At 44.0% G+C, this 144,179-nt stretch overlaps 2 protein-coding genes across 2 annotated transcripts; one reads left to right on the forward strand and one right to left on the reverse strand.

Annotated features, from left to right (window-relative positions):
* Positions 1–9,752: 9,752 nt before the first annotated feature.
* On the forward strand, positions 9,753–10,193 carry SCAND1 (SCAN domain containing 1; the record flags this gene model as incomplete). The annotated part of the gene is made up of 1 exon (XM_080716191.1): positions 9,753–10,193. One exon carries the CDS (start codon positions 9,753–9,755, stop codon positions 10,191–10,193), a length of 441 nt encoding a protein of 146 aa, XP_080572317.1.
* A 5,269-nt stretch (positions 10,194–15,462) lies between these two features.
* On the reverse strand, positions 15,463–105,910 carry PHF20 (PHD finger protein 20; the record flags this gene model as incomplete). Its single annotated transcript, XM_080716406.1, has 17 exons — positions 15,463–15,605; positions 21,672–21,855; positions 24,778–25,177; positions 29,003–29,198; positions 32,264–32,363; positions 44,699–44,877; positions 45,408–45,572; positions 46,706–46,804; positions 52,925–53,203; positions 60,403–60,582; positions 61,320–61,508; positions 63,365–63,478; positions 73,642–74,029; positions 77,960–78,039; positions 90,281–90,365; positions 94,001–94,172; positions 105,828–105,910. 17 exons carry the CDS (start codon positions 105,908–105,910, stop codon positions 15,463–15,465), a joined length of 3,036 nt encoding a protein of 1,011 aa, XP_080572532.1.
* Positions 105,911–144,179: the final 38,269 nt, after the last annotated feature.

Below are 144,179 nucleotides of genomic sequence, written 5' to 3' on the forward strand. Positions count from 1 at the left end.
ACCTCTGGGCTACACTCCCAGATCTATTTTATATGTTTTTTTAAAATTTGGAAACAGGGTCTCTTAAACCAGCACGGCTGGCTTCAAACCTGCGCAATCCTCCTGTCTCCACTTCTGAAGCGTGGGGATTATAAGCATGCGCCACCATGTCTGGCAAAACCCCCATTTTATAATAAAAAATTAAATATTTCTGGGGGTGTAGCTCATAAATAGAATGCCCTAGGTTCAATTTCAGCACCACACACATACAAAATAATAGAAAATAAAATAGAACTGGGGATGTAGCTCAGAGGTAGAATGTCCTGCATTCAATCCCTAGTACCACAATAAATTTTAAAAAATAGATAAATAAAACCACAATGAGACAGTACTAAACATGAATTACAATGGCTTTCAGAAACAATATAAGCAAGGCGTGGTGGCGCACGCTTGTAATCCCCGCGCTTAGGAGGCTGAGACAGGAGGATCGCACAGGTTCGAAGCCAGCCTCAGCTACTTAGTGAGGCTCTCAGCAGTTTAGTGAGACCCTGTCTCCAAATAAAAATATAAAATAGGTCTGGAAGTATAGCCCAGAGATAGAATGCCTCTGAGTTCCACCCCAGTACCACCAAAAAAAAAAAAAAAAAAAAAAAAATAGGTCTGGGAGTATAGCCCGGAGATAGAAAGCCCTTGGGTTCCATCTCCAGCACCACACACAGACACACACAAATACATACATATATATTTATTAATTTATATTTATATTTTATATATAATATATATAATAATATCAAGTACCAGTGAGGATGCCGAGCAGGTCTCCTCAGTGCCAGCTCTGGTATCGCCCTGGTTAGTACTTCTACCTCTGAACTTTATCTTACCAATCTGTGACATAAAGGGTAGTTCTTTGATTCTATGAATCAAACACATTTCTTAGAAAAATCATATAGCAATATAGCAAAATTTTTAATTAAGTCTTCTTTTGGGACTATACCTTAAAGAAGTAGATATTTGGTGGGCATGGTGGTACACTCCTATAATCCTAGTACTTGGGAGGCTGAGACAAGAGGATTGCAGCTCTGAGTCCAGCTTCAGCAATGTAACAAGGTTCCTTAGCAACTTAGCAAGAACTTGTTTCAAAATAAAAAATAAAATAGTGCTAGGGGTGTGGCTCAGAGGTAGAATGCCTCTGGATTCAACCTTCAATAAAATAAAAAAATAAAAATAATAATAAATAAAATAAGCGGGGCATGGAGGCACACGCTTGTAATCCCGGCATTTGGGAGGCTGAGACAGGAGGATTGAGGTTTGTGGACAGCTTCAGCTACTTAGTAAGGCCCTTTGCAACTCAGTGAGACCCTGTTTTAAAATAAAGAATAAGCCAGGCGTGGTGGCGCACGCTTGTAATCCCCGCACCTAGGAGGCAGAGACAGGAGGATCGCCCTGGTTCAAAGCCAGCTGCGCTGGCTTAAGAGACCTTGTTTCCAAATTAAGAAATGTATAAAAATAGGTCTGGAAGTGTAACCTGGAGGTAGAAGGGTTTCCAGGAACCCCAGTACCACCAAAATAAAGAATAAAAACTAGGGCAGGGGGTGTAGCTCGGAGGTAGAATGCCCCCTGGGTTCCATCCCCAGTACTGCAAAAAAAAAAGAAAGAAAAAAGAAAGAGAGAAAAAGGAAAGAAAGTAAGAAAGAAAGAAAGAAGAAAGAAAGAAGAAAGAAAGAAAGAAAGAAAGAAAGAAAGAAAGAAAGAAAGAAAGAAAGAAAGAAAGAAAGAGAAAGAAAAAGAAGCCACGTACTAGTTGGGCTTGGTGGCACATGCTTGTAATCCCAGTACTTGGGAGGCTGAGACAGGAGGATCACAAATTTGAGAGACCAACCTCAGCAATTTAGTGAGGCCTTGTTTCAAAATAAAAAAATCAGGCTGGGGGTATAGATTGGAAGTACTGGGTTCATTTCCAGTACTACACACACACTATCCCATACTATAATTTATGCATTCAAGTAAGTTCGTTCTCTCTCCCTCTCTCTCCCTCTCCCCCCCTCTCACTATGAGCTATATACCCCCAGCCCTATTTTATTTTATTTTATTTATTTACTTAATTTTTGTGATGCTGGGGATTAAACTCAAGGACATTCTACACCCATGCTACATCCCCAGCCCTGTTTTATTTTTTATTTTGAAATAAGGCCTCACTGAGTTGTAGGAAATCTCACTAAGTTGCTGAGACTGGCCGTAAACCTGTGGATCCTCCTGTCTCAGCCTCCCGAGGACTGGGATTGCAAGTGTGCATACCACGCCCAGCTTTATTTTTTATTTTGAAATATGGCTCACTGACTTGTGGAGAACCTCACTACGAGCTGCTGGGGCTGGCCACAAACCTGCAATCCTCCTGTTTTGGCCTCTCCGATGCTGGCATCATAGGCATGGGCCGCCACCTCTGGCTTATGGCTGTTAAATGTGCCCGTCCATCCTTCACAGAGCTCAAAGGGACTGCAAGAGTCACACAAAAACCTTTCCAACTAGGGTCCTGTTCTTTGGACCCAGATTTTCTTTCTGTGAAATGGAAATACAAAACCTATTTGGAAGCCGGGCATGGTGGCGCATGCTTGTAATCCCGCGCTTGGGAGGCTGAGACAGGAGGATCGCACGGGTTCGAAGCCAGCCTCAGCTACTCAGTGAGGCTCTCAGCAACTTAGTGAGACCCTGTTTTCAAATAAAATAGAAAAAAGGTCTGGGAGTATAGCCTGGAGGTAGAAAGCCTCTGGGTTCCACCCCCAGTACCACCAAAAAACAACAACAAAAAAACCTATTTGGAAGCCGGGCGTGGTGGCGCACGCTTGTAATCCCAGTGCTTGGGAGGCTGAGACAGGAGGATCGCGCAGGTTCGAAGCCAGCCTCAGCTACTTAGTGAGGCTCTCAGCAACTTAGTGAGACCCTGTTTCCAAATAAAATATAAAATAGGTCTGGGAGTATAGCCCAGAAAAAAAAAACCTATTTGGACTCAGCTGTCAGACTATAATACCATCACTAATGTGCTATCAGAACTACCACCTAGAGCCGGGTGTGGTGGCCCACGCTTGTAATCCCAGCATTCGGGAGGCTGAGACTGGAGGATCGCGGTTCGCGGACAGCCTCAGCTACTTAGTGAGGCCCTCTGCAACTCAGCCTCCCAAATGCTGGGATTACAAGCGTGCACCACCATGCCCGGCTGTATTGGTATCTTCTTATCTGCATTACCAAGGCAATGGGCTAGTAGCTTATTTCTTAGCCAGGACCCGGTGCCTCTTTGCTTCCAGACAGTGCGCTCACTAAGTGCGGGGTCAATAACCCACCTGGCTTCTGCCTCTATCGTATTGGGCAGTGTTGGTCGCTCATCAGCTCTGGGTGCTTCGAAGCAGCACATGGAGCTTACCTTTCCTACACCCAGGCCAGGTCACACAGGAGAGCAGGTAAACAGAGGCACTGAATAATGCCTCTACATATTTTTAGGGCTAAAGGCTTTAATTTTCTCTAAGGCTTTTAAGGCTAAAGGCCTTCATTTCCTTTACATTTTTACTTTAGGTTAATCATTAGATTAGAACAAAGGGCAAAGAAAGAGAGGAACGGGGCATTGTAACAGCTGCTGCCCCTCCCTGCCCGAGCCTGCTTTTTACATTTTGGAAATTCATACCACAGCAATCTTCCAATTCTGGCACAATTTCAGGTGAAATACTTCTTCTAATGAGCCTTCGGCAGCAGGTTTCCATGGCAAGAGCACAGAGCAAGTAGTGTCCACTGCAAGCGGTGTCCAGTGTGGAACGAGAAAGCTCAGTTTTATTAAGTTGTTCACATCCCTTCAGCTGCCAGGGTCCAGACCAGCTTGGAAGGGGGATTTCATGGATGGATCACACACGGGGAATAATTTGTTTTATATGCAATATTACTCTGCTTTGCTTCAACAGGGGATAAAGATGCCCGTTCTTTTTTCTCTGTCTAGGCTCTTGTTAAGGCTTGCTTAAAGCCTTTTACAAATTTTTAGATTAGTTAACTAAAGTAAGTAAGTGGCAGGTTACCCACACTCAAGCCACAGGCATTTTAATTCAACAACTGGCCTTTGATAAAGCCCATCAGGATGTTAAAGATGGCCTTTCTTCTGTGAGAGGTACACTTTGTCTGCCAGCAACTGCTGGAGGCTCAGGATTAGATTTGCCTGTAACTAGAGACATACTTATTACCCTTGCTCAAAATATATTTATTCATTTACTTATTGGTGGTACTGGGGTTCCTGGAAACCCTTCTACCTCCGGGCTACACTCCCAGACCTATTTTTATATTTTTATTTAGAAACAGGGTCTCTTAAGCCAGCACGGCTGGTTTTAAACCTGCACCATCTTCCTGTCTCTGCCTCCCAAGCTCGGGGATTACTAGCGTGCGCCACCCACCCCGGCTATGTTTGGCTTTTAAAATGTAATGAGAGCCGGGCGTGGTGGTGCACGCTTGTAATCCCCGCGCTTGGGAGGCAGAGACAGGAGGATCCCGCAGGTTCGAAGACAGCCGTGCGTGCTGGCTTAGGAGACCCTGTTTCCAAATAAAAAAATACAAAATAGGTCTGGGAGTGTAGCCCAGAGGTAGAAGGGCTTCCAGGAACCCCAGTACCACCAAAAAAAAAAAAAAAGAAAGTTATGAGAAATAAATATCTTAGACTTAAACTGGGTGCAGTAGTGCACACCTAGAGTCCCAGTACTTGAGAGGCTGAGGCAGGAGGATCACAGGTTTGAAGCCAGCCTTGGCATTTTAGTGAGGCTCTCAACAATCTAGCTGGACCTTGTTTCCAAATAAGAAATAAAATTGGAGCAGGTCATGGTGGCACATGCTTATAATCCCAGTACTTGGGAGGCTGAGGCAGGAGGATCGCAGTTTGAGGACAGCCTTAGCTACTTAGTGAGGCCTTCTGCAACTTAGTGAGACCCTGTTTCAAAATAAAGAATAAAAACTAGGACTGGGGGTGTAGCTTGTTGGTAGAATGCCCCTGGGTTCCATCCCCAGTAACACACACACACACACACACACACACACACACACACACACACACACACACTCCATCATTTAAGACCTGATTTACATTTGTTTTGCTTTGGCTAAATGTCATCAGCTAATAATTGTTTCTTTCTTTCTTTCTTTTTTTTTTTTTTTTTTGGTGGTACTGGGGTTCCTGGAAGCCCTTCTACCTCTGGGCTACACTCCCAGACCAATTTTTACATTTTTATTTGGAAACAGGGTCTCCTAAGCCAGCGTGCACGGCTGGCTTCGAACCTGCGCGATCCTCCTGTCTCTGCCTCCCAAGCGCGGGGATTACAAGCGTGCGCCACCACGCCCGGCTATAATTCTGTTTCTATTTGTGTGTATGTGTGTGTGTGATACTGGGGATGAAACCCAGGGGCCTTCAACCTCTGGGCTACACCCCCAGACCTATTTTGTATTTTATTTTGAAACAGGGTCTAACTAAATTGCTGAGAGCCTCACTAAGTAGCTGAGGCTGGCTTCCAAACTGTGCGATCTCCTGTCTCAGCCTCCCAAGCTCTGGGATTACAAGTGTGCACCACCACGCTCGGTTATAATTCTGTTTCTAATCAACACTATTCTCTAAATTTATAAAAGGTCTAGAGCTATTCTTTAATTTTTGTCAATGCTGTTAACCTAATAAATATATAGTTATCTTAATAAACAGTAAATTCTAAATTTCATTCCAATTATAAGGGTTATTAACATGGTGGGACACATTTGTAATCCCAGCGCTTGGGAGGCTGAGACAGGAGGATCGCAGTTCGCAGACAGCCTCAGCTACTTAGTGAGGCTCTTTGCAACCCAGTAAGATCCTATTTCAAAATAAAAACAGGGCTGGGAGTGTAGCTCAGAGGTAGAATGCCCCTGGGTTCCATCCTTAGTACTGCAAAAAAAAAAAAAAATTTTTTTTTTTTTGGTGGTACTGGGGGTGGAACCTAGAGGGTTTCTACCTCCGGGATATACTCCCAGACCTTTTTTATATTTTATTTGGAAACAGGGTCTCACTAAGTTGCTGAGAGCCTCACTAAGTAGCTGAGGCTGGCTTCGAACCTGCGCGATCCTCCTGTCTCAGCCTCCCAAGATCAGGGATTACAGGCTTGCGCCACCACGCCCAGCTCAAAAAAACTTTTTTTAAATAAGGATTGTTAAACCAGGCGTGGTGGCGCACGCTTGTAATCCCCGTGCTTGGGAGGCAGAGACAGGAGGATCGCGCAGGTTCGAAGCCAGCCGCGCGCGCTAGCTTAGGAGACCCTGTTTCCAAAATGAAAATGTAAAAAATAGGTCTGGGAGTGTAGCCCGGAAGCAGAAGGGCTTCCAGAAACCCCAGTACCAAAAAAAAAAAAAAAAGAAGACCCTGTTTCCAAATTAAAATGTAAAAATAGGTCTGGGAGTGTAGCCCGGAGGTAGAAGGGCTTCCTGGAACCCCAGTACCACCAAAAAAAAAAGATTGTTAATATAAATACATAGGCCGGGCATGGTGGCACATGTTTGTAATCCCAGCATTCAGGAGGCTGAGACAGGAGGATCGCAGTTCGCAGCCAGTCCCAGCTACTTAGTGAAGACCTCCACACCGTAGTGAGACCCTGTTTCAAAATAAAGAATAAAAAAAATAGGGCTGGGGGCTCAGCGATAGAATGCCCTTGGGTTCAATTCCCAGCACAGGGGGGAAAAAAAGTCACAACATTTGCAATATTACTATAATATTACTATAATATTTTAACAAAGATGCCCTACAAGGCTAATGATACAGTATGGTCTCATGTTAGGAATCATTTATTGGGATTCGATCCTTTTCATAAGGCTCCATTAGATATACTAAAATTATAGTCTCAAATTACAGCTTTGGCTAAGTGTAAGAAAGCCTGGCTGATGGTGCTTCTAGTCTTAAGCCTTTTAAGTATTTTTCTGTTCATATACGGGGCTGCTTGGTTTGATTATCTTGGTTATATTACTTTTTATTTGTGTGGTCTGAAAAATGAGATGGAAACAATTGATGTTTCGCAAACTAAAAGTTCCAAAATTTATATTACTAGCCTTTTCTCACAAACTAAGGGAAGGAGATGTCGGGAGCCACCTTGGGGCCGCACACTGAGATGAACATCTGGGACTAGCTCAGCTGCGTACTGACAAGGGGTGCCCTGTACAGCAAACAAACAATAAAAACCGGGCTGGGGATGCCTCCGCTAGGAAGTGGAACGCCTCTGGGTTCATTCCTCTTGCCACAATAAATACATAAATAGGGCTGGGGAGTGGCTCAGAAGTAGAATGCTTCTGGGTTCAATTCATACTCCGAATCTGGAGGGAGGGGGTACTGTAAGACATTTATGTAACTGCAATTTTCCTAGTAGTTCATTTAAAAAGTGAAAAGACACAGGTGAAATTAAATTCAATAATACTGTTTATTTGCTCCAATATATTATACTCCAGCATGTAATCAATAGAAAAAATTGCCTAGCTATTTTGTACTGAGACCCGCGTGCATTTTACATTACCGTACGTCTCAATTTGGACTAGTTACGTCGCATCAGCCGTCCTGATGGCACACACCTATAATTCCAGTACTTGAGGCTGAGGAGGATCACAGGTCTGAGTCCAGCCTCAGCAACTTACCGAGGCCTTGTTTCAAAATAAAGGAGGGGTGGGGCTGGGGCTGTGGGCAGAGGGGGAGGGGAGAAGGAGAGAAGAGGCAGAGTGGGGCAACACATTTACAGCTTTTAGAACCCAGGAGCTTTTCTACCTCTGGGCTATACTCTCAGACCTATTTTATACTTTATTTGGACACAGGGTCTCACTAAGTTGCTGAGAGCCTCACTAAACTGAGTTTGGCTTCGAACCTGTGAGATCCTCCTGTCTCAGCCTCCCAAGTGCGGGGATTACAAGCATGGGCCACCATGCCTGCCAGAGACCTTGTTTCCAAATAAAACGTAAAATTGGGCTAGTGGTGTTAGCTAGGAGGTAGATTGTCCCTGTGTTCAATCCCCAGCACCACACACACACACACACACACACACACACACACACACACACACACACTTTGTGCTAGGCATTGTGTTGAGAATCTTAAACACTTTATTTTGTTCTCAAAATAAGGTGGGCGCCACTGCCCTTGTTTATTTATTTATTTATTTTGGTGGTATTGGGGGCTCCTGGAAACCCATCTACCTCCGGGCTACACTCCCAGGCCTATTTTATATTTTTATTTGGAAACAGGGTCTCTTAAACCAGAGCGGCCGGCTTCGAACCTGCTCGATCTTCCTGTCTCCACCTCCCAAGCACGGGGATTACAAGCCTGCGCCACCACACCCGGCTGAGAGGACTTTTTTTTTGTGGGTCTGGGGATGGAACCCAGGGGCATTTGACCTCTGAGCTACATCCCCTGTCCTACTTTTTTTTTTTTTTTCTTCTTCTTTATTTTGAAACCGGGTCTCACTGAGTTGCAGAGGACCTCACTAAGTAGCTGAGGCTGTCTGCGAACCGCGATTCTCCGGGTCTCAGCCTCCCAAATGCTGGGATTACAAGCGTGCGCCACCACGCCGAGCTCTGAGAGGACTTTTTTAAAATGGAGGTTCGAGGACAGCCACGGCTCACAGAGAGACTCTCAGCCATTTATCAACCTAGCGAAACCCTGTTTCAAAACAAAAAAATAGGAGCCTGGCTGTGGTGCCACACGCTTGTAATCCCAGCATTCGGGAGGCTGAGACCGGAGGTTCACGGTTCATGGACAGCTTCAGCTACTTAGTGAGGCCCTCTGCAACTCAGCGAGACTGTTTCAAAATAAAAAGCGATTTTAAAAAATAGGGCTGGGGGTATAGCTCAAAGATAGAATGTCCCTGGGTTCCATCCCCAGTACCACAAAAATCAATCAATAAATAGCCGGGCGTGGTGGCGCACACTTGTAATCCCAGCATTCGGGAGGCTGAGACAGGAGGATCACGGTTCGTGGACAGCCTCAGCTACTCAGTGAGGCCCTTTGCAATTCAGTGAGACCCGGTTTCAAAATGAAGAATAAAAAACAGGGCAGGGGGTGTAGGTCGAAGGTCGAATGTCCCTGGGTTCCATCCCCAGGGGGAAAAAAAAAATAGGGCTGGGGATACAGCTCGGAGGTAGAATACTCCTGGGTTCCATCCTCAGTACCGCAAAATTAATTAGTTAATTAAAAGAGGATGCAGCTCAAAGGTAGAATCCCCGTAGCAAAAAAAAAAAAAAAAAAAAAAGCCCTCCCTAGCGCGGCCCTGCTGGGCGCGGGCCGGCCCCTGGGTGGGATTGGCCCGGGCTCCGCCGCGCAGGGAGGAGGCAGCACGGGCCCGGCGAGGTGCCCGGCCTGGGCGTCTACCTGGTAAGCCTGGAGCCTCTCCTCTAACTCGGCCTTCCACTCCCACTCCGACTTCCACTCCGACTCCCATTTCTTCTCCCTCTTCGACTTGGACCGCGACTCCGCCCCCGACTCCGACTCCGACCCCGACCCCGACCCGGACGCCGACTTCCCCTCGGACTCGGGCTCCGACTCAGACTCGAAGTCGGATTCGTACTCGTCCGGGGGCCCCGCGGCGCGGTCCTCCGAGCCCCCGCGCCCGCCGGGGGGCGCTGCGTGCGGAGGCCGGGGCCGGGCCGGCGCGCGCGCCGCGGGCACCATGGAGACGCCGGCTCCTTCCGCCGCCGGGAGCCGCGCGCGCAGGCGCAGTGCGGAGCCCGGAGCCGCGGGACAAAGAGTGACGCCGGAGCCAGGCATGGCGGCGACGGAGCCGAGCGCGGCAGCCCGCGGGAGCGCCCCGGCGGCGCCGCTGGAGCGGCAGGAGGAGGCCGGCCCCGAACCCAGCTCCGCGGGCTCCCGGACTGCGGCGGCCGCCCCGCCCGCGCCCCCCGTGGAGCCGCCCCTTGCGCCCGCAGCCCCGGCGCCCGCGCAGGCCGCAGCACCTCCGCGCGGCGCCCGGCCCGGCCCCGAGACCTTCCGCCAGCGTTTCCGGCAGTTCCGCTACCAGGACGCCGCGGGCCCCCGGGAGGCGTTCCGGCAGCTGCGGGAGCTCTCCCGCCAGTGGCTGCGGCCCGACATCCGCACCAAGGAGCAGATCGTGGAGATGCTGGTGCAGGAGCAGCTGCTGGCCATCTTGCCCGAGGCGACGCGGGCGCGGCAGGTCCGGCGCCGTGCGAACGTGCGCATCACCGGCTGAGCGCTCTCTCGGACTGGAGCCATGATGGGTCCGGGGGTCGGAGCCCGGCATCCCACCCCGTGTTAATGAAAAACGATTCTAACAGTTCTTGTGGCCTGGCGTGTCTTTTTCTTTCGTCCTGTGTTGGGGTTTGACCTACCAAGCTGATTCCCACCTCCTTTCTGGCTGGTGGTGAAAGGAAGTTGGAAGCCCGTGGGAATGAAGCATTGGCCGCTTCCTGGGCCTCTCTTGGCTATGGTGAGGTCCTTCATGTTGGTTTAAGACTACGGCTGTGCTTCCCCACATCTGTGAAGTTTTTCTGCTGGACTCCCAACGACCCACTTGAGTTTCCTTTATTTAGTGGGAGGCTATGTCATGAAGATTTCAGCAGTCTTTCGTTTCTCCTCTGCCTCTTACCAAGACTGTAATCTCAGTTTATTTCCCTACGTTAAAAGATGGATAGCAATGCGTCGTGGTTGTGGAATCCAGCAGGCAAAATAGCTGAATCAGTTAAGTGCTCACTTCACTGGCTGCCTTGTGCCAATACAGCTACCAACTTGCCCCACCCGCCCTCCAGGCTTCCCAAAAGGCCCAACTTAGTGGGCTATTTTAATACGAAGTGTTTTACTGCTTGCCTTTCAGTTGGCAAGTAATAAAATCTAGAAGCCTGGTGAGGCTTTGGCCCACCCAGGAGGAGCTAGGTGGAGTCATTGGAAGTTTGGGTTGGTTGTGGAACAATCCTGCTTGCAGAAGATACCATCTAATTGGACCTAAGAAAGGACAAGCCTATCTTGTGCTGTTCCCAGTAATCAAAATATGTCTGCAGCTCATACCACAAACTGATCAAGATGATTGGGGGGTGGCATTGTTTTTGAATATTACAAACTATTATTAAAAAAGAATTTTGAGGCACGTATGGCGATGCACGCTTGTAATGCCAGCATTTGGGAGGCTGATACAGGAGAATTGCAGCCCCATTTTGGTGAGGCCCTCCACAACTCAGTGTGACCCTGTTTCAAAATAAAAGAATAAAAAATAGGGCTGGGGATGTCGCTGGGAGGTAGAATGCCCCTGGGTTCCATCCCCAGTACTGCAAAACAATAAATTTTTTTTTGTACATTTTCTTGGAATTTCTTGGCAGTGTTTGTATCTACCTCCCTACAAAAGATGTGTTTAAAAGATAAAAGGGGGGGGGGGAGCAGACGTGGTGGCACACACTTGTAATCCCAGCATTCGGGAGGCTGAGACAGGAGGATCCCGGACAGCCTCAGCTACCTAGTGAGGCCCTCTGCAACTCAGTGAGACCCGGTTTCAAAAATAAAGAATGAAAAGTAGGGCAGGGGGTATAGCTCGGAGGTCGAATGCCCCTGGGTTCCACCCCCAGACCCACAAAAAAAAAAAAAGGATAATAAAAAAATAAAAGCAGCGGTGTGGGGGGGGGGGCTTGCACACTTGTAATCCCTGCACTTGGGAGGCGGAAACGGGAGAATCGTGCAGGTTTGAAGCCAGCCGCACTGGCTTAAGAGACCCTGTTTCCAAATAAAAATATTTTAAAAACTAGGTCTGGGAGTGGAGCCCGGAGGTAGAAGGGTTTCCAGGAACCCGAGTACCACCAAAATAAAAAAAAGATAAAAGCAAAGCCAGGCCAGATGATGCACGCTTGTAATCCCAGCATTTGCGAGGCTGAGACCAGAGGATGACAGATGTCCTCAGACACTTCGTTGAGGTCCTTTGCAACTCAGCGAGGCCCTGCTTCAAAATAAAAATAAAAAATAGGGCTGGGAGTGTCGCTCAGAGGTTAAATGCCCCTGGGTTCTATCCCCAGTAAACCCCCACCCCGCCATGAAAAAAGCTGGGTGTGGTATTCCATGCCCGTAGCCCCAGTACTTGGGATGCTGAGACATGATGGTCACATGTTCATGGAGAGCCTCAGGCAACATGTGAAGACTCAACCTACTGAGAACTTGTTTCAAAAATTTTAAAAAAGGGCTGGGGATGCAACTTAGAAGTAGAGTGCCCCTGGGTTCAATCTTCAGTACTACACACACAAAAATAAATACATAAAAAAGCACAGGTGGTGATGGATGTCTGTAATTCCAGTACTTGAGAGAATAAAGACGGGAGACTACAGGTTTCAGGACAGCCTCAAAAAGTTGGCAAATTGTTTCAAAATAAAAAATGCCCCAGGATTCAACCTTCACTGCCCCCCAACACCCTACATAAATAAAGCAGATATGGTTACAGGAGTGTGTGTGTGTGTGTGTGTGTCACTGGGAATGGAACTGGGCATTCAGCTTCCAAGCTCTATTCTTTATTTTTGAAACAGTCTCACTAGGTTGTGAAGGGTCTCATTAAGTAGCTAAGGCTGGCTGTGATCCTTCTCTCTCAGCCTCTCAAGTATTTGAATTACAACTGTACACCACCATATCCAGCTTACAGAAGATTAAAACAGCCGGGCGTGGTGGCACAAGCTTGTAATCCCCGTGCTTGGGAGGCGAAGACAGGAGGATCGCGCAGGTTTGAAGCCAGCCTCTCTGGCTTAAGAGACCCTGTTTAAAAAAAAAAATACATATATACATATACATATATATGTATGTATGTATGTATGTATGTGTATGTCTGGGAGTGTAGCCCAGAGGTAGAAAGGTTTCCAGGAACCCCAGTACCACACACACACAAAAAAGATGAAAACATATTTAAAATAGGATAAGAGCCGGGCGTGGTGGCGCACGCTTGTAATCCCAGCATTTGGGAGGCTGAGACCAGAGGATCGCGGTTCGTGGACAGCCTCAGCTACTTAGTGAGGCCCTCTGCAACTCAGTGAGACCCGGTTTTAAAATAAAGAATAAATAAATAAAGCAGGGAGTGTAGCTCAGAGGTCGAATGCCCCTGGGTTCCATCCCCAAACCCGCAAAAAAAAAAAAAAAAAAAAAAAAAAAATAGGATAAGAACTTTATAATTCAGTAATTTGTGACTGAAACAAAGCAACAAGATCTGTTTTATTTTTTCCAATACAGATACAGGAGTTTGCATGTTTTGCAAATATTGCTCCAAAGCAACGTTTCTATATACAACGCCCTCTGTTCTAACAGCCGTAAACATAGACAGATGTATCCACAGTGCAGTGTTGGCTCATCAAGAATCCACCTTGCATAAATTCACTCAAGCAAAATTAGTCAAACCGGAAGTCTTTTTATCAAGGCAGTTGTTTTTTGTAGGTGGATAGTTTTTCTCAAAAGACAAAACTTAGGTAGTGCACATATTTCTAACTGGTATCAGCAATGTTTGCAAATAAGTTTCCAGTGCTCCAACTTGGGGTTAATTTACGTTGACCCAGGAATTGGGACTGGAGCCCCTCCACATGGCTTTAGTTAGGGAAGCACATTGAGGTTATCAGAATTCGGGGGTTCTTGCTTCCCTAAGAACAAAATTCAAATTCAAAATGAGTGAAAACCAGATTATTTCCTTTATAAAACCTAAATGATAAACTCATAATGGCCATTTGGCAAAACTAGGGTAATTCAACTTCTTTTTTTCTCTTTGAACAAGACACAAAATTGATTACCTTAAAAATTACAGCTTCCCCAGATGCCATACTCAATGTTAAAAAAATGCTAACTCACAATTGTAACAATAAAAAAAAATCATTCTGTTCTCTTTTCAGACAAGCATCAGACATGTCTTAAAATGCAGCTATAAGCATTCTTCCCACACCAGAAACACCGATGTGAGCTGTGGGAAGCGACCTCTTATTGAGGAATTCTATCTGCTCGGTTCCAGATGTTACAGCCGCATGTATTCCCTTTGATAATCAGCTACATGGGTCAACCAGGTCAACTTATCCTATAATTCATTTTATATCAAATGGTGAACAAATCACTACACAAAACATTCCCTGGAACATCTTAGTTACAGAGGCCTAAATTCATTACCACAATGACCTGCGCCTTAAAATGAATCATTTCAAAGGTTTCTGGAGATACTGTCATTGCTGTTGAGATATTGGCTACTTCACGTTTACATAGTAAATATTTGCAGCATATAACATTACAGATTCATAAACCCATAATTAACTTGTGTTAATGGACAACTGTGCTTTGATTTTTGCCTTTAGTGATAAGAAAATGAGTGAAATGGGTCACCCCTCAAAGCATGGAACATTTTAACTCTGCCTAGTAAGGAAAAACAAAATACAGCAATTACACGTGCAACCGGAACCTGCAAAAGTTAACACATATATTGTCTCAAAAGGTACAAATAGGTAGTACCTGGACCTTAAGCAGCATAATCACCTGATCTCACAGAGTAATAAACAGGAAATTTTAAAGTTTAAAGTATAGTAACAATTCTGAAGACAGCTTTCAGGGAAGGATAAACGCGGTAATAAACAATCTCAGGTTCATTGGCGATATAAAAGAAGGCGATTCCCCACGCCACATTCTTTGTAACAAATTTTTACAGTGAAAGAGTTCAAGATTTTGGGAAACTTTTTTGGACTTTAAATAAAACCGGGAAGCTGTCACTATTAAGAAGTAGGTAGAAAATGCTGTCCTTTGGGTTTCCAGACCCTGCCTGCTTCAGTTTGGAATTCCTCCTAGATCCTCATTACAGCAAGGTTCTAGTCCCTTCACCAGCTGTACCGGCTCTGCAACAAAAGCCTCGATCCAGCCAACTCTGGGGTGAAAAGCATATAAAACTCGCCCCCATACCATGAGGTCATGCAAGAGATGTGGTGAGAAGAGGGAAGAGTCCTGAGGAGAAGACAGGGCCGCCGAGGCCTCTGCTTCCCAACCTCCACAGCACAGCGAAGTCCCAACATTCCCGAGAAGCTGGAAAATGAGAATGATACCTGTTGCCTAAACACCGTGCCAGGCAGAAACCAAAAGGTTTGGCATGTGCCTCAACCTGACAGAAAAAATCAATTAAATAAACTGCAAATTGAATTTACAACTATTTTCCAACAATTTTGGCTCTCATTCCATTTATCATCAGTGGCACGATTTCAAGTGAAGTTTGTGCAAAAAAGACGCTCTTCATTCAACGATGTGCACAGAAGGGAATCCTAAGAGTGTACTTGCTACCTTCTTGGTAGGCTTCCAGATCAGAGTGCCCTGCCCTCCAGGAGCCAAAATGGCCTCTTTGTCCACCGTCCATCACATTCCTTCCTGGCCAGATCCCTGAAGTCAGACAGTGTCACGTGCATTCGGCATGCTAGGTTTATTTATTTAAATATGCGAAGCTCCTCCTGCAGGTGCCTGGATTGTGCCCCATTAGTCTCGGGTTCTATGTTTCATGTTGAGCAGCAGAGGGCAATCTGCTGCACCTTGCCCAGGTCCATCAGCAGCTGCTTAATGCAATGCTTCAGCTGTGGAAGCCTGGCCAGCGGCTCTGGGGGCTCCAGCTCCCCAGTGTAGTCCAGCCAGCTCTCCAGCACTGCCAACACAAAAAGAGAGGACCAGTGAGCTCCCAACACTCGATCTGCAAGAACCCCGGCAAGAGTCTCCGCTTGTTATCCCATCTGACCATGGGGAAGTAGAGGGAAGGCCATTTCAGCCAGTGTTGCGACACCTCCCCCAAAAAGCAACACTCTTGGGACAGACTGACTGACAGCAGAGCAGACCAAAAGAACTCTCTATGACAATGGAAAGGACCCACATCTCTGCTGTCCAACACAGAAGCCACTGGCCACACCTGTTAGACTTGAAACGTGGCTAGTGCAACTGAAGAATTGAATTTTAAGTCTTATTTAATTTTAATTAAATAGCCGTCCACTGCTAGTGGCTCCTGCATTAGACAGGAGTCTAGGGCTTTAAAGAGCCCCTGGTTCTCAGAGTCACTGCCTACTCTCTAGAGCTTCCCATGCTGGAAATTAAGAGAGCACTGTAGGTTAGCCTTCTATCAAGAAAGAAAATCTGCAGGGACCTGAGAAGGACTGCTTTATCACCATCAATTCTGATTTGCTTCATATTACTGATGCATAATTATTGTTTATATAAAATACTCTTATTTCTCCCTTTAAGTATATTTTTATTTTTGCAGTACTATGGATAGAACCCAGGGGCATTCTACTTCCAAATTACACCCCTATCTTTCATTTTTTTATTTTGAAACAGGATCTCACTGAGTTGCAAAGGGCCTCACTAAATAGCTGAGGATGTCCGCAAACTGCAATCTCCTGTTTCAGCCTCCCAAATGCTGGGATTATAAGTGTGCACCACCATGCCCGGCTCCCTTTAAGTATTTAATGTAAGGCTGGGCATTGTGGCGCATACTTGAAATCCCAATATTTAGGAGACTGAGACAGGAAGATTGCAGGTTTGAGGACAGCCTCAGCAGGTAGACTTTTTTTTTTTTTTCTTCCCTTTGGAGGTACTAGAGATGGAACCCAGGAGCATTCTTACTCTGAGCTACAACTCCAGCCCTATTTTTTATTCTTGATTTTGAAACAGGGTCACACTGAGTTGCAAAGTAGTTGAGGCTGCCCGTGAACGGTGATCCTCTTGTCTCAGCCTCCCAAATGCTGGGATTACAAGTGTGTACCACCATGCTTGGCTAGTGAGACTCTTACTAACCCAGTGTTTATAAAATTAAAAAAAAAAAAAATAGGGCTGGGGGTGTAGCTTGGAGGTAGAATGCCTCTGGGTTCAATCCCCAGTGCTACCCCTCCCACGGTATTTAATGTAAAATGTCTATATACTAATATAGACTGGATTCACTGTAATTCACTGTATTCGCTGTAATTCACTCACTGTCTAGAAAGCTATCTTGCTGTGAGTGCAGGGACTTCTTTGCAGAGAGATGCTTGTTCTTCCCTAATCTACCCCGATGCTCTGGCATTCACGGAGAGGCCATCTGGGAAACTGCACCTGGGACAAGAGCCAGCCTGTGCTTACTCGGCCGGCCTGTAACCTTTCTAGGCCATCCACCAATTTGTACTGAGCACCTTCTAGACCCTGTAGAGTAGAAAGAAAACCCTCCCCGTGCCTGTTCCTCAAGCAGCCCGTTGGCGCCACACAATTCCCTCTGTTCCTCAGCATGCCCTACCTTTCTTCTCCACCCTGCTAAGTCCTCTATTCCCTACAAGCTACTCCTTAGGAATACAAGCCCAATTCTGTACCCCAGCCCTGGCCTGTGTTCAGGGTACTGTGGTCTCACATACTCCCTTAAGCATTTACCGTGGCTTTGATTTCAGGAAGTGGGATGATTTAATTATCTTTCATAATGAACTGAAGATTTGACTCTGATGAATCTTACAATGTGAAAGTCTGTTTACCTAAATGAAATCCTTCAGCTCTATCATCGATTTCCATGTGCCCTTGATGCCTCTCAGTTCCGGACTATTAGAACGAGGGAGAGCAGGTGGGCCACAGGTCAGCAAGACACACAAGAGGTCCTCTGGGAGGCCAGAGGGAGCCCGGGCCCCTTGCCACACTGCCTCAGTAAGCCCGGGGCTGGAGAAATATGAGGTCTGCACAGGCTCAGCTCTGCCCTGAACTGTTGCTCTGGTAACAGTTGCTCATTGACCTCGTTTCCATGGAGCTAAGCCTCCACTCGGGGACCCAGAGCCACGTCTGTGATTCTCTTAACACCTACAATTTCCAATCTGGCATTCAATCTTCTCAGCTAGTTTTTCACAGATAGGGGCATCTGTTACAATTCTAAGGAGCCCAAGAAAAGTCTTCTAAATAAAAGAGACAGAAACACCCTTCCAGATGTGGTTATCAGGCTCAGGACATACGCTCAAGGACACGGAGGTCAAGGGTCTGTCCCTCAGCCTTCCTAACCCATCCAGGGCTCGCCCTGTCCACCTCGAATCTTCCTCTCACTGGAACTGAGGTCTGGATCAGTCCCAGAGTTCAGGGAGGCTTCCTGTCACCACTCCCCTCCCCTGGAACGGCCCCCTTCACAAAGGCCTATTGGCCACACCCCATGACCCTAATTGTAGAGGCTGGCATCTTTCTGTGAGTTATTTCATGTATGTTTTATACGCTTAATTGAAGTCATCCTAGTCTATCACCTGAATCCTCCTCAGACAGAACATTTATTTCCTCTTTGGGCTCTTTTGTTGTTGTTTTTGTGGTACTAGATATTGAACTCAGGTGCATTCTACCTCTGAGCTACAGCCCCAGCCCTATTTATTAATTTATTTGGTACTAGGGGTGAAACCAAGGGGCCTTTTACCTCCAGGAAATACCTCCATCCATATTTTATTTTTTTATTTGGAAAGAGAGTCTCGCTAAGTTGCTGAGAGCCTCATTGAGGCTCTTGAGTTTTTAGGATATATGAGTCTTTGTTTTTTTGCAGTACTGGAAGTGGAACCCAGGGGCATTCTACCTCTAAGCTATACCCTCAGCCCTATTACTTGTTCTTTATTTTGAAACAGTGTCTCACTAATAGCTCAGGGTGGCTGGGAACCTGAAATCCTCCTGTCTCAGTTTCCAAAGTACTGAGATTAAAAACCTGCCCCCATACTCAGCTTTTGTTTTTATTTTGAAACAGGATCTCACTAGGTTGAGAGTCTCAGTACTTGCTGAGGCTATCCTTGAACCTGTGATCTTCTAGTCTTAACCTTCCAAGTACTGGGAATTACAAGTGTGCTTCACCATGCCTGGCTGAGGCTCTTATTTTTTATTTGGAAATAGGGTCTCGCTAAACTGCTGAAGCTGGCTTCCAACCTGTGATCCTCCCGTCTAAGCCTCCCAAGTACTGGGATTATAGGCATGTGCCTCCATACATGGCTTAGTTTTCATTTTGAAACAGTCTTGTTAAGCTACCACATTGGTCTTAGAACCTATGTTTCCCCAGTCTCAGCTGCCCATTGTACTGGGATCATAGACAAGTGCCACCAAATAAGTACTGGGGATTGAACCTAGGAGTGCTCTAACCACTCATTTTCTTCTGTTCTTATTCATTTATTTATTCATTCATTTATTCATTCATTTATTCATTCATTTATTCATTCATTCATTCATTCATTTATACATACTTGGACTTGAACCAAGGGGTACTCTACCACTAAGCTATATCCATAAGCCTTTTTATCTTTTAGAGACAGGGACTTGCTAAATTGGCTAAGCTGACTTCCAATTTATAATCCTCCTGCCTCAACCTCTAAATAGCTGAAATTACAGGCACTACAATGCCCAGCAATTAGGCTCCATTCTTAAAATGAAAATATTCAAAAAAATAAGAAAGAATTTTATCTTTAAAACCAAAATTGGCAAAAACAAAGAAACAAAACAAAATTTTAATTATTATTATTATTATTAATTTTTTTTTTTTTTTTGGTGGTACTGAGGGTAGAACCCAGAGGCTTTCTACCTCTGGGCTATCCTCCCAGACCTATTTTATACTTTATTTGGACACAGGGTCTCACTAAGTTGCTGAGAGCCTCACTAAGTGCTGAGACTGGATTCGAACCTGTGCGATTCTCCTGTCTCAGTTGCCCCCAAAATATTTATTTTTTATAAAGCAACCCCCCCCCAAATTGGCAACTTCCTGGGGATCAAGAAGTTGATTATGTCATCATCACAAGTTCAGTCCTCCAGGCCTGTCTATTACCACCAAAATCTGTGAAAAATCCCTGCATGGATACTTAGATGAGTGCCTAAATCTCTACTGGCTAAAGAGAAGGTTTCATTTTAGATCTACGTGTGTGTATTACTGGAGATTAAACCTAGTGGATTCTACCTCCAAAGCCAATCCCCCAGTCATATGTATGTATGTATTTGGCAATACTGGGGATGGAACCCAGGGCCATTTTACCTCCAAGATACACCTCCAGTCCTATTTTTTATTCTTTATTTTGAAACAGTTCTCACTAAATTGTAGAAGGCCTCACTAAGTAGCTGAGGCTGGCTGTGAACCTGTGGTCTTCCTGTCTCAGCCTCCCAAGTACTGGGGATTACAAGCGTGTGCCACCATGCTTGGCCCTATTTTATTTTTTATTTGGACACAGGGTCACACCAAGTTGCTGAGAGACTCACTAAGTTCCAGAAGCTGGCCATAAACTTGGGATCCTCCTGTCTCAGCCTCCTGAGTAACTGGAATTGCAAGTGTGTGCCACCATGCCTGGCTTCATTTTGGATTCTATAAAAGGTTAGATATGAAAGGCTTTTCAGATACATTCTCAAATATCCTAAAAAAAATCCAGCCAAGCCGGGTGTGGTGGTGCACGCTTGTAATCCCCGCGCTTGGGAGGTGGAGACAGGAGGATCGCGCAGGTTCGAAGCCAGCCGCGCTGGCTTACGAGACCCTGTTTCAAAAATATAAAAAAATAGGTCTGGGAGTGTAACCCGGAGGTTGAAGGGCTTCCAGGAACCCCAGTACCACCAAAAAAAAAAAAAAAAAAATCCAGCCAAGCTGGGCGTGGTGGCGCACGCTTGTAATCCCCGCACTTGGGAGGCTGAGACAGGAGGATCACACGGTTCGAAACCAGCCTCAGCTACTTAGTGAGGCTCTCAGCAACTTAGTGAGACCCTGTTTCCAAATAAAATATAAAAAAGAGTATAGCCCGGAGGTAGAAAGTATAGCCCGGAGATAAAAAGCCTCTGGGTTCCACCCCCAGTACCACCAAAAAAAAAAAAAAAAAAAAAAAAAAAAAAAATCAAGCCAAAATTTTAATTTTCCACAAAACATTGTTAGTAAAGATCAAGAATAGCTGGGTAAAGTGACACACACTTGTAATCCCTATACTTGGGAGGCTGAGACAGAAAGAGTGCAGGTTCGAGGCCAGCCTCAGCAAATAATGAGACTCATCAACCTAGAGGGAACCTGTTTCAAAATTAAACTAAAAAATAGGGCTGAGGGTATGGCTCAGAGACAGAGCCCCCAGGCTCAATCCCGAAAACCATATACACACAAGAGATTGGCTGTAGGAGGATCACAGATTTGAGGAGTCTCAACAACACAGCAAGATTCTCAGCAACCCAGGGAAACTGTTTCAAAATAAAAAATAAAATAGGGCTGGGGATGTAGCTGAGAGGTAGACCACCCCTGAGTTCAATCCCCAGAAAAAAAAAAGAATGGTTCAGATTACGATTTTTCTGCAAGCAGAGTCCAGCTGCTTTTCTTCTTTATCTGTGTCTCTGTTTTGTTTATGTAGTGCTGGGGATTAACCCCAGGGCTTCCCACAATCTACCCTCTATACCCACGGCCCTACAGACTTGCCTCTGCAGGAAGAATTAGACACATGAGTAAGACCCCGACATCATCAAACTTTATATGTGTCAAATAAAAATTAATATAAGGTTTATCCACCTTGAAGGAAGAATAAAGGTAGAGTAAGGGTGAAAAAAAGAGGTATGGATCTTGCTGTCCCTGGATAGACAGATTGTGGGAACCAAGAAAAAAGGAACACTTGAGTCCGTGAGTTCAAGACCAGCCTGGGCAAACACAGACCCTGTTTCAGAAAAACAACACAAAAACCCAGAAAACAGCTCACTGGGAGGAGGAGCAGAGTGCCTGCTAATGGGCAGGGGGCCAGAGGAGAAGCCCTACCGTCCAACTCCTTCTCAATGGAGTCCATTCTATGCGTGACTTCATCCTGAAGGGATTCCACGTGCGTCAGCAGGTTAAACTGCCACTGGTGCTGGGAGCTCAACAGCCCCTCTCCACCTCTGTCCAGCAGCTTCCGAGCAGGGGCTTCATCTGGTAGGACCTTTTTGGAGACACATTCCCTCACCTAAAGGAGCAATGACATTTCAGTTGAGTGGAGAGAGCCCCTAGCCCCTTTTCCCACTAGCCAGTGTTTGCAACCCTCTGATTACACATTTGCCATGTGAATAATCTAAACCCCATCTCCCTTTCCTCCTTCCCAAACAGGTGCTGGGTGGAAAGCCCACGCACTGCACCAATGCTGCCTCTGTGGCTCAGGAGCCCAGCAGAGGCTTTCTTCGGCCAGCCCAATGTCCCAGTATGATGTAGGACTCACTCATTTGGACAGGGCTGGCTCTGTCTCTTGCTGAAACTGTGAGTTTCAGTTCCTCACTCTGAGCTTTCATTCCCTCAATGAAAAGATGGAGGTACTATAATCCACATTGAAGGCTCATGAGGTTAAAATAGGATAAGGTAATGGCTTACAGTTAGCTTACAATTACTGACAGAGATGTTTATTCCTGGTTGCCTTGCTCAAGACAGATATTTTCTGGATTTTGTTTTGTTTGTACTAGGAATTAAACCCAGAGGCACTCTAACTGCTGAGCTACACCCCCGGACCTTCTTAATTAATTAATTCATTGTACTAGGGATTGAACCCAGAGGCATTCTACCTCTGAGCTACACCCCACCCTATTTTATTTTATATCTTGAAACAGCCTCACTAAGTTGCTGAGGCTGTCCTCAAACCTGGGATCCTCCTGATCCTACTCGGCCTCACAAGTACTGGGATTACAGGTATGTAGCACCATGCTTGGCTTGTATTATGTAGCAGAAAACCTGCACAGTCCACAAAATTACAAAAATTTTTGGAGTTTGATATCTCAACCTCTCATTCATTCATTCATTCATTCATTCATTTGACATGAAATAGAAGCCAGGCATGGTAGCACACACTTATAAGCCCAGCATGCAGGAGGCTGAGACTGGAGGATTGTGGTTCATGGGCAGCCTCAGCCACTTAGTAAGGCCCTCTATAACATAGTGAAACCCTGTTTCAAAATAAAGAATAAAAGCCGGGCGTGGTGGCGCATGCTTGTAATCCCTGCGCTTGGGAGGCTGAGACAGGAGGATCACACAGGTTCGAAGCCAACCTCAGATACTGAGTGAGGCTCTCTGCAACTTAGTGAGACTGTTTCCAAATAAAATATAAAAAATCCCCATCCCTATTTTTTTATTCTTTATTTTGAAACAGGGTCTCACTGAGTTGCAAAGGGCCTCACTAAGTAGCTGAGGCTGGCGGTGAAACTGAATCCTCCTATCTCAGCCTCCCAAATGTTGGGAATACAAGCATGGGCCACCATGCCCAGCTAAGACTCTGTTTCTAAATAAGAAATAAAATCGGGCTAAGAGTGTAGTTTGGAGGTAGAATGCCTCTGGGTTCAATCCCAGTAGCATTAAGAAAAAGAGCCGGGCGCGGTGGCGCACGCTTGCAATCCCCGCGTTTGGGAGGTGGAGACAGGAGGATTGCGCCGGTTTGAAGCCAGCCGTGCTGGCTTAAGAGACCCTGTTTCCAAAAATAAAAAAAGTATAAAATAGGTCTGGGAGTGTAGCCCAGAGGTAGAAGGGCTTCCAGGAACACCAGTACCACAAAAAGAAAGAAAAAAAAAGAAAGAAAGAAAGAAAGAAAGAAAGAAAGAAAGAAAGAGAAATAAAGGAAGGAAGGGAGGGAGGAAGAGAGAGAGAGAAAGAAAGAAAACAATGTTCAACCAGGTGTGGTGGTGCACACTTGTAATCCCAGTACTTAGAAAGCTGACACAGGAGAATCACAGGTTTGTGGCCAGCCTCAGTAACCTAGTGAGGCCTTCTGCAACTTAGTGTGACTCTGTTTCAAAATAAAAATAAAAATAAAATATGGCTGGACATGTAGCTTGAAGGTAGAATGCCCCTGGACTCAATCCCCAGTGTACATGTACACGTGCGTACGTACACACACACACACACACACACACACACACACACACACACACAAACGCTCTCTCTCATAAATTTTTTTTCCAATTCAAGTTTCATTTTCTTCGTTTATTTTTGTAATACTGGGGATGGAACCCAGGGACATTCTACCTCTGCGCTACACTCCTAGCCCTATTTTTATTATTTATTTTAAAACAGGGTCTCACTAAGTTGCAGAAGGCCTCACTTAGCTGAGGCTGGCCTTGAACTTGGCAATCTTCCTGTCTCAGCCTCTCAAGCACTGGGATTACAAGCATGCACCATCACACCTGGCTCATTTTCTTCAAGTTTTAACCAACCTTTTCTCCTTGTTACCTCTTACCTTTCCACCGTATAACCCCATTGCCTATGCCATTTTTTTGGGTTTCCTGGACCCAAAGATCCTTGGCTTAAGTGGATTTCCTGGCTTTGCACCCAATTTTAGCAGATGAAAAATGATAAGCAAATTTAAATAAAGTATATCAAGAAATACCTTCCAAGCCAGGCATGGTGGTACATCCTTGTAATCCCAGCATGTGAGAGGCTGAGTTAGGAGAATCACAGTTCATGGCCAGCCTCTGCAACTTAGCGAGGCCTTCTTCAACTTAGATCCCATTTCAAAATAAAAAAATATAGCTGAGTATGGTTGTATACAATTGTAATCCCAGAATTTGGGAGGCTGAGACAGGTGGATTGCAGGTTCAAGGACAGCGTTAGCAAGTAGTGAGAGTCTTATCAACCTAGTAAGACCCTGTTGCAAAATAAAAAAATAAAATAGGGCTCAGAGGTGAAATGTCCCTGGGTTCAATTCCCAGTACCACAAAGTAAATAAATAATTAATAAATAAAAATTGGGCTGAGAGTGTGGCTTAGAGGTAGAATATTCCTGGGTTCAATTCCCAACATCACACACATACACACAAAGAAAATATCATCCATGGAACATTCAACCCTAGGAAAAGAACTTACAAGCACTCGGGTCTGAATGGAGAACGAGAAGAAGCAAGGCACATAAATACCTTTGGGGAGCTGGGGTTGGGGTCACTGTCCCCTCTGCTCCTATCTTGGTCAAGAGGCCAGCCTAGGCGAGACGAGAGGGAATCATCACCATTCTCACGAAGAGGGTTGACTGCATCATCGAGGGCGGAGCCCCGTGTCTCCACCACCAGCTTCTGCTCCACAGCAGGGTAATAGGCGCGAGGCTTCTGGTAGCAGTGCTCACTGGTGATGTAGGACTCCTCTGCAGACCGAGGCAGGGGCAGGGGCTTCTCCACCAGCCCATTCAAAGTTCTATAGCTGGGGGCTTCCTCCTTGCTCCTGGTATCCATGCTGTGGATGTGTCTGGAGTGGGCTCTGCCCTCCCCTGAGTGTTGTTTCCAAGGCTGGCACCACAGCTGCAGATCGGGATGCTCCCTGCTTCTGTTGGGAGGGCAAACGGGGAAGGGCAAACAGGGTAACTGGCAGCACCACAGGCCTCCTCAGTTACCAAACTCTCTCCCAAGGACAACAGCTCCCACCAGGGCCATCTGGCCACATGCCACATTTGCCAAGCAACAGGGAATGTAAATAGTCTCTTAGGAGACTACCTCTAGAGAACTCCACTGTATACAGAGCAAGTGGGACTGAATGTAGTTGTTGATCAGCTGTACGGCTGAAACAGTTTACTGAATCAGCTTTGTTCCTGCTTCTTTTCTTAGAAACTGGGCTGAGCTGGGTGGGTGATACATGCCTATAATCCCAGCGCTTGGGAGGCTGAGATAGGAGGATCGCAGGTTCAAGTCCAGCCTCAGCAAGTAGTGAGACTCTCATCAACTTAGTGAGACCCTGTTTCCAAATGAGAAATAAAATCAGGCTGGGGATGTAGCTCGAAGGTGGAATGCTGCTGAGTTCAATCCCCAGTACCACCAAAAGAAAAAAAAGAAAAAAGAAACTGGGCAGTCATCTATCTGCCACCAACAAGTTTTATAAAAATCAAGTGAAAGCCAGGTACACACCTGTAATCTCAGTACTTGGGAGACTGAGACAGGAGGATCACATGTTTGCAGGCAGCCTTAGCAACTTAGTGAGCCTCTCAGCAACTTAGCAAGACCCTATTTCATAATAAAAATAAAGAGTCAGGGTGTAACTTGGAGGTAGAATACCTCTGGTCAATCTCCAATTAAAAAAAAATAATAAGCCGGGCGTGGTGGCGCACGCTTAGTAATCCCCGCGCTTGGGAGGCGGAGACAGGAGGATCGCGCAGGTTCGAAGCCAGCCGCGCGCTGGCTTAGGAAACCCTGTTTCCAAAATGATATTGTAAAAATAGGTCTGGGAGTGTAGCCCCGAGGTAGAAGGGCTTCCAGGAACCCCAGTACCACCAAAAAATAAAAATAAAAAAAATAATAATAATAAGGGAGTCGGGTGTGGTGGTACATGCTTATAATCCCAGTGCTTGGGAGGCTGAGATAGGAGGATCACAGGTTGGCAGCCAGCCTCAGCAAATTGTGAGGTCCTCTACAACTTAGTGAAACTGTTTCAAAATGAAGAAGCCGGGCGTGGTGGTGCACGCTTGTAATCCCAGCATTCGGGAGGCTGAGACCAGAGGATCATGGTTTGCGGACAGCCTCAGGTACTTAGTGAGGCCCTCTGCAACTTAGTGAAATCCTGTCTCAAAATAGAGAATAAAATAGGGCAGGGGATGTAGCTCAAAGGTCGAATGCCCCTGGGTTCCATCCCCAGACCCGCAAAAAATAAAAATAAAAAAGAAATAAAAATAAAGCTGAGCATGGTGGTGCACACTTGCACACTTGTAATCCCTGCGCTTGGGAGGCTGAGACAGAAGGATCGCACTGGTTCGAAGCCAGCCTCAGCTACTTAGTGAGGTTCTCAGCAACTTAGTGAGACCCTGTTTCCAAATAAAATATTTTAAAAAATAGGTCTGGGGAGTATAGCCTGGAGGTAGAAAGCCCCTAGGTTCCACCTCCAGTACCATAAAAAAAAAGAAAACCTTAGAAGGAAGATCACAGATTAGAAACCAGTCTCAGCAACTTGGTGAGGCTCTTAGAAACCTAGGAAGACCCTGTTTCCAAATAAGAAATAAAATGGAACTGAGGATATAGCTCAGAGGTAGAATTCCTCTGAGTTCAATCCTTAAATAAATAAATAAATAGGTTGGGGATGGAATTCAGTGGTACAATGCCCCTGGGTTCAAACCCAGTACTACGAAAACAAAAGATTAAGTGAATTAATTTGAATGCAAGTACTTTGTTGGTGGTCAAGAGATCTTCAAATGTGGCTTACATGACCTTAATTTAATAAAAAGTCCCAATAATTCAGGCATTCAATGGCACCTGACTACCAAAATAAAATGATAGTGGCAGGAGGAGGGGGCCTCAACTACAATGAAATTTCTAAAATTTTTCTAGCCAGTATGTAGGAAGCTAAAACAGAAAAATTGCAGGTTCAAGGACAGACTCTGTAGATAGTGAGACTCTCCTCAACCTAGCAAGACCCTGTTTCAAAATAAAAATAAAATAGGGCTGACGGTGAAGCTTGAAGGTACCTCTGGGTTTAATCCCCATTACCACAAAAAAATATAAAAATAAAAAAAATTTCTACAATCTTCTCGCCACTCCAAAGAGAAAAGTCTATTCTTAAATTAAAAAAAACCAGGGCACTGAGCATGGTGGTGCACGCTTGTAATGCCAGCATTCAGGAGGCTGAGAGCTGAGGATCCTTGGTTCATAGAGAGCCTCAGCTACTTAGGCCCTTTGCAACTCAGTGAGACCCTGTTTCAAGGAAAGAATAAAAAATAGGGCTGGGGCCGGGCACGGTGGCGCACGCTTGTAATCCCTGCGCTTGGGAGCTTGGGAGGCTGAGACAGGAGAATCGCATGGGTCCGAAGCCAGCCTCAGCTACTTAGTGAGGCTCTCAGCAACTTAGTGAGACCCTGTTTCCAAATAAAATATAAAATAGGTCTGGGAGTATAGACCGAAGGTAGAAAGCCTCTAGGTTCCACCCCCAGTACCACAAAAAAAAAAAAAAAAAAAAAAAAAAAAATTGGGCTGGGGGTATAGCTTGGAAGTTGAGTGCCCCTGGGTTCCATCCCCAGTACTGTAGCAAGCAAGAAAAAAAAAAAAAAAAAAAAAAAAGAACAGTAGGGATACTTATCCTTTGAAGGACTACAGACTCCTCTGAAAATCTGCTACAAGCTGCGCCAACATGAATGTGTACACACACACACACACACACACACACACACACACACACACACAAATAAATAAATAAAACCTCTGACTTTAGAGTCTCCCAATGGTTGAATCATTCAACCCAAATGAGGACAATTAAATTAATTTAATGGATCATAATTGTTTTTGTAAACAGGGAAAAAGAAGAGAACAGAATATATAATCATACACTATCTCAGGATCCCAAGTACCACTACACTCGGCTTTTCTTTTCTTTTGACATGCATTTATTGATTGATTGATTGGTTGATTGCACAACTGGGGATAAAACCCAGGGGCATTCTACCTCAGAGTCACACCCCCAGCCCTATTTTTTATTCTTTATTTTGAAACAGGGTCTCACTAAGTTGCAAAGGGCCTCATTAAGTAGCTGAGGCTGCTGGGCATGGTGACTGCACACTTGTAATCCCAGCATTTGAGAGCATCAAGGTTCAAGGACAGCCTCAGCTACTTAGTGAGACTCTCTGCAATCTAGTGAGACCCGGTTTCAAAATAAAAAATAAAAAATAATGCTGGGACAGCGCAGATTCGAAGCCAGCCTTGCTGGTTTAAGAGACCTTGTTTCCAAATAAAAATATAAAATAGGTCTGGGAGTGTAGCCCGGAGGTAGAAGGGTTCCATCCCCAGTACCACCAAAACAAACAAACAAACAAACAAACAAGGAATGTTCCAGCCAAGTGCAGTAATACCAGTACACGAGAATCACAGGTTCAAAGAAATCCTTAGCAAGTAGTAAGATTCTCATCAACCTAGCAAAACCCTGTTTCAAAATAAAAATAAAATAGGGCTGGGGGTATATATATCAGAGGTAAAATGTTCCTGGGTTCAATCCCCAGTAACACACACACACACACACACACACACACAATGAAAATGTTGACCACATAACAGAATTTTTAGAAGTCTCAAATTCATCAGTCTTAAGAGGAGTTTGTAGCTTTCCAATTTCTCAAGTTTATCCCACCCACATATGTTACCAAACCAGACTCCTCCCAAAAGCTGCAGGTGCCACACTTACTGCAAAATGCTCATCTTGAGCTGCAGGCCATGCAGAACCTGGATCACTCTCTGCACATCACCAAGGAGCTGGTGGGTGGCCACAATCTTCTTGGCATTCTGATGAGAGTAGTTCTCTTCTAGGAATGCCAGGCCATGCATATGTCCCCTGCTCAACCACTCCTTGTCATACCAGTACTTGCAACCAGGCCTCTGACCTAAAGCAATGACAATGAGGGTAAAACATAGCTCAAAGGAAACGCAGGCCATTTCACAATTATACACAATCATCCTGTGAACTACGGGAAGGACAGACTGCTGTGTTCATTTTGTTCACTTATTTATTCAACATACATTTACTTGGTCCCTACTCTAAATTGGGCTCTCTACTAGGTACTGGGGAATAAAGGAGCAAATAAAGCATGTATAGTTACTTCCTAAGCTATTTGTTTATTGTATGGAACCCAGGGGCATTCTACCTCCGAGAGCTACATCCCCAGCCCGATTTTTTATTCTTTACTTTGAAGCAGGGTCTCACAGAGTTGCAAAGGGCCTCACTAAGTAGCTGAGGCTGGCCGCGAACCACGATCCTCTAGTCTCAGTCTCCCAAATGCTGGAATTATAAGCAAGTGCCACCACTCCCAGTTCCCTATTTTTAATTCTTTATTTTGGAACAGGGTCTCACTGAGTTGCAAAGGGCCTCACTAAGTAGCTGAGGCTGGCCACAAACTGTGATCCTCCTGTCTCAGCCTCGAAATGCTGAGATTCCAAGCTTGTGCCACCACGCCTGGCTGTACAGTTCCTAATCTCTTGAAACCCGCCAGTGGTAGAACAGAAGCCTGTATTATCTCCTAAATTATGTAATTCTCTCCCCTACCAATAGCCTTCCACCACTTTCTATTGCTCAAAGAAGAAAATTCAAAGCTCTAACTCTGGCTTACATGAGGCCTGAAGGACTCAGCTTCTTCCTGCCCTCCTCTCCCACCTTTATAGTGGTTGCCTGGCAGTTTCTTTCACAAATTTTTTGACAAAACTTTCCAGGTTTGGCTTCTTTAACACCCCTCTGCCTGGAACACTGTTCCCCCAATCCTTGGCAGGGCTGGCTCCTCAAAGCTTCCTAAGAGAGGACTTTTGCTGCCTCCCTAAGTTGAGAAAGCATTCCCAAGCCAGACGTGGTGGTGCATGCCTATGATGCCAGTACTTGGGAGGCTGAGACCGGAGGACCACAGGTTCAAGGGCAGCCTCAGCAAGTAGTCGGACTCTCAACGTAGTGAGACCCTGTTTCAAAAATAAAAATAAAATAGGGCTTGGGTTCAATCCCCAATACCGAGGGGGGGGGCATTTCCTGGCCCCTCTCATATTACTCCCTCTTATCATTCTCTCTCCTATCACTTTTTCACCCTGTGGCATCATCTCTACCTAAACAATCTTATTTATCTAATTTGTTCTAACATTCGTTTCTGTTCCCAATCCTCCTTACAGCTAAATGATAGGAACCACGCCTATAATCCCAGTCCATGGGAGGCTGAGACTGCAGGATCCAAGGTTTCCAGCCTTAGCAACTAAGTGAGACTGTTTCAAACAAAAACATAAAAAGGGCTGGGGGTGTAAATCAGAGGTAGAATGCCCTGATTTCAATCCTCAGTAACACACAAACACACTCACACATGCACACACATATGCATGCATGAGCACATGCACACACACAACAGAAGAAGAGATCTTTTCCAAGTGCCCTAGGGAGTGCCCTGGGGGTGAAGGCAGGGTCAGAGGCATTGCTGCAGCAGGGTTTGGAACAGCACTTTCTGTTTTACACAGCAAAGCTCAGGGGCAACTGGCCATTATCACTGATGGCAGGAGTGACCTTGGGCCGGTCTTCTCTCTTAGGAACCATGTCTGCTCACCTAATTGTCTGACATTTTTTCCTTGTGATAAAGGGACAAATAGAGGCAGATTCTTCTCCATGTATGGAAATGCAGTACAAGCAGAGACAGTGTCACAGCAGAGGTCTCCATTGCTGGACAATGGGCTCAGTGGCCAGCCCCTCCCTACAACCAGCAAAATCGAGTGATTTGGCACCGAAAAACAGTTCTCATCCCAGTTGTTTTATAAGGCTAAGAAAGTCATTTGTATACTCTGGGCATCAACTTCCTCCTCACAAGCAAAAACAGGAGAAGACCCACGGGCCCAATCTAATAGAACCAAGCAGAAAGTTCTCAAGCATTATTTAGCTGCAAGGGAACCAGGGAGCTGAAGCTGAAAGGACAGAAGTACTGGTTGGTAAAGGAAGACAATGTCACCATTCCACTAACAGCAAGATGAGAGCCACAGGTTTATAATCCTCCATTCTGGGAAGGGGCACCCCAAAGCCTCAGGTGACTCCTATAACCATGCAACTACCTGATCCTTCTTAAGGAACCAAGATGCTGCCCTGGGTGGTGACGGACTATGCAACCGTGCCTTTGCCCTCCCCACCGGGACATCGCTCATCCAGGTGACAGTGATGCAGTGGAAGGCAGAGGCCACCTTGAGTTTTAACTCTCCCACAGCCCCCAAAGCCCACCAAGCCCATCCTCGAGAGCAGTGAAGAAAAAGGCACCTGCTGCGACAGCACTGTGGAGCACGGGTCATTACAAGGAAGAGAGCAGGGCCAAGTCAGGAGCTGGCAATACTCTATGTAGTGTTTTAGTCGGGCCAGGTCAAAGTTCTAGTTACTATACAACATTACACTTTCCAATAACAATGTCATACCATCACTTAAACGTTTGCTAAGAGGGTACATGTTTCCTTTGGTTTAACCACAATTAAAGAAAAAGATCAAGTTCTAGCTCAAGGTCAGGTCTACTAGGTGAACCTCCTCACACATATACTCTCTCATTTATTTACTTACATATTTATTATTTATTTTTGGTACCGGAGATTGAACCCATGGGCATTCTACCTCTGAGCTACACTCCCAACCCTGTTTTATTTTTTTAGTTTGCAGAGGGCCTCACTAAGTTGCTGAGGATGGTGTTGAACCTACGATCCTCCTGTCTCAGTCTCCTAAGTACTGGGATTACAGGTGTGCGCCACCATGACTGGCTACAAATATTCTCTTACTGCTAAGTTCAGAAGAGCTGGCCACCAGGCTAGCTACGACAAAGACAAGGAGGAGGATATGCTAAAGAAATAAGTCTTAGCAGTGAGTCCCAAGACCACAGACACTTATCATGTTTCATGAACTACTGTGCTAGGGAAAAGGCTATGTACTGTTAATATCTCTGGCTCCAGAAATGTCTACCTGGAGGGTCTTGGCACACATAACAGGTGTATTTCTCAGGTACATTTTCTTCCAGTAATCCCATGCAGACCCCATGCTGCCAGCACTGGCACTCTTCACACTGTTAGAATTAAAGAAGCAACAAAAGTTAAATTCAGAAGATATGCTCCAATGAAAGTAAAACCCACAGGAAGAAGGAACTGCTACCAAACTAAGCTGGAGCCACGCATCTGCAATGACGCCATCCAATATGGCAGCCACTAGCCACATGGGGCTCTAGATTTAAATGACCAAGTTAAAACATAAGTTCCTCAGTCCTACAAGCCACATCTCAAATGCCAGTAGCCACAGGGGACAGCAGTGACTCTACTGGCAAGGATAGGTAAAGACCACTTAGATCTATCGAACAGTGTGCTGACCTCTGAATACTCTTGGCTCTCATTTCTAAAGGCTTTTCCTTTCCTGATCACTTTATGTGGACTGAATGAAAATCATCTGAATCCTGAGAGTAAGGCTAATTTAGAGCGACACAATGCTGAGTCTGAGTTCTGGCTCAGACACTGATTAGTTTATGACTCTAGACACATCACTTCAGTTTCCCCCTCTGCAAATGGGATGTCTATCCACTCACAGGCCACTGATGAGGATTTAATGACTCATATATAAATTTTCCTTTACAAAGCCCAGCACATAGCTTTATGTATTAAGCTTATTTAGCTATCACTAATAGACAAGCCAATTCAACTTGAATTCCCTGGAGTAATGTGTTAGCACTTTGCATTTATTCCCTCTAAACCTTACCAGAGGTCACACAGTTGAAAAGAGGCAAAGGTGGGTCAGAACATGAGCCTGGACAACTGCACAGCTAATTCTTATAAACCCTACACTCCACTGCCTTCCCTGGGTCTTAGGGAGTAGGGGTAGAAGGACAGAAGACTGAGAGGGAAAAGAAGTTAACAATGAGTGTGACATTGGGGAGAGCAAGTCTCAGACCTCAGGGTGCAGAGGAGGGGATGGAGAGGAAAGGCATGTTCCAAGATACCAGGACACATAAAGCAGTTCCGAACCAGGACCCAACCAACAGATAAGCTCTAGAAGAAGGACAGGGAGCTTCCTAACATGACCTTGATGATGGGTTACCTGCCTGGCAACCAGGGACTGGAAAGCCAAAGCCCCGACAGTCCTCAACCACTTGGAGTCAAAGCCCAGCATCAAAAGCGCTTCCCAGGACAGATAAGGACTTCGGGAAGCTAGTCACCTTAAGAATCCACAAGGCCAGAGCTAGAAGAGAGACCTTAGATAACATCTGACCCATGGTCTCCAATTTACTGATGAGAAAACTAAGGCTCAGAGAACAAACATAGCATGCAAATAGCACTGGGGACATAGATTGGAGGTAGAATGCACCTGGGTTCAGTACCCAGTACTGTAAAAATAAATAAAATAAAATAAAGAGGTTTGTGGGTATAGCTCAGTGTAGCTAGTAGGATGCCCCTAGATTCACTCCCCAACACCATTAAAAAGAAAAGAAAAGAAAAAAAAAAGAAGCAGCAGCAGCCAGGTGTGGTGATGCACACCTGTAATCCTAGCATTTGGGAGGCTGAGACAGGAGGATCACAGTTTTCAGACAGCCTCAGCTACTTAGTGAGGCCCTTTGTAATGCAGTGGGACCCTGTTTTTTAAAATAAAAATAAAAACAAAAATAAAAATAAAAATAGGGCTGGTGATGTAGCCTGGAGGTAGAATGCCCCTGAGTTTCATCCCCAATATCAAAAGAAAAGAAAAAGGTTCAAGAATTTGCCTCGGCAAGTAGTGCTCCCATCAACTTACTGTTTCAAAATAAAAATTAAAAGCTGGGCATGGTGGCACATGCTTGTAATCCCAGTAGTTGGGAGGATAAGAAAGCACAGGTTCAAAACCAGCCTCAGCTACTTAGTAAGGCTCTCAACAAATTGGTGAGACCCTGTTTCCAAGTAAAATATAAAATAGGTCTGGAAGTGTAGCCTGAAGGTAGAAAGCCCCTGGGTTCCATTCCCAGCACCACAAAACAAACAAACAATTTTATAAAGAAGCTGGGCATGGTAGTGCACATTTGTAATCCTAGTATTTGGGAAGTGAGACTCAGCTACTTAGTGAGGCCCTCTGCAACTTAGTGAGACTTGGTTTCAAAGTAAAGAATAAAAAATAGGAGCCAGGCATGGTGGCACATGTTGTAATAATCCCAATACTTGGGAGGCTGAGACATGAGGCACACAGGTTCACGGCCAGTATCAGCTACTTAGTGAGGTCCTTTGCAAATTATTGAGATCCTGTTTCAAAATAAAGAATAAAAATGGGACTGGGGGTGTAGCTCCAAGTTATGCTCCGGGTTCTATCTCCAGTACGGCAGAAAAAAAAAGAAAAAAAAAAATATATATGCGCCTATATGGCTGGTGGTGTAGGTCAGAGGTAGAATGCCCCTGGAGTCAATCCTCAGTAACACACACACACACACACACACACACACACACACACACACACTAATAAAGGAGGGGGGCTGGGAGTATATCTCAGAAGTAGAATGCAACCTAGGCTTAACACTCAGAACCACAAAAAGAAAAAAGGAAAAGAAAAAGGAAAACTTCGATGCAGTGGCACAAGCCTATAATCACAGTACTTGGTAAGCTGAGACAGAAGGATTGCAGGTTCAAGACCAGCCTCAGCAACTTAATATGGTGGAATAGAAGAAATAAAATTTTAGGTAGAAAGGAGACACACTGGCCAGGCGTGGTGGCGCACGCTTGTAATCCCCGCGCTTGGGAGGCAGAGACAAGAGGATTGCGCAGGTTCAAAGACAGCCGCGCTGGCTTAAGAGACCCTGTTTCCAAAAATAAAAAAGTATAAAATGTACTAGTATTGGGAAGAGATTTCAAAATGTATTAATGTACCAGTATTGGGAAAGATTTCCAATTTTGAAAATATATCTTTTGTACTAAAAAAAAGCCAGGAGTGTCAGGAAGAAGGGCTTTTTTACATTTTTAAAGAGAAGTAAAGAAAGCCAGGAGCCAGGGAAAAGGGCCTCTTTACATTTCTAAAGAGACAAACTGCCACAAGAATAGGAGGAAATCCCAGATCCCAGAGAAGCAACTTAACACATCTTGGGAGGGTAACAAAAGACATGGAGGTCTGTGCCCCAAGACAGGGCCCCCTCCCCCTGCCTCTGAGGGGCGGGGCGGATCAGGATGGGATGGAGACAGCAGAAAACTGGGCTACAAGCCGGGTGTGGTGGCGCACACTTGTAATCTCCGCGCTTGGGAGGCTGAGACAGGAGGATCGAAGCCAGCCTCAGCTACTTAGTGAGGCTCTCAGCAACTTAGTGAGACCCTGTTTTCAAAATAAAATATAAATGGGTCTGGGAGTATAGCCTGGAGGTAGAAAGCCTCTGGGTTCTACCCTCAGTACCACCCAAAAAAAAAAAAAAAAAGAAAGAAAACTGGGCTACAGATAGGGCAACATATCTACATATCAATGGACCTGCCACAGACTTGGTGGGAATAAGAACACTCAGCATGCAGGGGTCTTTGGGGTGTATTCACTCGAGTCGCCCCCCCCCCATGCCATTTATGACTGGCATGGGGCTTTAACTGTCTTCTGTATTTCTATCTTTTTAATAAACTTCTTTAAATCTTCAGGAAGTATCCGAGCTATGTATACCTATCCTTAGTGCAGGACAAGAACTTGAGGTTTTTCTGTTTGTGTGGTTGTTTTGGGAAATTATTTCTTTCTCCCCTCACACACCGGACATATTTCACCATAACATAAAATAGATCTGGGAGTGTAGCCCAGAGGTAGAAGGGCTTCCAAGAAACCCCAGTACCACCAAAAAAAAAAAAAAAAAAAAAAAGAAAAAAGAAAGATAAGGTTTTAAAATTAGAAATCTTCAGTTAACAGGGTTTGGTTATTCTTAAAAAGGCAGGCCCATATTTTTAAATTAAAAAAGGATGGCTCAGGAAATTCCTGAGGTGATTAAAAACTGAGAGCTTTATCCTTTATCAAATTTCGGTTCCCCTCCAAGAAGATCCTCAAAAGTTAGATTTTTGTTAACAGAGCCCCACACCCCACTGGCTTATCTCTGTTCCTGAATTCATGTCTCCCAACTCCTGGCCCAAAGGAATTATCGCCTATTGTGAACCAGAAAGCTTCAAAGAAAGGGTCAGACACACCATGTGCCCCTGGCCACCCCCTCTCTAGTAAGAAAAATAGAGCTCTGAGGAGTTCTGGGCCATTTGGGGCCATTTTGGACAGTTTTTGTTGTTGTTGTTGTTGTTGTTTTTGCGGTACTGGGGATGAAACACAGGGGCATTCTACCTCCGAGCCACATCCCCATCCTTATTTTTTATTCTATATTTTGAAACAGGGTCTCACTGAGTTGCAAAGAGCCTCACTAAGTTGAGAACCACGATCCTCTGGTCTCAGCCTCCCGAATGCTGGGATTACAAGCGTGCACAACCACACCTGGCTAATAAATTTTTATTGTAGTCATACATCTTAATGGAATAAAAAACTTGTGGAGCAATGTTTTGAACTCTTGGTCTCTCTCCCAACAGCTGCTCCTGTGCTCTCCTGAGATGGTCCTTTCCCCTGAATGTGTGTCCTTACTTTGCTTAAATTAAAACCTCTGTGTGTTGCCAGGCGTAGAGGCGCACACTTGTAACCCCAGCGCTTGGGAGGCTGAGACAGGAGGATCACATAGGTTCGATGCCATCCTCAGTGACTTAGTGAGGCTCTCAGCAATTTAGTGAGACCCTATTTCCAAATAAAGTATAAAATAGGTCTGGGAGTATAGGTTAGAGGTAGAAAAGCCCCTGTGTTCCAACCCCAGTACCACAAAAAAAAAAAAGAAAAGAAAAGAAAAGAAAAAAAGACAACCTCCATGTGCCAGTATTGGAAAATGGCTTTGGTACTATTTTCAAAATGTATTAGAAAATAGCTTTGGTGCTGCACAGGTACACAGGCAGGGCAGGGAAAGAGCTGTTACCCTGCAGAGTTCCCTCCTCCTCTTCTTCCCCCACCCCCTTCTTCTTCTTCTTTTTCTTGTGGTACTGGGGGTGGAGCACAGGGGCTTTTCTACCTCCTGGCTATACTCCCAGACCTATTTTATACTTTATTTTGGAAACAGGGTCTCACTAAGCTGCAGAAGGCCTCACTAAGTAGCTGAGGCTGGCTTTGAACCTGTGTAATCCTCCTGTCTCAGCCTCCCAAGTGCTGGGATTACAAGCGTGCACCACTTTGCCTGGCAGGCCTTCTTTTTTTTGTGTGTGGTGGTAGGGATGGAACCCAGGGGCTTTCTTTACCTCTGGGCTACACTCCCAGACCTGTTTTCTATTTTATTTGGAAACAGGGTCTCGGTGAGTTGCTGAGAGCCTCACTAAGTAGCTGAGGCTGACTTCGAACATGTGTGATCCTCCTGTCTCAGCCTCCCAAGTGCTAGGATTACAAGCCTGAGCCACCATGCCCTGCAGGCCTTCATATTTTAAAGACAGGTTTATATAATAAATAACTTCTAGCAGACAGGTTAAAACTCCCCAACGACCAGGAGGATGGTACAGGCCTGCTTCAAAGAGGGTAGATAACATGGGATCCCTGACATTGTTAATCAAGTAACACATTTTAATCCTTAACATAGACTTGGGCTTGCACCTGAGGCTAGGGCCCACATCTGCAGGAAAAAGGCTTTTGGTCAAAGATAGTGAATCCTCATAATTATATCAAAAGGCTTACTCTGACTATTGGTTAAGCAAAGATGGGAAATAGTAAATCTTTATAAAAAATGTTCTATATTTTAAAACTTCAGTGTCTTATTTTCAAGGCACTCTACTACATTCCTCTGCTGTAGTGCTTTAATAATTTTGTCCCTTGCCGGGTGTGGTGGCGCATGCTTGTAATCTCAGCATTCAGGAGGCTGAGACTGGAGGATCACAGTTTGCGGCAGCCTCCCAAGCGCTGGGATTACAAGTATGCACCACCACGCCTGGCAGGCCTTCATATATTTTTTGTGTGTGTGGTGCTAGGGATGGAACCAGGGGCTTTCTACCTCTGGGCCATACTCCCAGATCTGTTTTCTATTTTATTTGGAAACAGGATCTCAGTGAGTTGCTGAGAGTGACTCAGTTACTTAGTGAGGACCTCCATAACTTAATGAGACACTTTCAAAATTAAGAATAAAAAATAGGCAGAGGGTGTAGCTTGGAAGTAGAATGCCCCTGGATTCTATCCGCAGTACCGAAAAAAAGAAGAAAAAAAAAACAAAACTAAAAAAAAAAAAAACACTTGCCTGGCATGGTGGTGCATGCTTGTAATCCCAGTACTTGGGAGGCTGAGATAGGAAGATCACAGATTCAAAGCAAGCCTCAGCAATTTAATGAGGTTCTCTGTAAGTTAGTGAGATCATGTTTCCAAATGAAAAATAAAATAGGTTTAAGTGTATAGCTCAGAAGAAGGCCACTAGATTCCACCTGAAGTATCACAAAACAAAAAACTCCTGCGCCACGCACAGAGGAGCACACATATAATCTCAGTACTTGAAAGGCTAAGACAGAAAGATTATAGGCCTGTGAAATGTAACCTGGAGGTAGAATGCCCCTGGGTTCCATCCCCAGTACTATTTATTTATTTATTTATTTATTTATTTATTTATTTATTTATTTATTTGTGGTACTGGGGTTCCTGGAAGCCCTTCTACCTCCAGGCTACACTCCCAGACCTACTTTTACATTTTTATTTGGAAACAGGGTCTCCTAAGCCAGCGCGCACAGCTGGCTTCGAACCTGCGCGATCCTCCTGTCTCTGCCTCCCAAGCGCGGGGATTACAAGCGTGCGCCACCACGCCCGGCCCCCAGTACTATTTAAAAAAAAAAAAAAAAAAGCCGGGCGTGGTAGCACACACTTGTAATCCCCGCACTTGGGAGGCAGAGACAGGAGGACCGTGCAGGTTCAAAGCCAGCCGTGCTGGCTTAAGAGACCCTGTTTCCAAATAAAAATATAAAATAGGTCTGGGAGGGTAGCCTGGAAGTAGAAGGGCTTCCAGGAATCCCAGTATCACCCCCCCCCCAAAAAAAAAAATCATACCTTTTTAGCCAGATGTGGTGGCGTACCCTTGTAATCCCAGTGCTTAGGAGGCTGAGACATGCTGATGGCACAGGTTCGAAGCCAGCCTCCCCTACTTAGTGAGGCTCTCAGCAACTTAGTGATAACCTGTTTCCAAATAAGGCATAAAGAGGAAGGCCCTGGGTTATACCTCCAGCACCAAAAGAAAAAAAAAAGACCTTTTTTTTTTTCTGGTACTGGGGACAGAACCCAGAGGCAGCTGGGCGTGGTGGCGCACACTTGTACTCCCCGCGCTTGGGAGGCGGAGACAGGAGGATCGCGCAGGTTCGAAGCCAGCTGTGCTGGCTTAAGAGACGCTGTTTCCAAATTTTTAAAAAAGTATAAAATAGGTCTGGGAGCATAGCCCTGAGGTAGAAGGGCTTCCAGGAACCCCAGGACCACCACCAAAAAAAAAAAAAAAAAAAAAAAAAAAAGAACCCAGAGGTATTCTACCTCTGAGATACACCCCTAACCCTATTTTTTATTCTGTATTTCAACAGAGGGTCTCACTGAGTTGCAGAGGGCCAAAGTAGCTGAAGCTATCTGCAAACCATGATCCTCCTGAGAATCAGACTATTTTATTTTTACTTTTCTGTGGTACTGGGAATTGAACCTAGGCATAGTCTACTTTCAAGATACACCTCTAGCCATATATATATATATATATATTTCCCCCCCCCCCCAGTACTAGGAATTAACTCATTTTTAAATTTTCTAGTACTGGGGATAGAACCCAGGGGCAATTTACCTCTGAGCGACACCCCCAGCCCTATTTTTAATTCTTTATTTTGAAACAGGGTCTCACTAAGTTGCAGAGGGCCATACTAAGTAGCTGATTCTATCCGTGAACTGTAATCCTCCGGTCTCAGCCTCCCAAATGCTGGGATTACAAGCATGCGCCACCACCCCTGGCTCAAGTACTAGGGATTAAACTTAGGCATTCTACCTCTGAGCGACATCCAGCCCTATTTTTATTCATTATTTTGAAATAGGGTCTCACTAAATTGCAGAGGGCCTCACTAAGTAGCTAAGGCTGACATGAACCTGAAGTCCTTCTGTCTCGGCCTCCCAAGTACTGGGATTACAAACATGGGCCATCATGCCTGGCAAACCCTACTTTATTCTTTATTTTGAAACAAGGAATCACTATACTGTGGAAAGCCTTACTGAATTGCTGAGGCTGGCCGCGAACCTGCAACCCTTGTCTCACTCTCCAAGTACTGGGATTACAAGTGTGTACCACTACACTGGGCTAGAATTGGGTTATTTTAAAAAACATGGCTGGGAATGATAGTGCATGCTTGTATTCCCAGCATTCAGAAGGCAGATTGTGGACAGCCTCGGCTACTTAGTGAGGTCCTTTGCAACTCAGTGAGACTCTGTTTCAAAATAAATAATTAATAGGGCTGGGGTGTAGCTTGTAGGTATAAAGCCCCTGGGTTCCATCACCGGAACTGCAAAAAAAAAAAAAAAAAAAACAAAAACAGTGGGGCATGGTGGTACATGCCTATAGTCCCACTACTCAGGAAGCTGGGACAGGAGCATTGAAGGTTCTAGGAAAGCTTCAGCAAGTAGTTAGACTCTCATCAATCCAGAAAGACTATTTCAAAATTTAAAAAATAGCACCAAGCGTGGTGGCGCACACTTGTAATCCCAGCATTTGGGAGGCTGAGGCTGGAGGATCGCAGTTCGCTGACAGCCTCAGATACTTAGTGAGGCCCTCCGCAACTTAGTGAGACCCTGTTTCAAAATAAAGAATAAAAAAATAGGGCAGGGGGTGTAGTTCAGAAGTTGAATGTCCCTGGGTTCCATCCCCACACCCGCAAAAATATATATAAATAAAAAATTAATTTAATTAAATAGAGCTGAGGGTGTAGCTTAGAGGTAGAATGTCGGTTGGTTCATTCCACATTACCCCCCAAAAATGAAAAAAATCACACACAAAATGAAACAAAAAAATGCAAACTCAAACATCTTCTAAGGCAAATGGTAAGATGACAGGGCTCATCTACAAATACAGTTTTGTAATGCTAGGCTGGTTGAGTATTATGACATCTAGAACAAAGCTTCTCTTCCCATGACAGGTTAATCAAAGTGACTGCACAGCACGCTGCTGAGGAAAAGTCACCTTGACAATGACCCTGTGCATCAACCTTGTCTTGTAAATACATAGAGAAAAACTGACAACTACTAAAGAGCTTCAATTCCACAACTATTACTACTCTAGATGCATATCAGAATTCAGGAGGAGATGAACACCATTCTCATTTCTGACAGGTATGTATGTACGTATGTACGTATGTATGTACGTATGTATGTACATACTGGGGATTGAAACTAGGGGCATTCTACCTCTCAGTGACACCCACAGCCCTACATTTCTGAATGTAAAAGTGAGGACTAGCCGAGTATGATGAAACATATCTATAATTCCAGTACTTGGGGGGCTGAGAGGAGGAATACAGGTTTGAGACCAGCCTCAGCAACTTAGCAAACCCTATTTCAAAAAATTAAAATAAAATAAAAGCCGGGTGTGGCCGTGTACACTTGTAATCCCAGCATTTGGGAGGCTGAGACAGGAGGATCGTGGTTCACAGACAGCCTCAGCTACTTAGTGAGGCTCTTTGCAACTCAGTGAGACCCTGTTTCAAAATAAAAAATAGAGCTGGGTGTGGTAGTGCACGCTTATAATCCCAGCACTTAGAAGGCTGAGACAGGAGAATCTCACAGGTTCAAAACCAGCCTCAACTACTTAGTGAGGCTCTCAGCAACTTTTAGTGAGACCCTTTTTCCAAATAAAGTATAAAGTAGGTCTGGGAGTTTAGCCCAGAGGTAGGAAAGCCCCTGGGTTCCACCCTCACCACAAAAAATAAAAACAAAAAGAATAAAGAATAAAAAATAGGACTGGGAGTGTAGCTGAGGTAGAATGCCCCTGGGTTCCATCCCCAGTACCACAAGAAAGCAAGAATGAATGAATGAAGGAAGGAAGGAAGGAAGGAAGGAAGGAAGGAATGGAAGGAAGGAGAATAGGGCTGGGTGTAGCTCAGAGGTAGAATGCCCTTGAGTTCCATCCCTATAGTGCAAAAATAAATAAATAAAATAAAAAATAAAAAATAAGCTGGGTGTGGTGGCAAACGCTTGTAATCACAACACTTGGGAGGCTGAGACAGGAGGATCAAGCAGGTTAGAAGTCACCCTCAGCTGCCTTAAGAGACCCTGTTTCCAAATAAAAAATAAAATAGGTCTGAGAGTGTAGCCTGGAGGTAGAAGGCCCGAGTTCCATTCCCAGTACCAACAAAAAAATAAAATAAAATAAATAAATAAATAAATAAAGCCAGGCATGGTGGCACACGCTTGTAATCCCAGCATTTGGGAGGCTGAGACAGGAGGATCGCAGTTCACGGACATCCTCAGCTACTTAGTGAGGCTCTTTGCAACTCAGTAAGACCCTGTTTCAAAATAAAAAATAAGGATGGGGGTGTAGTACAGAGGTAGAATGCCCCTGGGCTCCATACCCAGTACTGAAAAAAATAAAATAAAAAGGGCTGTGGGTATGTATAGCTCAGGGGCAGAATGCGCCTTGGTTCAATCTCCAGTATCACATACACATACAAAAAAAAATTGATGCTATAATAATCTCTTAACACTTATGGGCAAGAAAATAATATTATAACACAAAGCAAGCCATGGGGACTGGGTCTTTTTCTCATAATTGCCACAGACTATGCAGTGCCTGGGTGATGGGCAGTCACCCCCTTTACTGAACAACAACCCCTTCCCCTCACTTAGCCTTTTTGTACAATGTGAGTCTACGCATATCCCCGACCTGCACCATCACCAGACCATATGTTCGACCAAAAGTAGGCAGTTCCAAAATCTAATTTCTGATTTCAACCTGGCCCGTCTAGCTAGTCTCTAGAACATAAGAAGGTAAAATAAGAAAGACGGGAAGCCAGGCATGCTGGTACACGCTTGTAACCCAGCATTTAGGAGGCTGAGATAGGAGAATTGTGTTTCAAGGACAGCCTCAGCTACTACTTAGTGAAGCCCTTCACAACTCAGTGAGACCCTGTTTCAAAATAAAGAATAAAAAATAAGGCTAGGGGTATACCTCGGAGGTAGAATGTCCCTGGGTTTCATCCTCAGTACCACAAAAAAAAAAAAAGGGAAGAAAGAAAGCAAGGAAGCCAGGCATGGCGGCGCACGCTTGTAATCCCAGCATTCAGAAGGCTGAGGCCAGAGGATCATGGTTCACGGACAGCCTCAGCTACTTAGTGAGGCCCTCTGCAACTCAGTGAGACCTGGTTTCAAAATAAAGACTAAAAAATAGGGCAAGAGGTGTAGCTCAGAGGTCGAATGCCCCTGGGTTCCACCCCCAGACCCGCCAAAAAAAAAAAAAAAAGGAAAAAGAAAGAAGGAAGGAAGGAAGGAAGGATGGAGGAAGGAAGGAAGGAAGAATGTATGTGAAGGGGCCACAGGTAATCATTTTTCATTTTCCAAAAAAATAAGAAAGTAGAAAAAAAAAAAAAAAAAGAACCAAATTGACTTCAAGAAGAAGCAGGAAGCAGGGTAGACCAAGCCACCAAAGATGTAAATCTGTGTTCCTAAGCCTGGATGCACCTCTGCCTCTGGGTTCCAGGATCCAGTCTATTTTCCCAACAGTGTTTGCACTTGCTCCTAAAAAAACCAATACAGTCATTACTGACTTACAGAAAACTCAGGTTTCCTGGCCAGCCTAGCAGCTGCCAAGGAAAACTCACAGGAAATCTATGACCTCCCTCAGAGTTTGCAGCAGCCCCTCCGCAAGTCATGTGAATGGGCAAACAGTCGGGGCCAAGGACCAGGGTTCAGGGACAGTTTTTCCAAGAAAGGCGGGGAGCTCCCATCAAAGACACATCCCAAAGAGGACGACAGACATAGGAAAGAGAAGTTATAAGACCAGCATCTAGTTCTTTAGGCCACAAAGAAAATTTACCTCAAGGAAAAGAAGGGTCTGTAGAAAGGTTAAATTGCCCCCCCCACCCCAGTCCAATTCCCTACTGTATAGCTCCTCGCTGTCTGATCCAAGTCAAGGCCCTTCTCTGCCTTGAGCAGAGAATGAAAGGTTTGGACTTAGGGAGTCTTAGGTCCTCTCTTATTCTACTAATGGGCTATTAACAGAACAGCAGCCTGGAATTCTCAAAGGCAGAAGCAAAAAGCAAACTCATTCTGCTGCTGTCAGTTCTGCATATGTGGGATTCTGAAAGGACGTGCCATTATGGCTGGCCTCAACATTCTCCCCAGGGACCACTTTTTGACTCTCTACACCTGTGTTCCTGGAGCTCTGCCTACCTGAATCATGAAGTCATTTTCTTCCTGAACTTCACAGATGCAACGAACCACCTCGAAATCATAGCGGTCATCCCCATCAATCTCCTCGTCTGGGTTGGTGGTCACATCAACATCTTGGCCATATTCCTCGTCACTCCAAAGAAAGCTCTCTGAAGAAGACTCACTCAAATTATCCTCCTCTGGAAGAAAAGGAAAATCAACAGTCACTATTTAGATCATAGTTATAAAAAATTACAACACCCAATACAATGTGCAAAGTGCCAGTAACATTACAGATCCACTCCTCCAGGAGCTTTGACAGGGCTAGAAATGGTGTCACTGACCTATTCCTTGGACTTGCCATTAGTAACAGCCCAAACAGGGTATGCCGCCTGGCAATGTACTAAAATCCATTGCCTCAATTAATTCACTGAGATAGCAGGAAACCCAAGGTCAAAAAGCTCATTCCTGATAAATGACAATTTCCTCAACCTCCCCATCTAGTCAGGACCTGGCATACAGTCACCTGTGTCCACAGTCACCTTTATAGGTCTGCAGACAGCAGGAAGAGGGAAAGGGATGATCCTAGGGACAGTCAGAACCAGCATCGTTAGGTCTTGGTGCCTGATCAGTGACAACTACAGCTAACTTTTACTGCATGCTTATTTTATACTAGACACCATTCTAAGTATGACATTCTAACAAACAAGCCAACAGTGAAACCCCTTACCAGGTAATTTCAATTTCCCTTTATGATTTCCAGATTCTGGGCCATGGAGCTGTGGGCTCATATGGATGCCAGGCTTATGGGAGGACCCACACCTGGTGACGGCAAATGGCTTAGGTGGAGAAGGTTCCTGGGAGGTGTCACTGATCTCTTCGCTGCAGGGGCATTCTGGAAGAATAGCATCAGGAAGGAATGAGCATCCCTAGATATGAGGGCATTCCAGAATCAACCTCATCCAACCAACAAGCCTGCAGTTCCAATAGCCCAAAACTAGAGGATGATTCCACCACAAAGAAATGTGGAGGGCAGATTAAAAGATTGATACTTTTGCTGGGCATGGTGGCACGCGCTTGTCATCCCAGTGCTTGGGAGGCAGAGATAGGAGGATCACACAGGTTCGAAGCCAGTCTCAGCTACTTAGTGAGACCCTGTTTCCAAAAAAGTATAAAATAGGTCTGGGAGTATTGCTAGGAGGACCTCAATAAGTAGCTGAGGCTATCCACAAACCGGGATCCTCCAGTCTCAGCCTCCCAAATGCTGGGATTACAAGCGTGCGCCACCATGCCTGGCAAATACACTCTTTAAGAGATGTGTTTAAGAGTTAAGTGTGGAACTGGGTGTTACGTACCTGTAATCACAGTATTTAGGAGGCTGACATAGGAAGATCTCAAGTTTAAGGCAGCATAAGCAATTTAGCCAGACCCTCAACAATTTAGTGAGATTTGGTTTAAAAAAAAAAAAATGCTGGGGGTTTAGCTTGGAAGCATAATGTTCCTGGGTTGAATCCCCACTACCCCTCCCTAGTAGAAGAGTAATGTGTGTGAACAAATAGTTAGTTAGCCTTCACAGATACCCCCTGTGATGGGGCACACTGACGGCCACTGGGGCCAGGGAGATAGCTTTCATAAACGACAAGAGAGCCTTAAAAACCTTAGTGGTTGCCGGGCATGGTGGCGCATGCTTGGAATCTCTGCGCTTGGGAGGCGGAGACAGGAGGATCGCGCAGGTTCGAAGCCAGCCGTGCTGGCGTAAGAGACCCTGTTTCAAAAATAAAAATAGGTCTGGGAGTGTAGCCCGGAGGTAGAAGGGCTTCCAGGAACCCCAGTACCACCAAAAACAAAAACAAAAAAACCTTAGTGGTTACCTATGCCATCTTCCCATACCCTGCCGGGACCCAGGCTAGGTTGAACCAAAGCCCTAGGAAAGGCCGAATGGCCCTTCTCAGCACAAGCTCAGAGGCCACCAGAGGAAGAAGCCACCCCACAGGGACACCCTCCAAGGGAATCCTCAGGGACAATTACCAGGTTTGGTTTTCTTTTTCTTTTTCTTTTTCTTCTTTGGCTTCACTCTCACAAACTCTTTGAATTTCTTCTCTTTGCTCTTTTCCTTGTCTTTTGCAGCTAGAATTAAACACAAGTACAAGTGTTCACATTTTAATATTCTGTTTTTAACCAGGAATGTTTATTCTTTTCTTTAGAAACTAGGCATGTCAGGCAGGCATGGTGGTGCGCATTTGTAATCCCAGTACTTGGAGGCTGAGACAGGAAGATCGCGGTTCATGGACAGCCTTAACTACTTAGTGAGGCCCTCTGAAACTTAGTGAGACCTTGTTTCAAAACAAAAGAATAGAGCTGGGCATGGTGGGGCACAGCTTGTAATGCCAGCATTTGGGAGGCTGAGACAGGAGGATCACAATTCGCAGACAGCCTCAGGTACTTAGTGAGCCCTTTGCAACTCAGTCAGACCCTGTTTCAAAATAAAGAATAAAAAATAAGACTGGGGGGGTATAATATAGAAGTAGAATGCTCCTAGGTTCCATTTCCAGTACACACACAAAAAAAAAGGAATAAAGAAAATACATACAAAAATAGGGTGGGGTGTATCTCTAAGGTCCCTGGGTTGGTATTTTTGTTTTGTTTTGTTTTGTTTTGGGGTCTTAGTGAGGGCCTAAGTAGCTGAGGCTGTCCCCAAACCTTGATCCTCTGATCTCAGCTTTCCAAACGCTGGGATTACAAACTGGCACCACCACACTCAGCAAATGCCCCTGGATTTAATCCCCTGTACCACAAAACAAAAGAACAATATATCTCCAGCACCCAAAAAAATGATAAAACCTTGTCCTGAGCTGCAACAAGTAATCCCAGTTCTTGGGAGCCTGAGACAGGAGGATCACAGGTTTGTTTGTTTGTCTGTTTTGTTGTACTGGGGGTGGAACCCAGGGGCTTTTCTACCTCCAGGCTATACTCCCAGACCTATTTTATACTTTGTGTGCCACCACGCCCGGCAGGATCACAGGTTTGAGGCCAGCTTCAACTACTTAGGCCCTCAATAACTTTGTGAGACCCTGTTTCAAAATAAAGAACCATATTAAAATAGGGCTGGAGGTGTAGCTTGAAAGTAGAATGCCCCTGGGTTCAATTCCCAGTTCAGGGGAAAAAATTACTTTTGTTCCTGTAGAGCTATATTCTAGTTGACAGGGTCAGCAAACTAGAAGTAGAGGTGAATTTTCTGAACTTAATTAAAGAAGATAACTACAGAGAAACTACAGCGCTTCACACTTATTGGTAAGAAACCAGACACTTTAACATGGGGCTTATTATGTTACACTCTATTTTTCACTTAAGCACAAGTCCACACATAGTTAACCTGCCTGTGAACTAGCAAATATGCTGCCCAGTGTCCTAGTCTTACCCTGAAACATCCCCACAACTGAATTCTGTAGTGTCTGAAATTCCACCCCAAAGATAAGGGCTTTCTTACAAGTCTGAGATATAACCTGGTTCTATTCTTTAAATTTTTAAAACATTCAGTTATCAGATTAAATAAGTAGCAGCAAAGCCTTGACAAACTAGGGAAGTTTTTCTGGGAGAAAAGTGAGGGAGGAGCTAGAACAGGGGTGCCTTCAAGGGCTAGGGAAGACGAGGAGGCTCTCCCTGACGGCTGTGTCAGGAAGGCTGAGGGCCCACAGAGCCCAACCAGGCCAGAGAGGAAGCTTTTATGTTATATACTTATTCATTTATCTTTTGTGGCACTGGGGACTGAACTCAGGGACATTCTCCTTCCAAGATACAACCCCAGCACTTTTTTTATTTTGAAACAGGGACTCTGTAGGTTGTTGAGTCTCACTAAGTTCTGAGGCTATCCTCAAACGAGACCCTGTTTCAAACCTAAAATAAATGAATGAATGAATGAATGAATGAATGAATGAATGAATAAATAAATAAACAAAGCTGGGGGTATAACTCAGAGGTAGAATGTCCCTTGGTTCAATCTTATAAAACTACTGAAAAAAACAAAACTGATACTACACTTGATCTTAGCCAAAAGGCTGAGAAGCAATAAAAAAAAAAAATGAAAGAAATATGACAAAATGTTGAAGTTTGTTAAGTCAGGTGCTAAGTACAAACATATTTGCTAGATATTCCTGCGTACTTTTCAGTATGTTTAAAATATTCCATTCCCAGCCAGCTATGGTGGTGCAGGCTTGCAATCCCAGTACTAGGGAAGCTGAGATAGCAGGATCCCAGGTTTGAGGCCAGCCTCAGCTACTTAGTGAGGCCCTCTGCAACTTAGTGAGACCCTGTTTCAAAACAAAGAATAAAGAGCTGGGTATGGTAGCACACGCTTGTAATCCCAGCATTTGGGAGGCTGAGACCGGAGGATCGCAGTTCACAGACAGCCTCACCTACTTAGTGAGGCCTTCTGCAACTCAGTGAGACCAGGTTTCAAAATAAAGAATAAAAAAATAGGGTAGGGGCTGGAGCTCGGAGGTAGTATGCCCCTGGTTTCCATCCCCAGACCTGCAAAAATTAAAATAAAATAAAATATAAAAAATGGGGCTGTGGGTATAGCTCAGAAGCAGAATGCCCCTGGGTTCCATCCCCACTACAAAAAAAAAAAAAAAAAAAAAAAAAAAAAAATCCATTCCAGTAGCACATTTGCCTAACATGTGTGATGCCCTGAGTTTGATCCTTAGCATACTGGGGAGGCTGAATAAAAAATAAAAAGGGAGGGAGAGGTAGCTCAATGGAAGAGCACCTCTGGTTTAATGCCCAGTACCACAAAAAGGAAAGAAGCCTGCTAATACAAATAAAAAGGAAGTTAAATTTAAAAAGCAAGGCCTGGTGGTATAGGCTTGGAATTCCAATACTAAGGAGGGCGAAACAGGAGGATGCAGATTCATGGTCAGCTGTCACTTAGTGAGACCCTATTTCGAAATAAAGAATAAAAGCCGGGCGTGGTGGCACACGCTTGTAATCCCAGCATTCGGGAGGGTGAGACCGGAGGATCACGGTTTGTGGACAGCCTCAGCTACCTAGTGAGGCCCTTTGCAACTCAATGAGACCTGGTTTCAAAATAACGAATTAAAAAAAAAAAAAGGCCGGGCATGGTGGCGCACGCTTGTAATTCCCATGCTTGGGAGGCAGAGACAGGAGGATCGTGCAGTTTTGAAGCCAGCCGCGCTGGCTTAAGAGACCCTGTTTCCACATAAAAAAGTAAAAAATAGGTCTGGGAGTGTAGCCCATGGGAGTGTATCCTGGAGGTAGAAGGGCTTCCAGGAACCCCAGTACCACCCCAAAATAAATAAATAAATAAATAAATAAATAAATAAATAAATAAATAAATAAATAAATAAATAAATAAAAATAGGGCAGGGGGTGTAGCTCAGAGGTCGAATGCCCCTGGGTTCCACACCCAGACCCACCAAAAAATAAAAATAAAAATAAAAACTAGGGCTGGGGGGTGTAGCTCGAAGATAGAATGTCCCTGAGTTCAATCCCCAATATGGAAAAAAAAAAAAAAAAGAATGGCTAAATGAGTATCATAAAAGGATTTTGCTGCTGTGGTGGCACACCCTTATAATCTTAGTACTTTGGGAGGCTGATACAGGAGAATCACAGGTTTAAGGACAGCCTCAGCAAGTAGTGAGACTGATCAACCTACTGAGACCTTATTTCCAAATAAGGATAAAATAGGACTAGGGGTATGCTTGAAGGTAGAATGCCCCTGGGTTCCATCCCCAGTAACCCCCCCCCCAAAATAAAAAACAGATTTCAAGAAAAGAGTATTACCAGGGACAATGAAGTACATTTTATAGTGATGAATCCACTGAATAAAAATATATCATTAGAAGTAATATTATTGCTGGGTGTGGTGGCGGACACTTGTAATCCTAGTACTTAGGAGGCTAAGACAGGAAGATCACAGGTTCAAGGACAGCCTCAACAACTTCCTGAGACCCACTGCCACTTACTGAGACTCTGTTTCAAAATCAAAGAATAAAATTGGCTAAGGATATATCTCAGAGAAGGAATTTCCCTGGGTTCCATTACCAGGAACACAAACACACACACACACATACACACACACACACACACACACACACACACACACACACACACGTACGTAATTTTGGAGGGATTTGTGGCACTAGGAACTGAACCCAGGGACATTCTATCTTTGAGCTAGACCCCCCCAGCCTGATTTTATTTTTTATTTGGAAAGAAAGTCTCACAAAGGTGCTGAAAGCTTCACTAAGTTGCCGGCCATGAACCTGCAACCTTCCTGTTTGAGCCTCCCAAGTATTGTGATTACATGTACCACTACACATGATCTTCACATTTTTAAAATGTGGCTACTAGTCAAAAATAACTTGACAATATAGGGAAGAATTTAGCTCTAGGCTTTTATTTAACTCCAATGGTTTACATATCTGCCTTTAGAATAGTACTACACTGTTTCAATTATTGTAGCTTTATATGGTTTGAAATCAGAAAATATATATCTTCTAGCTTTGTTCTTTTTCAAGATCGTTTTGGGTACCTAGAGTCCATATTCCATATTAGGATAGATTTTTTTTCTGAAAAATAAATATATAAATATATGATAGTTTCACCTAAAAAATAGAAAAAAAAATATTCTCTGGTAAGAAAGAAAGCAAAAAGAAATACTGAAATGTTATCTTTAAGTCATCAAAAGCTTGGTATCAGACAAATGAAACTGTTATGTGAGATTATCATTTTTAATTTTAGATAAATTGCCATAATACTAGATGTCAACTACTAAGCCAAGCATGAGAGGGAGGGATAGGGAGAGAATGGGGTGGGGATTGGGTGGGGGCTGACTGGGAAAAGTGTGCATGTATGTCTACAAAAGTATGTATCCTACTATGATGTATGAATACAGTGCACCAATAAAAAAATAAATAAAAAAATGTGGCTACTAAAAATGTTAAATTACACATGTAGCTTACTTATTTCTTATGGAAAACAAAGGACATATGACTAAGAAACCTTATCTGACCGTAATAAGTGCCTTCCCGGGACAACTGCAGACTGACCTCTCAGAGGGCTGGAGATCGCCTTTAGATTGCGCAGCCCTGCCCTACCAGCCCGACCCCTCACTGTAACACTCCCTGGGGATGGTGCCAGATGTCTTACAAATGCCATGTTCTACTTAATACCTATATGAGGTTTTTGTGGTACTTCAAACTAGCACCATTGTGGTTTCTTCACAAAATGAACAGTGCTCTTTGAAGATATCTTCAGCTGAAATTAAGAGGCAAGAGTATAGCCAGGTGTGGCGGTCCCTGCTTATAATCCCAATAATTGGGAGGCTAAGAAAGGAGGATTGCAGGTTCAAGGCCAGAATCAGCTCTAGTGAGGCCCTCCAAAACTTAATAAGACCCTGTTTCAAAATAAAGAATAAAAAATAGGTCTGGAAGCCGGGCGTGGTGGCGCACGCTTGTAATCCCCGCGCTTGGGAGGCAGAGACAGGAGGATCGCGCAGGCTCGAAGCCAGCCGCGCTGGCTTAGGAGACCATGTTTCCAAATAAAAATGTAAAAATAGGCCTGGGAGTGTAGCCCGGAGGTAGAAGGGCTTCCAGGAACCCCAGTACCACCAAAAAAAAAAAAAAAAAAAAAAAAAAAAAAGGTCTGGAGGTATAAGTCAAAGATAGAATACCCCTGGATTTAATTCCCAGTTTCAGGGGAAAAAAAATCTCAGGCTTTGTGGAGCTGGCCCTCCTAAGGGAAGCAAAAATACGTAAATCTCATTGGTCTCTGCTTCTCACTGCTGGGTACCTTGAAAAAGTCACCTGCCTGAGCCTGGTGCTGCCAGGGGGCGGAGGCAGCTGAGCGAGGACATGAGCGCCACCACCCAGCCATGCCCAGAATGTCTGATCTTCAGTCTTGCGGCTTCTTTGTGTGTGTGTGCTACTGAGGAACCCACGGGCATTCTCCCTCCACGCTATGCCCCCAGCCTTATTTTTTATTATTATTTTAAACAGGAGCTCACTAGGTTGGTCAGTCTCACTACTTGTCAAGTCTATCCTTCAACCTGAGATCGTCTTGACTGGACCTCCCGAGTACTGAGATTTCGAGTGTGTGCCACCATGCCACCCTAGTCTTGGGTCTTCACTGACCCAAATGGACCTACTGCCTGCTCTCTGTGTCACGGACACAAGCCCTCTGATCTGCACGGCAGAGCCCTCCAGGACAGTGCAGAAGCAAGATACTTACTTGGGGAGCCGGCAGAGACCCGCTTCCTGGCCAGGCTCTCCTGACGGACCTTACCAGAAGCCGCAGAGCCCCTTGTCTGGACGTGCCGCTTCTCTGTGCCCTCTTCTGCTCCCAGTGACTTCTCCATCCCGTGGAAATACTTCATGTGATAGTGCAACAGTTTAGCTTTGCGGAAACATTTTAAACAGTCCACAACCTTGCATCTAAACTTGTGGTCTAGATCAACAGCTGGTGTGTTAGATGGCCCCAAATCATCTGTTTTCTTAAAAGTATCTGGTGCTGAAAAGAAACAAAAACAAATAGGTCTGGAAGCGTAGCCTGGAGGTAGAAAGCCCCTGGGTTACACCCTGAGTTCCACCAAAAAAAATAACAGGGCTGGGGATATAGCTCAGAGGTAGACTATGCCTGGGTCCAATCCCCGATACCACACACACACACACACACACACACACACACACACACACACACACAAGAGAAAAACGTCTGATGGTTTGTGCACATGTGTGTTTGATACTGAGGACTGAACCCATGGGCATTCTACCTCCGAGGAAAAACCCTCAGCCTGATTTTACAGTATTTTGAAACAAGGTCTCCCTAAATTACCATGCACTGGCATCAAACCTGTGATCTTCTTGTATCAGCCACCCAAATGCTGGAATCACAGGTGTGTGTCACCATATCCGATAAAAAAATTTTAAACTATGTTTTCTGTTTTGTGAGATTGAACCCAAGAAAATACTACCTTTAAGCTTTTTCTTTTTTATTTTTTGTGGTGCTGGGGGTTGATCCCAAGGCATTCTACCTCTGAGCTATAACTTTAGCCCTATTACTTTTGTTAATAGGGTCTTGATAAGTTGATGACAGCCTCACTAAGTTGCTGAGGCTGGCTTTGAGCCTCCAACCCTCCTCCTGTCTCAGCCTCCCAAGTACTGGTTTTACAGGCATATGTTACCATGCCAAGCATGCATTCATGCATGCATTTATTTATTTAAAGCATTGATTGATTGATTGATTGGCTGGCACTGAGAATTGAACCCAGGGACATTCTAACTCTGAGCTACACCCCAGCCCTATTTTTTAATGTTTATTTTGTAACAGGATCTCCTTAGGTTAATGAGAGTCTCCGTATTTGCTGACGCTGTCCTTGAACTTAAGATCCTCTTAACTCAGTCTCCCAAGTACTGGAATTACAAGTGTATGCCACCACACCTGGCTTACTTTTTATTTTAAAATAGTCTTGTTAGGCTGCTGAGTGTTGTTAGTTGCAGGGTTAGTCTGGAATCTGTGATCCTCCTCTCTCAGCCTTTCAAGTACTGGGATTAGAGGCACACACCATGCCCCACTAAACTGTCCTCTGTAAATATTGTTTAATCCTTTATTTATGTCTCTCATTGCTAGCTAATACCTCAAACCCTTACAATTAGATGACCCGGGCGCTGGCGTTCAGTCTGGCCTCATCACAGCACACGTCAGCCTGGGCCACTTGCCCTACACATTCATCTATTATTTCACAGGATGGCCTCAGTTCCTGCCTCAGCCAAGAGCTGGCTGCAGGGCTGGCTTGTGCTCTCCAGCTCACACCTCTGCTTGCCCTGTGCCCTCCCCACCACTCCTCCCCGGCTCAGCCAGCCTTTACTTTCATCCAGACCCAGCTACTCCACAAGCAGGAGGCGTCCAGACGGCCTGGCTCCGGACCACATGCCATCCGCTCCTGGCACAAAGGACTGTCTGCTGCACTTCATCATTAGCACTTGGCGTCTCTTCCTGAACACTGCTGTCACTTCTCCAGCCAGAGGAACAGCCATTGTCACTGCCTTATGTTGCCTATGCACCACCCCAAAACAACTGCTACCAGCAATGACCTAGCCTGATCGTCTAATCCTTTTTTTATTTTATTAATTTTTTGGTGGCACTGGGATTCCTGGAAACCCTTCTACCTTCAGGCTACACTCCCAGACCTATTATTTTGTTTATATTTTTTATTTGGAAACAGGGTCTCAAAACCAGCGCGGCTGGCTTTGAACCTGCGTGATCCTCCTGTCTCCACCTCCGAAACGCGGGAATTACAAGCATGCGCCAACACGCCTGGCGTCTAATACTTTTTTAAATGAACTTCAAATACTATAATGAATAGTATTTTTCAGGCCTGTGAAGGGATAAATTTTGCAATTTAAAACTGACAAAAAGCCGGGCGTGGTGGCACACGCTTGTAATCCCAGTACTTGGGAGGCTGAGACAGGAGGATCGCACAGGTTCGAAGCCAGCCTCAGCTACTCAGTGAGGCTTCCAGCAACTTAGTGAGACCCTGTTTCCAAATAAAATATAAAAAAGGTCTGGGAGTATAGCCCGGAGGTAGAAAGCCTCTGGGTTCCACCCCCAGTACCACCAAAAAAAAAAAAAAAAAAAAAAAAAAAAAAAAACCTGACAAAAAAGCCAGGTCTAATGGCACATACTTGTAATTCCAATACTTGGGAAGCTGAGACTAGAGAATTACAGGTTCACAGCCGGCCTCAGGTACTTAGTGAGGCCCTCCGCAACTTAGGGAGACCCTGTTTCAAGATAAAAAATAAAATAGGGCTTAAGCATAGCTAGGAGGTAGAGCCCTTGGGTTCAAACCCAAATACAGAAAATAAAAATAAATAAATAAATAAATAAATAAATAAATAGCAATGCAAGGAAAGGAAAACACAAGCTTTTAAATATTCACATCAGCAGGGCATGGTGGCACACACTTCTAATGCCAGTCCTTGGGAGGCTCAGACAGGAGGATCACACAAGTTCAAGGCGAGCCCCAGCTCCTTAGTGAGGCTCTCAGCAATTTAGTGAAACCCTGTTTCCAAAAAATATATAAAATAGGTCTAGGAGTGTAGCCTGGAGATAGAAAGCCCCTGGGTTCCATCCCCAGTACCACAAAAATAAATAAGTATATGAATAAATATTCATGTCAAAGCTGGATGTGATGGTGCATGCTTGTAATCCTAGTGGTACTTGGGAGACTGAGGCAAGAGGACAGGAGGTTTGCAGCCAGCCTCAGGTGCTTAGTGAGTCCCTCCGCAAATTAGTGAGACCCTATTTCAAAATAAAGAATAAAATATAGAGCTAGAGTTCAAATGGCCCTGGGTTTGATCCCCAGTACCACCAAAAAAAAAAAAAAAAAAAAAAAAAAAAAAAAAAATATATATATATATATATATATATATATATATATATATATATATTCATGTAAAGCCAGATGTGGTGGTGCAGGTTTATAATTCCAGTCCTTGGGAGGCTGAGACAGGAAGATCCCAGGTTTGAGGACAGCCTCAGCTACTTAGTGAGACCCTGTTTCAAAATTAAAAACTAAAATAAAATAGGGCTAGTAGTATAGCTCAGAAGTAGAGTGCCTTGGATTCAGTCTCCAGTACTACACACACAGACACAATGCAGACTTACCATAATTTAACTACTCTTCCATTTGTGGACATTTTGATTGTGGTTTTTGTTTTGTTATGTGTTACTGGAAATTGAATCCGGGGTTGCTCTTACACCCCAACCCTTTTTATTTTGAGACAGAGGTTGTTAAATTGTCAAGGAAAGCCAGGTGTGGTGGTGCACATTTATAATCCCAGTACGTGGGAGGCTAAGACAGGAAGATTACAGGTTTGCGGCCAGCCTCAGCAACTTGTGAGGCCCTCTGAAACTGAGTGAAACCCTGTTTCAAAATAAAAGAATAAGCTGGGCATGGTGGCGCACGCTTGTAATCCCGCACTTGGGAGGCAGAGACAGGAGGATCGCACAGGTTTGAAGCCAGCCTCATTGGCTTAAGAGACCCTGTTTCCAAATAAAAATATAAAAATAGGCCTGGGAATGTAGGCCAGAGGTAGAAGGGCTTCCAGGAACCCCAGTATCACCAAATAAATAAATTAAATAAATAAATAATAAATAATAAAAGAATAAGATGGGCATGATGGCAAAGGCTTGTAATCCTAGCATTTGGGAGGCTGAGACAGGAGGATTGCAGTTCGTGGACAGCCTCAGCTACTTACTGAGGCTCTTTGCAACGCAATGAGACCCTGTTTCAAAATAAAGAATAAAGCCGAGTGTCGTGGCGCACGCTTGTAATCCCCGCGCTTGGGAGGCAGAGACAGGAGGATCGCGCAGGTTCGAAGCCAGCCACGCGCGCTGGCTTAGGAGACCCTGTTTCCAAATAAAAATGTAAAAATAGGTCTGGGAGTGTAGGCCGGAGGTAGAAGGGCTTCCAGGAACCCCAGTATCACCAAAAAAAAAAAAAAAAAAAACGAATAAGAAATAGGGCTGGGAGTGTAGCTTGGAGGTAGAATGCCCCTGGGTTTCATCCCCAGTACTGCAAAAGAAAGAAAGAAAGAGACAGAGACAGAGACAGAGACAGAGAGAGAGAGAGAGAGAGAGAGAGAGAGAGAGAAAAGAGGAGAGGAGAGGAGAGGAGAGGAGAGGAGAGGAGAGGAGAGGAGAGAAGAGAATTGGACTGGGGGTATAGCTCAGAGGTAGAATGCCCCTGGTTTCAATTCCTAGTACCACCAAAAAAAGGGAGGGAGGGAAGAAGAGAGGAAGGGAAGAAAAAAATGAGTGAAAGTTTGGAAAGGAATCAAGATATTTTACATAGCCTCAAAGCATCCTCTCACAAAAAAAAAAAGTCATTATAAAGGGAAAAATAAGAGCTTAGTAATAGATAAATTTGGTCAATACTACCTTAAGCAAGTAATCAAAACTAACAACACCAGTAAATGGAACAAACAGATGCACCTTCTGATAGAATACACTTATAGCCGGGCGTGGTGGCGCACGTGCTTGTAATCCCGGCATTTGAGAGGTTGAGACCAGATCGTGGTTCCCGGACAGCCTCAGCTACTTAGTGAGGCCCTCCGCAACTCAGTGAGACCCGGTTTCAAAATAAAGAATAAAAAATAGGGCAGGGGTGTAGCTCGGAGGTCAAATGCCCCTGGATTCCAACCCCAGACCCGCAAAAAAAAAAAAAAAAAAATACACTTATAACAATACAACAACACTTAAGTGGTATTTCTGCTAAAAGTAGATACAGCAACCTAAATCTATCTCTAGGGAGACATCAGAAAAATCCAAATTGAGGGATAGCATATCTCTCAGAAACATCAAGGTCATGAAAGATAAAAAATGAAGAACTGATACAGATTAAATTGGAAACAGGGTCTCACTAAGTTGCTGAAGCCTCACTAAGTAGCAGAGGCTGGCTTTGAACCTGTGCGATCCTCCTGTCTCAGCCTCCCAAGCGCAGGGATTCTACAAGCGTGGGCCACCACACCCAACTTTTGATTCTTTATTTTGAAACAGGGTTTTTTCACTGAGTTGCAAAGTGCCTCACTAAGTAGCTGAGGCTGTTCTCAACCGCAATTCTCTCCTATCAGCCTCCCAAATGCTGGAATTACAAGCATGAGCCACCACGCCTGGCTCTGTAATTTACTTTTAAACAATTTCAAAAAACTACTTTTTGAGGCCAGGCATGGTGGCACATGCCTGTAATAGAAATATTATTGGAAGGCTGAGAAGGCTGAGAGGAGAACTGCAGGTTCAAGGTCAGCTTGCTTGCGGCAACATGGCTGGTGATATAGATTGGAAGTAGAATGCCCCTCGGTTTAATCTCTTTTTTTTTTTTTTTTTTTTTTTGGTGGTACTGAGCGGTGGAACTCATGAGCTTTCTACTGCTGGGCTACACCCCAGCCCTATTTTTTACAACTTATTTGGAAACAGGGTCTTATTAAGTAGCTGAGGCTGGCTTTGAATTTGTGCGGTCCTCCTGTTTCAGCCTACCAAGCGCGGGATTACAATCGTGCGCCACCACGGCTGGTTAATCCCCATCACTTTTGAGAAATAATGATAAACAAACTTGGTAAATTGTGAATAATTAGGGAATCTATATTCCTCAATATAGGAAAAACATATGGGAATTCTTTGTACTATTTTTACAATGTTTTTTATATTCTGAAATAATTTCAAAAAATGCCGGGCGTGGTGGCGCACGCTTGTAATCCCCACGCTTGGGAGGCTGAGACAGGAGGATCGCATGGGTTCGAAGCCAGCCTCAGCTACTTAGTGAGGCTCTCAGCAACTTAGTGAGACCCTGTTTCCAAATAAAATATTTTAAAAAAAGGTCTGGGAGTATAGCCTGGAGGTAGAAAGCCTCTAGGTTCCACCCCTAGTACCACCAAAAAAAAAAAAAAAAAAAAAAAAAAAAATTGCACTGAAATAATTTAAAAAATAAAACTTGAGAATATATGCAGGCTAAGGATATAGCTCAGTGTTACAGCATGTAATCAGCAAGACTAAGGCCCTGCATTCAATCCCTAGCACTAATACATGAGCGTCTTTGTGTATGCATGCACACACATGCATATACACACATAAATATCCATGTATATATGGAAAAAGTACACATATGTCCAAGAAAAACACTTTGAAGCCACAGAGTAGCTGAATGGAAAACAATCCTACAACTCACACTCCTGGTGACTGTTCTAGGGCTCTATCACAGAATGCAAATCTCTGCACCTGGTCCCTACCAAAAAAACAAAATCACTGAGCATTTATTCCACAAGATGGCAGAGCCGCCCCAAATGCCAGAGCTGGATTTGGAACAGCCTCTCTTCAGCTCTTGACTAGATATATGGTCTTTGCCAGCTCCTTTTCCTCCTGCCCAAGAGCCTCTGTTAGATCAATTTCTCAGAGAGTGACTCTATCAGTTTAGAAACACCAAGGCTTTGGCAGCAATACTAAGCAGGACTAAGGCAGCATCCTGACCCCCAGGGAGCATAGCTGGATGTTCTGCTCAAGATCCTGCCCCATTTCCTCATCACTTATGTAACACATTCCTGGTGAATGAGTTCTCAGCAACCTCCCTCTTCCCCAGCAATTTTTTCTGGATCCTCTTGCATTTACTGTGAAGCCTTTGTTCTAAAAGAACCATGGGGCCAGCTTTCTGGTTCCAGAACAATGCAATTCTTCTTCAAATTAAAAAAGTTCCAGCTGGGTATGATGGTGCACGCTTGTAATCCCAGCATTTGGGAGGCTGAGACAGGAGGATCCGGGTTAGGACAGCCTCAGCTATTTAGTGAGGCCCTCTGCAACTTAGTGAGACCTTGTTTCACAATAAAAATAAAATAGGGCTGGGGATGTAGCTCAGAGGTAAAAAAAAAAAAAGCCCCTGGTTTCAATCCCAAGTACCACAAAGTAATAAATAAATAAATAAAAACAAAAGGTTAATAATTCAAAACTATTCACAAAACTGATAAATCTCTAGCCATTACTAACCAAGAAGAGGAGGAACACAAGCTATCAAAATCAGAAATGAAAGGGATATAGCATTAGAATAACAGAATATTAATACTGAAAGGTGAAAAAAGATGATTAGAAAAGTCAATTTTTTAGTTCATAATCAAAGTAGAAACAAAAGTGTATATATGAGTGCATTAACTCTAAATATAAACCTTCCACAGTTGAAATGTCTTGTAATTCAGCAAGTGGAGATGCAGGTTCTGTTTTCATTGTGTTCTCCCCCATGGAGCTGCAGTTCAAATCCAAGCCCGCAGTCCCCAATCCATCCCCAAAGGAGTGGCAAATTAGTGCAGATGAGAGCTGGCCAGCTTCCAAAGGAGATTTCAACTGACCTAGAAGAAAAAAGAAAGACTGTGAAACAGGCTTAGTATACAATCAGGAACCGAAAGTCCCTTAACAGCCTAAGAAAACCAGGGACGTGTTAGGGGAAGCCATTTTTTTTTTTTTTTTTTTTTTTTTGCGGGTCTGGGGATGGAACCCAGGGGCACTTGACCTCCGAGCTACACCCCCTGCCCTATTTTTTATTCTTTATTTTGAAACCAGGTCTCTCTGAGTTGCAGAGGGCCTCACTAAGTAGCTGAGGCTGTCCACGAACCGCGATCCTCCAGTCTCAGCCTCCCGAATGCTGGGATTACAAGCGTGCGCCACCACGCCCGGCTTATGGGGAAGCCATTTGTCTCACACACCAATATGTTCACAGGTTTCAGCACATATAGCTAGGACTGTGGGCATCTGAAAGGATGAAGTGAGAGGAGAAATTCCTGGAAATGCCAACAGAAAGGCAGAGGCATGGAGTGAACCGGCACTGGAAGGACAGAGGCAGGATTCTTCAAGTAATGTACCGCCAACCCAACATGTAGTGACATATAAACAAAATGAGCCACAATGCATCCAGCAAGTTTGTCTACTAAGTCTTCAGGAAAGAACAATGTAGGAATACTGCAGCCCCTTCAATAATCTAATTTCAAGATAATCTCATACTTATGAAAGATGGTATACAGTGAATTAGACTGGCTCTCATTAGACAGGCACCAGGTTGGCAAACTCATCCCAGAACAGACTGACTCACCTTCTTCAGCTTTCTTGGTACTAGATGATCTGTCTTGCAAAGGATCCGTATCAACTGTATCAACCAAATCTGATACAACCACGTCAGGATCTAGGATCTCATGGGTCCCATTAGTGGACAGTCTGGAGGACCGTCTCCTGGACAAGTCTTTGTCAGTGTTTTCAGAGCAATTTTTTGACTTCTCCTGGGCTATAAAACCATTAAGAGAGTTGTATTCCATAGATCAACAAAAAGAAATAGCTCAATGATAGATTTCTGGTTGGCTGCCTCTTTAAGGACTTCATACAGAGACTTTTGGAATGTTAGATTTAATAACTTTTCCTAGTTTATAGTTTTAAGTAAGGACAAATTTCTGCCAGGCTAGATCTAACATCGAATATCAGGAATGAATTCATAGTCTGAAAATATGTCCGGTCATGTCGCAATCTTGACAACTAAGTTCTATTTTAGAGCTTATCAACATAAAAAGTCTCTATGTTAAGCCAGGCATGGGGGCACATGCTTGTAATCTCAGTACTTGGGAGGCTGAGACAGGAGGATCACAGGTTCAAAGCCAGCCTGAGCTACTTAGTGAAGCCCTCTACAAAAAATCTTAGTGAGACCCTGTTTCAAAATTAAAATATATATATGAAAAATAGGTTTGGGGTGTAGCTTGGAGGTAGAATGCTCCTGGGTTCAATCCTCAGTAACACACACACACACACACAAGTTTCTATGTCAACTTTTAAAGTCAGTTAAGTTCCCCCCACCAGGAGTTGAGAGACGTACTGGAATTAAACCAGAGCCTCAAGCATGCTAAGACAATCAACAAAGTTTTATAAGTGCCTTATTTAGATGACCACAAATGCTGTTTGAAGCCAACAAGGTATTTTTCGAGTCAGCAAATAGGTTTTTACTGCTGTTGTTTTTGGTACTGGAGATTAAACTCAGGTGAGATCTACCTTTGAGCTAGCTTCCAGACCTATTTAATTTAATTAATTTATTTATTTATTTTGTGGTGCTGGGGATTGAACCCAGGGACATTCTAGCCCTGAACTATACCCCCAGCCCAATTTTTAATTATTTATTTATTTTTGTGGTAGTGAGGATGGAACCCAGGGGCATTCTCCCTTTGAGCTACACCCTATTATTATTATTTTTTTTTATTTTGAAACAGGGGCCTCACTAAGTAGCTGAGGCTGTCCACAAACCACAGTCCTCCTGTCTCAGCCTCCGAAATGCTAGTATTACAAGCATGCACCACCACGTCCGGCTTATTATTTATTTTTGAAACAGGGTCTCACTAAGTTGTAGAGGGCCTCACTAAGTAGCTGAGACTGGCCACAAATCCAGATCCTCCTGTCTCAGCCTCCCAAGTGCTGGATTACAAGCATGTGCCACCACACCCAGCTTCCTATTTTTTTGTTTGTTTGTTTTACTGTACTAGGGATTAAACTCAGAGGCATTCTACCTCCAAGCTATATACTCTAGCTCAATTTTTTTTTTTTTTTTTTGAAACAGGTTCTCACTAAGTAGCTGAGGCTGGTCCAAAACCTACACTCCTCCTGTCTCAGCCACCTAAGTGGGATTACAATCTGCCACCACACCCAGCTTATTTTTATTTTGAAATAGGTCTCACTAAATTGTGGAGGGCCTCACAAAGTAGCTGAGGCTGGATTTGAACTTGCGATCCTCCTATCTCAGCTTCCCAAGTACTGGGATTACAGGTGCGCATCACCACTCCCAGCAATAAATATTTCTAAAAATCCACTCCGAATAAAAAATCCGTCCCCCACCCTAAATCACTAATTTTCCAGGAGAATCTAAATCAAATGTAGTTTTTGAAATTAATATGATACTACCGAACCCAACATTAATACAGTATGTGTTTCTTCTAGCAAAAACCCCTAATTCAACCACATTCCCCACTCACATTAGTTTATACAAACAGAGCAACCATTACAGCCTAGAAGGAAGAGAGGACAGAAGAGCCGTAAGGGAGGTTGAGCCAAACAATGTCAAATTCTACACACACACGCACGCACGCACGCACACTGGACACTTACATGAATTTTTGTCAAGCCGAGGACGCTTTAATGGAATGTCACTTCCTTTTGATATTTTCCGTCTTCTCAATTCCAATGTTATTGGCTGCAGAGTTTGAGAGTTTGAATCTACAGCTAAGATGTACACAAAACCAAACAAAAAAGATATGTAACTATTTGGTGCCCAACTCTGCATTCTTATATATAAATTATTTTTACAGACACACACACACACATATGTGCAAACATTCTTGGATTATAAATCACCAAAAAGGGCATTTTTACTTAAGGTAAATGAATAGCAGTGAAATGATTGAGAAATTACTTCCTTTGGGAGACAGATGCGCGAACCTTGCAAACTGACACCTTAAATCTCTCCTTGTGGTCTCTCCTATGACTGAGCTTTTTAAAACCCTCTCTTTAAAATGCCAGCCCCGCCGGCGTGGCGGCGTGTGCTTGTAATCCCAGAGCCTCGGGAGGCGGAGACAGGAGGATCGCGCAGGTTCGAAGCCAGCCTCACTGGCTTAAGAGACCCTGTTTCTAAATAAAAATATAAAACAGGTCTGGGAGTATAGCCCAGAGGTAGAAGGGTTCCATCCTCAGTACCACAAAAAAATTAAAAATAAAATAAATAAATAAATAAATAAATATAATAAAATGGCCAGGCGTGGTGGCGCATGCTTGTAATCCCCGCGCTTGGGAGGCAGAGACAGGAGGATCGCGCAGGTTCGAAGCCAGCCGTGCTGGCTTAAGTGACCCTGTTTCAAAAATATAAAATAGGTCTGGGAGTGTAGCCCAGAGGTAGAAGGGCTTCCAGAAACCCCAGTACCACCAAAAATAAAAATAAAAATAAAAAATAAAATAAAATGCCACCCCCAAGATGGGGTGTAGTTCAATGATACAGCGCTCGCCTAGCATGTATAAGGCCCCAGATTTGATCCCCAGCACCACATGAGAGGGGGAAAAAAAAACCCAACAGTCCAACCTGACTGCTTAAAAACATGACAGCGGCCGGGCGTGGTGGCGCACGCTTGTAATCCCAGGGTCTTGGGAGGCGGAGACAGAAGGATCACGCAGGTTCGAAGCCAGCCTCGCTGGCTTAAGAGACCCTGTTTCCAAATAAAATATAAAATAGGCCTGGGAGCCTAGCCTGGAGGTAGAAGGGTTCCACCCCTAGTACCACCAAAAAACAAACGAACCAAAAAAAATGAAGGTGGCTGGGCGTGGTGACGCACGCTTGTAATCCCAGCGCTTGGGAGGCTGAGACAGGAGGATCACACAGGTTCGAAGCCAGCCTCAGCTATTTAGTGAGGCTCTCAGCAACTTAGTGAGACCTTGTTTCCAAATAAAGTATAAAATAGGTCTGGGAGTATAGCCCAGAGGTAGAAAAGCTCCTGGGTTCCACCACCAGTACCACCAAAAAAAAAAAAAAAGACGTGGAAGCAATAGTACTTTACTCTGTGTGTGTGTTGCTAGGGATTGAACTCAGAAGGCATTCTACCTCTGGGCTTCACCCCCAGCCCTATTGTTATTTTACTCTTTATTTTGAAACAGGGTCTCACAAAGTTGCAGAAGACCTCATTATTTGCAAAAGTAGCAGAGGCTGGCCTCGAACCTGTGATCCTCCCATCTCAGCCTCCCAAGTACTGGAATCACAAGCGTGCGCCACCACGCCCAGTGAATATTAACATTTATAGTCTCTCTCTTTTTTTTTTTTTTTCATATGTGAGGGGGTACTGGGAACTTTACTGAGAGAGTTCTACTACTGAGCTACATCCTCAGCCCTTTTTTACTCTGAAATGACCTGGTTAAGTTGTTGAGGCTGGACTCATACTTGGGGGTCCTACCACCTGAACCTCATGTAATTTTTTTTTTTTTATTGGTGGTACTGAGGATTGAACCCAGGGGCATTCTACCTCCAAGCTACAACCCCAGCCCTCTTTTTTATTCTTTATTTTGAAAGAGGGTCTTATATTGTGGAGGGCCTCACTAAGTAGCTGAGGCTGGCTTTGAACCTATGATCCTCCTGTCTCAGCTTCCCAAGTACTGGGATTACAAGTGTGCGCCACCACGCTAGGCTTTACAGGTGTGATTCTCTTAAAAAACGAATACAAACAGGTCTCAGAAGACTGGGCTATTAAGCGTTGCAGGCAAAGCTGCTGATCTCTAGCAGAGCCAGCTCCCACATAATTTAGCTATGCAGACACTAAGCTCTCAAAGAAGTATTCACTTTTCATTTTTAAGCTTAAAACCCAAGAAGATGACCCCTAATCTGAAAGATGAAAATTCACTAGGACATGGGCTCATGTTTGGCCAAGCTGACCTAGGAGAGGAATACAGAGGTTTGTCTTCCTGGCGGTGAGTGGTCAGATGTAGAGAAGGCAGCAGCTAAGAGACCAGGGAGACTGACCCTGACCCCGGAGACGTGGCGAGGTGCTGAATGGGAGACGGGCCGCCGGCATGGGGCGGTCTAGCTCGTGCTCCCACATTAAGACAGCTTCTGACGTCATTCTGGAAGTATATGCTCTAGACCAGCAGAAGGAAATCAAACTCAGAAAAAGCTAAAAAAGAAAAGAAAATCCAAAAGGCTGAAAGAAGAGGAAAAAAGAAAGCAAAACCGAGGGGGAGGGATGTAGCTAAAGAAAGGATGAGAGGAGAGAGAAGGGAAGAGGGGAAGAAAGAGAGAGGGAGGGAAGTAAATGGAAGGAGAAGGGGAAGGAGAGGAGGAGAGGAAAGATTCACCTCAGGCCCGCATCTTGCCTCCAGTGCTCACTCTCCAACACGCCAGCGTTGGAGAGTGAGCTCTAGGTGCTGGGAACTTGGATGCTGCTCTAGGAACTTGGATGACGCACGTTCCAAGTCAAACACAAATACACACAGCACACTCCAAACAGCTCTGATCCTGTTCCCAATCAGGTCTACGCCAGGGAGGGAACTCAAAGCTCTCCACCAAGTCGATGCAGTTATTCTAGCGATTGTGTGTGATTGGAGATTGAACCCAGGGGTACTCTGCCTGGGAGCAACCAACACTTCTTTGTACATATGCATGTGTGGTACCGGGGAAGAACCTAGGGGCAGTCTATCTCCAAGCTATACCCCCATCCCTATTTTACTCGATTTTTGAAACAGGGTCTCACTAAGTTGCTGAGGGCTTCACCAAGTAGCTGAGGCTGGCAGCAAACCTTGGACCTGCCTGTCTCAGCCTCCCAAGTATTAGAATTATAAGTGTATGCCACCACATCCAGCTTCCTTGTTATTCTCAAACAGGGTCGGGCTAAGGTGCGGGGCTCTCCGTGAACCTGTGATCCTCTTGTCTCAGCTTCCCAAGGACCGGGATTAGAGGAGCGAAGCAGCGTCTCTGACTACCAAACAAGCTTTTGTTTTGTTTTGCTTTTTGTAATTGGGGGTTGAACCCAGGGGCATTCTATCTCTGAGCTACATCCCCAGGCCCATTTTTTTTTTTAAACAGGGTCTTCCTAAGTTGGTGAGAGTCTCATTAAGTTGCTGAGGCTGGCTTTGAACCTGTGAATTCTCCTGTCTCAGACTTTCAAGTACTAGTAGTGGAATTACAGGCATGCGCCACAATGCCTGGCTCCAAACAATTTTTGTTTTTGGGGGTAACTGGGGATTGAACCTAGAGGCATTCTATTTTTATTTCTGATTTGAATACAGGGTCTCACTAGGTTTTTAAGAGCCTCGCTACATTGACACAGTTGGCCTTGAACCTGTGTTACTGTCTCGGCTTCCCAAGTACTGGGATTACAAGTATGTGCTACCACATCTGACACCAAAAGAATTTTTTAATAAAAATTTTTAACTATATGTTCAAATTTTGATACCATCAACAAATGAGGGCTGACTATAAAATGTGCTTCCCATTCATATGGGAAGTTTAACAATTAGCATTGCCAAGTCTTCAGGTAGACATTCTGATTGGAGAGAACTGAGGCGTAGTTGGAAACTATTTTTTTTTTTACAAATGTTCGAGGGAAGAATGAATAATCCACTTGGAAAATACTCTTTCTCCCTTCTCCTCTGTGTGTGTGTGTGTGTGTGTGTGTGTGTGTGTGTGTGTGACTGAGGACTGAACCCAGAGAGGCATTCTACCTCTGAGCTATTCCTCCAACACTATTTTTTTATTTTTATTTACTTATTTTATGGTATTGGGGATGAAACCAGGGCCATTCTACCTCCAAGCTATACCTCCAGCCCTATTTTTTTATTCTTAATTTTGAAACAGGGTCTTACTCAGTTGCAAAGGGCCTCACTAAGTAGTAGTTGAGGCTGTCTGCGAGTCATAATCCTCCTTTCTCACCCTCCCAAATGATGGAATCACAAGCGTGCACCACCATGCCCGGCTTTATTTTATTTTTATTTTTCTTGGTGGTACTGGGGGTGAAACCCAGGGGCTTTCTACCTCCAGTCTATACTCTCAGACCTATTTTATATTTTATTTGGAAACAGAGTCTCACTAAGTTACTGAGAGTCTCACTAAGTAGCTGAGGCTGGCTTCGAACCTGTGGGACCTCCTGTCTCAGCCTCCCAAGCGCAGGGATTACAAGCATAAGCCACCATGTGTGGCCTGGATTTTTTTTATTTATTTATTTATTTATTTATTTATTTATTTATTTATTCTGAAATACTGGAGATTGAACCAAGAGGTATTCTACATCCAAGATACACCCCAGCCAAAATAAAAAAAAATTTTAAACAGGGTGTCACTAAGTTGTAGAGGGCCTAAGTAGCTTAGACTGACTTTGAACCTGTGATCCTCCTGTCTCAGCTCTCAAGTACTGGGATTAAAAGCCTATGTCATCGTGTCTGGCTCTATTTTATTTTTATTTTGGAACGAAGTCTCATTAGGTTCATGAGAGTCTATTTGCTGAGGCTGCCCTCAAGCCTGTGATTCCTCCTAAGTACTGGGATTATAAGCATGCACCACCACAGCTGGCTTACCCTTTCTTTATTAAATTCTTCCTGGCTAATATGAAATCCCCCACTTAAAAACCAATAAGCAAGCTGGGCATGGTGGCCCACACTTGTAATCCCCACGCTTGGGAGGCGGAGACAGGAGGATCGTGCAGGTTCGAAGCCAGCCGCACTGGCTTAAGAGACCCTGTTTCCAAATAAGAAATATTAAAAAAAAAAAAAAAAATATATATATATATATATATGTATGTATGTATGGGAGTGTAGCCCGGAGGTAGAAGGGCTTCCAGGAACCCCAGTACCACAAAAAATAAATAAATAAATAAAAATAAGATGGCCACCCCCCCCATGTGTGTGTTATGTTTTGTGTGTGTGGTACCAGGGATTGAACCCAGAGGCTTTCTACCTCAGAGGTATTTTTATTGTTATTTTGAAATAGAAAATCACTAAATTGCTGAAGGCCTCACTAAGTTCCTGAAGCTGGCCACAAACCTGTGATCTTCCTGTCTTAGCCTTCCAAGTACTGGGATTACAAGTGTACACACCCAGGTGACCCCCTTTTTCTTTCCTTTTTTGTTTTTGTTGGGTTTTTGTTTGTTTTTTGCCATGTATGTTGTTCTGGGGATTGAGCCCAGGGGCACTGTACCTGAAAGCTGTACTCTAGCACTTTATAGTTTTTGTTTTTGAAAAGGGTCTCGCTAGGTTGATGAGAGTCTAACTACTTGCTGAGGCTGGCCACAAAACCTATGATCCTCCTGTCTTAGCCTCCCAAGTAATAGGACTGCAGGCATGTGCCAGCATGCCTGGCTTTGAATGCTCCTTTTCTTATCTGAATGAATTCATGTGTTTTCACAGAAACAATCTGCAAACTAGGGCACAACTACTTCTGTACATACTCTCTAGAAAACACAAGCCAGAGCATGAAGAGCTAAAGAAAAATCAGTTTCAAAACACTCACTTCTCACATATACTACTTTCTAAACTGAGCTGAGGACACATCTGTTTCCTACCAGGTAACATTTTCCACTTCTCTTTGCATAAACCCTTCCCCCACTTTACATAAAAAGGTCTGCCTTAGCTGGCTTACACTTGTAATCCCAGCATTTGGAAGGCTGAGACAGGAGGATCACAATTCACAGACAGCCTCAGTTACTTAGTGAGACCCTATTTTAAAATAAAGAATAAAAAATTGAGCTGGGGGTATAGCTCAGAGGTAGAATGCCTCTGGGTTCCATCCCCAGTACCGCAAAAAAAAAAAAAAAAAAAAAAAAAGTCTGTCTTTAACCAAGTGTGGAGGAACACATTTATAATCCCAGTACTTGACAGGCTGATACAGGAGGATCACTGGTTCGAGGATAGCCTCAGCAAATAGTGAGTCTTATCAACCTAGCAAGACACTGCTTCAAAATAAAATAAAATACAGCTAGAGGTGTAGATTGGAAGGTAGAATGCCCCTGAATTCAATCCCCAGTATCACATACAATAAATAAAACAGGGCTGGGGATGTAGCTCAGAGATAGAATGCCCTTGGGTTCAATCCCTAGTACAAAAAAAAAAAAAAAAAAAAAAAGTCTGCCTTTCACTTTATCCCACATCTTAAGGAAGTACACAGCTTAGAGGTTTTAAATCTCAGGAAAGCCAGGCGTGGTGGCGCACACTTGTAATCCCCACGTTTGAGACAGGAGGATCACACAGGTTCGAAGCCAGCCTCAGCTACTTAGTGAGGCTCTCAGCAACTTAGTGAGACCCTGTTTCCAAATAAAATATAAAATAGGTCTGGGAGTATAGCCCAGAGGTAGAAAAGCCCCTGGGTTCCACCCCCAGTACCATAAAAAAAAAAAAAAAAAAATTTCAGGGGAGTTCTTTATCTAAACACAGTGGTTATTTTCTCCATTTCCCTAAGAGTGGTACATGACTAGTACCATTTGAATGAACAGAACTCAATTCATCATAGGTCATGGATACCTTGGGCAACAGGACTTAATGCTCTCCTAGAAACCTGCCAAAAAAGCAACTAAGAAGCCAGGCATGACAGCCTCAGCTATTTAGCGAGGGCCTTTGCAACTCAGTGAGACCCTGTTTCAAAATAAAGAATAAAAAAAAAAAAAAAAAGCCGGACATGGTGGCACACATTTGTAATCCCAGCATTTGGGAGGCTGAGACAGAAGGATAGCAGTTCACTAGTGAGACCCTTTGCAACTCAGTGAGACCCTTTTACACAATAAAGAATTAAAAATAGCTCAGAGGTAAAATGCCCCCTGGGTTCCATCCCCAGTGCCACACATACACACACACAAAAATAATAATAACAACAACAATAGGGCTAGGGATGTAGCTAGGAGGTAGAATTCCCCCTGGGTTCCATCCCCAATACCACAATAAATAAATAAGTAAAATTAAAAATAAAGTTACAAAAAAGAAAGAAAAGCTGGGCGTGATGGCGCACACTTGTAATTCCAGCATTCAGGAGGCTGAGACTGGAGGATCGCAGTTCATGGTCAGCCTCAGTTATTTAGTGAGGCCCTCTGAAACTTAGTGAGACCATTTCAAAATAAAGAATAAAAATTGGGCTGTAGGTGTAGCTCAGAGGTTGAATGTACCTGGGTTCCATCCCCAGACCCACCAAAAAAAAAAAAAAAAAAAAGCAATTAAGCAAAGCGTGGTGGCACACACCTATAATCCCAGCACTTGGGAAGCTGAGGCAGAGGATTGCAGGTTTGAAGCTAGCCTCGGCAATTTAGCAAGACCTTCTCTCTCAAAATAAAATATAAAATAGGGTTGGGGGTCTAACTCAGAGATAGAACGCCCCAAGGTTCAATCCCAAGTAACACACAAAATAATGAAAGCAACTAAAGGATAGTGCTATCCAACAGAAATACAGTGAGAGCCATGAACGTACACCACACAATTTCAAGAATTTTAGTAGTCATTTGTGTGTGTGTGCATGTGTGTGTGTGGTGCTAGGGATTGAACCCAGGGGCATTCTACCTTGAGCTACATCCCCAGCCTGATTTTATTTTTTGTGTGTTTGGTACTGGGGGTTAAACCCAAAGGCATTCTACCTCCAAGTTACACCTAGCTTGATATTTTATTCTTTATTTTGAAACCAGGTCTCACTGAGTTGCAAAGGGCCTAAGTAGCTGAGGCTGTCCATGAACTGCATTCCTACTGTCTCAGCCTTCCAAATGCTGGAATTAAAAGTGTGTGCCACCATGCCCAGCTCTTATCTTTTATTTGTGTGTGTGTGGGTCTGGAACCCAGAAGCATTTGACCTCCAAGCTACACCCTTGCTCTATTTTTTTTTTTTTTGGTACTGGGGATGGAACCCAGGGGCCTTCTACCTCCGGGCTATCCTCCCAGACTTATTTTATATTTTTTATTTGGAAACAGGGTCTCTTATGTCAGCAGAGGCTGGCTTCAAACCTGCGCAATCCTCCTGTATCAGCCTCCCAAGCACGGGGATTACAAGCATGCGCCACCAAGCCTGGCTCCTTGCTCTATTTTTTATTATTTAATTTGAAACAGGGTCTCACTAAGTTGTGGAGGGTCTAAGTAGCTGAGGTTGCCCATGAACCGCAATCCTCCAGTCTCAGCCTCCCAAATGCTGGGATTAAAAGCATGCACCACCATGCCCAGCTTATCTTTTATTTTTGAAACAGGGTCTCACTAAATTGCAGAAGGCCTCACTAAGTAGCTGAGGTTAACCGAAAACCCAGATCCTCCTGTCTCAGCCTTCCAGTTACCGGGATTACAAGTGTGGATCACAATGTCCAGCAGTCATTTTTTATTTTGAAACAGGGTTAGCACTACTTGCTAAGGGTGTCCTAGAACCTGTGATCATTCTGTCTCAGCCTCCCAAGTACTAGGATTACAGGCATGTGCCACCATACCTGGCTCATACATTATTTTAAATAACTGTATTTTTTCCTAAATCTATATTCTCTAACCTTGACTCTTAGAAATTAACCATCTCAGGTTTTTGTTTGGTTTGGTTTAGTGGTACTGGGGGTTGAACCCTTCTAACTCCAGGCTACACTCCCAGATCTATTTTATATTTTATTTGGAAACAGGATCTCTTAAGCCATAGAGGCTGGCTTTGAACCTGCACGATCCTCCCAAGAACGGGGATTACAAGTGTGCACCACCACACCTGGCATCCATCTCAGCTTTTTAAAAAATTAATTCTAACCAAACATGGTGGTGCACACTTGTAATCCCAGCATTTGGGAGGCTGAGACAGGAGGATTACAGTTAGCGTAGAGCCTCAGCTACTTAATGAGGTCCTTTGCAACTCAGTGAGACCCTGTTTCAAAAATAAAGAATAATTTTTAAAAAAATAGGGTTAGGGGTATAGCTTGGAGGTAGGATGCCCATGGGTTCCATCCTCAGTACCATACACAAAAAAATTAATTTTGCTGTGTAGGGATCAAACCTGGCTTCTCATGTGCGGTAGGCAAGCACTTATCTGAACTAAGCTATAGCCTCATCCCTCGGCTTTTGTGTGTGTGTGTGTGTGTGTGTGTGTGTGTGTGTGTGTGTGTGTGGTACTGGGGGTGGAACCCAGAGGCTTTCTACCTCTGGGCTATACTCCCAGACCCATTTTTTATATTTTATTTGGAAACAGGGTCTCACTAAGTTGCTGAGAGCCTCATTAAGTAGATGAGGCTGGCTTCGAATTTGCGCAATCCTACTGTCTCAGCCTCCCAAGTGCGGGGATTACAAGCGTGCGCCGCCACGCCCGGCAATCCCTCAGCTTTTTATTTCGACTATGAATGTTCCCAACCAATAACCACTTTCTAGAGAGCTCATTTCATACTACACCCATGCCTCCCAAGCTTCAGCATCCTTTTGGCCCTGCTTTCTTCAGGCAAAAAACTTTTTTTTCTTCTCTTTTTTTTTTTTTTTTTTGGGGGGGGGAGTCTGTGAATTCAATTCAAAGCCTCTTACATGTTTAGCATATACTCTACTATTGGGGCACACCCCCAGCCCTACCCCTCCTTTCCTCTTTCATGTCTGTCTTGTTAGAACTCGGTTCCCTCATTCCCTAATCCTAGGTTCTCTCAGGTTTCCTTAAACTGAGCTTGTTTGAATAGAAACAGGCAAAAGGCTCACGGGCTTTGTTCTGTAAGCTGGAGTCTGAGGACAGTCTACTACCCCGGAAGCTTGGTCAAGGCCACGCTCCCCAACATGTCCATCCAGATCCATGCCTCACTTCAAGTCAGCTCCACAGGAATGACTTGCTTTCAGACCACAAGACAAAGGCAGTTACAAACAGGAAAGACTGAAGGACTAAAGTACAGGACAAAGAACCGCAAAGGCCACAGGACACTCTGGCATCACCCGTGGCAGGGCCCATTTGGGTAACTCACCAGTAGGAGCTATGGAAGGGGGTCTGCCTCGTTTTCTTTTGGGCTCCCTCAAGTTCTCTTGTGGACTCTTCACAACGTCATGTTCAGGGTTTTTATCCACTTGGGCGTCTCCAGAGTACGCCCTGTCGTTCTCTGAAATGTTCTCCTTGTCTTCCTTCTCGTTCTTGGGCAGGCTCTTCTCCAATGTCTTCCCTCTTTCTGAACAGATCAACTTTCCCTCTTTGTCAGGCAGCTTGGGTCGCTTTTCTGTTTTTAAGGCTTTGTCCTCTTTGTCTTTCTTCACATTGACTGTGGCTTTTCTCTGCTCTTTAAACTTCTCTCGTTTATCAGGAGATGATGAAAGACGTTTGTGATCTGTTTCTTTAGGCCTAGCATTACCCACAATATTCTAAAATGAGCAAAATAGCGATGAAACATATTTTGTGATTACTTGCAAATACAAAATTAGGAATTTGTTTGCAAACATAGGAAGAAAAACAAACAAAAGAGGACAAAATGCAAAGCACCACCGAACATATCCACCTGAACTCCAAGGTTTAAGAACTACATCTACACTGAATGAAAACAACTGCCATGTTAGATTCCTTCTGAGACAGTCATCTCCCTTATGATGATGAGTAAAAGTCGCTAGAGGACAGTCAAGGGGACAGACTACTATCCAGGATATTTTCTAGAAGCAATTTTTCTAGCAAAGGTATTTTATTATTTATTTGTTTGTTTGTTTTGGTCGTACTGGGGTTCCTGGAAGCCCTTCTACCTCCAGGCTACACTCCCAGACCTATTTTTTATATATATTTTTTGAAACAGGGTCTCTTACGCCAGCGCAGCTGGCTTCGAACCTGCGCGATCCTCCTGTCTCCGCCTCCCAAGCGCGGGGATGACAAGTGTGCGCCACCACGCCCGGCTAGCAAAGGTATTTTAAGGAAATGCCCTTCTTACCCTTAGCATGACTCTCCTGACACAAAGCTCCTCAAAGGTCTACCTCAGTTTGCAAGGACAGGCTGATACCAGATTTCGTGCAGAGAAAAACCCAACTGGTAACTGGAGGCTGAGCAGGAAAGGTTGTCCAAACCAGATCCATGGTCTCTGCTCCTCTCCTGGTTGAAGGCTCATTCCAACAAGCCACATCTGTGCTCCTGAGCTATTCTGAACTTTTATCCATTACAACGAAGTACCATCAAATTACTTTAAAATTCTTCCTAAAAAATCTTGTATCCTAGTGTGACTGTCTCTTAATAACGCCAGCTCTGAAAACTCTAGAACTATAATTGTATTTGTGCAAGTGGTTCGTTTTCAAGATCTCAACAAAAGGGGCCAAGAATGGTGGCACATACCTGTAATCCTAGAACTTGGGAGGCTGAGACAGGAGGATCACAGGTTCAAAGTCAGCTCCAGCAACTTACAGCAAGACCTTCCACAATTTAGTGAGATCTTGTTTCAAAATAAAAACCAAAATAGGACTAGGGGTATAGCTCAGAGGCAGACTGTCCCTGGGTTCAATCCCTGATACAACAAAAAAACACAGGAGCCACCATGTCGTGCTCAGATGGATCCTCAGCACAGAGCACGCACTAAGCACACACACTTTTGCTAGAAATAGGAAGGAATACCTAAATACTCAGCAAGTGGAAGTTAAATTGTCCCACAGAGAAAAAATAGAAAACTTTTCTTTCCAAGCCCTCTATATTATTCTAAAAAGAGGCAGAATCCCTCACTAACTGCTAGCAAAAATATAAATTGCAACCACCCTTTAGAAGGGGTTATGCTGGAAGTTTGGATCAAAAGATTTAAACTTTCAAACTAGAATGAATACTAGAACTAGAGTCTACTAAGAGATGCTGCACCCAAATTTGCAAATATCCCTAATGACCATTTGGGAATTGGTTACATAAGAGAGCTACATACATGCCATAGAATACTGCCATTATTATGCCGTATTCTTAGAGTATTAAGGAACATAGGAAAATCTTACTTTGTTAAAAGAGCAAGTTATAAAACAATATATCACAATATTCCAATCTTAAAAATATATAAATATATATACACAAATACATAAGTGTTTACAACAAAAACTACAGAAGAATATACACAAAAATTTTAACCGTGATAACATATAGATGACGGGCCTACAGAGTTTTTACTTTCTTTATGCTGTTCATTACTTTTCATGTTTTCTACAGGAAACAAATGTTTATAAGTCACCACACACACCCCGCACTGGGGATGGAACCCAGGGGTGTTGTGCCTCTGAGGGACACCCCAGTCCTATTTTTATTCTTTTATTTTGAAACAGGGTCTCACTGAGATGCAAAGGGCCTCACTTAATAACTGAGGCTGGCCAAGAACCTGCACAATCATCCTGTCTCAGCTTCCCAAATGCTAGGATTACAAGTGTGTGCCACCACGCCTGGCTATGTTTTTATAAGTTTAAAAAATAAATATTACTAGAGTATAGATTATCAAAACTTTCAGGTCAAGGTGACTACAGGAACAAAGACTCAATCTATTCTAATACTGCAATTTAAAAAAAAAGTTTAGATGCCGGGTATGGTGGCACACGCTTGTAATCCCCGCGCTTGGGAGGCTGAGACAGGAGGATCGCGCAAGTTCAAAGCCAGCCTCAGCTACTTAGTGAGGCTCTCAACAACTTAGTGAGACCCTGTTTCCAAATAAAATATTTTAAAAATGGGTCTGGGAGTATAGCCTGAAAGTAGAAAGCCTCTGGGTTCCACCCCCAGTACCACAAAAAAAAAAAAAAAAAAAAAAAAAAAATTAAAAAAATGTTTAGAGCCAGGCGAGGTGGCGCATGCTTGTAATCCCCATGCTTGGGAGGCGGAGACAGAAGGATCGCGCAGGTTCGAAGCCAGCCGCGCTGGCTTAAGAGACCCTGTTTCCAAACCAAAAAAGTATAAAAAAATAGGTCTGGGAGTATAGCCCGGAAGTAGAAGGGTTTCCAGGAAACCCAGTACCACCAAAAAAAAAAAAAAAAAAAAGTTTAGAACAGTCCATGAAGCTAATGTCAGTCAATCTTCCACACCCTCTTGAAAAAAAAAGTTCAAAAGCCACTGGGCTGAGCTCAACAGCCTGCCAAACCTGAGATAAAGTGATACAGCCAGAGGCCCTGGGAACTGAGAAAGTAAAGCACCCATGAATCCTACCTGGTAGGATCCCCACACCCAAGCCAAACGACTGTGAGTACTTCAGTCAGGTCACTGCGTGAACACTTGAACTCTGATCTGGAGAATCGAACTTACATATGGGGACATAATTGATATAATCTGCTAATTCTTAACAAGTTCACAATTCAGTCCTCCATATAATAAATCTTGTTTAACAACCTTAACACCAAAAATACTGTATCTAAGGCCCAAAGAACATTTTAATGTATAGTATGGTTCCTTAGATGCCTGAAAAGCAAATAATCAAAGAGAAAGCAATATTAGGGCCAATTTTATGAAGAGGAAAACCATCAAAAGGCAAACAACATTCTTGAATTTACTTTAAAAGTGATGTCTTAATTCTCAATGTATGTAAAGAAGAATGTGTTAAGCCAGGAGTGGTAGTACATTCTTGTAATCCCAGTACTTGGGAGGCTGAGACAGGAGGCTCTCATTCAATGCCAGCCTCGGCAATTTAGCAAAGCACTCACTCTACAACCTAATGAGGCCGTTTCCTAATAAAGAACGAAATAGCTGGGCGTGGTGGCGCACATTTGTAATCCCAGCATTTGGGAGACAGACAGGAGGATTGCGGTTCACGGACAGCCTCAGCTACTTAGGCCCTCTGCAACTCAGTGAGACCCTGTTTCAAAATAAAAAATAGGGCAGGGGGTGTAGCTCGGAGGTCGAATGCCCCTGGGTTCTATCCCCAGTACCATCAAAAAAAAAGAAAGAAAGAAAGAAAGAAAGAAAGAAAGAAAGAAAGAAAGAAAGAAAGAAAAGAAAAGAATAAAACAACACAAGATGAGAAAATGAGCTCTTGGTCTGTGTTTTTCCTATGGTGCGTAACACCTCTAGGACAAGGCACAAAGAAAGAGAAAAGAAACCAGACACCTTTGAGAAGAGACAAGGAAGGCATCCACAGGTAATGGTGCCCACGTTTTCAGCAGTTTTGAAAAAGAAGATCCGAGTTCGAAGGAAGTGACAAAGGGAGACAAGTATTTACAGCTTCTGAAAACATGTGAATTACTTTGTGAAACTGTATCAGATGGAAGAAATAAAGACTTGCCATCATTAACAAATGTAATGTCTTTATTTGAGAAACAAAAGTACAGTGTTAGCATTACTAATAACACAGAGCAAACAACTACATTTCTCACCTGATCTTTGGAAAAAGCTTTGACATGAATATGTTTGACAGTCTGAACTACGCCGTCATAAAATTTCACAGTGTAAGTACCTAAAATTTAAGAAGATATCAGTATTTTAACTCTTAGTTTCATGAATGTAGCAACTTTTCAAAGCATAAACACAAGGGAGCTCCAAGCACATAATAAACTTAAATGAGTTAAAAAAAAAAAAAACTGTTTAAGAATCACATTCATAGCTAAAAGCCAGGAATGGTGGCACATGCTTAAAATCCCAGTAGCTTGAATGCTGAGACACGAGGATCACAGGTTCCCAACCAGCCTCATCATTCTAACAATACAGTTTTAAAATTAAAATAAATTAGGACTGATGATATAACTCAAAGGAAGAATGCTCCCGAGTTCAATCCCTAGTACCACACACAAAAAATATTCAGAGCAGGGTTTGGCAATGTACTCTTGTAACCCCAGTACTTAAGAGGCTGAGCAAGGAAGATCCCCAGTTTGAGATGAGCCTCAGCAACTTTTGGGTCCATCTGCAACTTAGCAAAACCCTGTTTCAAAATAAAGAATAAGCCGGGCATGGTGGCACATGCTTGTAATCCCAGTACTTGGGAGGCTGAGACAGGAGGATCGTGGTTTGCGGACAGCCTCAGCTACCTAGTGAGGCTTTCCACAACTTAGTGAGAACCTGTTTCAAAATAAAGAATAAAAAAGTAGGGCTGAGGGTGTAGCTCAGAGGTAGGCCATTTGCCTCTGAGCTACATCTCTAACCCTATTTAAATTTTATTTTCAAACAGGGTCTCACTAGGTTGCTAAGAGCTTTGCTAAGTTGCTGAGGCTGGCTTCTACCTCCGGGCTACACTCCCAGACCTATTTTATATTTTTGAAACAGGGTCTCTTACGCCAGCACGGCTGGCTTCGAACCTGAGTGATCCCGGATATTACAAGCGTGCACCACCACGCCCAGCAAAGCGCCTAGCTTTTTTTTTCTTGTTTTTAAGAGAGAGCCAGGCATGGTAGTTCCTGCTTGTAATCCCAGCATTGGGAAGGCTGAGATAGGAGGATCTCAAGTTCGCGGCCAGTCTCAGCTACTACTTAGTGAGACCCTTTGCAACTTGGTGAGACCCTGTTTCAAAATAAAGAATAAAATACAGGGGTAGGGGAGTAGCTTGGAGATAAATGTCTCTGGGTTCCATCCCCAGTACTGCTGCTAAAAAAAAACTAAAAAAAAAAAACAAAAACAGAGACAGGGTCCTGCTGTGTTGCCACACTAGCCACAATCCTAGGCTCAAGAGATCCTGCTGTCTAAGCCACCCAAGTATCTAGGACTGGAGGTGCATGCCACCGTGTTCCGCTTTTACCTCATTTTTTAAATTCACTCCCTACTCTATCTCCTGCCCTTAACAGGACCCTGCCATTGACTATCCACTTCTACTATGTAAAGTACAGACACCTGCCTCTCCAATACTCAATCTGGGCCCAATTATTTTTCAAGCCTATTTATCTTTACCAGCATCAAATACCCAAGTCTAGAGTGACTTGCTACCCACTAAAATTGCCTATAGTATTTTCACCTCCACATCTTATCTAAGAGTTTCCCTGCCCCGACTGTGCCACTTAGTGATCCTTAGGTAGTCAGCTCAAATGACCACAACATTTTTATGCAAACTTCCAACCAGCCAGGTACACTGGCAGGTTCCAGGACAGCCTTAGCAAGTTAGCAAGACTCTCAACAACATAGTGAAACCTATTTCAAACTTAAAAGTAAATAAATAAAGGTTGGAAGTGTTGCTCAGATGTAGAATGCCTCTGGGTTAAATCCTCAGTACCAAAAAAAAAAAAAAAAAAAAAAAGCTTCATGGCCTCCACACTACTGGCAAATTTCTCCTGTTCTGACCTGTTCAAAGACTCATTTGGGAGCCAGATGTGGTGAAATACACTGAGATAGTAGAATGCCTCTGGATTCAACCCCCAGTACTGCAAAAATAAAATATAAAAATCATTTGGTAGCTGTCCTACAGAGCTTCACACTACTTAGGTCTAACTTTTTATTTTGAGTGCTAGGGATTGAACCCAGAGGCATTCTACCTCCAAGCTATGCCCCCCGGCCTGATATTATTTATTTGGAAACAGGATCACAGTAGGTTTCTGAGAGTCTCGTTGCCAAGGCTGGCTTTGAACCTGAGATCCTCTCATTTCAGTCTCCCAAGTACTGGGATTACAAGCATGCATCACCACGCCAGCTATCCCTTCTTATATAGATGAATCCCAGCTCCAAGAAAGGCTCTTCAGGCCTGAGACCGTGTCTCACATCGGTTTCTTCCTCACAAAGCGCCTACTCACAATAGACTGGTGCTTCTCAGTGTGAGCAGCAGCACTGAGAAAGACAACAGAAATTCAAGTAATCGCTGGGCGTGGGGCACACGCTTGTAATCCCCGTGCTTGGGAGGCTGAGACAGGAGGATCAGGCAGGTTCAAAGCCAGCCTCAGCTACTGAGTGAGGCTCTCAGCAACTCAGTGAAACCCTGTTTCCAAATAAAATATAAAATAGATCTGGGAGTGTAGCCCAGAAGTAGAAAAACCCCTGGGTTCCAACTCCAGTAGCACCAAAAAAATAAAAAGAAATGCAAGTAATGAGCCCCACCTCAGATATACTGAATCAGATTCTCTGGGAGTAGGACATAGAAATGATATAACAAGTCCTTCAGGTGATTCTGATGTAAAACAAAGTATGAGAATTACAAAATAGAGGGAATGATTTACCAAGGTGTCACCAATACAAAAAAAAAAAAAAAAAAAAACTTGGGTAGCAAACAAGAAATCAGGACATACAGTTAAGCCTGGAAGCGTAAACCACCAGCACTGAGATGGTAGGCTGTGGTCCAAGAAGCCTAAGGATGAAAGCATCAATTCTCTATGTAAAGCAGCTCAGCAATGACTTGAGTCCTTAAAGCAAAAGTTCGGGTCCCTGTTCTCTGCCTGTACTGTGATGTACTGTGAGGGAATTGGCAAGAAAAAGGTTAACAATGAGCAATACTACAGAATCCTAAGCAGACCCTTCTCAGGCAACCCTGGTACAGCTTTAGACAATCCTGAGATGGAGGATGGGTGAAAGCTTTTAAGAATCCCATTCTAGCCGGGCGTGGTGGCGCATGCTTGTAATCCCAGCATTTGGGAGGCTGAGACAGGAGGATCACACAGGTTCGAAGCCAGCCTCAGCTACTTAGTGAGACCCTGTTTCCAAATAAAGTATAAAATAGGTCTGGGAGTGTAGCCCAGAGGTAGAATGCCCCTGGGTTCCACCCCAGTAAGACACACACACACACAAAAAAAAAAAAGAATCCCATTCTAGCCGGGCATGGTGGCACACACTTGTAATCCCAGCATTTGGGAGGCTGAGACAGGAGGATTGTAGTTCGCGGACAGCCTCAGCTACTTAGTTAAGCCCTTAGCAACTTAGTGAGACCCTGTTTCAAAATAAAGAATAAAAAAGAAAAAAAGGGCAGGGGGTATAGCTCGGAGGATGAATGCCTCTGGGTTCCATCCTCATACCCCCCCCAAAAAAAAAAATCCCATTCTAGTTAAAGTGTGCATCTGCATGTACATGTGTGTATGCGTTTTTACTGGATATTGAACCCAGGGGTGTTCAACCTCTAAGCTATACCACAGCCCCATTTTATTTTCCTGTTTTGAAACAGGGCCTCACTAAAGTTTCTAAGGGCCTTATTAAATTGCTGAAACTGGCTTTAAACCTGTGATTCTCCTCTCAGCCTCCCAAGTACTGAGATGACAGGTATATGTCATCACACCTGACTTCTAATGAAATCTTTTTGTTCCCTGATGGTTGAACCAAGGAGCATTCGACCTCCAGGTTATTGGTATTGGGGATGGAACTCAGGGGCATTGTAACCTCCGAGCTACACCCCCAGCCCTATTTTTTTTTGCAGTACTGGGGATGGAACCCAGGTGCATTGTAACTCTGAGCTACACCCCCAGTCCTATTTCTTAGTCCTTTTAATTTTAAAACAAGTTTAATTTGCAGAGGGTCTCACTAAGTAGCAGAGGCTGACTGTGAACCTCTGATCCTCCGGACTTAGCCTCCCAAGTCCTGATATAACAAGGGTATACCAGCTCTGGCTCCTATTTTTTTTTTTTTTTTTTAAACAAGGTCCTCACTAGGCTGATGAGAATCTCACTATTTGCTGAGGCTAGCCTTCAACCTGTAATCCTCCTATCTCAGCTTCCCAAGTACTGAGATTACAGGAATGTGTCATCCTGCCCAGTAATAAAATCTTAAATATCTAATGTGATGCTGGTAAGCCACCCAAGGCTGATTTTTTACTTTTTTTTAAGTGGCACCAGGGCTGGGCGTGGTGGCGCATGCTTGTAATCCCTGCTCTTGGGAGGCGGAGACAGGAGACAGGAGGATCGGGTAGGTTCGAAGCCAGCAGCACTGGCTTAAGAGACCCTGTTTCCAATTAAAAATATAAAAACAATAGGTCTGGGAGTATAGCCCGGAGGTAGAAGGGTTTCCAGGAACCCCAGTACCACAAAACTAAAAATAAAATAAAATAAAATAAAATAAAATAAATAGTGATACCAGGGATCAGGGGTTGAACCCCAGCGGTATTCTAATTCCAATCTACACCCCCCAGCCCTATTTTTTATTCTTTATTTTGAAACAGGCTCTCACTGAGTTGCAAAGGGCCTCATTAAGTAGTAGCTGAGACTGTCTTGTAATCCACGATTCTCCTGTCTCAGCCTCCCAAACGCTGAGATTACAAGCATGTACCACCACACCCAGCTTTTCGATATTTTGAAACAGGATCTCACTAAGTTGTGGAGGACTTCATTAAGTAACTGAGGCTGGCCGCAAACCAGCGATCCTCCTGTCTCAGCCTCCCGTGTCCTGGGATTATGAGCATGTGCCCTGCCCGGCTCCAACCTACTCCAAACAGCCTCAACTACTTAGGCCCTTTTCAACTCAATGAGGCCCTGTTTCAAAATAAAGAAAAGAAAAAAATAGAACTGGGTGTGTAGCCTGGAAGTAGAATACTCCAGGGTTCCATCCCTAGTACCACAAAAATAAAGAAAAAAAATTGTTGAAAATAACACGCCTGGCTGAAAAAAGAATAAAAAAATTGGACTCAGGGTGGAGCTCAGAGGTAGAAGGCCAGGGTTCAACCTTTAGTACTGCAAAAGAAAAAAGGGGCAAATATTAAGTAGCAGTATCCAATAGCTATTTGGGGTTAGTTTTGACAATTAGTTAATTCTGAAGCTTCCACTTTTTAGGTAATTTCCAAAATGAGGTCTTTCATAAACGGCAAGTCTAAGACAAAGCTTGGATTAGAACTTAAGCCTGTCCCCTGACCTCTGACCAGTTCTTCCATCACCTCACACTGCCTATGGCCTAAGCAGAGTTCACACAGGCTCAGAGCACCTCATTATCCAAACCATGGTCAAAGGTGTTCGGGGTCACTGTCCTTAGACACCAATATCCTGGTCCTGATCTTTATTTATCTACAAAACATATAATGGATCATCCTGCCAGGCATGGTGGCGCACACTTATAATCCCTGCGCTTAGGCCGGGCGTGGTGGCGCACGCTTGTAATCCCCGCACTTGGGAGGCAGAGACAGGAGGATCGCACAGGTTCGAAGCCAGCCGCGCGCGCTGGCTTAGGAGACTCTGTTTCCAAATAAAAATGTAAAAATAGGTCTGGGAGTGTAGCCCGGAGCTAGAGGGCTTCCAGGAACCCCAGTACCAAAAAAAAAAAAAAAAAAAAAAAAAAAAATCCCTGCGCTTGGGAGGCTGAGGCAGGAGGATCGCACAGGTTCGAAGCCAGCCTCAGCTACTTAGTGAGGCTCTCAGCAACTTAGTGAGACCCTGTTTCCAAATAAAATATAAAATAGGTCGCTGGGCGTGGTGGCGCACGCTTGTAATCCCCGCGCTTGGGAGGCGGAGACAGGAGGATCGCACAGGTTCGAAGCCAGCCGCGCTGGCGTAAGAGACCCTGTTTCAAAAATATAAAATAGGTCTGGGAGTGTAGCCCGGAGGTAGAAGGGCTTCCAGGAACCCCAGTACCACCAAAAAAAAAAAAAAAAAAATTATATATATATAAAATAGGTCTGGGAGTGTAGCCTGGAGGTAGAAAGCCCCTGGGTTCCACCCCCAGTACCACCAAAAAACAACAAAAAAAGTATAATGGATCATCTTGAAATTTCCTGCCTTGATCTATTAAATACTGCCTAACTTGGACATCAATAAAGCAGAAAGAACAATAGACAGTGTCTTAGGCCTACTTCTGTAGAAAGGCTCAAAATCTACTTTCATGGTTTCATGTGTAACTAAAAGAGCACATTCCCATGGAATTCTCCCATGGGTTGCTGGAAAAAGAGCTCTCCTGTGGCTACAAGCAATATCTAACAAATAACATGCAAATGACAGAAGTAAATAAAAAAATTGCATACTTGGCTTGGATATAGCTCAAAGGTTATACTATATGCTTACCATGAGTAAACACCTAGGTTCCATCCCAGCACTAAAGAAAAACAGGGAATCCTGTTGCATCTCCTGACTTGAAATGAGGGCTACTTGCCTTGGGCTCCTTAAGGAGCCTCTGGTTTTACTTACACCAAGCAAACAAAAGCTTCTTGCTCTTGCTCCCCTACTGGTTAAGAACTCAGCATATCAGATAATAATCATGGTCTGAATAGCCAAAAGGGTATAAGAACATAACTAGAGATGCATAGCTAACTTTAGATGGGAAAGACTTCTGCTCTTGAATCTACTATAACTGTGACTTCCAGGCCCCTTCACTCTCCAAGACCAGAGAATTCCAGAGGCCACAGATGAGACAAAGTCCTCAAATACAGGTTCCTGAAGTCCTGAGGTTTCCAAAGCAGTGCCTCAGGAGGTAGACAGAGAGAGAGGCATGGGACTGCAGCCTCACCTTCTTTTCCCCTAAACCTTTTTGGGGTTTTTTGAGCAATTTTATATATCAGGCTTAGTTCTGTGGCCAATTATTTCCAAAACTACCCATCTGTTCAAATTCCATTTGCTTTCTAGCCATCCATTTTCCACTTCCAAAAATGGGATAATATTCCAGACCCTTTCTCTGGAACATATGTCTTTATCATGGCCTTCTCTTAACCTATACCCTCCACCTGCCTAAAAAAGTCTCCTGCATTCCCTAAAAAAAAAAAAAAAAAAAAAGCCGGGCATGGTGGTGCACACTTATAATCCCGCGCTTGGGAGGCAGAGACAGGAAGATCGCACAGGTTCGAAGCCGGCCTCACTGGCTTAAGAGACCCTGTTTCCAAATAAAAATATAAAAAATAGGTGTCTGGGAGTGTAGTCTGGAGGTAAAAGGGTTTCCAGAAACCCCAGTACCACAAAAAAAAAAAAAAAAAAGAAAAAAGAAAAAAATCTAGCTCCTTAAATGAATCTGGAGTAAGAACCCATGATCACTGAGCAGGGAGGAACATGACCAAGCTCATCTCCCAGTCAGGACCCCCAAAACACCATCAGGCTGCAGAAAGTACAGACCGCCTACACTCTCACCACACTGTTAGTGAACGCCTGGGCAAAATCCACAACTCCTGTACTTTTAGAAAAACCCTGCTCCAAAGCCTGGAGAACTGCCTGGTACTCTGGGAAATATAGTCCAGGAACTCCAGAGCCCCACAGATCTCCACCCAGATCTCTGCTCTAACATCTTTGTACTATGTTACTACAAGCGCTTTCCGGTGAACCCAGCTCCTGAGCTACAAAATGAGGAGAGGGTTAATGGCAGGACATAAACTTTCCATGTTTGTGTGAAAACTGGGAAAAGACAGGAGAGATAATTCCTTACACCAGACCTGTCCTGGGGTGAGGGATCCGTAAGTATTATCTAAGTACTAAGTATTATCACCCTCCAAGTCATTTTAGTCCTCTCCCCTACAGAATGTAACAGGAGGGCATACACTGCTCGTGTGAGCCTCAATCCTCCTTTTATTCTCTGTGCAAAGCTGTTCACAAAGTACCAAGCTCCTCACATTGCAAACGTGAGATCAGTTACAGCGTGAAGCAAACAAAAAAGAAGCTGGCGGAGGCAGACTCAAGGTGCAAGAGCATTTCCATAGGGGAGACTACCTCCCGGCTCCCAGAGTGAGACTAACCTCAAAGGCAGCACTTATCTTGGCTGAGTGTGAGAGGACGTTTGTCCTAGTACTTGAGAATCTGAGAAAGAAGGATTACAGGTCCAAGGACATTCTCAACAGGTAGTAAGACTCTCATCAACCTAGCAAGGACCTGTTTTAAAATAAAAATAAAGCCGGGAGTCTGGCGCACTCTTGTAATCCCAGCGCTTGGGAGGCTGAGACAGGAGGATCGCACAGGTTCAAAGCCAGCCTCAGCTACTTAATTTGTCTCTCAGCAACTTAGCGAGACCCTGTTTCAAAATAAAAAATAAAAAACAGGGCTCGAGGAGTAGCTCGGAGGTAGAATGACCCAGGTTCTACCCCCCAGTACCACAAATAAATAAATAAATAAATAAATAAATAAATTAGGGCTATGGATGTAGCTCAGAGATAGAATGTCCCTGAGTTCAATCCCTGTTGCCACAAAACAAGGGAAGAAGCTGAGCTGCTAAATTGGATGTGGTGGCACCTCATTTATAAACCCAATATTAGGAGGCTGAGACAGGAGGATCACAGTTTCAAGCCAACCTCAGCATCTTAGCAAAACCCTATTTCAAAACAAAAAACTAAAAGGTCTGAGGGTATAGCTTAGAAGTAGAATGCCTCTGGGGCCAAACAGCTCCAGGGAAGAGCTGAGGTCAACGCACCACCAGAGACAGCTTCCAAAGGTTCCCTGAGAGCACAATCCACCTTTTAACTCAAACGTAGGCTGAGGACACCTGTGGCTGCCTTCACACTAAATGAGGTTTACTTTTCACCTGGGGTGGGGGGGATCCTCCCAGATGAAAAGGGTTAAATAATATGGCATTACCCTCCCTATTCCAAGTGCTAACTATTCTAAGAAACTTCCATGCCATCACTTAGTTCTGATTCAATCATTCCAGACTTCCCAGTGCCAGCAGCCACTGCTCCCCCATCCTGGCCAGGGTCCCACTCCCAGCCTGCTGAATCAATACTTGCTTGGCCTCAGCAAAGCCACCAGGAAGGTTAAGAGTGGCAAGAAATCACAACAAAGCCGGTTCGCTTGTAATGCCAGTACTTGGGACACTGAGATAGGAGGACTGCAAGTTCCCAGCAAGCCTCAACAACTTGTGAGGCCCTCCACAAGTTAGGGACACCCTATTTCAAAATAAAAAATAGAGCTGGAGGCAAAACTCAAGAGATAGAATGGCCCTGGGTTCGAGCCCCAGGTCCGCAAAAAAAAAAAAAAAAAAAAAAAGGAAAGAAAAGAAAAGAAATCAGAACAAAGATATATTGGCAAGTTGTCACTACAAGAGCCCCAGCTTCTACCTATCAACACCAACATGACAGAAGTGTCATTTACGGAAAACAAATGGTGCACCTTGTAGAACAGCTCCTCCTCAGACTGTCCTTAGGTTGTGGTAGCTCCTACTACTGAGGAAACCAAGGCAAGGCAGAGAATTTCAAGAAGAGGGAAAATTAAAAAAAGACTCTAATATTGCAGCTCCAAATCTCCCAAGTACTAGGATGAACCATGACAAACTAGAAATTACCTGCCAGCTGCCAAGAGTAAAATCCAATTTCAAAGGGAGCATTTCAGAATCATTATCTTGGCTGGGCATGGGGGTGCACACCTGTAACCTAGTAACTAAGAGGCAAAGACAGGAGGACTGCAGATTGGAGGCTAGTCCCAGCAACTTACTGAGCACTCAGCAACTTAACAAGACCCTGTACCCAGGGTCCATCCCTAGTACCACCAAAAATTAATTAATTAAATAAATAAATAAATAAATAAATAAATAAATAAAAATAAATAAAAAGACTAAGCTGGGTGTGGTGGCACATGCTTGTAATCCCAGCATTTGGAAGACTGAGACAGAAGGATCGCAGCCTCAGCTACTTAGTGAAGCCCTTTGTAACTTAATTAGATCCTGTTTAGAAAATTGGTCTGGGTGTGTAGCTCAGAGGTAGAATGCCCCTGGGTTCCAACCCCAGTACCAAAAAAAAAAAAAAAAAAAGTAATTTACAGCTGGGTGTGGTGGCACATGTCTGTAATCTCAGTACTTAGGAAGCTGAGACAGAAGGATCACAAGTTTGAGGCCAGCCTCAGCAACTTACTGAGGACCTTTCCAATTTAGTGAGATCCTATTTTCAAAAAAAAAATAATAATAATGTAGGGTGGAGTGTGTGGCTCAGAATGCCGCTGGGTTTGATCACCAAATACCAAGCAAAAATATAATGGACCGAGCATGTTGGTGCACACCTGTAATTACAGGACTTGGAAGTCAGAAGGATCACAGATTTAAGACTAGCCTCAAACAACAGAGCAAGACTCTCAGCAACCTAGAAAGACCACATTTCGAAACAAAAAATAAAAGGGGCTATAGCTTGGAGGTAGAATGCCTCTGGGTTCAATCCCCAATGCCACTGTGAAAAAAAGTCATTTTGGGAAACAAGAAGCTTTTCTTTTTTTTTTTGCGGGTCTGGGGATGGAACCCAGGGGCATTCGACTTCCAAGCTACACCCCCTGCCCTATTTTTTATTCTTTATTTTGAAACTGGGTCTCACTAAGTTGCAGAGGGCCTCACTAAGCAGCTGAGGCTGTCCACAAACCGTGATCCTCCAGGTCTCAGCTCCCCGAATGCTGGGATTACAAGAGTGCACCAGCACGCCCGGCTGGGAAACAAGCAGCTTTTCAAAAAGACTCTATCAGCCATGAACTAATCAGCCAGTAACTGTTTAAGATAGCTGAGAAGATACGGCCTTGCTTTGGAGGTTGATTTTTGGTCATTTCAAACATTCTAGGACAAAACTGAATGGGCTCAAGACACATCACTTAGCAGAGTACCAAATAAATACTTAAATAACTTCACTGAATGAAAAAAACAACCTGCTGTGTGTTTGTGTGTTGCTGGGAATCAAACCCAGGACTCGCATGCTAGGGAAGCGCTCTGCCGTGGAGCTGCACCCTCAGCCCAGCAGTATGCTTTTACAGTCATCTCAAACTGTAGCACTGAGAAGCCTAAACTATCACTTGGAACCATACCACAAGTATCCTTGTAGAATACGCTAAAAAGGTTCACTCAGATCCAGAGTTTGTTTTCTGAGTGTAAGGATTCTGCCCATGCTCATTATCTTCATAACCTTCCTACACTAGGACTAGTAAAATGAGCCTCTCTGAAATCTGTCCTATCTCCTTACATGTTCTAAAGTCTGGCAAAGGCAATACAACTCAGTGATCTGTATGTCAGCATCTCAATGCACATCCTCAATTACCTGGTATCCATAATGCTCTTTTTTTTTTTTTTTTTTTTTTTGGTTGTGGTACTGGGAGTGGAACCCAGGGGCTTTCTACCTCCGGGCTATACTCCCAGACCTATTTTATATTTTACTTGGAAACAGGGTGTCACTAAGTTGCTGAGAGCCTCACAAAGTAGCTGAGGCTGGCTTCGAACTGGTGCGATCCTCCTGTCTCAGCCTCCCAAGCACAGGAATTACAAGCATGTGCTACCATGCCCCAGCTTTTTTTTTTTTTTTTTTTTTTTGCAGTGTTGGGAATCAAATCCAGAACCTTCCTCATGAGAGGCAAGCACTCTACCACTAGGATACATCCCCAGTGCCACAATGCTTTTAAAATGGTGGCTGGTGCTGGAAGCTGATCCAGGAAGATCACATGTTCAAGGCCAACCTTAGCTACTTAGTGAGGCCCTCCAGAACTTAGTGAGACCCTGTTTCAAAATAAATATAAAATAGGGCTGGGGGTGTATCTTGGAGGTAGATGCCCCTGGGTTCAATCAAAAAGATAAAATAAAAGTACCTCAAAAGGTAAAATAAATGATGGTTGGTGTTTATTTAATTTCTAGTCTATTCACAAATAGGCAAAAGGATCAATAGGAGCTTATTATACTGACTATATCACAAAGGACCTATCTACCATTTCAGAGCAAAGTATCAGATGAGCTCTTACTGCTTTAGAAAACAGTGCCTACAACCGAGGGGCAAAGTTCCCCTCCTTTTACCTGGCTCTCTTTCCATTTATGCTCTCTTCTTAACTCCTGACCTTAACTGATTAACTTGAAGAACAGTATATATAGACAATAATTACTGACAATATACTACCAAACTCTCATATTATAACCTCCCTGATAATATACAAGTAAAAACAGCTACAACTCAAAGGCCTTACCATCCTTGTTAACAGCAGTGACTTTGGCCGGGTAAAAACGACAATCAGACCAGCAAGCAAGGACCTGCTCGTTTATTTGAAATTCCTAAAAAATATTAAAAAAAAAAAAAGATACTGTTACAAACTGAACTTCATAGGACATATATTGTACCAGAATCCATAAAAGAAGCTAGGACTGACAAGAGAGTGGGAAGGGAATAGGCTATTGGGATGGAAAAAAATGATTGATTGTGCTGGCTGTTAGCCTGGGAGTCAAAACGAAAGGGAACACATGCAGTTTAGGAGCTGGAAGGAATGAGGCTAATTCATCTTCATGAAAGGAGAATCCATGCTACATAATGCCATCCACACTTCTATGGGGTCTTTGGTTAGAGAGGTACCCATTCTCTAATATTCTATACTGTTTACCTAGCACAGAGTTTGCATTTTGTACAATGAATACTGAACAATACTCAATGAAATAGAACAGTATTTAACAATGTTAAATTGAAAGAATAACAAAAGAAAAAGGGCCATCAGGGTTCAAATTCCTGGGTGAACTTTAAAATGGAAAAATAAAATTCAGGAATATAAAAGTAGCAAGACAAGCCAGGTGTGGTAGCGCACACTTGTAATCCCCAAGCTTGGGAGGCTGAGACAGGACGATCGCACAGGTTCGAAGCCAGCCTCAGCTACTTAGTGAGGCTCTCAGCAACTTAATGAGACCCTGTTTCCAAATAAAATATAAAAAAGGTCTGGGAGTATAGCCTGGAGGTAGAAAGCCTCTGGGTTCCACCCGCAGTACCACCAAAAAAAAAAAAAAATTAATTAAATAATTTAAAAAGTAGCAAGACTACTCCAGATTCTCAATGGCTGTTTTTAAAAAAATTAAAACTACGCCGGGTAGGGTGGCACACACTTGTAATCCCCGCGCTTGGGAGGTGGAGACAGGAGGATCACACAGGTTTGAGGCCAGCAGCGCTGGCTTAAGAGACCCTGTTTCCCAAATAAAAAAAGCATAAAAATAGGTCTGGGAGTGTAGCCTGGAGGTAGAAGGATTTCCAGGAACCCCAGTACCACCAAATAAAAAATTAATTAATTAATTAATTAATTAAAACTCAGCCAGGAACAGTGGCACACAAATATAATCCCAGTACTTGGGAGACAGAGACAGGAAGATTGCAAGTTTCTGGTCACCCTCAGCACCTTAGTGAAACTCTGTTTCAAAATGAAAAATAAACCAGGTGTGGTGGTGCAAGTTTGTAATCCCAGCGCTTGGGAGGCGGAGACAGGAGGATCATGCAGGTTTGAAGCCAGCCATGCTGGCTTAAGAGACCCTGTTTCCAAATTTAAAAAAATAGGTCTGGGACTGTAGCCCGGAGATAGAAGGGTTTCCAGGAACCCCAGTACCACCAAAAAAGAAAAGAAAGGAAGAGAAAAGAAAAGATAAAGGAAAAGAAAAGAAAAAGGAAAAGAAAAAGAAAAAGAAGAGCTGAGGGCATGGTGGCCATAGGTTTGTAATCCCAGTACTTGAAAGGCTGAGACAGGAGGACTGCAGGATTGCGGCTAGCCTCAACTACTTAGTGAGGGCCTCTGAAATTTAGTGAGACCCTGTTTCAAAATAAAAAAATAAAATAAAGCCAGGCGTGGTGGTGCATGCTTGTAATTCCAGCATTCAGGAGGCTGAGACCAGAGGATCCCAGTTCGCAGACAGCCTCAGCTCCTTAGTGAGGCCCCCTGCAACTCAGTGAGACCTGGTTTCAAAATAAAGAATAAAAATTAGGGCAGGGGCTGTAGCTTGGAGGTCGAATGCCCCGGGGTTCCATCCCCAGACCCGCAAAAAAATAAAATAAAATAAATATAAATATAAAATAGGCCAGAGGTGTAGCTTAGAGGCAGAATGCCCCTTGGTTCAATCCCCAAGAAAAGAGGAGGGGAGGGGAGGGGAGGGGAAGGGAGAGGAGAGGAGAGGAGGGAGCAAGCCAGTTGTGACAGCGCACACCTATAATTCCTGTACTTGGGAGGCCAAGACAGGAATAACACAGGTTCAAAGACAGTCTCAGCTGTATAGTGAGATTCTAAGTAAAGTAAAAAGGGCTAGGGGTACAGTTCAAAGGTAGAAATCTTCTATATTCAATCCCCCATTTCACAAAAAAAAAAGGAAGGAAGGAGGGGACAGTGTTGCATACCTATAATTTGGAAGGCTAAAACAGGAGGATCATATGTTCAAGGCAAAGACAAGATAACTTAAACCCTATTTCAAAATAAAAAATGAAGGCAGGCATAGTGGTGCATGCCTGTAATCTCAGCATTCAGGAGGCTGAGACAGGAAGATCACGGTTCGAGGCCAGCCTCAGCTACTGAGTGAGGCCCTTTGAAATTTAGTGAGATCCTAGTTCAAAATTAAAAATTAAAAAATAGGGCCGGGAGTGGTGGTGCACCCTTGTAATCCCCACGCGTAGGACGCAGAGACAGGAGGATCGCGCAGGTTTGAAGCCAGCCTTGCTGGCTTAAGAGACCCTGTTTCCAAATAAAATTTAAAATAGGTCTGGGAGTGTAGCCCGGAAAAGGGTTCCAACCCCAGTACCACCAAAATAAATAAATAAATAATAGAAAATAGGGCTGGGGTGTAGCTCGGAGGTACAGTGCCCCTGGGTTTCATCCCCAGTACCAATAAATTAATTAATTAATTAATTAAAAGGGGGTAAGAATATACCCCCTTGGGTTCAACCTCCAGAATCACCAAAAATAAAAAGGAAATAAGGAGCTCAGTGTAGCAGTGCACACCTATAATGCCAGTACTTGAGAAGAGACTGAAAAACTGAAATTTGAAGGCAGACAAGCATGGTGGTGCACGCTTGTAATCTCTGCGTTTGGGAGTCTGAGACAGAAGGATCGCACAGGTTCGCAGCCAGCCTCAGCTATTTAGTGTGGGTCTCAGCAACTTAGTGAGACCCTGTTTCCAAATAAAATATAAAAAAATAGGTCTGAGAGTATAGCCTGGAGGTAGAAAGCCTCTAGGTTCCACCCCCAATACCATCAAAAAATAAAAAATAAATAAATAAAAATAAACTACATTGTTTAAAAAAAAAAAAAGAAAGAAATTTGAAGGGCAACCTGGACAATTTAGCAAGATTCTGTCTCAAAATAAAAAGGGCATGGCAGTGCACACCGGTAATCTCAATACATGGGAGCCTGAAAACAAGAGAATTGCAGATTCGAGGACAACTTCAGCAACTTCAATAAGATCCTCAGCAACTCAGTGAGACTGTTTCAAAAAATAAGAGCCAGGGATGTACTTGTGAGGCTAAGACAGGAGGATCAGAGGTTCGAGGACAGCATCAGTAAGCAGTGAGACTCTCATGAACCTAGTGAGACACTGTTTCAAAATAAAAATAAAATAGGGCTGGAGTTAGTTCCAAAGTAGAATGTCTCTGGGTTCAGTCACCAGTACCACAAAAATATGAAAAATTTTTAAAAAATAGGGCTAAGGTATAGCTCAGAGGCAGAATACCTCTGTATTCAACCTCCTGTAACACACACACACACACACACACACACACACACACACACACACACACACACACAGAGTCCCATATGCAGTAGAGATTTCAGAGTCAGAACTACAGGCCAAACTAAGAACTGGTCCCCAGCTGCTATTGACTTTCCCACACAACATCAAAGACTGATATATGAACTGCTGATCCCACTCCAGAAGAACTCTCTAGGTTTGCTACTCACAGAAGAGCCGTCCTCTTCATGTAAGCCCTCTTTCCTCAGCTGTATTTTCTCTAAAGGGCGTAAGTAAGGACTGTCCCAACAAAACCACTCATCGTAACGATGGTTCCACCTCTTGAAATGGATGAGTACTTTTCCTTCTTCGTAGTCAATGTCCTCTATGTGAGCTGGATACCTAAGTCAGGAAAAAAGTTAAAATTCCTTTAATCTCTACCCTCAAAAGAGTCAAAATGGTACCCTTCTAAAACTCTTCAAACAGGAGCATGTTTGCAACCTATTAAGGGCCTGCTATTTAGAGATGTGTAATTGGATGAAATAACAAATTACAGAGGGATATGCTTTGTTCATTTATGTTCCCTGTGGAGCTAGAAATTGAACCCAAAGGCATTCTACCTCCAACCTACACAATCAGCTCTTCCTGATTTTTATTTGGAAACAGGGTCTCACTAAGTTGCTGAGAGCTTTGCTAAGTTGCTACAGCTGGCTGCACACCGGTTATCCTCCTGTCTCAGCCTCCCAAGTACTGGGATTACAGGAATGCAACACTACCTCCAACAGAGGGGCTCTTTCAAATGACATTTCACTCTCCTAGATTTTGAGCTGAGGAAACAGCATTTCCCTTGATTCCCTTAACAGCTGGCAAAATAAAAGTCTCAGAGATCCATGCATGGGTAAGTGGCCAGACCAAGTGTACCAGTGTAGGACCACTTAAATGTTCATGAGACATGTTAACTATCAGAGGATCTTATTCCACTGCAGATTCTGATCTAGCAGGCCAACCTCTTATGCACTCTCAGGTGATACTGGTGCTACTGCTGGTCTGCAACAGCAAGAGTCTAAAGTGGCCACTGGCTCTTGCGGGTGTCAAGCTGCAGTGGTGAATGTGGCAGTGGCAGAATTGGCTACCTGGTCTCCTGAACATTTTTTTTTTGGTAGTACTGGGGTTCCTGGAAGCCCTTCTACCTCCGGGCTACACTCCCAGACATATATATATATATATATATATATATATATATATATATATATATATATATATATATAAAATTTTTTTTTAAACATGGTCTCTTAAGCCAGCACAGCTGGCTTTGAACCCACACGATCCCTCTGTCTCCGCCTCCCAAGTGCGGGGATTACCAGCGTGCGCCACCACGCCTGGCTTGGTTTCCTGAACATAACACCAGTAGTGGGCTCCCAAAATGATACTCATGCCGGGCATGGTGCTGTAAGCCTGTAATCCCAGTACTTGTGAGGCTGAGATAGGACGCTTGCAGGTTCATGGCCAGCCTCACCAACTTAGTAAGATCCTGTTTCAAAATTTTTTAAAAAGAGGCTGAGGGTATAGCTCAAAGGTATGATGCCCCTGGGTTCAATTCCCAATACCACATAAAAGGAGAGGGGTAAAATCTGATGACCTTAAGGACATTATAATAAGTGAATAATCCAGTCACAAAAAAGCAAATACGTAGCCAGGCATGGTGGTATACTCCAATAATCCCAGTACTTGGGACGTTGAGACAGAAGGATTGCAGATTAAGGACAACCTCAGCAAGTAGTGAGATTCCCATCAACCTAGCAAGACCCTGTTTCTTAATACGAGGGATTGAACCCAGGCGCATTCTACCTATAAGCTAAAACCACATCCTTTTTTATATTTTTTCAGGTCTGGGGGTTGAACCCAGGGGCATTCTACTTCTGAGCTATACCCCAGCCTTTTTTTTTTTTTTTTTTGGTGGTACAGGGGGTGGAACCCAGCGACTTTCTACCTCCGGGCTATACTCCCAGACCTATTTTATATTTTATTTGGAAACAGGGTCTCACTAAGTTGCTGAGAGCCTCGCTCAGTAGCTGAGGCTGACTTTGAACCTGTGGGATTCTCCTGTATCACCTCCCAAGCGCCAAGATTACAAGCATGCGCCACCACGCCTAGCTCAATATGCATAATTTATTTTTTATGTGTGGTACTGGGGATTGAACCCGGGGGCAATCTACCTCTGAGCTATATCCCACCCTATTGTAATTAATTAATTTATTTATTTATTTTTTGCAGGTCTGGGGATGGAACCCAGGGGCATTCAATCTCCAAGCTACACCCCTGCTCTACTTTTTTATTCTTTCTTTTGAAAGAGGGTCTCACTGAGTTGCAAAGGACCTCCCTAAGTAGCTGAGGCTGTCTGCGAACCACCATCCTCTGGTCACACCCTCCCAAATGCTAGGATTACAAGCATACGACACCACACCGGGCTCTTTTTATTTTTTCTTCTAAACTTTGTTCACTAGGTTGCCAACAATTTAAGTTCCTGAGGCTAATTTCTAACTTCTGAGCCTCCTGTTTCAGCCTCCCAAATACTGGGAGTATGTCATCATGCCCAGCTGACTGTTTCAAAAATAAAAATAAGATAGGGCTAGGGGTAGTTCAGTGATAGAATGCACCTGAGCTCAATACCCAGTACCACGCAAAAAAAAAAAAAAAAAAAAAAAGCAGCTGGGTGTTGTGGCACATACTTGTAATCTTAGCTCTTGAGAGGCTGAGACAGGATTGCCTCATCAACTTAGTGAGGCCCTTCCCTCCACAACTTAGTGAGACCCTGTTTCAGTATAAAAGAATAAAGCCCAACGTGGTGGCACATACTTGTAATCCCACTACATGGGTGGCTTAGACAGGAGCATCTCCCAGATTCCAAGCCAGCCTCAGCTACTTAGTGAGACCCTCTGCTGGGAGTGTAGCACAGAAGTATAATCAATGCCCCTGGGTTCCAGCCCCAGTACTGCAAAAAAAAAAAAGAAAGAAAAAAAAAAAAAAGAAAAGAAAAAGAAAAAAAGAAAATAGAGCTGGGGATGGAGCTCAAATACAAAATGCCCCTGAAGTCCATCCCCAAAAGCACTAAAAATGTGTGTGTGTGTGTGTGTGTGTGTGTGTGTGTGTGTGTGTGTTTTGAGGTACTGGGACTATGGGACTAGAATCCAGAGGCTTTCTACTTCTGGGCTATACTCCCAGACCTATTTTTTATATTTTATTTGGAAACAGGGTCTCACCAAGTAGTTGAGGCTGGCATTGAACCTGTGCAATCCTTCTGTTTCAGCCTCCCAAGTGTGGGGATTACAAGCGTGCACCACCATGCCTGACTAAAAAAAAAAAATTTTTAAATATAGCTCAGAGGTAGCGATTGAATGCCCAGTACAGTGGGTAAAGTGCTTGCCTATCATGGGCAAGGCCCTGAGTTCATCCCAGAATGGCAAAGGAAGAGATATAAACCAGACATGATCATTGCAAATAATCCTAATGAAAAGGATTTAAGGACCTTGCAAAATTCAGATTTTGAAGTTCTCAGTACATGAAATGAAAGGAAATTATGATCAACTTAAAAGGAAACGCAGCAGTGGGAATGTGCCAAGGATCAGGAAAGCAAGAGACAGAAGGAGCTTCCTCACGGTATTCACAGCAAGAACAAGGAAGGCCAGCCTACTGTTAGAGACAGATGGTACGCTCCTGACAGATGACAGGAAGAAGGATGAGGCGTCAGGCAGAGCAAGCAGCTTCAATTCCATCCACAAAGCATCTTGAATAGCAAACTGCAGCCTGTCACATTTGAGTAGTTCATCCAAACTACCCTGCAAGTGAGCAGGGCAAGCAGGATAGCTCTCACAAAAGAAAATGGACAGGAAAGATTGTCCCAAAGTGAGCTCCAAAATTGGAACATAGATTCTAATCCATATTCTTTTGTGTGTGTGTGTGTGTGTGGTACTTGGGGTGGAACAAGAGGCTTTCTACCTCCGGGCTATACTCCCAGACCTATTTTATATTGTATTTGGAAACACAGGGTCTCACTAAGTTGCTGAGAACCTCACTAAGTAGCTGACACTGGCTTCAAACCTGTGCAATCCTCCTGTCTCAGCCTCCCAAGCAAGGGGATTACAGGTGTGCGCCACCACACCCGGCTTAGTTGTTAAAGAGTTTTAAGATTTAAAGGTACAGTCCCAAGCAAGGCATGGTGTCCCATGATTGTAATTCCCATACTTGGGAGGCCAAGACAGGAGGATCACAGGTTCATGGCCAGCCTCAGCTACTTAGTGAGGCCCTCCACAACTTAGTAAAACTCTATTTCAATAAAAGAATAAAAAGTAGGGCTGGGAGTATAGCTCCAAGGTAGAATGCCCCTGGTTCCATCCCCATTACAAAAAAAAAAAAAAAAAAAAGCCAGGTATGGTGGCACACACTTGTAATCCCAGTACTGGGGAGGCTGAGACAGGAAGATCAAGGTTTGTGGCCAGCCTCAACTACTTAGTTAAGCCATCTGCAACTTACTGAGAACCTGTTTCAAAATAAAGAATAGAATCCCAGGACTTGGGGGGCTGAGACAGGAGGATCGCAGGTTCCCATTGAGCCTGAGCTACTTAATGAGGCCCTTTGAAACTTAGTGAGACCCTGTTTCAAAATAAAGAATAAGATGGGCGTGGTGGTGCACGCTTGTAATCCCTGCGCTTGGGAGGCGGAGACAGGAGGATCACACAGGTTCAAAGCCAGCTGTGCTGGCTTAAGAGACCCTGTTTCCAAATCAAAAAAGTATAAAAAAAAAAAAAAAATAGGTCTGGGAGTGCAGCCCAGAAGTAGAAGGGTTTCCAGGAACCCCAGTACCACCACCAAAAAAAAAAAAAATTAATTAATAAAAAATAAAGAATAAAAAATAGGGCGGAGGGTATAGCTCAGAGGTAGAATGCCCTTGTGGTTCCATCTCTGGTGCCACAAAAATATATAAAAAAGAAAGCAGATAGTGTGGCATTCTATTCACTGCCTAAAGTAAAAGTTCACTAAATAAACAATAAGTTAAAAAAAAAAAAGCCGAACCGGGTGTGGTGGCGCACGCTTGTAATCCCCGCACTTGGGAGGCAGAGACAGGAGGATCGCGCAGGTTCGAAGACAGCCGTGCGCGCTGGCTTAGGAGACCCTGTTTCCAAATAAAAATGTAAAAATTGGTCTGGGAGTGTAGCCCGGAGGTAGAAGGGCTTCCAGGAACCCCAGTACCACCAAAAAAAGAAATAAATAAAGTAAAGAATAAAGCCGGGTGTGGTGGCACACGCTTGTAATCCCCGCGCTTGGGAGGCAGAGACAGGAGGATCACGCAGGTTCGAAGCCAGCCTCGCGGGCTTAAGAGACCCTGTTTCTTTTTTCTTTTTTTTTTTTTTTTTTTGGTGGTACTGGGGTTCCTGGAAGCCCTTCTACCTCCGGGCTACACTCCCAGACCTATTTTATATTTTTGAGACAGGGTCTCTTACGCCAGCGCGGCTGGCTTCGAACCTGCGCGATCCTCCTGTCTCCGCCTCCCAAGCGCGGGGATTACAAGCGTGCGCCACCACGCCCGGCAAGAGACCCTGTTTCTAAATAAAATATAAAATAGGTCTTGGAGTGTAGCCCAGAGGTAGAAGGGTTTCCAAGAACCCCAGTACCACAAGAAAGAAAAAAAAAAAAAAAAAAAGAAAGAAGAAAAGAAAGAAAGGAAGGAAGGAAGGAAGAAAGAAGGAAAGAGGAATGGGGATATAGCTCAGAGGCAGAATGCCCCTGGTCCCATCCCCAGTACCTCAAAAAATGAAAATAAAAAAAGAGAAAAATTTCACAAAGCCTATCTAAAATATAGTTATTCATTTAAGAGAACATTTAGTGAATTAGACATGGTAGCACACACCTACAATCCCAGTACCTGGGAGGCTGAGACAGAAAGACCTCAGGTTTGAGACCAGCACAAAGTAACTTAGCCAGAATCTGTTTAAAAATAAAAAAACAAAAAAGGCTAAGGCATAGATCAGAAGGAAATTATTCCTGGGTTCAATCCCCAAGCCCACCAAAAATTAACAGAGATCGCGGGCATGGTGGCGCACGCTTGTAATCCCCGCGCTTGGGAGGCGGAGACAGGAGGATCGCGCAGGTTCGAAGCCAGCCGCGCTGGCGTAAGAGACCCTGTTTCCAAAAATAAAAAGTATAAAATAGGTCTGGGAGTGTAGCCCGGAGGTAGACGGGCTTCCAGGAACCCCAGTACCACCAAAAAAAAAAAAAAAAAAAAAATTAACAGAGAGAGAGAATAGGTAGTGCAAGAGCATTATGCTATTTTATGTACTGGGGGATGGAACTCAGGGGCATTCTACCTCTGAGCTATACCCCCAACCCTATTTTTTATTCTTTATTTTAAAACAGAGTCTCACTGAGTTGCAGAGGGCCTAAGTAACTGATGCTCTCTGTGAACCGTGATCCTCCTGTCTCAGCCTCCCAAATGCTGGGGTTTTAAGTGTGTGCCACCCGCCCAGCTGTCTCATTCTTTATTTTGAAACAAGTTCTCACTAATACCCCAGCTTCAATCCTCAACCCCTCCCTCTTTCCCTCCCCCCCCCACCATGCTGAGTAATGCAGCTCAGAGTTCCCTGGAGGAGGAAGGAGGGGGGATGGGTGAGACTGAAACAGGCCAGGCTTGGTGGCCCACACCTGTAATCTCAGTACCAGAGAAATAAGACAAAAGTACAAGATCAAGGCAAGACTTAGCAATGGGCTAGAGTATATGCCTATCATTTCCATTTTCCATATAAAAAAGAAAAAAGAATAGCTGAGCAGGATGATGCATGTTTCTTATCCCAGTATCTGAGAGGCTGAGACAAGATGGCAGGTTCAAGGATGGCCTCAGTAACTTAGTAAGCCTCTCAGCAACCTAGTGAGACCTGGTTTCAAAACAAACAAAAGGGCTAAAGGTATAGCTCAGAGACAAAATGTCCCTGGGTTTAATTCCCAGTAAATAAACAAATTTAAAAAAAAATAATGAAGCCGGGCGTGGTGGCGCACACTTGTAATCCCCACACTTGGGAGGCAGAGACAGGAGGATGGCACAGGTTCGAAGCCAGTGAGGCTCTCAGCAACTTAGTGAGACCCTGTTTCCAAATAAAGTATAAAATAGGTCTGGGAATATAGCCCGGAGGTAGAAAGCCCCTGGGTTCCACCCCCAATACCACCAAAAGAAATAAAATAATGAAAACAGTCTAAAAATAACTAAGTGTTCAAAAATCTCTATCTCCAGCCTGGTATGGTGGCACAAACTTGTAATCCCAGTACTTGGGAGGCAGACAAGAAGATCACAGGTTCAAAGCCAGCCTCCAAAACTCAGCGAGGCACTTGGCAACTTAGCGAGACCCTGTTTCCAAATAAGAAATAAAATCGGGCTTGGGGGTTTGGCTCAGAGGTAGAATGCATCTGGGTCCAATCCCTAGTGCCACAAAAAAAAAATAAATTAATTAAATAAATAAATTTAAAACTCTATTTCAAATAGCAGAGATGGTTTTCTGCCCCATCTACTTCCCTGTATTTCTTCCTATATCCCAGGAAATGTTCCATCTATTTTAAGCTAACCTCAACAAGGTTTAAGCTCTTCCTCCTACAAATTCAAAAGGTTTTTGATTTAGCCAGGTGAGATGGGCATGCCTGTTGATGCCAGTACTTAAGAGGAGGATTGCAGAAGGATTCCAGTCTCAGCAACTTAGTGAGAAGCCAGTATCAGCAACTTAGTTAAGCCCTCCACACCTTAGCAATACCCTATTTCAAAATAAAATAGAAAGGGAGGCTAAGACAGGAGGACTGAAGGTTCAAGGACAGCCTCCACAACAGAACAAGACAGGTGACAACCTACTAAGACCCTGATTCAAACTAAACAATAAAATAAGGCTAGGGGTGTACCTCAGAGGTAGAACACCCTTGAATTCAATTCCCAGTACTAAAAAATAAAATAAAATGATAGTATAATAATAATAGTAGCTCAGAGATAGAACACCCCTGGGTTCAATCCCCAGTACCAAAACAAGGTCATAGGTTTGTGTTTTAAATCTCCACCCTGGCCGGGTGTGGTAGCACAGGCTTGTAATACCAGCATTCAGGAGGTGGAGACCAGAGGATCACAGTTCACTGACAGCCTCAGCTACTTGGCAAGGCCCTTCACAAGTTGTGAGACCCTGTTTCAAAAACAAAGACTCTCTCTGTCTTTCCCCCTTGTCTCCGCCCACTCCCATTTCTCTCTCCCCCCTCTTCCTCTCTCTCACTGTCTTTCCCCATCTCCCTCTCTCTCTCTCCCATTTCTCCTCTCTTTCCCCGTCTACCCCCCTTTCTCCCCTGTTATTCTCCTTCCCCTTCTCTCCCCCTCTTCTGTTTCTCTATCTTTTGTTTCTCTCTCTCCCTGTCTCCTCTCTCTCTCCTGTCTCCCTCTCCCTCTCTCTCTAAAAAATAAAATAAGCCGGGCGTGGTAGCACTCACTTGTAATCCCAGTGCTTGGGAAGCTGAGACAGGAGGATCGCACAGGTTCAAAGCCAGCCTCAGCTAGTGAGTGAGGCTCTCAGCAACTTAGTGAGACCCTATTTCCAAAATAAAGTATAAAAAATAGTTCTGAGAGTATACCCCGGAGGTGATAAAAGCCACTGGGTTTAACCCCCAGTACCATAAAATAATAATAATAATAATAATAATAATAATAATAACAACAACAACATTAATAATAATAAATAAAGAGACTAAAAAATAGGGCTGGGGGTGTAGCTCGGAGGTACAATGCCCCTAGGTCCCATTCCCAGTACTGTGAAAAAACAAAACAAAACGAAAAAAAACTCTACCCATACCTTGAGTAATAATAAATAACCAATATCTACTACTTGGGAGACTGAGAAAGGAGGATCACAGGTTCCCGGCTACCCTCAGCTACCTAGTGAGGCCCTTTGCAACTTAGTGAGACCTGTTTCAAAACAAAGAATAACTAGCCGGGCATGGTGGCACACACTTGAAATCCAAGTATTTGGGAGAATGAGATAGGAGGATCACAGGTTCCCAGCCAGCTTCAGCTACTTAGGCCCTCTGCCACTTAGTGAGACCGTTTCAAAATAAAGAATAAAAAATAGGGCTGGGGCCGGGCGTGGTGGCACACGCTTGTAATCCCCGTGCTTGGGAGGCTGAAACAGGAGGATCACACGGGTTCGAAGCCAGCCTCAGCTACGTAGTGAGGCTCTCAGCAACTTAGTGAGAGCCTGTTTCCAAATAAAATATAAAAAAAGGTCTGGGAGTATAGCCTGGAGGTAGAAAGCCTCTGGGTTCCACCCCCAGTACCACAAAAAAAAAAAAAAAAAAAAAAAAAAAAAAAATAGGGCTGGGAGTGGAGCTTGGAGGTAGAATGCCCTTGGGTTCAATCCTCAGTACTGCAAAAAATAAAATAAAATAAAAAGAAAAGAAAGAAAAAATAAATAAAGAATAAAAAACAAGGCTGGGTATGTGGCTCAGGGATAAAATACCTCTGGGCTCAATTCTTAGTACCCCCCCCCAAAAAAAAAAAAAAAAAAAAAAAAAAAATATATATATATATATATATATATATATATATATGATGTCCTGACCAAAACAATCATTACATTATTCTTTTTACAAATTCTTTTAATTTTTTTATTTTAGCCCATCCATGTTTTCTAATTTTCCTGCAATAACCAGATGTTGCCTTTGTAATAAGAAAAATGTACTTTTATAGGCAAGCAGGAAAGAATGATTTGTTTTAGATACATTCTAGTGTTATTTTTCTTCCAGTAGGAGATCTAGGTGACATTTGAGGATTATTTTACTTCTAATTACTTTTTAAAAAATAGTACTTTGTTCAGGCCTATTTATATGCAGTCAGATCCTCAATCTCCGTGTCTACCTGAATGAATTGGGTGAGTACATATTCCTATGAACATGATTTTTTTTTTTTAATTTTTTGTGGAACATACTGAAAATGGCATACATTCAGACTATGCTTGATACCCCTCCCCCACTTCTCCTTCCCTCCCTCTCTACCTGCACTACTGGGGATGGAACCCAGGGGCATTTTACCTCCGAGCAACATCCCCAGCCCTATTTTTTATTCTTTATTTTGAAACAGGGTCTCACTGAGTTGCAAAGGGCCTCACTAAGTAGTAACTGAGGCTGTTCGGGAACCAGGATCCTCCTGTCTCAGCCTCCCAAATGCTGGGATTACAAAGGTGCACCACCACGCCCGGCTTACAGATTCTTGAAATGTGTATGTGTGTATACATGCACATGCACACTGCAGAGTGAGCCCTGGGGGCATTCCACCTCCAAACTACATGCCCAGTCCTATTTTTTTTTTTTTTTCTTGGTGGTACTGGGAGTGGAACCCAGGGGCTTTTCTACCTCCGGGCTACACTCCCAGACCTATTTTAAATTTTATTTGAAAACAGGCTCTCACTAAGTCGCTTAGAGCCTCACTCAGCAGCTGAGGCTGGCTGCGAACCTGCGCAATCCTCCGGTCTCAGCCTCCCAAGCACAGGAATTACAGGCGTGCACCATGACACGTGTGTGTGTGTGTGTGTGTGTGTGTGTGTGTGTGTTTGTGTTGCTGGGGATGGAACCCAGGGGCATTCTACCTTTGAGCTACATCCCCAGCCCCATTTTTTATTCTTTATTTTGAAACAGGGTCTCACTAAGTTGAGGAGTGCCTCACTAAGTAGTTAAGGCTGGCAACGAACCTGGATATTCCTGTCTCAGCCTCCCAAGTACTGGGATTACAAGCATGCACTGCCACACCTGGCTCCTTTTTTATTTTTGCAGTAGTGGGGGTTGAACCCAGGAGCATCTACCTCCGAGCTACACTCCCAGCACTATGGAGTTTTGGGTTTTTTTGTTTTGTTTTGTTTTGTTTTGGTGGTTCTGGGGATAGAACCCAGGGGCATTCTACCTTCGGGCTACACCCCCAACCCCCATTTTTTATTCTTTATTTTGAAACAGGGTCTCACTGAGTTACAAAGGGCTTAAGTGGCTGAGGCTATCTGTGAACCCAAGATCCTCCTGTCTCAGCCTCCCAAATACTGGAATTACAAGAGTGTGCCACCACATCCGGCTCTCAGCCTTATTTTTATTCTCCCCCCCCCCCCAGTACTGGGGATGGAATCCAGGGGGCATTCTACCTCTGCACTATACCCCCAGCCCTATTTTGCATTCTTTGTTTTGAAACAGAGTTTCACTGAGTTGCAAAGGGCCTAAGTAGCAGCTGAAACTGTCCTCAAAATGCATACTCCTGTCTCAGCCTTCCAAATGTTGAAATTACAAGCATGCGCCACCACGCCAGCTTCTAGCCTTATTTTTAATTCTTTATTTTGAAACAGAAACAGGTTCTCACTAAGTTGCCGACGCTGGCCATGAACCTGCAGTACTCCTGTCTCAGCCTTCAAAGAACTGAGATTACAGGCATGCCCCGCCACACCTGGCCTAATCATTACATACTCCTTTATTTGATTCTCAGAACAATCCCACAAGGCCAATATTACCAGCACCCACATTTACAGACGAAGCCAATGCACAAAGATACTACCGCTGATGGCCAGGTCAGTAACACGGTCAGCATGGCACAGTCAGGTCAGTAACGCAGCCAGCACGGCAAACCCTCAGCTTCTGAACGGGTCCTCCCTTGAGGTGGTGATGTCTGTGTCAACCATACCACACCACACCCAAAGAGCCCCTTTCTTCATCTCCATTCCTAATACTTCTCTCCTCTTGTTTCAGACAGGCAGCCAATAGCAAGAAAGTAGCCATTACTAGGTTCTTTTGCCTATAACTCCTTCAGACAAACCAAAAGGGGAAAAAATATGACAAAGGGGACACAGGACATCCCCCTTGACACAGAATCCCTGCACCGAAGAGAAAGGACACTCCCGTGTTCAAAAACACTTAAGTCTCCTTCCCTTCCAAGAGTCAGGAAGCAGTAAAACACCACAGGAAAACCGAGGCTACCACTCATCATCAGTGCTGTCATTAACAGAAAAAATGTAAAAGTACCAGTTTTTTAAACGGTCCCGGGCTTCCAGCTGAGCTCCCACTTCAAAGCTGATTCCTCGTCTGTTTGGCGGATGCTTTGTCATTTTCAGTCATCAATGGGGCTGTCTTTATTCTCCTGAAAAAGCCAATTAAATATTTATGAAACTTAGGCAAAGTCATCTAAGAGTATAGCATCACTCACCACACATAAAAAACAAACAGGCATTCTTCATAAGACAAAGCTCCATGATACCCTGGCAATGCCCTCTTCCATGCCTGCCCTCCTCTTAATCACGGGTGAGCCCTCCTAATTCCTCCTCAACCACTGAAGGGCATTATGTGATCTCTGAAACTGTAAGGGGACCCTCCCTCAGCAATGCTTACTGAACACTCCCCTAAAACGACACACCTCAAATCAGCATTCAAAAAAAAAAAAGTTATCATGGGTATATACAATTATCTGCCAATGTATCTAACAAATATTTGCTCACAGACTATTTAGAGAAACAGTAAAGACCAAAAGAGACACAAAGTTCCTGCCCTCAAGAATCCTTCAATCAGCTAGGGTGTAGGCCCAGGCCTGTAATCCAAACACTTGCGAGGCTGAGACAGGAGGATCAAAGGCAACTCAGCAACTTAGTGAGGCCCTTGGCAACTTAGTGAGACCATGTTTCAAAATAAAAAATAAGAAAACAGAGCTGGAAGTGGTGGCGCATGTTTGTAATCCCAGTACTTGGGAGGCTGAGACAGGAGAATCACAGGATCACATCCAACCTTAGCGACTTACTGAGGCCGTCTGAAACTTAGCTAGATCCAGTTTCAAAATAAAGAGAAAAAAAAGCCGGGCGTGGTGGCGCATGCTTGTAATCCCGGCATTTGGGAGGCTGAGACAGGATGATCGCACAGGTTCAAAGCCAGCCTTGGCTACTTAGTGAGGCACTCAGTAACTTAATGAGACCCTGTTTCCAAATAAAATATAAAATAGGTCTGGGAGTATAGCCTAGAAGTAGAAAAACCCCAGGATTCCATCCCCAGTACCACCAAAAATAAATAAATAAATAAATAAAAACAAAGAAAAAAAAATATGGCTAGGGTTGTAGATCAGAGGTACAATGTCCCTGGCTTCAATGCCCACTACTGCAAATAAAATAAGATAAAATAAAATAAAATAAAGCTAGTAAAATGGATCAGAATTAAACACCATGGGTTCAATCCTCAGTAACACACACACACACACACACACACACACACACACACATACACACACACCTTTCAGTGTAGTGGGAGAAGACAAAAATTTAGCCAATAAACAGAAATAACTGAAAGCTATGATTGCTATAAAATTTAAGAACAAATACTTCCTAAGACCAGCTGAGACATTAGCCAGGTAAATATAATGGTAAATGCCTGTAGTTCCAACTTAAGAGGCTGAGGCAGGAGAACTGTAAGATCCAGGCCAGCTTGGAAAACTTAGTAAGATGCTGTCTCAAAATAAAAAATAAAGCTGGGCATGGTGGCGCATGCTTGTAATCCCAGCATTTGGGAGGCTGAGACTGGAGGATTGTGGTTCACAGACAGCCTCAGCTATTGTGAGACCCTGTTTCAAAGTAAAGAATAAAAAATAGGGCAGGGGGTGTAGCTCGGAGGTTGAATGCCATGGGTTCTATCCCCATGCCCGCAAAATAAAATAAATAAATAAAAATAAAAAATAAGAAGAGCTTGGGATGTAGCTCATTACTAGAACATCCCTGGATTCAATTCCCAATACCACACTTAAAAAAAAAAAAGAGCGAGAAGCCGGGTGTGGTAGCGCACGCTTGTAATCCCAGCATTCGGGAGGTTGAGACTGGAGGATCACGGTTAGCAGAGAGCATCAGCTACTTACTGAGGCCCTCTGCAGCTCAGTGAGACCGGGCTTCAAAATAAAGAATAAAAAAATAGGGCAGGGGGTGTACCTTGGAGGTCGAATGCCGAGTTCCATCCCCAGATCCGCAAAAGAAAGAAACAAACAAACAAACAAACAAACAAAGAAGCCGGGCGTGGTGGCGCACGCTTGTAATCCCTGCGCTTGGGAGGGATGATCGCACGGGTTTGAAGCCAGCCTCAGCTACTTAGTGAGGCTCTCAGCAACTTAGACCCTGTTTCCAAATAAAATATAAAAAAGGTCTGGGAGTATAGCCCGGAGGTAGAAAGCCTCTGGGTTCCACCCTCAGTACCACCAAAAAAAAAAAAAAAAAAAAAGAAAAAAAAAGAAAGAAAGAAAGAGCGAGCCAGAAGTGGTGGCCCACGCTTGTAATCCCAGCATTCAAGAGGCTAAACCAGGATGATTGTGGGCTTGTGGCCAGCCTCAGCTATATAGTGAGGTCCTTCACAACTTAGTGAGACCCTGTTTCAAAATACAGAAAAAATAGGTATGAGTTGTAGCTCAGAGGTAGAATGCCCCTAGTTCAATCCCCAGTTCCACAAAAAAAAGAAAGAAAAAAAGAAAGAGAAGTATGTGAAGGATGAGACACCCAGTAAACAAGCCATGTTGGGGAGCTAATGTTGAGAAACACAGGAAGCAACTAAAATAGAAACATGACTGGTTGACAGAGGTTAATTAATGACACTGAAACATGATAAACCTAACGCTATATTAGCAGCAATATTTTAACTACACAGAACCCGAGGAAAAGAGTGTTAATGTTTGACTGGCTTTACTTAACTCTTTCCAGTAAATGAGATAGAAAATATGCTGAATTAAGTATAATCCAATCAGTATAAAGTCTTCATTTGAGTTTGTCTGAAATACCACACCAACATCAGCCAGGGCTGGTGGTGCAGGCCTGTAATCCCAGAACTTGGGAGGCTGAGACAGGAGGATCACAGGTGTGAGAAGAGACTTAGTAAGGAGTAGAACTCTGGCTGGGTGTGTTGGCACACGCTTGTAATCCCAGCATTTTTAAGGCTGAGACAGGAGGATCACGGTTCGCAGACAACCTCAGCTACTTAATGAAGCCCTTTGCAATTCAGTGAGACCCTGTTTCAAAATAAAGAATAAAAAATAGGGCTGGGGTATAGCTCGAAGATAGAATGCCCCTGGGTTCCAACCTCGGTATTGCAAAAATAAAAAAAGTAAACTCTCACCAACCTAGTGAGACTCTGTTTCAAGAAAAAATAAAGATTAAAAAAAAAACAGATCGGGCGTGGTGGTACACACTTGTAATTCCAGAATTTGGGAGGCTGAGACATGAGGATCCTGGTTCACGGACAGCCTCAACTACTTAATGAGGCCCTCTGCCAATTCAGTGAGACCCTGTTTCAAAATAAAGAATAAAAAAAATAGGAATGGGGGTGTAGCTTGGAAGTAGAATGGCCCTGGGTTCCATCCTCAGACCTGATTAAATAAATAAATACATAAATACATAAATAAAATTGGCTGGAGGCTCAGAGGTAGAATGCCCAGGGGTTCAATCCCCAGTGCCCCAAACAAAACAAACAAACCCAACCTCTTATCTCAGACTTCCAGCATTTGCAGTGATATTCAGAATAAATCAGCCCTTCTAGATTATGTATATGAAAAGGCAAAGCCAGACAAGAAACTCAGAGTGGAACAGAATGTTCACTAAGCTGCCATTTATGGCTCTGGGCAGAAGCCAGCTCCAGGTTACAGAAGCAAAGTAATTTAATGTAATGGGCTTTGAATTCCCAGTTCTACCTCTCATTAGCTGAAAGAATGTAGGTAATTTACTTAATCTGTATGAATTTGTTTCTTCTTGGTAAAATGGAAATGGTATTTTAGTACCTATCTGCAACCAGTGAGTGTGAGAATTAAATGAGCTATCTGTTTAAGGAGCCAGGAGTGGGGCACATGCCTGTAATCCCAGAATCTGAAAGACTGAGACAGGAGGATCATAGGTCCAAAGCCAGCCTCAGCAACATAGTGAGATTCTCAGCAACCTGGTGAGATCTTGTTTCATAACAAATAATAAAATAATCCCAGCTACTTGGGAAGCTAAGGCAGGAGAATCACAAGCTCCAGACCAGACTGGGAAACTTGGCAAGACCTTGTTTCCAAACAAAAAAATTAAAGCCAGGTGTGACAACCTACACCTGTAATCTCAGTAACGTGGAGACTAAGGCAGAAAGATTTCAAATCCAAGGCCAGCTTCCACAAATAGCGAGACTCTAAACAACCTAGCAAGACCCTGTTTCAAACTAAAAGTTAAAAATAAATTGGGCATGGTGGTCCATGCTTGTAATCCCAATACTTGGGAGGCTGAGACAGAAGTTGCTCAGGTTCAAAGCCAGCCTCAGCTGAGAATAGCGGCGCACACTAGTAATTCCAGCATTTGGGAAGCTCAGACAAGAGGATCGTGATAAACACTTGTAATCCCAGTACTTAGAAACTGAGACAGGAGGATCACAGGTCTGGGACCAACCTCAGCAACCTCAAGAGCCCTCCCCAACTTAATGAAACCCTGTTAACAAGATTAAAAAAAAATGCAAAGCGGGGCATGGTGGCACACACTTAAATCTCAGCATTCAGGAGGATCATTGTTTGTGGACAGCCTCAGCTAGTACTTAGTGAGGCCTTTTGCAACTCAGTGAGACCCTGTTTCAAAATAAAAATAGGGCTCGGAGGTAGAATGCCACTGGGTTCCATCCCCAGTACCAAAAAAAAAAAAAAAAAAAAAAAAAAGCAGCCCCTTGGGTTGAATCCCCAGTACCACAAAATAATTTTGAAAAATAAAATGAAAGAAGCCAGAGGCAGGAGGATCACAGGTTAAAAGCCAGCCTCCACAATTTAGCAAAGTCCTCTGCAACTTAGTGAGACACTGTTTCAAAATAAACAATAAAAAAATAGGGGCTGGGTGTGTAATTTATAGCCCGGGGGTAGAATGCCTCTTAAATTCCATGCCCAATACCAAAATAAATAAATAAATAATGCCAGCCAGGTGTGGTGGCGCATGCTTGTAATCCCTATATCTGGGAGGCCAAGCCAGATTGCAGGTCTGAGGATATCCTCAGCAATGTAGCAAGACTCTCATCAACCTACAGAGACCTGTTTCAAAATAGAAATTTAAAAAAAAAAAAAAAAAAAACAGGGCTGGGAGTATAACTTGGATGCCCTGGGCTCAATCCCTAGTACCACACACATATACACAAAGAATGAATAAATGGAAGAAAGGAGTTAGATACAAAGAGATTAATATATCTGCCAGCTGGGCGTGGTGGTGCACATTTGTAATCCCAGCATTTGGGAGGCTGAGGTAGAAGGATCGTGGTTCAAGGACAGCCTCAGATACTTAGTGAGGTCCTCCACAACTTAGTGAGACCCTATTTCAAAATAAAGAATAAAAAACAGGGCAGGAAGTGTAGCTCAGAGGTCAAATACCCATGGGTTCCATCCCCAGACCCACCAAAAAAAAAAAAAAAAAAGGCAGTGCTGGTAGTGTAGCTCAGAGGTAGAATTCTCCTGAGTTCTATTCCCAGTACCGCAAAAAAAAAAAAAAAAAAAAAAAAAATCTGCCTGAAAGCGGGGCTTGGTGGAGGAGCTTGCTTGTAATCCCAGTACTTGGGAGGCTGGGAGGATTGCAGGTTTGAAGCCAGCCTCAACTACTTAGTGAAGCCACCCTCAACTTAGTAAGACCCTTTTTCAAAATAAAGAATAAAAAATAGGGCTAAAAATGTAGGTCAGAGATAGAAAGCCCCTGGGTTCCATCCCAAGGACCACACACACACACACAAAAAAAAAAAAAAAAAAAAAATTTTAAAGAATAAAAGTGTCGCCGAGCGTGGTGGCGCACGCTTGTAATCCCCGCGCTTGGGAGGCAGAGACAGGAGGATCGCGCAGGTTCGAAGTCAGGAGACCCTGTTTCCAAATAAAAAAATGTAAAAATAGATCTGGGAGTGTAGCCCAGAGGTAGAAGGGCTTCCAGGAACCCCAGTACCACCACCAAAAAAAAAAAAAAAAAGATTAAACGTGTCTAGAGCCGGGCGTGGTGGCACACGTTTGTAATCCCAGCATTTGGGAGGCGAAGACCAGAGGATCCAAATTCGCTGACAGCCTCAGCTACTTAGTAAGGCCCTCCACAAATTAATGAGACCCTGTTTCAAAAAACTAGGGCAGGGGATGTAGCTCGGAGGTCAAATGCCCCTGGGTTCCATCTTCAGACCCGCAAAAATTAAATTAGCCAGGCAGAGTGGCACACACTTGTAATCCCAGATTTTGGGAGGCTGAGATGGGAGGATCTGGATTCATGGACAGCCTCAGCTACTTAGTGAGACCCTTTGTAATTCAGTGAGACCTTGTTTCAAAAATAAAGAATAAAAGATAAGGCTGGAGGTGTCACTTGGAGGTAAGAATGTCCCTGGGTCCCATCCCCAGTACCACACACACAATAAAAAGAATAAACTAAGCCGGGGTGGTGGTGCACGCTTGTAATCCCAGTATTTGATGTCTAGGTACTGATCCCCAGTAAAAGACAGTCAAAGGCTGAGTGCTGCACGCTCTTGAGCAAGAAAAGATACACAGCCTTGACTATTCCACTTCAGAACTTCCCCCTCCCTCACCTTTTGCCCCATGTTAACCCACAGTAAGAATGTAAGGGCAATTAGAGCCTTAAAGATATAGGAAGAATTAGAAGCCCTAAAATCACACAAAAGATGTGGCAATCACATTTTAAAACTACAAGAATAGCAAAAGCCTCATGCTTTGTCCTTGGTGATTACATATAGCTCCACCAGCTGCAACTAGTACCTCTCTCCCTGTTCTCTGTGACCTGGCCTTGGTAAGGGGGGTGTAAAAACCATATGCCACTTCAAAGCACTTCTAATTGGTAGGCTGCAGAGATAGGAAAACAGACTAGTACCTGTCTTTTATCAACTAAGATAGTAAGCAAGCTACCCAAACACAAGATAGCACCACCAGTACCCTAAGGAGAAGTGAGTTTCTAACCCTGTTGACATGGTAACCTAGATAAATACCAGCAAAAACTGTGTAAGAGACAGAGCTCTTACACAAGCGGGAGAGTTCTGTTTCAGACTCTCCAGCAAGTGTCTCTCCAGCAAGCTTTTTCTTTTCTTCCTTTCTCTTGCTTTATTATACTTAAGAGCTGCAACTCATCTGTTTCTCAGTTCTCTAATTTCTTGGTTCAACATATCTATTTGAACTGAGGAAAAGAACACACTGTGCAGGTAAAATCGGTAGCACTTGGGAGGCTGAGACAGGCGGGTGCCAGATTCACAGCCAGCCTCAGAAATTTAGTGAGACCTGCTGCAAAGTAGAGACCCTGTTACAAAATAAAAAATAAAGTAGGGCTAGGAACGGAGCACAGAGGTAGAATTCCCCTGAGATCAATCCCCAGTACTGCAAAGTAAACAAACAAACTAATCGAACAAGTTTTTCTACAGGCAATTTGGCACTATCTATAAAAATGCAGGCATTCAATATGTCACTATCGATCCTTTTAATGTAAATAAATAGATATAGACATAAATCCGGTCTAGCACATGCATATTTTCTTTCTTGGAAAGAGCTAAGAAACTTTTTTTTTTTTTTTTTTTTTTTTTTTTGCAGTACTAGAAATGAAACCCAGGGGCATTCTACCTCCAGCAAAAATCCCAGCCCATTTTTTATTCTTTATTTTGAAACAAGGTCTCACTAAGTTATAGAGGGCTTTACTAAGTAGCTGAGGCTGTTCATGAAAGATTATCCTGTCTCAGCCTCCAAACTCTGGAATTACAAGAGTACACCACCATGTCCAACATTTACTTTATTATTATTTATTTTTGAAGATTTAAAGAAGTTTATTAGAAAGATAGAAATACAGAAAATAGAAATACAGCCCCATGCCAAAAAGGCATGGGGAGGGTGACTCGAAATGAATACACACTACTTTATTATTGAAACAGAAACTTATTAAGATGCTGAAGCTGGCCACAAACCTGCAATCTTCCAGTATGTGATCCCTGGGTAGAACACAAAAATTTAACATTCTATTTCTTATATCATTCTGTATTATTAAATTTTCTAAACACATCATTACGTGTGTGTGTGTGTGTGTGTGTGTGTGTGTGTGTGTGTGTGTGTGTGTGTTTGCTAGGGATTGAATTTAGGGAATTTTACATCTGAGCTATAACCCCAGCACTTGTTTTCAAACAGGGTCTCCCTAAATTACTACATGCTGACCTAAAACCTGCATTCCTTCTGTCTCAGCCTCCCATTTACTAGGGTTACAGACATGTGCCACTATGTTGGCTTTTATTATCATTATTAATTTACAGGAGGGATTATTTAAGTAACAAGGTTTTGTGTGTGTGTGTCTGTGTGTCTGTGTGTGTGTGTGTGTGTGTGTGTGTGTGTGTGTGTGTGTGTGTGTGTAGTATTGGACTGAACCCAGGTGTGCTCTACCACTGAGGCTATACTACTCTCAGCCCTTTTCAATTTCTTTTTCTTTCTTTTTTTTTTTTTTTTTTTTTTTGCAGTACCAGGGATGGAACCCAGGGTCATTCTACCTCTGAGCTACACCCCAACCCAAATTCTTATTCTTTATTTTGAAACAGGGTCTCACTGAGTTGCAAAGGGCCTCACTAAGTAGCTGAGGCTGTTTGCGAACCCAGATCCTCCTGTCTCAGCTCCCCAAATGCTAGGATTAAAAGTGTGCGCCACGACCAGGTCTCTTTTTTATTTTTTTTAATTTTTTGGTGGTACTGGGGTTCCTGGAAGCCCTTCTACCTCCGGGGACTACACTCCCAGACCTATTTTTTTTTTTTTTTTTTTTGGAAACAGGGTCTCCTAAGCCAGTGCGGCTGGCTCCGAACCTGCGCGATCCTCCAGGCTCCACCTCACAAGCGCAGGGGGATTACAAGAGTGTGCCACCATGCCCTGCAGGTCCCTTTTTTAAATTTTGCCCAGGCTGGCCTAGAACTTTAGATTCTCTTGTCTCAGTTTCCTACATGCTGAGATTACAGGCATACACAACCATTCCTAATTAAGACTTGCTTTTTGTAGCCAGGTCTGGCATTGCACATTTATAATCCCAGCATTTGGGAGGCTGAGACAAGAGAACTGCATTTTGCAAACAGCCTCAGCTACTTAGTGAGGCCCTTTGCAACTCAATGAAACCCTGTTTCAAAATAAAGACTAAAATATAGGGCTGTTAGCAGGGGCGTGGTGGCGCATGCTTTGTTCGCAGACAGCCTAGTGAGGCCCTCTGCAACTCAGTGAGACCTGGTTTCGAAATAAAGAATAAAAAATAGGGCAGGGGGTGTAGCTCAGAGGTCAAATGCCCCTGGATTCCACCCCCAGACCCACCAAAAAAAAAAAAAAAAAATATATATATATATATATATATATATATATATATATATATCTGTCGGTGTAGCTCAGAGGTGGAATGCTGGAATGCCCCTGGGTTCTAAACCCAATACTGCAAAAAAAAAAAAAAAAAAATTTCCTTTTTTGTGTTGTGGTACTGTAGTGTGAACACAGGAACACTGTAACACTGAGCTACATCCCCAGCCCTTTGAATTTTGTTTTTGTGACAGAGTCTCCCTAAATTGCCAACACTGACCTGGAACTTGTGATCCTATCTCAGGTCTCCCAAGCATTCAGGCACCACAGAAGCAGGCTAAATATAGTTTTTTTCTTTTTTTGTGTGTATGTGTTACTGTGGATGGAAAGCAGAGACATTCAACCTCTGAGCTACACTCCCAGCCCTACTTTATTCATTTTATTCTTTTTCTTTTTTATTTAGAGTGGGGGGGGGGGACCGGGAGACCAAACCCAGGGACATTCTTTCTCTGAGGTACTCCCCCAGACCCCCACTTTTTTTTTCTCTTTTTGCAGCACTGGGGATGAAAGCCAGGAACATTCTACCTCCAAGCTACACCCCAGCCCTATTTTGTCTCAATTAGTTGCAAAGGGCCTAAATAGCTAAATAGCTAAAGCTGTTTACAAACCAAGATCCTCCTGGGATTATAAGCATGCACCACCAAGCCTGGATTTAAATATAGATTTTTTTTTCCCTGGTACTGGGGATGGAACCCAGGGGCATTCTACCTCCAAGCTATACCCCCAGCCCTATTTTTATTCTTTTATTTTGAAACCAGGTTTCACTGATTTGCAGAGGGCCTCATGCATAGCTGAGGCTGTGTTTAAACCTCAATCCTATTTTCTATTTTATTTGGAAACAAGGTCTCACTAAGTTGCTGAGAGCCTCACTAAGTAGCTGAGGCTGGCTTCCAACCTATGCAATCTTCCTGTCTCCGCCTCCCAAGCACAGGAATTACAAGTGTGAGCCACCACACCCGGCTTAAATATAGATTTTAAACACAAAAATTTCATCCTAATACTGCTGATAAGAGCTTCAAAACCACCAGATGATGTAATGAGAACTAAATAGTAATGTGCACAAAAAAAACTGAAATGTGTAGGAGCTGACAGCTTTCAAGGTCCTCTAAGATGGGAGAAATCTCTCTTATCAAAAAGAACAGGATTAGCTGGGCATGGTGGCACAGGCTCCTAATCCCAGCATTTGGGAGGCTGAGACAAGAAGGTTGCAGTTCATGGACAGCCTCAGCTACTAGTTAGTAAGGCCCTTTGCAACTCAGTGGGACCCTGTTTCAAAATAAAGAATAAAAAAATAGGGCTGGGTGTGTACCTCTGTGTTCTATCCCTAGTACTGAAAAAATAAAAACTAAAAAACAGGATTAGATGGCCACAGTGGCAAACCCCTAAATCTCAGGCACTTGAGAAGCTGAGGCTGTGCTATAGAGTCTGGGGGCAGCCTGGGTAAGATAGCTAGACACTAAATCAAAACACAAATAAAATAAAAAATAAAACTAAACTAAAATACTAATATTTTCCAAGAAAAAAATATTTCTTCCCCCTTACTAAAGTCATTACTATAGTTTTCTTCAAGCATTCAGATATAAACATAATTAGAATACAGGGGGAAAAAAGGCAACTAGATGCTTCTTAAAATGTTGTGTCAGAATTACCATGTCATTATATAACAAGCAGAAATATCTAATTTTTCAGGAAGGACAAAAACTTCCCTGGCCCAGCTGTGAAGAAATTGGAATGCTGCTGGGACTCTGAATACAGCCATTTTCCTGAACTGAGATCTGGAAGCAAAGACAAAGCTGTAAAACTGCTTATAATCTTGGACTCAGTCATTTCAGTCTCAAGAATACAGTCCAAGATAAAAATAGATCCTTTACAAAAATCAGAAACCAAGAGAGTTTTTTTTTGGTTTTTTTTGTTTTTTTTTTATGGTACTAGGGGTGGAACCCAGAGGCTTTCTACATCCGGGCAATATTCCGAGACCTTTTTTTTTTTTTTATATTTTATTTGGAAACAGGGTCTCACTAAGTAGCTGAGGCTGGCTTCGAACCTGCGCGATCCTCCTGTCTCAGCTCCCAAGTGGGGGAATAACAACTGTGCGCCACCACGCCCAGCTAAGATCAAGAAAATATTTAAACAAAAGCCAATGCAGCAGAATTATACTATAAACTGGACAGACACCTAACAAATGAAAAAGCTTACTACAAGAGCTGGGTACAGTGGCAAGTGCCTGTAGTCCCAGCTATTTAGGCAGCTGAGGCAAGAGGATCACTTAAACTCAGAAATTTTAGGCCAGCTTGGACAACAAATAAAGACCCAGGCAGAGAGAGACAGACAGAAAAATAAATTAAAAAAAAAAAAAAACCAGGCATGGTGGAATATGCCTACATTTCTAGCTAAACTGGAAGCTGAGGCAGAAATATCAAAAGTTCCAGAAAAGCCCAGGCAATTTAGCAAGACTCTGTCACAAAACAGAAAAAGGCTGGGAATGAGCCAGGCATGATGGTACACATCTAATTCCAGTACCTGAGGATCACATTTCAAGGCCAGCCCCAACAACTTAGCAAGACCCTCCCTGTTTCAAAATAAAAACTAAAAAGGTTTGAGGGTACAGCTCAAAGGTAGAATGACTTTGGGTTCAATCCCTAGTACCAGAAAGAAAAAACAAAAAGTGACCAGGTGTCACAGTCATCCTAGGATATTTATTTATTTATTTATTTATTTATTTATTTATTGGTTCTGGGGATGGGACCAAGGAGCATTCGACATCCAAGCTATACCTCCAGCCCTATTTTTTATTCTTTATTTTGTAACAAAGTCTCACTTAGTTGGGGAGGGCCTCATTAAGTAGCTGAGGCTGCCACAAATTACAATTCTGTCTCAGCCTCCCAAAAACTGCAATTCTCTGTCTCAACCTTCCAAGTACCGGGATTACAGGCATGCACCACCATGCCCGGCTTCAGACCCTGCAATTTATTTATTTATTTATTTATTTATTTATTTATTTACTTAGTATGTGTGGTACTGGGGGTGGAACCAAGGGGCTTTTCTACTTCCGGTCTATACTCTCAGACCTATTTTATACTTTATTTGGAAACAGGGTCTCAGCCACTTTTGAGAGCCTCACCAAGTAGTTGAGGCTGGCTTCAAACCTGTGCAATCCTCCTGTATCCCTCCCAAGGGCTGGGATTACACCTGGCATCCTCTGCAATTTAAAAAGACTCTAACAGCCAGGTATGGTGGTACACACCTGTAATCCCAGTACTTGGGAGGCTGAGACAGAAAGATCAAAGATTCAAGGACAACTTCAGCAAATAGTAAGACTCATCAACCTAGTAAGATCCTTTTTCAAAATCAAAATAAAATAGAGCTGGGGGTATAGCTAGGAGGTAGACTGTCCCTGGGTTAAATCCCTAGTGCCACAAAAAAAATTTTTGATAAAAAATAAAATAGATATGGCATGGTGGTGCACACTTTTTTTTTGGGGGGGTGGGGGGTTCCTGGAAGCCCTTCTACCTCCGGGCTACACTCCCAGATCTATTTTTACATTTTTTATTTGGAAACAGGGTCTCCTAAGCCAGCACGCGTGGCTGGCTTCAAACCTGTGTGATCCTCCTGTCTCTGCCTCCCAAGCGCGAGGATTACAAGCGTGCGCCACCACGCCCGACTGGTGCACACTTTTAATCCCAGTACTTGGAAGGCTGAGGCAGGAGGATCTGACTTTGTGGCCAGCCTCAGCTACTTAGTGAGACCCTCCACAACTTAGTGAAACCCTGTTTCAAAATAAAGAATAAAAAATTGCCAGGCGTGGTGGCACACGCTCGTAATCCCAGCATTTGGGAGGCTGAGACCTGAGGAGCGCAGTTCTCGGAGAGCCTCAGCTACTTAGTGAGGCCCTCTGCAACTCAGTGAGACCCGGTTTCAAAATAAAGAATAAAAGCCGGGTGTGGTGGCGCATGCTTGTAATCCCCGCACTTGGGAGGCTGAGACAGGAGGATCGCACAGGTTCAAAGCCAGCCTCAGGTACTTGGTGAGGCTCTCAGCAACTTAGGGAGACCCTGTTTCCAAATAAAATATAAAATGGGTCTGGGAGTATAGCCCGGAAGTAGAAAGCCTCTGGGTTCCACCCCAGTACCACCAAAAAAAAAAAAAAAAAAAAGAATAAAAAATAGGGCAGGGGGTGTAGCTCGAGGTCAAATGCCCCTGGGTTCCATCCCCAGACCTAAAAAAAAAAAAAAAAAAAAAAGCCAGCCTTGCTGGCTTTAGAGACCCTGTTTCCAAAAAATATAAAATAGGTCTGGGAGTGTAGCCCAGAGGTAGAAGGGTTCCATCCCAAGTACCACCATAAATACATACATACATACATACATACATACATACATACTCAGAGGTAGAATGCCGCTGGCTTCAATCCCCAGCACCACAAAAACTTAATTAATTAAATAAATAAATAAATAAAAGAGAAAACAAAATAAAAAATACAATAGAGCTGGGGGAACCGGACGTGGTGGGCCATGCTTATAATCCCAACATTTTGGAGGCTGAGACCAGAGGATCTAGGTTCATGGACAGCCTCAGCTACTTAGTAAGGCCCTTTGTAAATCAGTGAGACTCTGTTCCAAAATAAAGAATCAAAAATAGGACTGGGGGTGTCGCTCAGAGGTAGAATGTCCCTGGGTTTCATTCCCAGTAACACACACACACACACACACACACACACACACACACAGATAGGGGTATTACTCAGAGGTAGAATACCCCTGGGTTCAATCGCCAGTAGCATACACACACACACACACACACACACACACACACACACACACACATGTACGGACACATAAGACTATACCAACTAAAATGACCTATATAAAAAAGTATCAGCAGAGCCTGGCATGATGGCACAGACTTGTAAAACAAAATACTTGGGAGGCTGAGACAGAATTGCAGGTTCAAAGCCAGCCTAAGCAACTTAGTGAGGTTCTCAGCAACTTGGAGAGACCCAGTTTACAGTAAGAAATATCATAGGGCTAGGGGTGTAACCCAGAGCTAGAAGGCTCCTGAGATCCATCCCCAGTACCACTAAATAAATAAATAAATACATAAAATGGGCTGGGTGTATAGCTCAACACCCCTTCACCTACTGAATTCCTGGTGCCACCACAAATTACAAATAAAAGTAAAAATAAAAAAATAAGGCCGGACTTGGTGGCACACACTTGTAATCCCAGTATTCAGAAGGCAGAGACTGGAAGATCCTGGTTCATGGACAGCCTCTTCTACTTAGCGAGGCCCTTCACAGCTCAGTGAGACCCTATTTCAAAAATAAAAAGATGAAGCTGGACATGGTGTCGCACACTTGTAATCTCCACGCTTGGGAAGCGGAGACAGGAGGATGGAGCAGATTCGAAGTCAGCCTCATTGGCTTAAGAGACCCTGTTCCAAATAAAATATAAAATAGGTCTGGGAGTATAGCCCAGAGGCAGAAGGGTTGCAGTCCCAGTACCACCAAAATAAATAAATAAAAAGACTAAAAAATAGAGGTGGGGGTGTAGTTTGGAGGTACCATACCCCTGGGTTCCATCCCCTGTACCATAAAATAAACAAACAAACAAACACACACACAGAGCTAGGCTTGGTGGCACATGATTATAATCCCAGGATTTGTGAGACTGATAAGAGGATTGCAGGTTTGAAGCCAGCCTCAGCAATTTTGAGGCTCTCAGCAACCCACTGAGACTATTTCTAATTGAGAAATAAAATCAGGTTGAGGGTATAGCTTGGAAGTAAAATGCCTTTAGGTTCAATTCCCAATACCAAAAATTAAATTAAATTAAAAAGTAAACTCTGAAAGGTTTCCAATAGAGGCAAAAAATTACAAAGGAGACAATCAGCCAGTGATCTGTTTTATTCGGCGCCCTTCAAGATGGGTACATGTCGTGGGGAAAGGGACCAGTCCCAATCAGCCATTGGAGTCATCTGGGTTCCAAGGTGGAAGTACTTCTATTTTAAAGCTGATATTTTTGGGGGGTGGGACTAAGCATGGGACCGCAGATCCTCTCGCAAGGACATCTGTAGTCTCGAGGGGTCGAGGGGTCGACTCTCTGCCTCAAGGGTTCTGCCCCCTTCCCCCACCGTGAGATCACATGGGGGAGGGACCTGATTTATCAAACTCAAGCCAGCATTTGGGAGGCTGACACAGGAGGATCGCATAGGTTCAAAGCCAGCATCAGCCACTTAGTGAGGCTCTCAGCAACTTAGTGAGACCGTTTCCAAATAAAATTGAAAACAGGTCTGGGAGTGAAGCCTGGAGGTAGAAAGCCCCTGGGTTCCACCCCAGTACCACACACACACTATATAAATATATATAAAATAGGGCTGGGGGTATAGCTCAAAGGTAGAAAGCCCCTGGGTTCCACCCCAGTACCACACACACACTATATAAATATATATAAAATAGGGCTAGGGGTATAGCTCAAAGGTAGAAAGCCCCTGGGTTCCACCCCAGTACCACACACACACACTATATAAATATATATAAAATAGGGCTAGGGGTATAGCTCAAAGGTAGAAAGCCCCTGGGTTCCACCCCAGTACCACACACACACTATATAAATATATATAAAATAGGGCTAGGGGTATAGCTCAAAGGTAGAAAGCCCCTGGGTTCCACCCCAGTACCACACACACACACTATATAAATATATATAAAATAGGGCTAGGGGTATAGCTCAAAGGTAGAAAGCCCCTGGGTTCCACCCCAGTACCACACACACACACTATATAAATATATATAAAATAGGGCTAGGGGTATAGCTCAAAGGTAGAAAGCCCCTGGGTTCCACCCCAGTACCACACACACACACTATATAAATATATATAAAATAGGGCTGGGGGTATAGCTCAAAGGTAGAAAGCCCCTGGGTTCCACCCCAGTACCACACACACACACTATATAAATATATATAAAATAGGGCTAGGGGTATAGCTCAAAGGTAGAAAGCCCCTGGGTTCCACCCCAGTACCACACACACACACTATATAAATATATATAAAATAGGGCTAGGGGTATAGCTCAAAGGTAGAAAGCCCCTGGGTTCCACCCCAGTACCACACACACACACTATATAAATATATATAAAATAGGGCTAGGGGTATAGCTCAAAGGTAGAAAGCCCCTGGGTTCCACCCCAGTACCACACACACACACTATATAAATATATATAAAATAGGGCTAGGGGTATAGCTCAAAGGTAGAAAGCCCCTGGGTTCCACCCCAGTACCACACACACACACTATATAAATATATATAAAATAGGGCTAGGGGTATAGCTCAAAGGTAGAAAGCCCCTGGGTTCCACCCCAGTACCACACACACACACTATATAAATATATATAAAATAGGGCTGGGGGTATAGCTCAAAGGTAGAATGCCCCTGGGTTCTATCCAAAGAAAGAAAGAAGGGAATAGGACTGGAAGAAAGAAAGAGAAAGGAAGGGAGGAAGAGAGAGAGAATAGGAGTGAGGTAGAATGCCCCTGGGTTCCAATCCAAATACCGCAAAAAGGCCGGGCTTGGTGGCGCATGACTGTAATCCCCACGCTTGTGCGCAGGTTCAAAGCCAGCCGCTGGATTAAGAGTCCCTGTTTCCAAAAATAAAATAGGTCTGGGAGTGTAGCCTGGAGGTAGAAGGGCTTCCAGGAACCTCAGTGCCACCCAAAAAAAAAAAAAAAAAACAAAACCAAATAACAAATACCGCCAAAAAAAAGTTCAAGGACAGCCTCAACAAATAATGAGACTTTCATCAACCTAGCCTGACCCAGTTTCAAGATAAAAAATAAAACAGAGCTAAAGGTATAGCTCAGAGGTAGAATGACCCTGGGTTCAATCCCCAGCACCACAAAAAAATAATAGTAATAATGAATAAATAAGTAAGAGTGCCTATGTGCCAGGTGCTAGAGAGATACCTGAAGAGTAAAACCCCAAACTCATCCATGACCTCTAGTGCAGAAGGTGGGTAATAAGATAAGAAACAGATGCTGGGTGTGAGGATGCGTGCTTGTAATCCCAACACTTAGGAGGCTGAGACAAGAGGACAGCAGATTCAAGGACATGCTCAGCAAATAGTGAGACTTTCATCAACCTAGCAAGACCCTTTTCAAAATAAAAATAAAATAGGGCTGGGTGTGTCGCTCATATGTAGAATGCCCCCGGGTTCAATTCCCAGTGCCACACACAAAAAAAGGAATACATAAAGATAATTTTTTTGAGCCGGGCATGGTGGTGCATGCTTGTAATCCCAGCATTCGGGAGGCTGAGACCTGGAGGATCGCAGTTCGTGGACAGCCTCAGCTACTTAGTGAGGCCCTCTTCAATTCAAGTGAGACCCGGTTTCAAAATAAAGAATAAAAAATAGGGCAGGGGGTATAGCTCAGAGGTCAAAAGCCCCTAGGTTCCATCCCCAGACCTGCAAAAAAAAATAATAATAATAATAATTTTTTTGTTGTTTTGGGGGCTTTTTGTGGTACTGGGGATTGAACTCAGGGGCATTCGACCTCTGAGGGACACCCGGCCCTATTTTTCTTTTCTTGTTTTTTTGTTTTGTTTTGTTTTGTAGTACTGAGGGTGGAACCCAGGGGCTTTTCTACCTCTGGGCTATACTCCCAGGCCTATTTTATATTTTATTTGGAAACAGAATCTCACTAAGTTGCTGAGAGCCTCACTAAATAGCTGAGGCTGACTTTGAACCTGTGCAATCCTCCTGTCTCAAGCTCCCAAGTGCTGGGATTATAAGCGTGTGCCAGCACGCCCAACTCCTACTTTTCTTTTCTTTCTTTTTTTTTCTTTTTTCTTTTTTTGTTTTTGTAATACTGGGGAATGAACCCAAGGGCATTCTACCTTTGAGCTACACCCTAATCCTTTTTTTTTGGGGGGGGTGGTACGGGGTTCCTGGAAGCCCTTCTACCTCCAGGCTACACTCCCAGACCTATTTTTGTTTGTTTTTGTTTGTTTGTTTTTGTTTTTTGCGGGTCTGGGGATGGAACCCAGGGGCATTTGACCTCCGGGCTACACCGCCCCCCCCCCCCGCCCAATTTTTTATTCTTAATTTTGAAACAGGGTCTCACTGAGTTGCAGAGGGCCTCACTAAGTAGCTGAGGCTGTCCGCGAACCGCGATCCTCCAGTCTCAGCCTCCCGAATGCTGGGATTGCAAGCGTGCGCCACCATGCCCGGCTTTCCCAGACCTATTTTTGGTGGTACTGGGGGTGGAACCCAGAGGCTTTCTACCTCTGGGCTAGACTCCCAGACCCATTTTTTTTTATATTTTATTTGGAAACAGGGTCTCGCTAAGTTGCTGAAAGCCTCACTAAGTAGCTGAGGCTGGCTTCGAACCTGCGCGATCCTCCTGTCTCAGCCTCCCAAACGCGGGGATTACAAGCGTGCGCCACAACGCCCGGCAATCCCAGACCTATTTTTGGAAACAGGGTCTCTTAAGCCAGAGAGGCTGGCTTCGAACCTGCGAGATCCTCCTGTCTCCGCCTCCCAAGCGTGGGAATTACAAGCGTGCGCCACCACGCCTGGCTATTTTTTATTTTTTATTTGGAAACAGGGTAAGGGCAACTAAGTAGCTGAGGCTAGGCACAAACCTGAGATCCTCCTGTCTCAGCCCCCCAAGTACTGGGATCACAAGTGTGCAATCCAAACCGAGCTCCTGATTCAAATTCTGACCAATTCTGGCTCTATTCATTGGCTGAGTGATGATGAGAAAGGTTACGGAGTCTTTTTTTACTCATCTATAAAACAGAATTAACAACTCCTGGGGTTGCAGTGAGGAATGAGTGAATTAATGGATGACAAGTACCTAGTAGAGAAAGCACTTAAATCTTCAGTATTAGTGATGGTCATGGTAATGCACTAACAAAAAGGACCTCAGACACAAAGGATTATAGTCAATCCTATTACCAAACAGTAACAAATAGTATCCATATAGTAACAAACACTAAAAGCACATCTTTAGTTCTAGAAAAGTAACAAGCTGGTTGAAGTGGGGCCCTTTCCCAAATCACATTAAAAGAGCTCAATTAGGCCATTTTACTTGAGGGTAGAAAAGGGATGAAAGGAAGGAACGCTTAAGAATTCCCTGACCTTCCTCCCCATACTTGAAATGCTTTCTTCAAGAGCCAAGCTTTTCCTTCCACAATTAAAATTCAGACAGACAGAAAACTTAGATTGCATTTACTCCTAACAAGCTACTGAGAATGGTTAGATCAGTAGATCTTTCCAGAAGCAGTAGACAATGCCTTAAACCCAGGCTTGGCTCTAGAATATTTCTGCTATATGACCTTGGGTACATTATTCAACTTCACTGAACTAATCATTTTACCCCTACAAGTTCCTTCTCTTCTCCCCATCACAGTTTAAGGCTCAAGGCCATATACTAAGCTATTTCTAGCATCCCCTTACTGCCTCCTCTCTCTCCTACTCATAGTCACCACTTGCAGGACCCACTTCGAAGGTCCCTCCCATTACTGTCCAGCTCCGGCCCTCACAGGTTTCAATCCCTACAACAGGTCTCAACCAAGCTCCAGAGCTTCAGCCACACCCTCTCCAGACCCACAACAATACTGTATTAAGACCTGACATCAACCAAGCTGGTGAAACATCCATGTAATCCCAGCACTTGGGAGGCTAAGACAGAAGGATCACAGGATCAAAATCAGCCTCAACACTTAGTGACCCTGTTTCTAAATAAATAAATAAAAGGGCTGGGGGTAGAGGTCCAAGAGAGAATACCCTGGGTTCAATCCCCAGTATCACAAAAAGAAAATAAAAGAAGAAAAAAAAAAGCTGACATTTTCTGACTACCTGTTTTGGTGACATATATGATTCTAAGTGTCATACCGCCGCATTCACAGTCTCTTAGTCTAACAATGAGTATTGTTAGTTATCATTACCATTTGGGGAAGGGGGTTCTGGGGATTGAATTTAAGGGTATTCTGCCTTCAGCTGCACTTCAGCCCTTTTTTTGTTTGTTTGTTTTTTTGCGGGTTTGGGGATTGAACCCAGGGGCATTTTACCTCCAAGCTACAGCCCCAACACAATTTTGTTATTCTTTATTTTGAAACGGTCTCACTAACTTGCAGAGGGCCTCACTAAGTAGCTGAGGCTGGCTGCAAACCAAGATCCTCCCACACCTCAGCCTCCCAAGTACTGGGATTACAAACATGTGCTACCACACCCAACTCCATACAGGAAACTTTTTTTCTTTTTTCTTTTGGCAGTACTGGGAATGGAACCCAGGGGCATTCTACCTCCAAGCTACATCCCCAGCCCTATTTCTTTTGGGGGGGGGGGGTCCTGGGGATGGAACCCAGGGGCATTGGACCTCCTAGCTACACCCCTGCCCTACTTTTTTTCTCTTTTTTTTCTTTTTTGGAACCGGGGATTGAACCCAGAGCACCACACCTGCAAAGCAGGCACTTTGCCACTGAGCTACATCCTGGCCCTCCCTGCCCTACTTTTTATTCTTTATTCTGAAACAGGGTCTCACTAAGTTGTGGAGGGCCTCAGTATATAGCTGAGGCTGTCCTGGAACAGTGATCCTCTGGTCTTAGCCTCCCAAATGCTGGGATTACAAACTTAAACCACCACACCTGGCCTCCTACAGGATTTCTTTTTTTTTTTTTTTTTTTTTTTTTGCGGGTCTGGGGATGGAACCCAGGGGCATTCGACCTCCAAGCTACACCCCCTACCCTATTTTTTTATTCTTTATTTGGAAACCGGGTCTCACTGAGTTGCAGAGGGCCTCACTAAGTAGCTGAGGCTCTCATCTCAGCCTCCCAAATGCTGGGATTACAAGCCTGCGCCACCACGCCCAGCACAGGATTTCTTAAAGTACCTATAATCCCAATACTTGAGAGCCTGAGACAGGAGGATCACAGTTTTGAGGACAACTCAGGAAGTAGTGAGACTCTCATCAACCTAGGGAGACCCTGTTTCAAAACAAAAATAAAACTGAGCTGGGGTTATAGCTCACAGGTAAAATGGCCCCAGGTTCAATCATTAGTACCACACAAAAAAAAAGAAAAAAAATTTTTTTTGGACATGGAGTCATTACTTGATGGGGCCTCCAAAGATATTTTCCTGAATACAGCTCCTTCACTACATAGGGGGTCCTAAAGACACAAATTATTTAATAGAGAACTAATCAATCCCCTCCCCTTTTTTGGAGGTACTGAGAATGGGACCCAGGGGCATTCTACCTCCAAGCTACACCTCCAGCCCTATTTTTTTTCTTTATTTTGGACACAGGGTCTCAATGAGTTGCAGGGGGTCGCACTAAGTAGCTGAGGCTGTTCTTGAACAGCAATCCTCCTTATCTCAGTCTCCCAAATGCTAGGATTACACCCAGTCTTATTCTTTAAATATTAACACTTATTTCTGGCCTTTATTATAACTAAGAAATAGCTAACATTTAACTCGGTCTTTACCACATGCCAAATTCTTCCCAACAATGCAGGAAAAAAAAAGTAGGCAGTAGTATTAGCCTACAAAGGAGATAAAGAAGGCTTAAAGCAAATAACTTGCCCAGGGTTATGTAGTAAAAAGGGCATCTGGCTGGGCCTGTAGCTCAGCGACAGAGTATTCACCTAGCATGCATAAGGCTCCTTATTCAATCTCCAGTACAGCAAGAAAAAGAAAAGAAAAAAAGAGAGAAAGGGTAGCCTGCGATGGGAGAACTGGGCTGCTATGATTAAGGACTATCTGCATGGTTAAGAATGAAATCCGGGGTGAGAGTAGCAAAGTGCCTGGGGTTATGGGTTCCAGGCTGCCACCTCTTTAATACTCTCATTAAAGTGACCTACTCAAACCTCTAGGAGAAGTGTGACAGAAGAGAGAAGGATGTAAGATACCTGGACTGGAGGGGAAGAAGCCTAAGTCCAGTATGGGCTCTCTTTACCAGGTAAAGGACCCTGGACAAGTTACTGAGTCTCAGTTTCCTTCTCTGTTATTAGAAGGAGATAATGAACGCTGGGCGTGGTGGTACACTCTTGTAATCCCTGCACTTGGGAGGCGGAGACAGGAGGATTGCACAGATTCGAAGCCAGCCTTGCTGGCTTAAGAGACCGTGTTTCCAAATAAAAATATAAAATGGGTCTGGGGTAGTCCAGTATGGGCTAGTGTAGCCCAGAGTTAGAACAGCTTCCAGGAACCCGAGTACCACCAAAAAAAAAAAAAAAAAAAGGAGATAATGGATCATTTGTAAAGACACGAGATCCAACAGAGGACTCGAAGATGCTAGCTAAGGTTAAAAGGTTAGCATTATTATAAAATGCCCACATATCCAAGCTAGGTTATAGAAACCTAGGAATTCCAACATGTGAGACCTTTTGTATATCAGGTCTTTACTAGGAAACAAAGACCAAATACTGTATTCACTTAAAAGGCCTAGGAAGGCCAAGCATGGTGGCTCATGCTTGTAATCCCAGCATTCAAGAGGCCGAGACTGGAGGATCATGGTTCTCAGACAGCCTCAGCTGCAACTCAGTGAGATTTCAAATAAAGAATTAAAAATAGGGCAGAAAATGTAGTTTGGAGGTAGAGTGCCCCTGGGATCCAGCCCCAGTGCCCCACCCCCAAAAAAGGACTAAAATTAGGACAAGGCTGTACCTTGGAGGTAGAATGCCCCTGGGTTCCATCCCCAGCACCACAAAAATAAATAAATAAACCTCATTTTAAATCCTCCCCCAGGTGGTCCTAGTGGCACACGTCTGTAATCTCAATACTTGGGAGGCTAAGACAGAAGGAGTGCAGGTTGCCAGCAACCTAGGAAGATCCTGTTTCAAAAACAAAAAATTTAAATTAAAAAAAAAAAAAAGGCAAGGGGTGTGCTTGGAGGTAGAATGTCCCTGGTTCCATCCCCCGTACAAAATAAATAAACACTTCCCCAAGGTCCTCCTCTCACTCCATCCCAAAAATTCAGATTGAAGCGCTTCTGTTAAATACAACCACCATACTTATACTTAGTGACTCATACCAGGCTCCTAACATTTTACCAGATTTCTGCAAGCTCATTAATTTTATCACATTTGGCCAAAGAAACCAAGGTGCAAGCCAAGCCTGGTGGCACACGCCTACAATTCCAGTACTTGGGAGGCTGAAGACAGAAAGATTGAACATTTTAGGGCAACCTCAACAATCTAGTGAGACTCTATTTTTTTTTTTTTTCCTTTTTTTCGGGTCTGGGAATGGAACCCAGGGGCATTTTTAACCTCCAAGCTGCACCCCCTGCCCTATTTTTTTTTATTTTTTATTCTTTTATTTTGAAACTGGGTCTCACTGAGTTGCAGAGGGCCTCACTAAGCAGCTGAGGCTGTCCACGATCCTCTGGTCTCAGCCTCCTGAATGCTGGGATTACAAACCTGCGCCACCACGCCCGGCTGAGACTCTATTTTATTTTTATTTTTCATTTATTTTTTTATTTTTTATTTTTTTGGGTGGTACTAGGGGTGGAACCCAGAGGCTTTCTACCTCTGGGCTATACTACCAGACCTTTTATATTTTGTTTGGAAACAGGGTCTCACTAAGTTGCTGAAAACCTCACTAAGTAGCTGAGGCTGGCTTCGAACCCGTGTGATCCTCCTTTCTCAGCCTCCCAAGCATGGGGATTACAAGCTTGTGCCACCACACCCGGCTGAGACTCTAAAGTAAAAATAATTTTTCTTTTTTTTGCAGTACTGGCGATGGAACCCAGGGGCATTCTATCTTCGAGCTATACCCCCAGCCCTAAGTTTTAGTATTTATTTTGAAATAGGGTCTCACTGAGTTGCAAAGGGTCTAAGTAGCTGACGCTGTCCGCGAACCCAGATTCTCCTGTCTCAGCCTCCCAAATGCTGAAATTACAAGGATGCGCTGAGACACTCATCAATCTTATTTTTATTTTAAAAAAAAGGGGGGATCAGGGAGTGTACTCAGAATGTTCCTGGAGTCAATCCCCAGTACCACAAAAAATTAATTAATTAATTAGAACAAAAAGGGCTAGGGGTTTAGCTCAGACCTAAGTACACCTGGGTTCAATTCAAAACACTAAAATCAATTTAATTAATTTCATCAAAAATAAAATAAGCTGGATGTAGTAGTGCATGCTTATAATCCCAGTACTGGGAGGCTAAAACTGGAAGATCCCAGGTTCAAGGCCATCCTCAGCTACTGAGCAAGGCTCACAGCAACTCAATGATACCGTTTCAAAATAAAAATGAAGCCAGGTGCCATAGCACACGCTTGCAATCTCAGCACTTAGGAGGCTGAAACAAGAGGATCGCAGCTATTACTTAGTGAGGCCCTTTGCAACTCAGTGAGACCCTGTTTCAAAATAAAGAATAAAAAATAGGACTGGGGGTTTAGCTCAGAGATAGGATGCCCCTGGATTCCATGCCCAGAACCGCAAAAAAAAAAATTTTTAAACAATCAAAATAAGAACAAAAATGGCCGTGTGTGTATCAGTGGTAGAATGTACCTGCGTTCAATCCCTTGTAGCAAAATAACATACAGCCTCCTTAGTGGTGCAACAGACCTCTTTGACAACTTTAGGCAGTTTTGAATGAAATACAGACAAAATTGGCAGAGGACATGGAGGCAAAAGAATGCTAAGTTGGGTGTGAGGACAAGCTGGCTGCCTCGGCTACAAAAGAGACAGAGGCAGAAGCAATTTGGACAAGGGAACAACTGGCAGACTGCCCAACTGAGCACGTGAAGGAAATCAGATCTGCTACAATGAGCTCCCAGACAACTGGGTTTCTAAACAAGGTACTCTCGAAGACTCAAGGCAGGAGAGACTAGAGATAATCGGCCCTTGTTTGATAAATAAGAAAAGGCCCGGCAGCATTAAGTGACTTGCCTGCGGTTTCACAATAAGTGGAAAACTTGGAACTAGAGCCAAATCCAGATCAAATCTGTTACTGAAGATGATCTGACATTTACTTGAGAAATTAAGAGATTGGGGGGGGGGGGAACCAATGACACAAATAGTCCAGCCATTCAAGTTTGTCTCTTAGGGCCTGGAAAAGAGCCACAACAGGTAACAGTCAAGGAAACAGGTCCATATGACCCAAGTCATTCAGAATGGAAAAACCCACTGAGATTTAGAATAGATTTGTGGGTACACAAGGAGAAAGCATCATAAGCCATGATCCCCACTAAAGAATGTAATCTTGTTACTAGCACTGCTTCTGGAGAACCCACTTAGAAATAAGCCAGCAGCAGCGAGGAGGTGGGGAAAGAGAAACTCTTTTACACTGTTGGTGGGAGTGCAAAATAGTTCAGCCACTATGGAGATCAGTGTGGAGATTTCTTAGAAAACTGGGAATAGATCCACCATATGATCCAGCTCTACCATTCCTGAGTATTTTTCCAAAGGGGTTGAAATCAGAGAACTACAGTAACATATGCATACCTATGTTCATAGCAGCACAATTAATAATTGCCAAAATATGGAACCAACCCAGGTTTCCATCAACAGATGAATGGATTTCAGAATTATGGGAAATACACACAATGGAATTCTATTCAGCTATAAAGAAGAACAAAATCATGGCATTCGCAAGAAAATGGAAAGATCTGGAGAACATTATGTTAAGTGAGATCAGCCAAGTACAGAAAGAGAAGGGACATATGTTTTCCCTACTATGCCCTAACTAGAGAGCATTGGGGATACCAGAGGGACTTCAGATAATGGAGGGGAAATCTCAGCAAGGCTAGAATGGAAGGATAGGTGTGGCGGTACACACTTGTAATCCCGGTACTTGGGAGGCTGAGACAGGAGGATTGCAGGCTTATGGCCAGCCTCAGCAACCTTGTGAGGCCCTCTGAAACTGAGACTCTATTTCAAAATAAAAAATAAAATTGGGCTGGGGTATAGCTCAAAGGTAATATTCTCCTGAGTTCATTCCTCAGTACCACCAAAAATAAAAATAAAATAAAATAAAAACACAAGCCTGGCATGGTAGCACAAACCTATAATCCCACTACTTAGAAGGCCGAGACAGGAGAATTGTAGGTTCAAAGACAGCCTCAGCTATTTAGTGAGGCTCTCTGCAACTCAGTGAGACCCTGTTTCAAAATAAAGAATAAAAGAGAGCCAGGTGTGCCGGGCGTGGTGGCGTACGCTTGTAATCCCAGCGCTTGAGAGGCGGAGACAGGAGGATCACGCAGGTTAGAAGCCAGCCGCACTGGCTTAAGAGACCCTGTTTCCAAATAAAAATATAAAAAATAGGTCTAGGAGTGTATAGGAGGTAGAAGGAGGGCTTCCAGGAACCCCAGTACCACCAAAAAAAAAAAAAAAAAAAAAGAGAGAGAGAGACCCTGTTTCCAGATTTTAAAAAAGGTCTGGGAGTGTAGCCTGGAGGTAGAAGGGTTTCCAGGAACCCCAGTACCACCACCACCAAAAAAAAAAAAAAAAAAGAGAGAGCCAGGTGTGGTGACGCACATTTGTAATCACATCACTTGAGAGGCTGAGACAGGAGGACACCAGTTCTAGGACAGCCTCAGCTACTTAGTGAGGCCCTTTGCAACTCAGGTGAGACCCTGTTTCAAAATAAAGAATAAAAAATAGGGCTGGTGCTGGGAGTAGTGGTGCACGCTTGTAATCCCAGCATTCGAGAGACTGAGACCAGAGGATCGTGGTTCATGGACAGCCTCAGCTACTTAGTGAGGCCCTCTGCGACTTATTGAGACCCTGTTTCAAGAATAAAGAATAAAAAACAGGGCAGGGGTGTAGCTCAGAGGTCAAATGCCCCTAGGTTCCATCCCCAAACCTGCAAAAAAAAAAAAAAAAAGGGCTGGGGTGGAGCTCGAAGGTAGAATGTCCCTGGGTTCCATCTCCAGTAGCACAAAAAAATAAAATAAAATAAAATAGGGCTAGGATGTAGCTGGGAGGTAGAATACCCCCAGGTTCAATCCCCAGTACTGCAAAAGAAAAATAAAATAAAATAAAATGCTGAGAATATAGCTAGCTCAGAGGTAGGATTCTCCTGGGTTCAATCTCCAATACAACTTTAAGTCTCAGCTACTCCAGATGCTGAAACAGGAGAATCATTTGAGCACAGGAATTTGAGGACAGTCTGGGCAACCTAGCAAGACTCCATCTCAAAAAAGAAAAAGAGAACCAGGCATGGTGGCACACTTGTAATCCCAGTACTTTGGAGGTTGAGTTGAGACAGAAGGATCTGGGTTCGCAGACAGCATCAGCTACTTTAGTGAGGCCCTTTAAAACTCAGTGAGAGCCGAGCATGGCAGCGCATGCTTGTAATCCCAGCATTCAGGAGGTTGAGACAGGAGGATCTGGGTTCGCAGATAGCCTCAGCTACTTAGCAACATCCTTTGCAACTCAGTGAGACCCTGTTTCAAAATAAAGAATAAAAAAAATAGAGCTGAGGTTGTAGCTCCAAGGTAGAATGACCCTGGATTCCATCCCCAGTACTGCAAAATGAAAAAAAAAAACTTTTTTAAAAAGGAGAAGCCGGGAATGGTGGCACATGCTTATAATCCCAGCCTTTGGGAGGCTGATCACATGACAGGTAGATCACACTTCATGGACAGCCTCAGCTACCCTTTGCAACTCAGTGAAAACCTGTTTCAAAATAAAGAATAAAAATTAGGGCTGGGGGTATAGCTCAGAAGTTGAATCCCCCTGGGTTCCATCCCCAGTACCAAAAAAAAAAAAAAAAGGTGGGAGTGTAGTTCAGAGGTAGAATGCCTCTGAATTCAATCTTCTAGTCTGAAAAAAAAAAGAAAGAAAAAAAAAAAAAGGGAGAAAAATGTAGGAAAAATCCCACACCTACCAAATCATAATCAGCATTTTCACAAGAACCCTAGGTGATTTGTATGCTCACTCAAGTGTGAGAAGCACTGGTGTCGGATACATTTAAGGTGCACTGTACAGCAACCAGAACACACATAAAGTATCCAACAGCCAAATAAAGAGACGAAGTACCTTTTCACTTTCCATATACCATATTTTATTAGGTACTACGCAAACAGACCTCCAGTATTTTTTATAAATTTAATACTTACTAACGAACACATGAGCTAAATTTTGGGTCTATTTTACTTCCTCACATAACACAACTTAATTCTAGAACTTTCATGCATGAGAAATATGAAACAGCTTAGTTGTTCTGAAAATACAATAATGATTAATTTTATTCAAGTGAGTTCAGAGCACTTCCCCACAAGCCCCATTAATTTCTACAGGTTCCTAGGAGTATCATCCAATCAATCCCCCAGCATCTCTAGGAAGCAGGTGCTTGGAAAACATCCAGTTTCCAAATGGAATTCGGAAGGACTTGGTCCTGAAAATGCAGTGTTCCTGCCTTGTCCTATTGGTGCAGATCCTCAAACCCAAACTCCCCCATCCACTCACTGAGGCCTCATGCAGCTGCAGTCAAGTACTTCCTAAAAGGAAGAAAGGTCAGAAGTGTCACTATCTACCAAGCACTTGAGATTCCAGCTGTAGAGAAATTAATCTGCTTGGGGCCCAGACTGAGAAGCCCTGAGAAAGATCTGGAAAAGGAATGGAAAATTACAAAAGAATCTACTGAGACTCTTGAGAGACAAGATGTCCCAAATATTTGTAGAGATTTAAGATGGGGCTCGGAGGCAAAGACTGGCAGATACGTGATAAGATAGGAAAAGATAAATATCCATCCCCAGTTGTACGCCAGGGACAAAAACAAAGAGGGTCCAAGGGATTCCACTAAATGACACTGGGGACAAACCCAAGGCCTAAGCACTCCACAACCAAGCTACACTACAGCCAAAATATTTTCTTTTCTTGATAAAATAACGAAAGCCATCATAGGGGAAGAAGCATATAGGCTAGAAGCAATAAAGTGTTAGGGGAAAAAATCTCCTGAAAGCCAAGCGAGGTGGCTCACACTAATAATCCTAGTACTTGGGAGGCTGAGACAGGAGGACCACAGGTTCTCAGCCAGCCTCAGCTATTAAGTGAGGCCATTTGCAACTTAGTGAAACCCTGTCTCAAAATAAAAAATAAAAGAGCCGGGCGTGGTGGCGCACGATTGTAATCCCTGCGCTTGCGCTTGGGAGGCTAAGACAGGAGAATCGCACGGGTTCGAAGCCAGCCTCAGCTACTTAGTTAGGCTCTCAGCAACTTAGTGAGACCCTGTTTCCAAATAAAATATAAAAAAGGTCTGGGAGTATAGATCAGAGGTAGAAAGCCTCTGGGTTCCACCCCCAGTACCATCACCAAAAAATAAATAAATAATAAATAAATAAATATTAAAAAAAATATAAAAAATAGGGCTGGACGTGAGGCAAAGATGAAGATGGGACTAATGAGCCCAGGATAGGAGCCTGCCGAGGGGTTAGGCCGGTGCCAGGGTCAGCGAGGCCGGGATCGGAGCCTATCGTGAGGCTAGGCCAGTGCTGGGGCCTCTGAGACCGGGAGAGGAGCCAGCCAAGGGGTTAGTTCGGTGCGGGGGCCAGCGAGGCCAGGATCAGGGCCTCCCATGAGGCAAGGCCGGTGCTGGAGACAGTGAGGTCGGGATAAGAGTTCTCCGGGTGGCCAGGCCACTACTGGGGCCGTCAAGAGTAGGATCGGAACTTGCAATGCGGCATGCACAGAGAGATAGCACAGAAAATAAAATCCAGATGCTTCCCCTAATTAGCAAGAACTAGGAAGAAAGGGGTAACAGGAGGAGGTCGAGTAGTAGAAAAGGCCCTATTGAGAAGCAATTAAGGTGACCAATCAGAGGGGAGGGGATAGGGGGAGGATGGAATCTCTTTAAAACTCATGAGGTGCATAAACAGTTATGTCAAAGATAATCACCAATTAAGCATGGGATCGAGGGGGGGAGGGAATGGGATGGGGATTGGATGAGGGCTTATTGGATGATATGTACCTGTATATCCTCTCAAGTCTTGTATTCCAAAGTAATGTATGACTACAAAAAAAAAAATAATAATAATAATAAAATAGGGCTGGAGTCTAGCCAGGCTTGGTAACGCACACTTGTAATCCCAGGATTTGGGAGGCTGAAACAAAAGGATCCAGGTTCACGGAAAGCCTCAGCTACTTAGTGAGGCCCTTTGCCACTCAGTGAGACCCTGTTTCAAAGTAAAGAATAATAAAATAGGGCTGGGAGTGTCACTAAAAGTTAGAATGCCCCTGGTTTCTATCCCCAGTACCGAAAAAAAAATTTTTTTTAAATAGGGCTTGGGAGCCGGGCGTGGTGGCACACGCTTGTAATCCCAGCGCTTGGGAGGCTGAGACAGGAGGACTGCATTAATTCGAAGCCAGCCTCAGCTACTGAGTGAGGCTCTCAGCAACTTAGTGAGACGCTGTTTCCAAATATAAAATAGGTCTGGGAGTATAGCCCAGGGCTAGAAAGCCCCTGGGTTCCACCCCCAGTACCAAAAAAATAAATAAATAAATAAAAAATAAATAGGGCTTGGGGGGTGTGGCTCAGAGGTAGAATGCCTCTGGTTTCCATCCCCAGTAACAACAAAAAAAAAAAAAAAAAAAAAAATAGGGCTGGGGATAGCTTGGAGGTAGAATGCCCCTGGGTTCAAACCCCAGTTCTGCCAAAAATAAAAATAAAAAAGCAAGTCTTGAAGAATTTCTTTTTTTTTTTTTTGTAAGTATAGGAGAGATCAAGCAAAATAGAAAATAGAACCTACCTAACTAGAATTTCATTAAAAGCAAAAAACAGGAGCGTTAAGAGTCTATCAATAACCAAAGAAATACAATGGGATTTTCTTCCAGTTTGAATCCTGCACCAGCAAGCCAGACAGTGCCAAATTTAAGGCCACGTCCAGCACAAGGGGAACACAGGGGGGAATCTCTATAGCCAATTAGTAAACAGAACACTGTTCAAAGGAATCAGGAACCATAAAAATGCTTCCGAGCAAGGCAAGAAAGACTTCCTGTCTTCAGAAAGTCCTGTCTTCAGAAAGATAGAAGATAAACCAGTGGTGAACATCCCAGTGACTGGAAGCTAAGGCAGAAGTTCCAGTAAAGCCTGTGCAACTTACTGAGACCCAATCTCAAAACAAAACAAGAGCCAGGCATGGTGGCACATGTTTGTAATCCCAGCATTTGGGAGGCTGAAACAGGAGGATCACAGTTCAGAACCAGCCTCAGCTACTTAGTGAGGCCCTCTGCAACTCAGTGAGACCCTGTTTCAAAATAAAGAATAAAAATAGGGCAGGGAATGTGGCTTGGATGTCAAATGCCCCTGGGTTCCATCTCCAGACCGGCCAAAAAAAATAAACAAATAAATAATAGGGCTGGGGGTGTATCTTGGAGATAAAATGTCCCTTGGGTTCCATCCCCAGTACTGGAAAAAAAAAAATGGCTAGGAATATAGCTCAGTAATAGAGTGCTTGACTAATATGCATGAACTCTGGGTTCAATCCCCAGTACCAATGGAAAAAGAAAAAGTGAATAACCAAAGGCAATTCAGGCACCGCTTTAGGAGGATTCTGGGGGAAGGAGGGGTTCAAAAGGTGTGGCTACAGAAAACTACTCAAAAGCTGGGTGTGGTGGGTGACACAGGCTTTTAATCCCAATACTTGGAAGGCTGAGACTGGAGGATCAGTTTGCAGACAGCCTCAGCTATTTAGTGAGGTCCCTTGCAACTCAGTGAGACCCTGTTTCAAAATAAAGAACAAAAAATAGGGCTGGGGGTATACCTTAAAGGTAGAATGTCCCTGGGTCCCATCCGCAGTAACCTCCACCCCCCAAAAACAAAATATGCTCAGAAAAAAAAGTCCATGAAAGCAGAGAGAAAGTGCTGAGCTGAACAAAGATATGTACTCACAAGTGGAAGAAAGAGGAAATGGGCACAGTGACTTGAGTGGGATAGCACCTAAAGGGGAATGTAGTTTCCAGGAAGGCTGGAAACTCAAGAATAAAACATCCTGAGTGGCAAAAAACCTAAAAAAAAAAATCAGAAAAGGCCAGGCGAGGTGTCACAGGCCTGTAATCCCAGGTAATCAAGAGACTGAAGTAAACTGGGTGTGGTGGCACACACTAGTAATCCCAGTACTTGGGAGGCTGAGGTTTTCCAAACAGCCTCAACTAAGTGAAGCCTTCTGCCACTTAGTGAGACACTGTTCCAAACTAAAAGAATAAAAAATAGGATTGGGCCGGGCGTGGTGGTGCACGTTTATAATCCCAGCCCCAGCGCTTGGGAGGCTGAGACAGGAGGATCGCGCAGGTTCAAAGCCAGCCTCAGCTACTGAGTGAGGCTCTCAGCAACATAGTGAGACCCTGTTTCCAAATAAAGTATAAAATAGGTCTGGGAATGTAGCAAAGGGGTAGAAAAGCCCCAGGGCTCCACCCCCAGCAACAACAACAAAAAAAAAAAACAGAGGCTGAGGCTGAAGGAGCACAAGTTCCAGCACAGCCTGGGCAATTTAGCATGCCCTTGTCTCAAACCCCTGGGCTCAATCTCCAGTACAGAAAAAAAGGAGGTGGACATTCCAAGTACATACTGCAGAACTACAGACCACTCACCACGTGGAAATGAGAGGATTCAGGGAAAAGGTGTGTCCTTATATTCAAGAAGCATCTGGATGGTAGCTAAACTCTCAAAGTTGTGCACTTCTTACTAGAAAGGATGCACGCTATACATTAAGGGCAGATAAGAAGGAAATACACTCTCAGGAAAAGTCAATATCCACCAATAAATAAGGCAGTTTGAGAAATTCATGAAAAGGTGAACCCCAACGACAGTGACTGGGAAAAAGTCCCCTAATTCATGAAGCTGGAAGTACCCATAAACATGAGTACTTCAAGAGCTGAGAAAAGAAAGTGGCCCCTAAATTTAAGAAATTCTGGAAACATTTTGTTACATTTGAGCCTGGAAATGGGATTCTACCGTAAAGTGGTGGGGGTATATTACAGTATTCCAAAATTCTGGTTACTGGAACTCAGTTTTGAGGAACCTGTTAACAGGGTAAATCCTCAAATTGGAAACGGAGTTCTCAGCCTAGAGGCTTCAGAAAGTGAACGTGCCCCCACTTTGAGGGGGGGGGGGTTCACCCTCAGTCTGAGGGAATTTATAAACAAAATCTCAGGGCCAAAGCTTTAAAAAGGGGGTGCACGGCACGGATTTTCAAAACTATAAAGAAAGGGGATACTCCCATATTTGGGGTCTTGAAAAAGGGGTGTGCTCTAAGAATAGGATACAAGAGGTAATAAAAGAAAGCGCGTTACCAAAGCACAAAGCAACAGCAGGCGAGGGTAGTGGGGCTCTCGGGGCCCACACATATCAAGAGTCGGGCTCCACCACTCGCCCTCCCCCCACATACACACAAGCACACTCACGGCCCGTTCCGCGCCCAGGACCCGCACCCCGCAGCCCAGCCCCCTCGGGCGGTGCTGATTGGCCGCTGCTGCCGTCACTCCCTCGGTCAGCCCCGGGGATTGGGTGCAACTTGCACGCCCGCCACGCTCTTAGCAGCGGTCCCCGGGCCTCCCTTCGGGCTGAGCGAACGGGGCCAGGCGGGGAGCGGGTCCGGCCGGGGGCTCGGGGCTGGGGTGGCATCCGTCACCGTTCCCGCCCGCACAGCACGCGCACGGCGCGGGCCCGGCCCGGCCCGGCCCGGCCCCGGCCGGCCGACTTGGCCTCGCCGCGCCTAGCCGCGAGCTCACCTCACCGCCCCGCTCCTGCTGCGCCGCTCCAGGACCAACCGACAGGAGGACTCTGCGTGCTGTGCACCACGTGACCCCAGGGACGCGCCCAGCGTATCCCCCGCCCCACACACACACGCACCATCGCCACCACCGGGTGACGCAGCGCCCCGGCCGCCCCGCCCTCGCCCCGCCCCCTGGGTCGCCGCGAGGCGGCGCGCGCAGGCCACGCCCACGGCCCTGGCGCGCGGGAACCCGGCCTGGGGTCGGGAGCTTGAAGCCCTCTCCCACCCACAACTGCTGAGGTCACGCGAAGCCCGGGACTGGGTACTCTCCAGCCCCTGTTCGTTTTGCCTTGAAAATGCAGCTCGAAGCCTCCTACTTCTCTCCATTTTCCTTCCCCCACTCAGGTCCTGGGTACCATCACCAGTCTCCAAGACAACTGAGATATCCACCCCATGATTTTTCCAAGTTCCAATCTGTTCTTCACGCAGAGAGCATTTCAAGACGCCATACGCTACTCAGAGCCTGATTTCCTCTCTTCTTCAGATTTAAGATCGAAATCTTCACCTAGAGTTTAAATGGTTGACTATCTAACCAGGCTATTCAAAATCAACCTAACCAGCTTTTTCTCACATCCAGATCCCCTACGTTCTCAGCATCCTTCAAGTCCGTAAGTGCGCCACATCCCTGCTCACCTCCAGATCACTGCTCTGATCCCTCAACTTTGTGTTATTATCTCCTAGGAAAAGGGAGAAAAAAGGAGCTGCTGAAAAAGAAGATGTATGTTGTCCCTGAGGACCAAGTTGCAACCACTATAGAAAACTAAGGTTTTTGTCCAATAAGACTTGCCAGCTTCTGAGGGAAAAGGGCTAAATTTTATTAAAACAATAACCTTGTTTTACACTGAAAGACAGGACACCTAGAATGCACTGTTTTGTGTGCAGAGGAGAATTCTATGGAACTGGAAATTGAACCTAGGGGCACTTTAGCTCTAAGCTACATTCTCTGCCCTTTAATTTTTTTTTTTTTTTTTTTTTTTTTGGTGGTACTGGGGTTCCTGGAAGCCCTTCTACCTCTGGGCTCCACTCCCAGACCTATTTTTACATTTTTATTTGGAAACAGGGTCTCCTAAGCCAGCGCACGTGTCTGGCTTCGAACCTGCGCGATCCTCCTGTCTGTGCCTCCCAAGCGCGGGGATTACAAGCGTGCGCCACCACGCCCGGCCCTTTAATTTTTTTTTTAATTTTGGTATTAGGGATTAAACTCGAGGGCACTGACCTCTGAAGCCCTCTTTATTTGTTTGTTTTTCGTATGTGTGGTGCTGGGATTTTTTTTTTCTGAAGATTTAAAGAAGTTTATTATAAACATAGAAATACAGAAAATAGAAATACAGAAAATAGTTACAGCCCCATGCCAAAATGGCATGAGGGGAGGAGGGTGGCCCAGGCCAACTCACCATTCCCCTGTGGTGCTGGGATTTAACCCAAGAGTATATTACCTTCAAGCTATATGCCCAACTCTATTATTATTTTGTTGTTGTGAAGGTGGTAGTGATGATACTGGGGATTGAACCCTGGAAAATTCTACCTCTGAACTACATCCCTAACCATATTTTATTCTTTCATTTATTTAATTTTAATTTTATTTATTTATTTATTTTGTGGTACCGGGTATGGAACCCAGGGACATTCTACCTTCAGGCTATACCCTCAGTCCTATTTTTTATTGTTTATTTTCAAACAAGGTCTCACTGAGTTGCAAAGGGCCTCACTAAGTAGCTGAGGCTGGCAGCGAACCTGGATCCTCCTGTTTCATCTCCCTAAATGTTGGGATTACAAACATGTGCCACCATACCCGGCTTTAATTTTTATTTATATTTATGTATTTATGTATTTATTTATTTATGTGGCACTGGGGATTGAACCTGAAGGCATTCTACCTCTGAAGTACACTCCTAGCCTTATTTTGTTTTTATTTGGAAACAGGGTCTCACTGGTTTGATGAAAATCTCATTACTTTCTTTTCTTTTTTTTTTTTTTTTTTTTTTAGGTGGTGGTACTGGGGTGGAACCCATAGGCTTTCTACCTCCGGGCTATACTCCTAGACCTATTTTATATTTTATTTGGAAACAGGGTCTCACTACATTGCTGAGAGCTTCACTAAGTAGCTGAGGCTGGCTTTGATCCTCCTGTCTCAGCCTCCCAAGCATGGGGATTACAAGCCTGCACCACCATGCCCCGGCTCTCTTTTTTTTTTTTTTTTTTTTTTTTTTTTTGGTGGTACTGGGGTTCCTGGAAGCCCTTCTACCTCCGGGCTACACTCCCAGACCTATTTTTGCATTTTTATTTGGAAATAGGGTCTCCTAAGCCAGCGCGCGGGGCTGGCTTCGAACCTGCGCGATTCTCCTGTTTCTGCCTCCCAAGCGCGGGGATTACAAGCGTGCGCCACCACGCCCGGCCTCTTTTTTTTTTTTTTAACAGGTCTGGGGATGGAACCCAGGGGCATTCTACATCGGAGCTATACCCCCTGTGTTGTTTTTGTTTTTTGTTTTTTGTTTTTTGTTTTGAAACAGGGTCTAAGTTGCAGAGAGCCTCTAGGTTCCATCCCCAGACCCACCCAAAAAAAAAAAATTGGAGCAGGACGTGGTGGCACAGGCTTGTAATCCCAACATTTGGGAGGCTGAGACAGGAGAATCCTGGTTCGAGGACAGCCTCAGCTACTTAGTGAGGCCCTCTGCAACTCAGTGACACCCGGTTTCAAAATAAAGAATAAAAAATAGGGCAGGGGGTGTAGCTCGGAGGTCACAAGCCCCTGGGTTCCATACCCAGACCCGCAAAAAAATAAAAAAAATAAAAAGAATAAAAAGAATAAAAAAAAGGAGCCAGGCGTGGTGGCACACGCTTGTAATCCCAGCGCTTGGGAGGCTGAGACAGGAGGATCACACAGATTCAAAGCCAGCCTCAGATGGTTTACGAGACCCTATTTCCAAATAAAATATAAAATAGGTCTGGGAGTGTAGCCCGGAGGTAGAAGACCCCTGGGTTCCGTTCCCAGTACCACCAAAAAGAAGAAGAAGAAGAAGAAGAAGAAGAAGAAGAAGAAGAAGAAGAAGAAGAAGAAGAAGAAGAAGAAGAAGAAGAAGAAGAAGAAGAAGTAGAGTTAGGGGTGTAGCATCCCAGTACCACAAAAAAATAAAAATAAGTTAGGTAGGCCTGATGGCACAGGCTTGTAATTCCAGTACTGAAACTCTGCAACTTAGTGAGACCCTATTTCAAAATAAAGAACAGAGCCGGGCATGGTGGCACATGCTTGAAATCCCAGCATTTGGGAGGCTGAGACCAGAGGATCGCTGTTCACGGACAGCCTCAGCTACTTAGTGAGCCCCTCTGCAACTCAGTGAGACCCTGTTTCAAAATAAAGAATAAAAAATAGGGCAGGGGGTGTAACTTGGAAGTCGAATACCCCCTGGGTTCCATCCCCACACCCGAAAATAAATAAATAAATAAATAAATAAATAAATAAATAAATAAATAAATACAGGTATTCTTACTGGTATGTTATCAGTGCTACCAAGGCAGCAGGCTGGTAACTTATTTCTTAGCCAGGTGATGCCTCTTTGTCTTCGGGCAGTGCACTTACTAAGTGCAGGAGTCAATAATCTACCTACCTTGTTCCTACCTCTATTATGTCGGCTATATTGGTTGCCCATCAACTATGGGTGCTTTGAAGTAACCCATGGAGTTTACCAAGGCTGGGTCACAAAGAGGAGGAAACTAAGGTGCCAATTACAGCCAGTGTAGTGATACATAATCACTAAGAGCAAAGCATAAGGCCCTTGTTATCTTTACAGCTAGGCAGAGTCACTGTGTTCTTAGGGCTTATAATTGTGTGTGTGTGTGTGTGTGTGTGTGTGTGTGTGTGTGTTGCTATACTGGAGATGGAACCCAGGGGGCATTCTACCTCCGAGAAATACCCCCACCCCTATTTTTTATTCTTTATTTTGAAACAGGGTCTTACTAAATTGCAAAGGGCCTCACTAAGTTGTAGCTGAAGCTGTCCATGAACCCAGATCATCCTGTCTCAGCCTCCCGAATGCTGGGATTACAAGCGTGCACCACCACACCCTGCTTCTTTGAATTATTTTTATATATTTGTAGGGCTACTGGCTTTAATGTATTTCTAAGGCCAAATGCTGCAATTGTCTCTACAGGCTTTTAAGGCTAAAGGCCTTATTTTCCTTTACTTTCTTACTATGGGATAATCTTTAGAACAAAGGGCAGCGAGAGGGGAGCTATTCAGTGTAATAGTTGTTCCCTCCCGGCCTGAGTCCCTACATAGCACCCAGACTGTCACAGCCCTTTACTTTTTTCTTTCTTTCTTTTTTGTA

This window comes from Muscardinus avellanarius, assembly GCF_963383645.1.
Source record: "Muscardinus avellanarius genome assembly, chromosome: 19".
In the NCBI taxonomy this organism is placed as follows: domain Eukaryota; kingdom Metazoa; phylum Chordata; class Mammalia; order Rodentia; family Gliridae; genus Muscardinus; species Muscardinus avellanarius.